Source organism: Vulpes lagopus, chromosome 1 (assembly GCF_018345385.1).
Source record: "Vulpes lagopus strain Blue_001 chromosome 1, ASM1834538v1, whole genome shotgun sequence".
NCBI classification, from domain to species: domain Eukaryota; kingdom Metazoa; phylum Chordata; class Mammalia; order Carnivora; family Canidae; genus Vulpes; species Vulpes lagopus.
Genome location: NC_054824.1, coordinates 143,484,690 through 143,606,585, shown reverse-complemented (window position 1 = coordinate 143,606,585; position 121,896 = coordinate 143,484,690). Strand labels below are relative to the sequence as shown.

General features: G+C 49.5%; 3 protein-coding genes and 1 long non-coding RNA gene across 13 annotated transcripts; 2 read left to right on the top strand and 2 right to left on the bottom strand.

Annotated features, from left to right (window-relative positions):
- Window positions 1-252: 252 nt before the first annotated feature.
- Window positions 253-19,820, bottom strand: LOC121485002. Its single transcript, XR_005986178.1, has 3 exons — window positions 19,580-19,820; window positions 5,553-5,708; window positions 253-441 (listed from the first exon to the last, which is right to left on the bottom strand). It is a non-coding gene; the product is annotated as an uncharacterized LOC121485002 (long non-coding RNA).
- Window positions 19,821-19,846: 26 nt separating this feature from the next.
- Window positions 19,847-58,444, top strand: ADAR (adenosine deaminase RNA specific). 7 transcript variants are annotated; one of them, XM_041744878.1, is made up of 16 exons: window positions 19,885-19,965; window positions 21,550-21,640; window positions 40,501-41,921; window positions 43,447-43,630; window positions 44,057-44,205; window positions 44,742-44,886; window positions 44,989-45,179; window positions 51,499-51,724; window positions 51,957-52,128; window positions 52,424-52,517; window positions 52,949-53,071; window positions 53,323-53,456; window positions 54,935-55,117; window positions 55,403-55,515; window positions 55,782-55,909; window positions 56,004-58,444. In XM_041744878.1, exons 2-16 carry the CDS (start codon window positions 21,608-21,610, stop codon window positions 56,239-56,241), a joined length of 3,534 nt encoding a protein of 1,177 aa, XP_041600812.1. In that variant the 5' UTR covers window positions 19,885-19,965; window positions 21,550-21,607; the 3' UTR covers window positions 56,242-58,444. The 7 variants fall into 7 exon arrangements, with proteins under 7 accessions (XP_041600851.1, XP_041600812.1, XP_041600856.1 ...); XM_041744917.1 differs by lacking the exon at window positions 21,550-21,640 and having other exon boundaries at window positions 19,847-19,965; XM_041744922.1 differs by lacking the exon at window positions 21,550-21,640 and having other exon boundaries at window positions 19,946-19,965; window positions 40,870-41,921.
- A 1,311-nt stretch (window positions 58,445-59,755) lies between these two features.
- CHRNB2 (cholinergic receptor nicotinic beta 2 subunit) lies at window positions 59,756-78,102 on the bottom strand. Of its 4 annotated transcripts, none has more exons than XM_041722371.1 (8): window positions 77,420-78,102; window positions 70,173-70,360; window positions 69,672-69,794; window positions 68,888-69,033; window positions 68,661-68,705; window positions 68,096-68,205; window positions 66,427-67,327; window positions 59,756-63,016 (listed from the first exon to the last, which is right to left on the bottom strand). In XM_041722371.1, exons 2-8 carry the CDS (start codon window positions 70,234-70,236, stop codon window positions 62,846-62,848), a joined length of 1,560 nt encoding a protein of 519 aa, XP_041578305.1. In that variant the 5' UTR covers window positions 70,237-70,360; window positions 77,420-78,102; the 3' UTR covers window positions 59,756-62,845. The 4 variants fall into 4 exon arrangements, with proteins under 4 accessions (XP_041578305.1, XP_041578312.1, XP_041578326.1 ...); XM_041722378.1 differs by having other exon boundaries at window positions 77,773-78,102; XM_041722392.1 differs by lacking the exon at window positions 69,672-69,794.
- Window positions 78,103-78,331: 229 nt separating this feature from the next.
- On the top strand, window positions 78,332-86,034 carry UBE2Q1 (ubiquitin conjugating enzyme E2 Q1). Its single transcript, XM_041773088.1, has 13 exons — window positions 78,332-78,849; window positions 80,939-81,043; window positions 81,344-81,448; window positions 82,078-82,128; window positions 83,332-83,472; window positions 83,625-83,709; window positions 83,938-83,998; window positions 84,140-84,230; window positions 84,348-84,406; window positions 84,492-84,540; window positions 84,696-84,791; window positions 85,008-85,074; window positions 85,547-86,034. The coding sequence occupies exons 1-13, from the start codon at window positions 78,523-78,525 to the stop codon at window positions 85,576-85,578; spliced, it is 1,269 nt and encodes a 422-aa protein (XP_041629022.1). The 5' UTR covers window positions 78,332-78,522; the 3' UTR covers window positions 85,579-86,034.
- Window positions 86,035-121,896: the final 35,862 nt, after the last annotated feature.

The following is a 121,896-nucleotide window of genomic DNA, read 5'->3' as shown; positions in this document are numbered from 1 at the left end:
CGGGTGACCGGGATGCCCACTCACTCACACACGACAGCCCCTGGTTCAAAGCACACAACATATAGCAAGTGCTCCATAGTTGGGATCTTCATTCCTCTTTAAATAACAATTCTTTGCACCTAATGACTTGTGCATGAAATGAGCTAGTGATTTCAGCCTGCTAGCTCAGTTTTAGCTACTACAAACTCTAGCCCCAGAGAGTCACTCCAGAATGGATGCCAAGCCCCAAACCACCACCTAACTCACCCGAAAGAGGTCATCCTCCTGGAAGCAGGTGGAAGAGAGTATGGACAGGTAACAATGTGTGTTATTTTATGGAGGGTTTCCTTACAGGAAAAGTACTTCAGTACTCTCTTCATTTCAGGGAGAAACCAGGTAATTTCAGATTCCCAAATAGCCAGGCCACTGATGGGGCTGAAGCCTTGACTAGATGCTGCCATCCTGTGGGCAGAAGCGAGACAGAGCCATGACCACCTGGCCACACAACCAGCACTGCTGGGCCAGGCCGCAGACTGGGTCCAGGCAGCTACAGGGGTGTGCACATCAGAGCCCCTGCCCTGGGAACTGGCCAAAGGCTCATGGATGAGACAAGCCTGCAAGCAAATCGCTTATGTACCGGGTGCAGGAGCCAAGCAGGGGAGATGCTCACCATCAAGAGCCTGGAGAAACTGCTCACTTATGCAATGTGTTCCCTTAGGGCAGCAGAGAATTTGCAGAACTATCAATAAAATTTCACAGAACAACAAATACACAGATTTTTTTTGAAATAAACTAAAAAATAAGAGTGACAAAAAATGCTATTCAAACCTTCAATTTTTAATTACAGTCTCCTGATGGAGAAAAGCATGGAACCAATTCATTTCTCCTGATGTAAGACACTTAGCAAGCACTCCATTGATAAATTGGTGCCCTCGTCTGTATCTGTTCAATTACTCTGTGGATACTTCATTTTAACACAAAATTCCACCCTTTGAGTGAATGCAGTTAACTTAAGTTGCACATGGGACACCTGGGTGGCTCAGCAGTTGAGCATCTGCCTTCAGCTCAGGTCGTGTTCTTGGAGTCCTGGGATTGAGTCCCACATCGGGCTCCCAGCATGGAGCCTGCTTCTCCCTCTGCCTATGTCTCTGCCTCTCTCTGTGTCTCTCATGAATAAATAAAATCTTAAAAAATAAATAAATAAACTTAAGTTGCACATATACCTAATTCAGTCTTTCAGATAAGTAAAAGATACTTCTCTCTCCACCAAAGCAACAAAATGTGTGCAAGAACAAGAGAGTGCCAGGAGAATTTGAAGGCATCTTGAATACGAGGCCAAAGCTAGAAAAATCAGTACATCAAAATAAATAATGAAGTAGCAAATTACAACCCATTGAATAAAATAGGAAACATGAATCTAAGCTATGTAAGTAAATAAATGAATGGAACGTTTGAGGAAGGAACGTTTGCATACTGCTCCACAGAATGCAAACTGGTGTAGTAAACAATATGGAAGTTCCTCAAAAAATGAAGATGAGACCCACCCCATGACCTTGCTCCCATTCCTGAGTACGTGTCCAATGGAAGCATCCATATCTTGATGACACGTGTGCCCTCCCATGTCCACCATACCCAAGATGTGCAAACAGGCTAAGGATTGGCCCGGTAAAGAGACATGGTGTGGACAGGCCCTGGGCCTTTCTCCAGCCGGGAGTCATTTGTGACCACTCAGGATGTGTGGAGGACGAGCAGCTGAGTGCAACAACCCTGAAAGGATGGGCCAGGTGCCACAAGGGCTCAGTTCCGTGGGACAAGTACATCCTGGAAGCTGATGTGGAGCACAGTGACCATACTTAGTAACCCCGTATTATGTACTCAAAATCTGAGAGTAGCTCAGGGTTTGTTTGTTTGTTTTTTTCTTTTTCTTGAATTCCAGGATAATTAAGGCAGTGTTATATGGCTTCTGTGTGTTGAGAGCAGCCCTGACCTGACTGTGCCCCACTCCTGGAGCAGTAACAGTGGGAGGTGATGAATCGTGGTGACCACCTCACACAGTGTTCCTGCATCAACATATATCCTGTACCAAATTACATCACACAAGCGGCTTAAATACACACACTTTCTTTTTGCCAATTATACTTAAGGAAAGCTGGGGGTGTGGTAGGAAGAAAGTCAAAACAACAATAATCCAAAATCAAATGAAACACTGCCCCATGAAATATTACAAACAGGAAAAGAATGGCTTTACAGGGAAATGGCCCGGCAGACACCACCTGAGTCAGGTGAGGGAAGGACCCATTATCATAAAGAATGAATCTGAAACTTGTCCCCTGAGACAGGGAGCCCTGGGGGTGCAGCACCACCTTGCCACCCCGCATCTACACAAATGGCAAACATGCCGGGAGGCTTGTTGTACAAAGTACCCAGGAATCTCCAAACAGGTCAAGGTCACCACAGGCAAGGGAAGCCTGAGGAAAGTCGTGAGATCTGATCTGACCTGGACTCCAGCTCTGCAGATCACGGTAGCAGTGACCAGGATAACCGGCAAAATGGGAAAGATCTGACGCTCAGACAGTGGGTCTTTGTCAGCGTCAACCTCCCAACCTGCACAGCCATGTAGCAGTTGTGCAGAACGTCCTGGCATCTATGGCAAATGCTGATGTTTTGGAGGGAATGGGGCATCAGAGTGACAACGTGCCCTGCAATGTTGGGGAGGAGGGCTTTGTACTTTTAACTTCTCTGTACATTTGTGATTTTAAAATAAAAAGGAAAACTACTTTTTTAAAAAAAGAACACCAGTTCTGGAGTCAGATTCCTTGGGTTGTAACCCAGTCTCTGACAGTACTTATGGGATCTTGGATTGGTTCCTGAACTTTGGTCTTCATGCTTGTATCTGTACAAGCACAGCATAGTAATATCTCCTCTGTGAGGTTATTATAAAGATTAAATGAGAACAATAAATATTATATATAATATAATAAACATTATATGTATTATAAATATAACAATATTTATAATGGGAATCATTTAATTTATCACCCAAACTGGGATTGTTTTCAGAGTGAAAGGGGGTGTCAACTACTGATTCTTCAAAGAGATCATCAAAATGATGTTGCCTGATGTGGGAAGGGTGACTCGTGTTCCAACAAACTGCTTCCCCAGTAGGGTCTTAGGAGGGCAGCCATGGGTGCTAGTCAAGGTTCGGAGGCTGGTTTCCAGAATGATCAGGATTGAACAGAATCGTGACCTCACAGTCAGGGTTGGTAAGCAGAGGAATGCTGGTGTTGGAAGGGAACCTCAAGATGTTAACAGGCCTCCAACAAGCTGTTGAGTAATCTGAGCTGTGAGAGGTGCCCTGACCCTAAGAGGACCTGCTGGGCAGTCCACATTCAGATGCATAGATTCTCTAAGTGCCTGAAACACGCAACGAAGTTATTTGCTACTTCATCTTCCTGGGCACGACTTCCTGGAGTTCAAGTCACATTAATGCAGTTTTGGTGGTTAATCCTAGCATTTTTTTAAAGATTATTTATTTATTCATGAGACAGAGAGAGAGAGAGACAGAGACAGAGACACAGGCAGAGGGAGAAGCAGGGTCCCTGAGGGGAACCCAATGCAGGACTCGATCCCAGGACCCCGGGGTCACGACCGACGTGGTTGAGCAGAAGGCAGATGCTCAACCATGGAGCCACCCAGGCATCCCTCTGGTTAATCCTATTAAACTACGCAGGGCTGCAACTGGTCTCCACATTTGTTGGCCACCAACCAGACATAGGCACAAACTAGGATATGTGATAACCCTACCTGCCTCCAGACAGATACCAAATCCATATACTAGAGGGAGAATCATCCCCATGTGGCAGACAGAGGAGAACTTCCTGGATGGATCAGAGTAGTTCAGTTGTGAATAGTCAACAGGAGCTCATGGGGTGATAGAGGGAAGGAGGAAGGAAGGGGTGAGGCGGGCAGGAAGAAGTGAACCTGGCATAAGGAGCTAGGGCCACAGAGCTGTCTGTGGGGGTAAGTGGAACAGGAGGGGGAGGCACCTGGGAGCCTCACTGTGCAGTCTGGGCTCCATCCTGAGGATGATGCTAGATCACTGGACAGTCACGAGCAGGGTGCGTGTCCACACAAGGGCTCGGGAAGTCATATGGCCACGCTGTGGGAAGATGGGCTGCAGAGATGCAACAGTAAAGAGGAGTTTTGGTAATTTGGGAGGGAAGTGGGAGCCTGAAACACGTTTAAATCAGTGAGAGTGGTGGATGAAAGAGAAGTTGGCAGAGCTGGGGGCTTGTGTTTGGAGTCACAGCAGGACCAGTGAGAGGAAGAAGGGGATTTTGTTGGAATTGCAACTGACGTGATGGGGTTGCCCTATCCATGAACACGTTTCATCTTTTTTTGAAAAATGATCGTTCGATCACATTGTTCAATTTTCTTCATAGAGAGCTTACATTTGTCTATTCCTGTATATGACATATTGCTTTGCCATTATTACATGGTATCTCAAAGCCTCAATCCCTATCCCAAGGGGATGGGTTAAAGGCAACTATGAGCAAAGTGGCCACATGCCCAGCCACTTTGGGAAGCCAGTGTTTAACCAGAAAACTGTACTCCCCGGGGTGGCAGGCCAGTGGCCAAATAGGAAACGGAGTGGTTCCCTGGCTTCTCCTCGAAGACAGCAAGATCACCTCTCACTGAAGCTGCAGTGTGGGCAGTAGGGGAGCCCTGACCAAACCTGCAGTGGGGAAAACTGCAGCACCACAAGGCAGCAGGACAACTACCCCTCTAGTACGCCACATGCTGCCTGTCGAAATGCAATGACCAGAAGCAGCAGGTGAGGAGGGAGGCCTGTGGCTCACCCCCACGTCCAAGTCCATAGGGAAACATCATCCCTAGATGTCTGACACTGCATATTTTCATGTCCCATGAACTGAATTTGTACGCTGGTGGCAGCAGTAGCAGTGGTGGTGTTCCCAGGGGCTGAGTAAGGAACTCACTATTGAACCCGCAGGAAGTGGTTAAGTCTTAGATTGGGGGATTTTGGTGATTAGGAGCAAAAGTTAGAATGAACGAAGGAACATTTCATAAACAGCTCAGATGCTCATGGGTGACAGGCAACAGTTCTGTCTGGCCCCCTTTCACTCCCAAAGGCCTTTCCTATTATTTCATGCACTCCTCCCAACAACTCTATGAGGTGAGCACAAAGGATATTATTATAGTAGTTATAGCGGTGTGGATACCGAGACCCTGGCAATTTAAGGACGTGGCCTTGGAGGGTCCCCAGGGGCACCCATCAGACCCTCGACACCAGCACACTGCCCTTCACCTTTGCCTGTCTACAGAAATCTCTTCTCAGTTATCCAAGGGGACTGGCCAGTTGGGAAACAGAACATGAAGATTTGCTGGGGTGGAGAACAAGAAATAAACAAGGACAGATATAACCACAATTTTTATACTCACCCAGTGACATGTTCTACTCCATTTATTATAGAGCCATAGGGAAGCTTATGGTGAAAAGGATGCTCAGCATAGCTGACCCGGCCCAAGGGACACAAGTGTGAATACTTCCTCACCTGGCATTGTGGGCTGATAACAACTGCTGAGCGCGGGCCTCCCTGAAGCCACACACGACTGCCCATTTGGGGACAATCCTTCAAAGCTGATGGAACCGTAAACAGGTCACACTTCCATTGGGAAGCATCCTGCATCCTTGGGCTGGGAGGACAGCTCTGTAAAACATGTTTTACTTGTATTAACTATGCTATTAGACTTAAGATGGGCTCTTCACTGTGATAACTACATGTCTTCCAACAGAGGATACACAAAATGGTTCTTCCTGGAAAGAAGTGCACTGGGGAATATTTTGGTGCCAGCAGCTAAATTCGCTTACATGTTCCTCCAAAAATTCTGAAGACTCTAAGAAGAATTGTGTTTCATAACCATTGGGGCACATTGAAAAAATTGGATACAAAGAACGTAATAAGAACTGGCTTTGGGCAGCCCCGGTGGCGCAGCGGTTTAGCGCCACCTGCAGCCCGGGGTGTGATCCTGGAGACCTGGGATTGAGTCCCACATCAGGCTCCCTGCATGGAGCCTGCTTCTCCCTCTGCCTCTCTGTCTCTGTCTCTGTCTCTCTCTCTCTATATATATATATAAATAAAATCTTTAAAAAAAAGAACTGGCTTTAGGGGAACACCTGGGTGGCTCAAAGGTTGAGTGTCTGTCTTTGGCTCAGGGCGTGGTCCTGAAGTTCCCGGATTGAGTCCCACATCCCTGCATGGAGCCTGCTTCTTCCTCTGCTTGTGTCTCTGCCTGTCTCTCATGAATAAATAAATACAATCTTAAAAAAAAAAAAAAAAAAAAAACTGGCTTTAATCTACAGTGGCTGAGGACAGGAGAGCCTCCTAACACCAAGAAGGTACTGTGTGCAGTGAGCAAGTCCAGTTTGAATCTTTCAGCCCAACGCTGCCATGACTTCTCCTGTTTGGGATTTCTTTTCTTTTACATAAAAGAATATTCTGCTTAGAGCTCCGTCTCCTCATGAATTTCTCCCCTAGTAACTTAGAGTGACCCTAAAGGCAGGCCTAGCGCTTACATTTTTACATTTCAAAAGATGTTTGTTCTGCTTTAAAACAAAAATGTGAAGGAATACGTTTGGTTGCTTGACTGCTTAGACCTCAGAGATGGCTTAGTTTTTGAGACAATTGGCTAAACTGTTCTAGAAACATGACCTTCTGTTCATTGACACACTTCACATTAAACCACAAAGCACACTTACCTCCACCTTGAAATGTTTTCATTCTATGTCTTCTTTAACTTTAAAGGATCTTTTAGAAATTATGTTTCAAAGAAGGCTTTATCTCAATCAAGGTCAGTATTTCTTCCACTTTCAATTTTGTTTTGTTTCTGTCAAATTCAAATGAAGGCCAATAGAATGCTGGTACAAGGTGAGGCTCGAGGACAGGTCAGGCTCACCTTCATCTCTTCCCCCTGGGCTCACTCGCCCCTCGCCTAGATAGTAGCCTGTGGAAGGCCTCTCCTCAGCCTCACACAACCCCCAGGATTGGGATCGGGATCGGGATGATAGCACTCAGGAGGAAGCACTTCCTCTCCCCTAACCCCTCTGCTCTGCTGCAGGCAGCAGCCCAGTCTCACCTCCTCAGACACATTCCTCCCAGAAAGGGGGGTCTGCTGTGAGAAGAGACCTCAGGGCACATGGGACACGCCAAAGCAGAAATTGGATTCCCTACTTCCAAAGCATCTCTCTGAGTGGTAGAAGTAGAAGTAAATTACGTTTCTGTTTTTCTGTATAGGATAAATTTTCAGGTAAGACCGTATGTTATTTTCACAAACAACAAAATGCAATGAATGTCCTTTATATTTCTAAAAGTGGTGTGTAGCTATAAGGAAACATGGGTTAAGTAAAGCAAAGGAACATGGTAGGACGACATGTGTAGTACCATTTGTGGTGAGCACTTTGAAAGGATGAAGGATTCAGGATGCGGGAAGGAATGGTGGGTCACATCTGCCCTGAAGGGTAGACAGAGCAGCAGTGAGAGAGGTGAGGTCTCAGCATCCCTGGAACCTCCCAGAGTCTGAAAAATGTAATCTGTGGAGACTTAGTTTGTGGTCGTCAACGACATGTGAGTGTGACCCTTGCAATGGGCGGGGGCAGGGAGGACAGACTGAGATGGACCAGCTAAACAGGAAACACCAGATTTGGACAGATGTGACCTCGTTGTAATTAAAAACGTCTAGGCAATGAATGACAGAATGGCAAAGTTGAAAGGTGAGACAGATGTGGAGAAAATACATGTGAGGAGGCAGATGTGCACCATCCCCCCAAACTCAGCAGCCAGGGCCCAGGGTGGGGGTGCCGCTGTGGGAGAGGGTAAGAGCGGGGCTAAATGAGATCCTGATGGAGCCGCAGTGTGCTCCCTTCCTACCGGGGCTTTGGTGTCTTGGGGTCACCAGGTCCACCAGAGGGTGAGCACTTCTGGTAGGAGGACAGAAGGACAAAGTGAGGGCTTCTTTTTTGAATAGTAAGATACCACCCCCTCCCCACCCCGCCCCCAGCCCTCTTCTGCTTAGTTTCCAGAAAGCTATGAACCAGGTTGACACCTCTGGGAAGGAAACTGGAAGATTCTTCGCCAACGGAATCTGGAGAGCTCAAGAGAGACAGGAATCCAAAGATGCCAACACAAGGGGTTCTGCAGATCACCCCATAACTGAGGTCCTTTGCCTTAGATGCACGTTAGATCTCTACGGACCTTTTGAAAACTCACAGCTCTGTTCCATTTTCTGCGCTGGCTATTTGTGCCTCTGCTCTTCCGTGCTTGATGTCTGACCAGGACTTTTTCTATTTTATCAGTTATTTCAAAGAACCAACTTGTACCTTTACTGAGTCTGTTGTGAACTTGTGTTCTGCTTCATCGTACTTTGTATTATCTCCTTCCTTCTACCTTCTGTGTTTAGTTTGTTGCTCTAACTCCCTAAGATGGATACTTATATCACTAATTTTCAGCTTTTTTCCCTTTTTTTAAAAAAGATTTTATTTATTTATTCATGAGAGAGAGAGAGAGGCAGAGACACAGGCAGAGGGAGAAGCAGGCTCCACGCAAGGAACCTAATGTGGGACTCGATCCCAGGACCTCAGGATCACACCCTGAAGGCAGATGCTCAACTGTTGAGCCTGCCACCCAGGCGTCCTGCCTTTTTTTCCTATTTTGTATATTGTGGTATATATCCAATATATGGTAAACAGTCTATATTTCATTGATAAATGATCGATTGTAAGGCTATAAATTTCCCTCTAAGCAAGCACAGCTTTTTCTGCATCATATAAGCTTAGGTATTTTCAATAGATTTCGTTCAAAATATGTGTTCAGGGATCCCTGGGTGGCGCAGCGGTTTGGTGCCTGCCTTTGGCCCAGGGCGGGATCCTGGAGACCCGGGATCCAATCCCACGTCGGGCTCCCGGTGCATGGAGCCTGCTTCTTCCTCTGCCTGTGTCTCTGCCTCTCTCTCTCTCTGTGTGGGACTATCATAAAAAAAAAAAAAAAAAAAAAATGTGTTCATCTCCATTGTGACTGGATCACTCCATCAGGTGTTCAGGTGTTGCTTGATTTCTAAACATTTGGGGTATTTCAGTTCTTGTGCATTACTCATTTCTAAACTAATCCCACTGCAGCCAGGGGATGTTCTCAGTTTGATTCCAGTCATTCAACAATTGCTGAATTGCTTTATGGTCGAACATGTAGCCAACTCTGGTGAATGTTTCAGCACTTGAAAGTACGTGTGTCCTGCAGCTGTTGCAGGACATCTACCTACTAGGCCTTGCCTTCTGGTGAATGGCAGAGCTATGTTGGAGCTTCCGACTATAATGGACAACTTCTCTCTCACTGTAGTCAGTCCACTGTTTTTGCTTTATATATTCTGACACTTTGTTCTTAGATACTTGCTAATTATATATTGTATCTTCTTAATGGACTGACCTCATTATCATTATGAAGTATCCTTTTTCATTCCTTTCTATTTTGCTCTTGACATTAAAATCTCCTTTATGGACTATTAATGTTACTACATTTGCATTCTTTTATTTTGTATATGCAGACCAATGATTAAACCCATCTGTTATTATTAGTGTCCATCATGATATTGTTCAGTTCTAGAGCTTCCATTTGGTTCTCATATTATAGTTTCTGGTTCTCCTGAAATTGTCCATCTTGTAATTTAATTTCTGAAACATATGAATTACAGTTAAAGTCTGGGCGTGATAACTCTATAATCTGCATCACCTGAAGGACTCCCTCCTTATGCAATTGGTCTCCAAAGTTTTGGTAAAAGTTCCTGTTTTATAGATCTATTTTTCATGAAGTGCTAGACCTCATGTACAAAAAAAAGTATAGAGATCATTTGAAGTACTAGACTGTCTTCACCTAGAGAGAATTTATTCTTGTTTATAGGAGAGATGAGGACAGTGGCAAACCACCTGAATAAACCTGAGATTGGGTTTGATTCCAGCTAGATTCCAGTCTTTGTGAAAGGAGGCTGTTTTGTTCATCATTACTTCTGGGTCCAACCTGGAGTGTTTCCTGGGACCCCTTCTCACTGATGAGCCCTGAGCTTCAGGTATCATTTCCCTTGTGAAACTTCCAGAAGCTCTTCTCATCCTCTCAGCTTCAACACTAGAATGGGCAGAGAGCTCAAACGAGACCGAGTGTAGGTCTGCTCCATGGGACCCCCTCTCCTGCAGCATCTTGGCCCACACGTGCTTTCCATGCTTTCAGACAGACATGCTAGAAATACTTCACCCAGCCTTTCTAACTGTGCTTGACCTGATACAACGTGGTTTGAGACATGTCTGCATGATTTTTAGAAATACTTCACCCAGCCTTTCTAACTGTGCTTGACCTGATACAACGTGGTTTGAGACATGTCTGCATGATTTTTATTTATTCTACCTACCTCAATGAGTCTGAAAAAGGAAGCCCTTAAGAGCACTCGGGTATTTCTCAAACTTCCTCTCAAATGAAAAATTCTTCTGCCAGTAATAACTTAAAGAACCCATCAGAAAATAAGAGAACACTCTGATCTGGCTCTCTTAGATGTCCTAACATATTTAGTAATGTTCCTGGAGGGCTGCTGAGACAGGCCACTTCAAAGACTTTGCTTTGCTTTCGTTTTGTCTCTCCCAAACCACCACAGCAGAAATATCCGTGCCCACACACACTCCCAGCAGCCTGCTTTCTCTACTTCTAGTTATTCCCAACACTAGGGGTTCAAACTCATGTATACCCAACCTCAGAATACAGAAAAGTCTCACAAAAGTTGGAGCACCTGGGTGGCTCAGTCAGTGAAGTGTCTGCCTTCAGCTCAAGTCATGACCCTGGGGTCCTGGGATCAAGCCCCCCATCAGGCTCCCCACTCAGTGGAGAGTCTGCTTCTCCCTTCCCCAGATTGTACTCTCTCTCAAATAAATAAAATCTTTTTAAAAACGCTCATAAAAGTAAAAACACATTTACAAAAGTTCACACAAAGAGAATCCTCATTTGGAGAAATTGCTATTCCAGCATCTCTTAAAGGACTAGTGCTTTTTCTCCCACATCTGTGCCTCTGAAATGCTGTTCTTTCCTTTGAGAACATTTTCCCTCTTTAGTTCTTCTCATGTGCTCTACTTCAGGGTCTCTTGACCTCACCTTTCACCAGAACCCTTAATTTTCAGCTCTAGCCACCACGCTGGGACCACTTGTGCAGGACTCCAAGGACTTTCATGCAGGTGCATACTGACGGGCCTCCATCCACACCAACACTATCGGACCTCTGCTTGTCCCAGGACTCCTTTGAGGTGGTGTGACACCTTCTTGTGAGACTCTGAGGAACCCCCAGTCCCCAGCCCCAGCAGTGAGTCTCTAACCTCTGCTCTGTGGTTACCCCTTGCTGCTGAATCATTAGATGCCAAAGGACACATGAACAAGCACAGAAGGGCAGGAGAATGAACCCTCACAACCGGAGTCTGTAGGAAAATCCCTCTTTTCTTTCCCCTAGAGAGTTTATTGAATGATTGAAGATATCTTTAAAATAATCCCCCAGGCAGACTTTCCTGAGACATTTTACCTGGCTTCTTGGAGGATGGCCCCATAAGACTGAGCTATCACCCTTGCACTAAAGTGGCAGCTAGTTTGTAAACACATCTGCATACTGGCTCTACTTCTTTCTCTGTGTATGAACCCAAACAAACATATGATAATGGCCAATTCGTGGAGTTAGAAAAGACAGAAACAAAAAATTAGATAACAGTCTGTATTAATCAGAAGGGATAAGCAAAGAGCTAAAGTATTATGGAGCTCATGTACTGTCCAGAAGAGTCAACTTTTTGCTTAAACTTTAGACCTTGTTAAATTAAAATACATGATAAATTTAAAGAATAGTCACTAAAAAAAGAAGCATCATTCCGAATCTTTAGAAAGAAAAACACAGAATAGGAAAAAAGTTTCAAAAAGAACTCAATTAGGTACACCTGGGTGGATCAGTCAGTTAAGCATCACTCTTGATTTCAGCTCAAGTCATGATTTCAGGGTCATGAGACAATCCCTGCACTCAGCACTCAGTGTGGAACCTGCTTGAGATTCTACTTCTCCCTCTGCCTCTGCTCTCCCCATTCCATGCTAGCTTGCTTGTTCTCTCCAAAATAAATAAATCTTAAAAAAAAAAAAAAGAATCCAAAAATAAGAATGCAAGAAAGAAAAAAAATCCAGAAACAAAATACATGGAACAAATAGAAATCAAAAAGTAAAATAGAATCAAAGACTAAATATATCAAGTGTCAGGGCAGCCTGGGTGGCTCAGCGGTTTAGCACCGCCTTCAGTCCAGGGTATGAAACTGGAAGCCCGGGATCGAATCCCACATCGGGCTCCCTGCACGCAGCCTGCTTCTCCCTCTGCCTGTCTCTGCCTCTCTCTCTGTGTCTCTCGTGAATTAAATAAAATCTTAAAAAAAAAATTACAGTACATTTATGTGAACCAAAAATTGACAGTTACAAAGCAGAGATTGTCAGAAAAATTTTTCAAAAATCTGGCTATAGGGGCAGCCTGGGTGGCTCAGCAGTTTGGCACCTCCTTCAGCCCAGGGCCTGATCCTGGAGGCCCAGGATTGAGTTCCACGTCAGGCTCCCTGCACAGAGCCTGCTTCTACCTCTGCCTGTGTCTCTGCCTCTCACTCTCTGTTTCTCATGAATAAATAAATAAAATCTTAAAAAAAAAAAAAAATCTGGCTATCTATGTGAGTGCATCTAAAGCAAAAGAATGTGATCAGCGGGAGCAGCCGGGTGGTGGGAAGGGCCGTTACAGGAGCCAGAGCTGCCCATTAAGCTCATCAAGATGACCATCTCCCAAAAGCATAGAGACTTCATAGCAGAGCCCGGGGTAGGGGCACCCCCCCCCCCCCGGGGAAGCCAGTGGGGAGCCTGGCCAGGACTGGTGAAGTGTTGGACAAGACCCTGGAGGAAGGGGCTTTGACAAGGCCTATGTGGTCCTGGGCCAGTTTCTGGTGCTAAAGAAAGATGAAGATCTCTTCCGGGAAAGGCTGACACATGTGGTGCCAACGCCAAGCAGTCCCGGGACTCCTTTGAGGTGGTGTGACACCTTCTTGTGAGACTCTGAGGAACCCCCAGTCCCCAGCCCCAGCAGTGAGTCTCCAGTTTGCAGCCACGTGGAGACTCCTCCCCTGTCCTCTACAAAGGAGGAGGCTGCTGCTGTTCTACTCACTTTTGACATACTTCAAGGTCTTTGGGGTATTCTCTTCCCTCACCATTTCAACTTTTTTGAAATTCATGCTCTTGCATGCATCTCCCATCTCCTTCCCCTGTCAATTTCATGTCAACAATTACTAGTTTTTCCAAGTCGATTCCTGGACCTTCCCTCACCCCACCCCCCACCCTCACTGGTCTGTTTTATGCTATTTGACTCCTTTTTTGGCAGAACAGTCACTGCCCTTGTAAGGTTTTTTAAGTCAATAAAGTCAGTGGCCTTCTAAATAAATAAATAAATAAATAAACAAACAAATAAAGCAAAACAACTTACGCTGAAAACAACAGGATCAAAAAGGTACTATAAGCAAATTTTCACTAAAAGAAAGTTGGTTTGGCCATGTTAAGATGAAACAATATAAGCCTTAAGATAAAGAGAATTAAAGGAACATTTGGGTGGCTCAGTGGTTGAGCATCTGCCTTCCCCTCAGGACATTATCTCAGGGTCCTGGGATGGAGTCCTACATCAGCCTCTCCGCAGGGAGCCTGCTTCTCCCTCTGCCTCAGTTTCTGCTTCTCTCTGTGTCTCTCACGAATAAATAAATAAAACCTTTAAAAAAAATAAAGAGCATTAAAGAAATAGAGATAACTGTATAATGACAAGATTTAATTAACCAAAAATCATAATAACACAATTCTAAACATATAAGCACCTAACAAAATATATTTAAAATATGCAAAGTATAAATTGATAAAAACTACAAGGAGAAATCAACAAATCTACCACTGTGGGAGATTTTGCAACATGCCTTTACCTATGACTGGTGATCCAAGCAGACAGAAACCCACAAATTTCAAAGAAGAGTATTACAGAAACTACATTCTGACCACAATGCGAAGATTTAGAATTTAAAATTTCCATAGATTTTGAAATTAAAGAACATGCTTTTTAAATAACTCATGAGTCAAAGAGGAAACCATAATAAAAACTTAAATACAGGGCAGCCCCGGTGGCACAGCGGTTTAGCACCGCCTGCAGCCCAGGGTGGTGATCCTGGAGGCCTGGGATCGAGTCCCACATCAGGCTCCTTGCATGGAGCCTGCTTCTCCCTCTCCCTCTGCCTGTGTCTCTGCCTCTCTGTGTGTGTGTGTTTGTGTGTGTCTCATGAATAAATACATAAAATCTTAAAAAAAAAAACTTAAATATATCTTGATAATGAAACAATGATAATGAAAACAGTATCTATCAAAACTTGTGGGAGGGGCACCTAGCTGGCTCAGGTAGTGGAGTACATGACTCTCTATCTCAAGGTCATGAATTCAAGCCCCATCCACACTGAACACAAAACCAAACCTGTGGGATATGAAAAGTAGTGCTTTGAAGGAAACTTATTTCCTTAAATGCTTTTTCTATAAGGAGGAAAGGCTAAAAATTAATGAACTAGAAACAAAACTTAAGCAGAAAATAAACAGAATAAACTCAAAGAAAGTGGAAGGAAAGAGATGATAATTGTAAGAGTAGAAACAGAAATAGAAAATGAAATAGAGGGACACCTGGGTGGCTCAGCAGTTGAGCGTCTGCCTTTGGCTTGGGGCGTGACGCTGGAGACCCAGGATCGAGTCCCACATCAGTCTCCCTATATGGAGAGACTCTCTGCCTATGTCTCTGCCTCTCTTTCTGTGTCTCTCATGAATAAATAAATAAAATCTTAAAAAAAAAAAAAAAGGAAATGAAATAGAAATAGAAAAATGAAATAGAGAAAAATCAAGAAAGTTGAAAGCTGGTTCTGTGAAAAGTCCAACAAAATAACATAAATCTGCAATGATTTATCTAAGAAAAGAAATAATAGAAGCTATAGATAAATAATTCATCAGTCAATTTTCACTATTAATATACTGTGGTAAATGACGAAATCCCAAATCTTGGGATGCCTGGGTGGCTCAGTGGTTGGGCATCTGACTTTGGCTCAGGTCATGATCCTGGGGTCCCAGGATTGAATCCCACATCGGGGTCGCTGCAGGGAGCCTGCTTCTTCCTCTGCCTCTCTCTGTGTCTCTCATGAATAAATAAATAAAATCTTTAAAAAAAATCCCATATCTCACTTGTTTTTTGCCTGCTGCATAAGTCAACTACAGATCCACCATCAGGTTTTCCTCCACATGTCCTCTCCCTTCTGAGACCCCAGGTACAGATGTGCTACTTTCATGGAAGAGGGAAAGATCAAGAGAGCTAGGGCAAACACACATGCTATCTTTTAAAGTTTCTGCTTGTGTATGATGACACTTTGACCAGAGTCATTGTCAGCTGAATGGGCATACACATCCCTCACACAAGAGGCACTTCAAATCACATGACAACAGGTGGGAATGTCTAGTCCTCTTACAAGAAGGGGAACAAATATTGAAGGAATAGTAACACAATCCACTACAAGCATATCATAAATGAAAAAGGAGAAATAACTGCAAACATAGCAGAGATTAAGAGAACACTACCAACAACTATATGTCAATAAATTTTAAATCTTAGATGAGATGGAAAATTTCATAGGAATCTATTACTTACTAAACCACTTCAAGGAGAAATAAGATATCTAAACAATCCCATAAGTATTGAAGAAATGAAAGCAGTATTTTAAAATCTTCCCACAGGGGCACTCAGCTGGCTCAGTCAGTAGACTGTGCAATTCTTGGTCTTGAGGTCATGAGTCTGAGCCCCACACTGGGCACAGTTTACTTAAAAAAATAAATTAAAAAAAAAATCTTCCCACACAGAAAATGCTCAGCCTAGACAGTTTGATAGGTAAATTCTACTGGAACTTGAAGGGAAAGAGCATTCCAATCTTATTCAAATTCTTCCAGAGGATATATACATAGAAGTAATACTCCTTGGGGAACCTGGGTGGTACAGTTAAGCATCTGCCTTCAGCTCAGGTCATGATCTCAGGGTCCTAGGATCAAGTCCTGTGTAAGGCTCCCTGCTCAGTGGGGAGTCTGTTTCTCCCTCTGCCCCTCCCCCTGCTTGTGCTCCTTCTCTCAAAAAAATAAATATTTCTTTAAAAAGTTATACTCCTTGTATTATTCCTTGAGCCTTATGACACAGATGAAGGCAGAATGAAAAAGGAAAATCACAAGCCCATGTTGTTCATTAACACAAATGCAAAAATCCTACACAGCATATAAGCTGAGTACAATAGCATACAAAATTGGTCATACTCTATGGTCATGTAGTTTAACCTAAAAATGCAAGGATAATTTAATATAAGAAAGTCTATAAACGTCATTTATCATATTAATACATTAAAACATGAGAAAAATATGATCATCTCAATAGACAAACTGATTAAATTCAATATCCATTCAAAATAAAAAAATTTCAGTAAACTAGGAGTAAAAGGACCCTTCTTTGACAAAGGGGATTTACAAAAAGCCTACCAAAATGTCATTCTAAATTTATTTACCAAAAAAGCCTGCAAAATAATTCTAAATTTCCTTTTGAAAAATCAGGATCAAGGAAAGAGTGCCCAAATCAAGAATGTGAAGAAGGCATCACCATTTCTATTGACATTATATGAGAGGTCCTAACCAGTGTTATACTTTAAGGAAAATAAAAAGCAAAATGACTGGAACTGACATTATTTTCATGATTATTTATATAGAAAACCCAAAAAGAATCAATAAACAAATGATTAGAAAGAATGGACAATTTATTAAAATCAATGACAAACTGTTGTATCCAACAAGGGGGCTAGATACAATATCAATTTACAAAACTCCTATTTATTTCTACCCTAGCAACAAACTATTACAAAGTATAAATTTAAAGGATATCACAACAGCAACAAAAGTTACAAGGTATCTAGGAATAAACCCAACAAAAACTGTGTAAAATGTGGACACAGAAAATAGTAAACCTTTACTGAAAAGACATTAATGAAGACCTAATAAAAAGATAGCTATGAATTAAGATTCAGAGTCATAAAGGTGCAAATTCTACCCAAACTGATCTGTATATTCAAAGCAATGCTAATTAAAATCCCAACAAGTTTTGTGTAGTGTCTGTGCAACCAGAGAAGCTTGTTCTAAAACATGTATGGAAAAATACAGGACCAAGAATAGCCCACGCAGAAGATGCAGAAGAAAAATAAGGAAGATTTTTCCTACTAAGTAATCAAGACTTTTTTCTATAGCTGTGGTAATTAAACAGTGTAGTGTAGACACTAATATCCACAAATCATACAGTAGAACAGACAGTTTAGAAGTACAGCCATGTTAATGTTAATACATTACCACGTTGGCACAACAGTTAGGAAAGGTGGGGCTAAGTCAAAAAACAAACCTGGGCGAGGGGAGTCATTTGTAAAAAGTAAAACCATAAACTAAATTCCAGAGAGCGTAAGAATTGAAGTGTCAAAAACAAAACTAAATATTTTTAGAAGAGTAAGTTAATATATATTAAGGTTGGAAAAAAGACAGTAAACATTTATAAACTGAAAGTTAAGAATGTGTATTTATCAAAACAGAAAGTGAAAAGACAAGCCATATATGAGATTAGAAACTTGCAACACACAGAAGTAACAAAGAAGTAGTGTTCGGTACAATTCACTAAAAAAAAAAAAAAAAAAAAAAAGCGCAAAAGACATGAACCGGCTATTATAAGTGAGCCAAAGATGGCCTCTGTATACAGCCCCACGGTTATTTCTATACCCGGAATGGGATCTCTAAGCTCAAAGTCTGCCAGTAAGTACCACACTTAGATGTTTACACAGGGATGCCTGGGTGGCTCAGTGGTTTAGCGCCACCTTCAGCCCAGGTCGTGATCCTGGAGTCCCGGGATCCAGTCCCACGTTGGGCTCCCAGCATGGAGCCTGCTTCTCCCTCTGCCTGTATTTCTGACTGTCTCTCATGAATAAATAAAAAAAAAAAAAAAATATTTAAACCCTGCAGAGCTTTCTGACCCAGAGACTTCCCGCTGGGCTGCAGGGCAAGGTCACCTAACAACCTGGGAATTTCCTTGCCCTCCGCTCCTTCTAGATGCCCCAGGGTCTCCGCAGGGTCTAGTTGTGAGGGACTTCAGCACACATACGTCAGAGCCGGCAAGAAGAAACGTGTGTGTGTGTGACTGCCACCTCGTGGTCATATCTTTTTGATCGTCTGCCTTGAAATCCCTCAAGTCTTGGCCAATAAATACACGAGACGCTTCACCTCAGGGATGTGCCAAGAAGGCTGGGATGAGACTATTTAACTCCCATTTCATTGCCCCAAATGCAGAAGTCTAAAGCATTAGGGAAGAAAATACGGATGCAGGTAGAAGTGTAAACTGCATAGCCACTTTGAATAAAGATGGCAGTATCATAAGAAGGTAAGCACTAACACCCCCAAGACCCATCAATTCTACTCCTAGGTAATTGGACCCAAGAAGTTTTTAGCACCAAAAGGCAATGCCTCATAACAGCACTGTTGGAAATAGAAAAAAAAAAAAAACAACAACAACAGAAACGGCAGAGCTGTTCAAGAGCTGGAGAATGAATAAATGACACGTTCACATAGTGGACCGCCACGTAGCCGTGACTCTGCGGGGGGGCCGCGAGGGTGAATCTCAGGTCTGACCGAGAACGCCCGCCCAGGGTCCCTCGGTGACACCCTAGCGCCCAAGCAGATAGTATGGGGCGCACTGGCGCTCAAGAGTGGGAGTGGGTGCCTAGGAGGGAGCCGGCTGGGAGGTGCCCAGGCCCCTGCCATCCCAGAAGCCTACCCAGGCCGGGATCTCGCTTCCGGCCTTCAGAGCGCCCAGAAGAGGGGCGCCTGGCGGCTCAGCCCCTGCAGCACCCGACGCTTGGTTGCAGCTCAGGTCGTGACCTCGGATCCCGGGAACAGCTTCACCCCCCCGCCCCCCGCCCCGGGACTCCAGGCTCAGGGCTCAGCTTGAAGAGTCTCCCCCGCCCCTCCCCCCCCTCCGCTCGGAAATAAATCGATCCAAAACAAAAGAACTGTGAGAAGTAAATTGCTGTTGTTTCTAAGCCTGCGGTAGTTTGTGGGGGCGGCCTGGATGAACTGGACATTTAGTAACGCGCTTGTGAACGTGCGTCCAGAACACCAGACGGTTCACCAACACAGAAACCACCATATTGCTTAATAGGGACTCTAGATTGAAAGTAAAGCGCTGGAAGAGCGATGCGGACAGTCAGGCAACAACGTGAGGGGCACCGACCCCACAGGAAAGTCACCGGGCGGCCCGGCGGCCGGTCACAGGGGGTCACCTCGCGGCCCGCGGTGCAGAGCCGGCAGAGACCAGCCCTCCTCCCTCCCCCCGCCCCCCGGCGGCCCTCACTACGGGGCTTTCTAGGTAAACTGACCGGCAGTCCTAGGACCACGTCTGAGCAAGGAATTCCGGGTCCCCGAGGCCGTCCGAACACCCCCGGAGCTACACACCGCGCCGGGCGTCGGCGAGCACCTCCCCCCACGTCGATCCCGCTGACCCGCACCCCCGCCCCCGCCCCCCAGCGAGCCCCCCACAACACCCACAGCAAAACCCCGGCGGCCACCTCGCAGACAAAAGAGGCGGTGGTCACGTGGTGCGGCCGCCCACGCCCGGCGCGCCGTGACATCAGCACTCGGCGACCCGGCCATTGATTCCCGGCGGCAGCGGCGGCGGCGGCTACGTGGTGGGGGCGGGCGGGGAGGGTCCGCGGCCGTGGCAGCCTCTGGGGTCGCGCCGCGGCCCGGAGGATCACTGCACCCGGTAAGGAGGCTGTTTCCTTCCCCGCACCACCTTCCCGACCCGAGCTGCGGCAGGAGGGTGTGTTGCGGCTGGGGGGCGGGAGGGCCGGGGACGCGCACCGGGGGTGTGCGTGCGCGTGCGTCCGGGCGCGTGCTCGTGCGCGCGCGCGCGCGTGTGTGTGCGGGGCGCGCGGATGCTCTGGCTCGCGTGCGGTCGCAGCCCAGCGGCTGGGTACCACCGGCGCTGCTGCCTTAGGCGCGGACCGCGGCTGGCGCGGGGCTCCTGGGGCTCGTCCGGGGCCGCGCCGTCCTGCGCCTCCCCGCCGGGACCGCTGGCGCCCGTACCGCAGCCCGGAGCGGCCTCCCGCGGGGCAGGCGTGGGCGTCCGCCGCCGACAGCCCGCAGCGGGTTGCGGCCAGCGCGGTGCCGGGTGCCTCGGCCTGGCGGTGCTGCAGGAGGCCTGGTTGCGTCACCGCCGGCCCTCCGCCGGCTCGGCGTGATTCTTGGGCCCGGCTAGAGGGTAAGCCTGCCGCAGGTGTGTGATATCAGAGTTTGGGAGACCTGCCTGTCCGGGGCAGGGCGGGGGGCCCCCACAAGCGCTCGGCCGGGGCGGCGGAGGCCGCGCTGCCGGAGTGGCGGACTTGGCACACAGGCCTGTGCGGTGGCTGCTGCCGGAGGGGGAGGCCGGGAGGTCACGGGCAGCGCAGCGCGCAGGAGCATCGGATGGCCGAGCTCCTCTCTTTACCTAAGGAGGCTCGTGCCCATCGTTTCAGAGCCCCGGAAAGGTCTTTTCCCTGACTTAATGAGCAGTGGCGTGCTTGCTATATGGGAAGCGGAGGACTAGGTGGAAATGGGCATGAAGGGTGCAGTCAGGTCTGCCGTTTGCCGTCTGTGTGACGTTCAGTGAGTTAACTTCTTCTCACCTGGGAAGCGAGGGTCATTATATCTACTTTGCAGGGCTATTGTCAGAATTTGAAGTGTCAAGCTATTATTAGGAAGGGCACAGCACCGAGGCACTTGAATTTGCTCCCTTGCTGAAGGCTTCCCATTGGCACAGCTGATGGAGAAGAGAGGGAACTTTTTGCTGTTTTGGGTATTTGCTATTCTGCCGGATGTGATGAAGCAGACGCGGGTGGGGGGGTCGAAGAAGGAGGAATCTCAAAACCCATAATCTCTCTACTAGAGATCTTGTAAAATTTTAGAACTGGAAAGAGGCTAAGGCCTCATGTTCTGAATTATAGCTTCTTTTTGTTGAGCACTTGTTATGTGCATGACACTGTATCAAACACTTTATATCCGCTAATGTAATACTTCCAGCAACACAGTACAATAACTAAGCATATCCCCATTTTCCAGATGCAGAAGATGAGTCTTGGTCCAAATCCTGACACTAGTTGATAGCAGAACTGGAACTTGAACCCAGGCTTCTCAGGCTGTGTGGAATTTGGGTCTTGTTATTTATCAGAGACTAGAATCCTAGCAGTGTGAATCTGCTGTAGTGGGGCAAGGGAAGCATAAGCAGAGTTTAGAGAGCCAATATTTGCTGCAAGAATAATATTTCAAATTGTTCAGTGATAAATTATCTTTTATTTTACATTTTACCCAGCATTGTCCAGATGTGAACCAAGATTTGGCCTTTTCACCCAGAGAAAAAGGAAAGGCTCATGGGCACACAGTGCTGGGATCGTGGGCACACAGTAGGTATTTGGCAAATACCTGTGGAAAGAAGAAAAAACTTGAGGTATTGTTATTTCTGCCAGAATGAGACCCATTGCTTCCTTAAGCTAGCCATTCTTATACCGTAACAGTATAATATTACCATCTTTCTTAAACGTGGGTTTAAAGATTTGAAGCTGTATTTCAGACCAAGATTGGTCTTATTATCTATGATCAACTGATTAGAGTTTTCAAAAATATGAACAAGAGGATCTGAGCTTTCGGCATCTGTAGTGATCTCTTGAGACACAGCAGTTTATTTTGCATTAACATCTGTTATAATTGGACCATAATGGGTCCAGCTGCCTGGTGAGTTTTCTGGAGAACACTGGATGATTTTTTGGTACAGGCTGAATAGTTCAAAATATTAAGGTGGTGGCAACATGGCAACATTAAATATTTAGGAGACACCTGTGACCAAGGTGCATTAATGTGGGGATAGTAAACTGGTGTTAAACAGATGATATTCTTGGTGTCTTTGATCAGCTGTTCTGTGTTAGTTCTCTGTTTGAAGATGACTTAAGGCTATAGAGTGGGTTATACAAACTCAGGTTTATGTTACTCATCCATATAGACTGACTTACACACACATATCCCAGGACCTGTTATTGCTGCTCTGTACCCTCCCAGATGCCTGAAAGCCCCCTATTTCACTGTCTTTATCAAACTTAGTGGGAAAAACTCTAACATAATCTAGGCTCCCATTCCCCTGTACACTATCACAACCACACGCACAGTGAATCTCTTTCCCCCCAAAAAAGGTATGTTAATCAAGTTGCAAATGGTAGAAACCCAACATAAACTAACTTAAGCAAAAAAAGAGTTCCCCTTCCCTCACTTTGATAATGTAACCAGGAAGTCCAAAGATGTGCTTCAGGCATGGCTGGATCATGAGGCTGAGATAATGTCATGAAGACTCTCCTGGTCCTGCCTTTCTCTGCTCCTTTTTGCTTATTATTATCATCCTCATTTTATCCTGCTGCTTTCTTTACACACACTAAAAAAAGCTGAGCACCGGCAGCCCCAAGCCAGTGACTTTACAGTTAGTTCTCTTCTGCCTTGTAACTAATCACAATGGCCAGGGCAACAGGAATGCCATGGTTGGAGAGATCTGTGTCACAGGTCCACTCCTGGGATGAAGCAGCAATCTGCTCCTCCATAACCACATGGGATGACTACTGTATGCATGCCTGTGCACAGCCACACTCATAGCCACTTGGAAGCCCTTCCAGAGCCCTCCGACTAGAACTAAACCCCCCTGGTTTTGTCCGTTGAGTTGTTGCTGTGTTGTGGAACTGATCCTGAGCCTTCTAGCCATCACACACTTATGCGGTGACTGCATCCGCCCTGCCCCACTGCTTCGTCCGATGACTGCCTTCTGAACTCAGGGCATGCTTCTCCCGGAAGCCTTGCTTGACCTCCATCAATGAGTTAGGCTTCTTCCCTGTTCATGGGTAAACACCTGAACACAGCCCTGTTGTCGATTTGATTACTCCCATCCTTAGTTGGCATCATTTCTCTTTTTAACAGTTGTAACCAATTGGTGTGTATTTATTTGTTTATTGCCTATCTCTCCTCATTAAAACATCAACTTATGAAAATAATGAGGATAAGAATTTTTGTTTCATTTACTGCTATATCTTTAGGACCTAGGACAGTGCCTGACACGTACTATGTGCTTAATAAATGTTTATTAAATGAACAAATGAAAATCTGCCCACAGGGAGAAAATGCTGACATCGTGTTGATGAGGACTCCAGTCTGCATGATAGATACAGTTCTCATATAAATGTCTGTAAACTCCAATCCTGCGGGTCCACCGTGGAAAGGCAGAACCTGTCCCCAAGTGCCTGCAGAGGCCAAGGGTCAGGCCCCAAGGAGAAGCCACCTTGAAGCTCAACCCCATGAAATGTTTCCCTCCCCACCCAAACCTCTTTAAGCTATGATGGGTTGTATACGGAGGATTTTCCCAATTTATTTTTAAAACATTAATTTGAGCACTTACAATGTGCCAGGCACTGTTCTAAGCCTTTTATAAATAACTCATTCTTCAACTGGAGTTTTGGGAACAAGGGTTGTGAACTTTAAAACTTTTTTAAAATACCAAAACACTCAAGAAAGGCTAAAAAATACCAATTAGAGGGATGCCTGGCTGGCTCAGTCGGAGGAGCAGGTGACTCCTGATCTTGAGGGTGAGTGCAAGTCCCAGGTTGGATGTAGAGTACTTAAAATCTTAAAAAAAAAAAAAAAAACCCAGTTAGGAAATTCTGAAAGCAGTGAGACCCCTCCATGCAGCCCATCTCACCCTCTAGAGGTAGAGCTACCACCTCTGCTGTGTGTCTCCTTCCTGACCTTACAGTTTTAATTGCAGCCATTAAAGAAATGAAATTATATGTACAAATCCATATGTGTATACGTGTATGGGTACAGAGACCTCCGTCTGTACTGTGTCTGGTGGGTTTGGTTGTCACCCAATGCAGCCAGGCTCTGTGTGCCCCTCCGCCTTTCCCCTTCTGCCACCTGCACCACTGCTCCCTAAGATGCAAAGCTGCCCTGCCATGGGGGCTGCAGCACAGTGGCTCAGGGGACCTTCAAGACAGGGGTTGTTCAGGGGTTGCCCCTCCGCCCACATCTGTACCCAGCGCCCCGCAGAGCACATCCGTTTTTCCTGGTTACTGCACCTTCCCTGGCAGAAACCCTACCCAAGCTATGCCCACTCCCTCGAGTTTCTTCTTGTAACACAAACAAGTAGTTCTGGTAGCAGGAGAGACTTGAGGGGGGAGGGCTCTTTTTTAAGCCCCCACTTAACCTCCACGTGCAGCACCCCACCCCTGCAGGTGTCATCCTGACGCCCTTCTAGAAAAGTGAGTGCAGGTGCCCCAGGCTGCCCACCCTCCAGGATTGGGTATTTTAACTAAAGAAGGAAAATCTTCACCACATTGAAAAATAGTGTCTAGCTTTAATTTGCATCTTTTGTTATGATGAGTTTGAATTCTTTTTGCATATGCTTACCATTTTTATTTCTATTTTTAAGTTCTCAGTTAATATTTGTCTATTAATTGCATTTTTTAAATAAATTATACAGATTCCCTAAAAAACCTGAGTATGTGCTCATGAGAAAAACAAACAAAAAACTTCATTTACTGTGAATATTTTTCTAATTTGTTTGCCATCTACTTTTGGCTTTTTCATTAAACATGCAAAACCTATTTTTCATTATTCTGTAGACAAACTTTGTACTTTTTTATTTCTTCTTTTGCTTGTAAGCTTTAAAATGTTTTTCTTCATTCTGTATTCTAGTATTTTATGTTTTGCTTTTTTTATTACCTTAAAAAGCTAATATTCAGTTTTATTTCCCATTTTAACGAAATATTTGATGCAAATATGTGTAATGTCTTAAATAAAATCAGTTTGAATTAGATGAAGGTCTATGTTTTATTTTACATTACATTAGTGTATATATCATTTTAAAATGATTTGTCAGAATATCAAAGCTTGTTTCTTGAAGCTGAGGTTGAAATGTATGTATGATTCTCATAATTGATGTTGTTAGCACACCCATGAACTGCCATGTGGGTGGTGTTTACCTGTGGCTGCTGCTCTAGTTCCACTGGCAGCTTTTCCCTGTGGAGCCGCAATAATGAGTTTACCCCCTTCCAGTTCCCTCATCCCACTATTTCCCTAAGACTCTTTTATTATGATATAATTCTATTCAATAGACAGATGTTTCAATGAATATTGACAAATACATCTAGCCATTTAATCACAATCCAGATCAGGAAAATAAAGCACTTCCATCACCCCCAGAAGGTTCCCTTATGCCCCTCTATAGTCATCAGTGTCCCCAAAGGTCTGTCATCAGCACAGATGAGTTGTGCTGCTCTGAAGCCTCTCGTGGTGGAATCCTGCAACACACTTCTGTGTGTGGCTTCCTTCAGCAGGGCTCAAACCTTGCCCTCTGTGTAAACATGCACCAGCGTGTGTGCTCATCACATGACGGACATTTGGTTTGTGTCCAGTTGAAGACTTTTAAGAATAAAGCTCTATGAATATTTTTCTTTCTTTCTTTCTTTCTTTCTTTCTTTCTTTCTTTCTTTCTTTCTTCCTTCCTTCCTTCCTTCCTTCCTTTCTTTCTTTCTTCCTTTCTTTCTTTCTTTTTTTCTTTCTTTCTTTCTTTCTTTCTTTCTTTCTTCCTTTCTTTCCTTTCTTTCCTTTCTTTTCTTTTTTTTCTTTCTTTCTCTTTCTTTCTTTCTTTCTTTCTTTCTTTCTTTCTTTCTTTCTTTCTTTCTTTCTTTCTTTCTTTAATTGAGGTACAGAACATGTAACCTGAAATTTATGTCTTACTGTTTCCAAGCTTACTGTTTGGAACTTTTCCATGGTGCAACAGTATATCTACATTTGCATCATGAAACATCGGGAACTTTTTCTCTTGCAAATTCGAAACTCTGTACCCATTAGACCACACAGCTCCCACTTTCCTCTTTTACCCCTGGCTCTGGGAACATTCTTACAGAAGCCTCTCTGTGGCTGTTTCTTTGTATTTTCCTTGCTAAGTATGCAGGAGTACAGTAGCTGAGTGTGAGGGCAGTTGCATGCCGTGCCTTAGGAGGAGCTGCCAAACCACTTCCAAAGTGGTGGCCATTCGTGTCACAACCAACAGTGTCCGAGAGCCTCGCTGCCCTGTGTCCTCACCCAATTTAGCTTTTGTGGGTTTTCTTATTTTAGCTCTACTGAGAACTATGAAGTGCTGCCTTACAGTGTTAGCACCAAGTATTTTAATCCTTTATTTACATGGCTGCTTCCATTACGAGACTGTGCTTCTTTTTAAGGGCAAGTTTCATGCCATTTGTATTTATCTCTTTATTCTTACTGATTCCCCACCCCCATTTTGGGGGTGATAGATGCTTTAGAACAAAAAACTTGAAAATTGTAGGAAACTATAAAATTGAGTAAGATCACTTGGTGATCTTCCCTCTCGACGTCCATACACATTGGTGTCTCTTGTACTGTGCTGTATTACTTGACCCACACATTTGTCGCATCCGGCGTGGGGCACCTCAGCCGCTCAGCTGTGTCCTGTGTCCTTGCGTCCGCTGTGCTCTCTCAGGGCACCACCTCTTCACGGCAAGGAATCCAGTCAGCTGGGTGTGTTTCATTAACCAGAACTGTCACATGCATTCTTGGCAAGAAAATGGAATCGCCAAGAGGAGATTATTAGACTAATTACAGTCCTCCCTCTGGGTCTGGGGAGGGACCCTGGCCTCAGAGAAAGGTGCACCGAGTCAGGGCTGTCTCGGAGGACAGGCGGTCAGCAGTACCTGCTGCTTAGGCCTGTTGTTTCCCAAAGCTAAAATTGTTCTCTAGTTACAAGTTTATGTTATGTTCCTTTACTATGATTTACACATTCTCCGTGGCATTAACTGTCTATACCACTTTTGTGTGTTGTGTAATTTATACTGTTCCAGCGTCTACACGATCATGTCTGCAGTTAGAGACATTAAAGCTGTTCTCAGTGGTTTCCTATTGTAAACAATGCTATAGCAAACTTAAGTCTTCATACTAGATTTCAAATTCTCTTTTCAAGGTAGATTTTTATGATTTTATTATTTTTACTAATAATAACTAGTAATAGGATTACTTTTTTTTAAAGTAGGCTCCACACCCAGCATGGAGCCCACTATGGGGCTTGAACTCATAACCCTGAGATCAAGACCTGAGCTGAGATCAAGAGTTGGACGTACAACTGACAGAGCCACCCAGGAGCCCCTATGATTACATTATTAATAATAATGGTTTAAAAAATATAATGGTTTTGACTATGAACTGAGGTTATGGACATTGAAGACATTGGACATACAGTGTCCAATTTCTTCATTAAACAGTGGAACCCATCATTGGTCTTACCGCCAGTATAGTCAAGTGTCTATTGCTCCTCCTCTCCTCACTGTTTCCTTTTCTCCCTCTATTCCACAAATATTTGTTGAGCACCATCTATTGCCAGAGGACTGAGCTGGGTCATGGAAGTATGAGACATTTGCTCAGGAGAGGCAGACATGATGAGTAATTAAGTGATCATGCAAATATGTGATTTGTGATAAAGACTGTGAAGAAAGCTTTCCTATGGTTATGGGTACTATAGATTTTATATGGCTTCTGCCCTCTGGCATAGGGACAGGACTAGAGGAGAAAACTGTGACTTGGCTTTTTCAAGGCTGCAAAAGTACTCTGTGGCTGTTGGACAAACAGAATGGAAGGTATCTTTTGTGAAGCCTGATTAGGGGAGGTTTGGCCAGGAAGTGGGGGCATTCTGCAGACCTGGTTATGACCTTGGGTCTTGATCCAAAAACCAGTGGGTAGCCATAAAAGGTTTAAAGAAGGGAGATGGCAATGACTCAATCATAGCTGAGAATATTTTAGATAGAGCCAGAGTAGATTCCTAGAGTCCAACATTAGATTGTGAAGGTAAGTAAGCGTGGAGTCCCCAACTAGCACTGAGTAATCTCATTTTTTTATTACCAATTTTATGAATGATGATGTAAGTAAATCATACTACATTTTCATGTTGTTAGTTATTAGTATAATTGAATATTTTCCCAGGTGTTTGATAGGCATTTGTACTTTGGTATATTTGTGTGATTACCTTTTTTATTGACTGTAGTTTTAGTGGGGACAGCTTAGTGTAGTGGCCAAGACCACCTGCTTTGGAGCCAAAATGCCTGACTCTGAGTCCTGGCTCTGCCAGCTGCTGGCTGTATTGCCTTGAACAACCTCTGTGGCCTTTGGTCTGTCTCTGTTTCCTCTTCTGTTACATGGGGTCAACAGTAGTGTACCTCTCTCATAGATGATTTTGGGGATTAAAGGATAAACTACAGTGTTGGACCCTCTAAGCACTGTGTCTGTATGTGCTATCTTGTTTCAGTACCGGACACACACACACACACACACAAGCTCTACCTTGCATGTGTATTGTAATAGTGGTTCCCTTTTCTCATTTTTAGTTAGTGTATATATAAATATATATATATGTATATAAAGATTTTATTAATTTATTCATGAGAGACACAGAGGGAGAGGCAGAGACATAGGCAGAGGGAGAAGTAGGCTCCCTGGGGGACCCCGATGAGGGACTCGATCCCAGGACCCCAGGATCACAACCTGAGCCAAAGGCAGACGCTCAACCACTGAGACACCAGGCACTCTTATTAATACATTTTTAAACTTATTTTCGAACAGTGTCATATCTTTTGAAGTACAAAACTTATCTGCAGTGAAGAGATGTCCTTCTCTTTTCTGATATCTTCCATTGCTATGAAATAAACCCTACATACTTTGTTTTTTAGTGTTTTTATTTAAAATACAGATAATCCTTTAATCCATTTGTAATTTATTCTGGCTGATTAATGTAAGGCAAGGCTCTAAATAGATTGTTTCCCCAAAAAAGCCTCTGAATTGGCTGAGCTCCATGTTTTGACATACCCTTCCTCCCCTGCAGTGCTTTTGGCATCCTGTCCTGCATTGGGCCCATACATACAATGAGGTCTATTTAGGGAATATGGTTCTGCTCTGTCAGTCTTTAGCTCCATTCTTATATGATACCGGTACTGCCATGAATTAATTAGTGTAACTGTCTTCATTTTGTCAAATAGTGACTCCTTACTGCTCCTTAGATTTTGCAGTAAACTGTTATTTAATTTGGCTCTACTTGGCATTCATAGGCTGTTCCACTGTCCTATTTGGGGTTGGCATATCCTACTTAAGATATATATTCTTCAGCAGAGTTTTATACCTTTCCACATGTAGATTGTTCACATTTCTTGAGAGTATTCCTAGATGTTTCTCTCTCCTTTTTTTTTTTGATGTTTTATTTGCTATTAAGAATATAGTATTTTTATCCTACATATAAGGAACAGGTTGTGTTTTGTGTATTTTTCTTATATCCAGCCATATTCCTTGACTGCTGTTGTTTCTAAGAGTTTTTCATTCTGCTGATCAGTTAGTTTTGATATTATCTGCACATAATCTGTTTTTTCTTTATATTTTAATTTACCTCATATTTCTGTTTTCCATTACAAAATACGCTAGAATCTCCAAAGTAATTTTAATAACATATTTTTTTCATTCTAAGACTGTTGAACATAGAACATACTACTGATTCAATAATAGCTTTTGGGGGCTACCATATGAAATGTACTGCACATTGTAATTCACATTACAATATCAGAAACGTTAGGAGTGCATCTCAGAATTGAAGAAATAAGATAATAGTAGTAATGGTGGCCCTCCTTATCTTATTTCTCATTTTAGCGGGAATGCTTAACCCATTTTATTTTTTCTTTAAGATTTTATTTATTTATTTGGCAGAGAGAGAACACAAGCGGGGGAACAGCAGAGAAACAGAGAGAAGCAGACTCTCCACTGAGCAGGGAGCCTGACATGGGCTCATAGGATCATAACCTGAGCTGAAGGCAGACACTTAACCAACTAAGCTACCCACTCAGCCCTTTACCAATTTTAAATATGATATTGGCTATTGGTTTATTGTATTTTTTCAAATGAAACAAAAGATGCTATTTGTGCTGCACAGTAATGAGAAAAGTAAACTGTTTGGTTGAACTACAAAGTGGAGATCATGGCTATGCACGTCGTCTCTGACAGCTGGTCTGTTTCAGTTTTTTCCTTTGACAGCCCCAGGCATACAAGTCCCTGGCTGCAGAGAGCGAGGTCTGTGCTCATTTTGCACTTGGAGCTCCCTGGCTTGCCTCAACCATCAAGGATGGTGTAGTAATTTCCTGGAGCTGTAGTACAAGTTACCACAAATTTGTGGCTCAAAACAACAGAAAACTGTTCTCACAGTTCTGGAGGCCAGAAATCAAATTAAATCACTGTGCTGAAATCACAGTGTCATAGGGCTGTGCCCCCTACAGAGGCTCTAGATGAGAATCCCCTTCCGGTGGCTGGTGGCTGCCTGCATTGCTTGCCTTGTGGGTGTAGCACTCCTGTCCTCAAGGTCAGCCTCTTCAAATCTCTCTCCACATCCCTTCTCTTGTGAGTTTGTCAATGCTGAAGGCCAGGCTGGCAAAGCCTTATTTATGTCTTCTGGGAATGACCCTGTAGACACCTGCAAAGGGCTCTAGTGCAGTGTCCAGAAAGTCAGTCCACTGAGCGTCTACAAGAACCTCTCAAGCTTGGCCCCTTTGGTTCCCAGTCTCCTCCTCAGTCTTCAGCTCTACAGCAACAGGAGGCGGGCAGAGTACATTTCTTCTAAGACTATTATGAAGATGGAATTAAAAACTGCTCAGCTAAGACTAGAGAGCTTAAAGAAAAAAGTGAAGTCAGCATATTGCTTATTTAGTAAATTGGTCATTCAGGGAATTGACCATTCGGCAAAGGACTGCTCAGCAATTGGCTGTTGGTAACTAGGCTTCTTCCCCACGAAACAATGCAGAACTGAGGGGCATCGTGGGTCTGCCTAAGCACAAGCCTGCACCTGTCTCCTCTGCCTCATACAGGCAGTGAGATGGGGATATAACCTTTGCTGGGAGCTGGGACTGAGTCCGTCCACTTATAGGCTGGCTGCTAGGGAAGAAGAGAAGTCAGAAGTGAATGGGAGCCCCCCCTTCTGCCATGGACCCTGACTTAGAAGAGCCCAGATGGGGGCCAGTAGCTGAAACTCTCTGTGTCAGCCAGAGCCAGACTGGAAGTCAGTCACATGGCATGTGCCAGGACAGTCTGGCATGGGAGAGACAGATTGAGAGTGTCAGGAACTGATGCATAAAGTCACAAGAAGGTTATCTTGTGGAGTTTTAGAAGACTAAATATACATGAATGGTTTAAACTTCCATGTGAAATATTTAGCACAGGCCTGGTAGCCTTTATTCTTATACGGTTTTGACATTATTACTAATGTTGTATCTTTCATGTATGAGAACACCTGCTATCACAATGCCTGGTGCCTGTAGATAGTTGATAAATACCACTTTTCTTTCATTTACCCAACTTTGATTTGGTACAGGCAGTTCCTGCTAGTGGAAGTGCTATTAGAGACGTCCGTGTCTTCTGGGGTACTTGAGACATCTCTTAACCTTATTGCAACTTCAAAAGCCAGTCTAGTCATTAACATCAGATGTCAGCATAAATACAGTTGCGGAGCACTGCTCAGCTGTTGGACAAGTCACCGATCTACAAGCAGAAAGTCTTACAGGTTATCAAAGCAAGTGGGTTATTTTGAATAAACACTAGCACATCCATGCATAAATGTGCATAAAGCCCAAATGTGTAACTCAATGAACTATGGGAAATCAGCTAGTATTCGTAGCTCTGTGAATTACTTACTATGGATTTCCTAGGACTTAAGAACAGGAGTTTATTTATGTGCATGTCCTGTTGGGAAATAAATGATGCGGTAGTAGTTAAAAGTAACTTAGTAATTTATTACTTTTTTAAAATAACATGTTTGTAAGCTAAGTAGCATACATTCACAGGCAGTACATTTGTGTGGCAGCATGGCTATATGAGCAAATATTGAAGGAGTTTGCAGATGTCTGCCATACAAAAGGGACATAGATGGTTCAGTTAGATGCTACATCTATGCACCTATATATGCATAAAGTCTAGCTATAGGAAATGACGGAGTAAAAGGACTGTTGGAAATATGCCTCCCTGCACACAGTCAGGTTATACATAATAAGCCAAATTAATCATTTCAAAGCCAGACTAACATTTATAGTTCAAAAACAAAGACAGCAGAGATTGGAGACTAAAGCCAGCCCAGCAGACCAACCAATAACACCTCCTTCCCCATCGCTGGGGAAGTACAACCCACAGAGGCACACAGGGAGCCAGCAGCCAGATGGGGAAGCCAGACTTTCAGATGCTGAGGGAGGGGCTTTTTTACGCATACCTTATTTTCTATGGTAACTCATTTAGGTGGTTGCTAGAAAATAGCCCTAGGTGGTATGTGCAGAGGAAGACTTGCATTTGGGGTACTTCCCAAGCAGACATTCATGGGCCCCAGAGGGAGCACCTGGGTGTTCATGGTGCTCTTTTCCCAGAGGAGGCATGGGAAAGGTAGGCGCCTATGAATTACCGTTACAGGATTGAGGGCAGGTTTTTGGCTTGTTTGTATTTTGGTTAATTTTTTAAAAGTGCTTCATCCAACTTGTCTAGTCCGTACAATAGGGTAGCACAAAGATTGACATCACCGCCTCACAACTGTGTGGGAGCCAAAGCAGTCACTGAGGGGTGATGGATACTCATGAGGTAAACTGTCTGCAGGTGCTGGAGCTGCTGGGGGTGAAGGACAGTGCATGCTCAGCCTCTCCGGGAGCGGGGAGCGGGGAGCACATCTTCCCTTCTGCACCGCAGCCTGTGGCAGGTAAAAGGGATGGAGATGGCAGTGGGGATTGCACAGTAGTTGCGATGGAGGCTTTTCTAGACCATTATTGTGGACGGATCAAAGGCTGTGGGATTGCTTAGCCCAAGGCAGGAAAACAGAGGTAAGACCTACCACATTTTACTTATGTGGAAAATAGAACATAGGGAGACAGGCTGGAAACACACTAGGGAGACTCTATTGTTGTTTTTAACCTTTTCCAGTTGTGAAATGTATCACATACATGCATAAATGTGCATAAAGCCCAAGTGTGTAACTCAATGAACTATGGGAAAGCAGCCAGTATTCGTAGCCACCACCCATGTCAAGAACTAGAGTATCACCAGCACCCAGGATATTCCTTCCTCCTTGGAGGTAATCCCATCCTGGCTTTTGTGCGGTGCCTACTATAGGTTTGCCCCATTTGGGACTTCATGTGGGTAGAACCAGTGTGTACATGATTTCTTTCGCTCACTGTCACGTTTTCATAATTACCCACTTTACTGCTTGGGGTTACAGTTCTTTCACATTTGCTGCTGTATAATACTCTGTCATCAGCATGTGCCACCATTCAGCCATTTAACTTTTCATGGACATTTGGGATGTTTCCAGGCTGGGAGCTGTTACAAGTAAGGTAACTCTGAACTCTGTGTACACGTATCCAGGTCTGGAAGTGGAACTGCTGAACTGTAGGGAGTGAATCTTCACACCTTCCTACATTGTGGGAAACTGGTTTCCCATAGTGATAAGGGGCTGCTCTGCACCCTGGCCCCTGCCTGGCCTGGTCCAATCCGACAGTGGAGGTGCCTCTCTAGGGGACAGGCAGTCACTCTCTGTGGCCTTTCTTGTATTTCCCCGACACAGTGAGATTGTACCGCTTTGTCGGTTTGCCCGTCTTTACAGTTTCTTCTTAGGAAATTCCTTTCTTTCTACCCAGTAGTCTGTTAGTCACCTAACCAGCCCTCTAAAGGTCACTGTGTGTGGGGGGGTGTGAGGATGTAGAACACCCATTCCCTGCTTGGAGAAGAAGTCGCTCAAGGCAGATACATAACCATAGCATTGTGATCCTTGCTGAGGGCCATTCTTCACCACCAGGCTGTTAGCAGAGAAGGCATATCCTCAGTGCCAAACGCTTCACATGGCACACACTAGGTGCTTTGGCAAGTTCTGTTAAATGAGGCATTTTCAGAGGATGGCAGAAGTGCTCTAGTAGGGTAAGTGCTGAGTCATGGGGAAGCACAAAACAAGGAACTACAGACTGCACCCACTCCTCAACCCAGAGTAGGTGAGGCTTTCCTAGGAGGTAATAGCTTCATCAAGCAGATCTTGAAAGACTGCTTCATCAGGAGTTTAAGACGTACATTCTAGGCCAAGGAATAAAGGTGCAAAGGCACAGAATGGAGAAAGCACAGCACACAGGAAATGTGAAATTGGGATGATGAATACTTGGAAGGTGGATGCTCAGAGTGGACCAGCTGGACCTGATGCTGGGAAGGGCTGCCTTGTGAATCTCACAGACAGTGGGGACGAAGTGGAAGTCAAACACAGAGAATCAGTTCCTCACTGGGGAGGGATGGGGACTATCTATCACCAGAATTGATGGCTTGGACAAAATAGAGCAAATATATAAGCCTATCATGAAATCACTTTGGGAAGTCATGGCCAGAGTGATGCAGAATAAGGCCTGGATTTATCAGCAGCACATCTTAAGCCTCAGTTTCTACATCTGTAATTTGGGAATCATGCCTCTCTGGCAGAGCTGTGACCAGGAAGGAGGTAGTGCCTGGAGAGTACTTAACCCTTGCCTGAGGAGAAAGGAACATGTGCTGGGCCTGTTTCATGATGTAGACCCTAAAATGTGCCCATGCTGTTGTTGGTTTAAGTTCGTTTATAACATGCTGGGAATGTGAACAAATGGTCCAGAGTGGGAACTAGTCATCTGAAGAGAGCTGCCCCCACCCCGTCATCACCACACTAGTGCTGGACTCACAGGCAGAGGCCAGAGCCTCAGGCTGTTTCTGCAGAGCCGAGGCACAGCAAGGCTTTGTTTCCTTCTGCTCTGTGCCTTGTACTCCTGCGTGGGGCAATGCATGCATTTAGCTGCTTTCCTATAGAAAGGCTATCTTGTCCCAATGTCCTGCAAGAAAAGGATTAGATTGGAATAGGTGTGAAAGCAGATGGCTCTGGCTGGCTCGGTTCAAGCCCCTCCTCCCTGCTAAACTTTCCAAAGGGGAAGTCCTTCAGAAGAAACGAAAGTGAAATTGAACCTGGGCCATTTCGCCTCCCCACCAGGCCGCCTGCCCAGGCTGTTTACTACGCTGCTGACCCCCAGTGGGGCACTTGGTGTCTGCTCAGCAGGCGGGTGGCCAGCCCACCTGGGGAGGGCCACCTGGGTGGGGTGGGGGGGAGGGAGGTCTCCAGCTCTGCCCCGGGACATGCATCCAGGAAGCCATGGACCCCAGACAGGTAAGCCAGCCAGGCCGCCTCAGTGCAGACCTTGCTGGCCTGCGCGTCTCGGACCTGAGTGTGCTGTGCCTGTGTGCGTGGGCTTGTGTGCGTATATGTTTGTGTGTGCGCGTGCTTGTGTGAGCATGCGCCATGTTCTAGGAATTTGCCTCCTGCCTGTTAATCCTTCGGAGCTGAGCAGTACGGGGAAGGACGCTTTAGGGGAGGTTGCGCAGGGGTCAGAGGAGCAGAGCCCCGGCCTAGGCAGCCCTCTCCCTTTCTGCAAGGGCCCAGTGTTAGCGCCTCTTGGGCAACACGCTTCATTCTTACCCACCCCCTCTCTGCACCCTTTCCACTTCCTTTAGGCTTCTGGGAAAGGAAAAATAGCCCTTCTTACCTATAGGAGAAGGTTTGTACAGAGCAGCTGTATTCATTATTCTAAAACCTGGAAAAGCCTACTTGCCCTTCACCAGATGATTGGATTAGCAGAGTGGGTAGTACAATGGTATACTGCTAGGCCAGAAAGGAGGAGGAAGCTGCTGGTCCCACGACTAGAACTTCACATTCACTCTGCGCTGCAGAAGAGGCCAGGCTCAAAGACAATAAGCTTACGGGTCCTTTTACACGACACTGTAGGAAGAACAAAGCTAGAGGCATAGAAACAGGAGGCAGCTGGGGGAAGGACTGATGGCATAGTGCATGAGAACCTTCTGGGGAGATGGAAACTGATGAAGTTTTGGAATATAGGCGAGGCTCAAAGCTGACGACCAGGAAAGAATTCTTGAGATGTCTTTGGTGCAAAATGGTGGTTTTATTAAAGCCCTGGGACGGGACCCGTGGGCAGGAAGAGCTGCTGCCCCAGGCTTATGAGGGGTGGCTGATTATATACCTGGGAGTTGGAGGGGTTTGGCGATAGCGTACTCTCTGAGGAATTTTGGAAGCAAGGTTTCCAGGACCTTGAGGGGCTAGCTGTTGTTGGGGAAAGGTTATTACCATCTAATAAACCCTGAGTCATGAGACCCTTCAGATGGATATCGGTGGGTCATGTGCTTGGGGGATGATTGCCAACATGTATCTTGGGGGGTAGAGATAAAGGAAATTTCTAAAGGAATTTTTATATGTTAAAGTAGACTTACAGGCTTCTGGGGGTCAGGCTAAGATTGCCTTTTGCCCTCAGCAAAGTATGAACATCGAGGCAGTGAAGTCCTCCATAGAGGAATGTCCCTTTGCCTGTTTCAAAGACTTGTCAATATGCTGTCTTAGGCTCATGCCTTGTCCTCAGCTAGCCCTATGTTCCCCATCAGAAACGTCCTGTACTTTGATGGTGGCGGTAGTTACAGGGCTGTATATGCTTGGACTCCATACAGTCAAAACTCAGAGTAATACATTAAAAAGGATAAACTTTATTATGTAAATTATACTTCCATTTTTAGATGCTATATCCCTTCCTTGAGAGGATTAGGGACACCTGACCGGAAGGAAAAGCATTTCTTCACACATACCCATATATGAGCCTGTGTGGTAAAAGTGGAGGCTCAGCTCTTGATCCTAAATGTGTGAGATTAGATAAAAGTGAAATGGGTAGGGCCATGAATGTGAAGTGACTGGGAGATGTTGAGGGATTTAGGAAGGATCCCCACGGGCTCACTCTTCCATTCAGTGGCTTTCCACGTGGCTGTTCTCAAGCCACGCTTTGGCTTGGCTTTCAGGAGACCTAAGGGGTAGAAAGACAGCATTCACCCTGTAAATTCCTTAAAATAACTGTTGTAAACAGTTTGTTGTAAACAAATACACATACACTCTTCTTCCTTCTGTCTCTGTGTTCACTGTGGTGTGCTCACACATGCACATAAGGTGGGGCTTTTCCTTTTGGTTCCAAAATGAGCTTATAGCCTATCTGTTCTTTTTCAACTTGCTTCTTTGTTGTTATTTAACATTGTATCATTCCTAAATTTTCTCCAGGTGAATATGAAACACATTGTTTAGAAAAAAAATACTGTTCCATAACATAAATGTGTCATAAGACGATTCGGCTCCTCTTCTATAGTTGGACATTCAAATATTTTGCAGGTTTTAGCCAAATAGCAGCAGTTTAAATTGACATTTAGCAAGAAGCTGACTTTAACCACTTTGCAAAACAATTGTTTTACCAGAGTTACTCCAACAGCTAGTGGGAAAATCCCAAAAGTCCCTGTGATGATGCTGTTAGATGGAAGAGTTGCACCTCTGGGGCATCTTGTTTCCCCAGATGTTGGGTCAAGATCATGCTAGAGGTGCAGAGATAACATAGACATGTCCTCACGCCCCTGGGAGCTCACTGTGAAGTAGACTGCCCCCACCCCCACCCCCATCCCCAACTCGATCCCTGATGGAGACTTTCGGGAGTGGAGGCTCGAGTATAATTTCTGCAGCACTTAATATTGGTAATCACCTTGCAGGTACACCACAATCTATATGTGCTGTTAAAAGAAAAAAGCAGGGATCCCTGGGTGGCGCAGCGGTTTGGCGCCTGCCTTTGGCCCAGGGCGCGATCCTGGAGACCCGGGATCGAATCCCACGTCGGGCTCCCGGTGCATGGAGCCTGCTTCTCCCTCCGTCTGTGTCTCTGCCTCTCTCTCTCTCTGTGTGACTATCATAAATAAATAGAAATTTTAAAAAAAAAATTATTTAAAAAAAAAAAAAGAAATTAAAGCTGAGAACTTTAAAAAAAAAAAAAAAAAAGAAAAAAGCAGTAGTAAAGTAAAGATAAAAGGTAAAGTAAGTGGTATAATAGGAATTGAGAGGGAGGGGTTCAAGGAGAGGAAACTCCCATGGGCTGCAAGTCAGAAAAGTCTCCAGAAGGAGTAGCAGTGAAGGAGATCTCTAAGGGAAGGGTCAGAGCTGCCCTGGGGCAGCAGAGACATGGTTGGGCACGCTGGGTTGGAGCAGAGGTGTGCAGAGATGAAGGCTTTGTGCAGCCTTATGAGAAGTAATTAGGGGCTGGCGCTGGAAAAAGACACATTTATGAGAAACTACGGGGTGGGGGCAAACAAGATCATGCTTAGCAACTACATAGTGGACGTGGGAGGCAAGGGAGGAAGGCCAGGGGCAGAGCTGGCTCCGGTTTCCACGTAACAACCACGAGGGGAATCCTGCCATCAGCAGTCGTAATAGAAGGGCTGGGTTGAGGGGAAAGGTTAGTTTGGTTCAGATTATGTGTGTTTGAGGTCATGAGGGGTATCTACGTGGACAGATTGGGCGTTTAGAAATTTGAGTTTTAGCTTTACAAGGTGGTGGCTGGAGGGAGGAGATTTGAACACTGGAAGGCTGATAACCCGGGGAAGGAGGAAGGAGCCTTAGACAAAATCTTGGGGACCAATGATACAGAAGGGAAGAAAGGAACTTGGACAGACAGATAAGGGATGGGAGACCTGGGGGCCATGTAGCCAGGCCATGGGAGAGGCGTCTGTAAACACACTGTTCATCCACTGTAAGCCCTTGTACGCTTGCCAAACTGAGCTGACCTCCGAGTGAGGACCAGAGCTTCCACACTGTCCGCATCCTCCCACAGTGTGTGGGGACCCCAGAGTAAGCAGAGGGGACAGGGCCTTAGGGTAGGAGGGAGCTGGCCATAAGGATATGGAAGCCTTGGGAACAGCTGAGCCCCAGTCACGGTAGCCACTGGCACAGCAGTCCCTCCAGAGCACAGATGGAAGCTGTAGAAACACAGGGAAGTCACTGTCAGAAAAGAGCAGGACTCCCCAGACTGCAGCCCCCACGCGGGGCTTTGTTTGACAAGTTGTGTGCCACGGCCTTGCCACTGCCCCTGGACATCTGTGTGGTCCTTTCCTGGAAAGAGCTCCAGGGTCTGAGGAGTGGGGGTGGCCCCAGCTAGAGGAGCAGGGAGATAGAATGAAGGGCCCAACCTAACTGAGAGCCTAATTGACGGGGTGGGGGTGGTGGCTGAAGTTCTAGTAGGCAGGGCACAGCTGCCTGCTGGTCCCTAGAGCCTTCAGAAATTCCAACAGGGGAGGGGACAAGCCTGAGGAAACACTGTTGCTCCCTGTCACCCCTGCCCCCTGGGTCCCTTAAATGCCTCCTGCCACTACCCCTCACACACACACACACACACAGCACCTGGGAAAGAGGACAAGAACTGGTCCATGTGGTAGCAGAAGAGGTCGCAGGTGCTCAGTGTCCTGGGGGAGCTGTGACAGTGCCACAGCCTGTGCTCCAGAGAATGGGAGGCTGGGCGACATGAGGTGAAAGCTGTCCTTGGAGGCGGTAAAGGGAGTGTGCGGGAGGGGACAGCCACAGTACACATCCCAGGGAGGCCAGGGTGGTTTGGGTGACAGTGGGTCTGCCCTTCTAAGCCTTCTAAGCCTGGGTGCTGCGCTGAAGCATGAGGACAGTGTGTGCTTTTTCCCTGAGGATACTGTAATCTGGGCCTCCTGGGGCCGGGGGGGTGACACGTGAAGCTGCGAGGTCTGGTTGTCCTTCCCCAGCTGGAAGGAGGCTCTGTGGTGGCCTCAGAGGACTGGGGATCCGGCCATCCCACCCATGTGCATCTTTCCATTGTCCCCGCCATCCAGATGCTGGATTCAGGAGACCTGGGGCCCCATGGAGACTGCTTCCTCATCCCTTGACTCCCTTGGCATTTTGAGGTGGTTGTTCTGCTTTGTGTTTAAAACAAAATGGTACTTATTTGTTTTTATCTTAAAAGGTTAATTACTTTGCAGAGTGGACAGCTTCATTCTCAACCCCCTAAAATCCTGGGAAGAGGGAGAGAATGCTTGAGGGTAGCTTGAGAGGCCCTGCAGCGGTGACAGCGCCCCGCGTGCTCCTGGCAGCTTTGCCTCCTGCCCCCCATTCTTCCCTGTGGTGGTCCCAGGCAATGCTGGGGGGGGGGCCCAGGCCCCCCGTTGCTGGTTCCCATGGCCACCTCTGCGCCCACCAGGAGTCCGATATGGTGCCCTTAGACTGAGAAGGGACAGGCACACTACTGTGGTCCAGATTCACTTTCTTTTCCATCTTCTCGTTCTGCAGGGGTGTCCCCTCAACAGATACCAACCCCATCCATTTCAAGGCTATGAGCACAGCAAGCCCAGACTCCAATGGCCAGGCCCGAGATCTTATCCAAATAGTTTCCAGGTCCAGCAAATAGAGTTTCTCAAGGGGCTGCTCCCTGCAGCACCCCTAACTGGAAGACAGGTGCCGTCACTGCCACCATTTGTCCCTGGACTTGGGCCCAGGTTTCCAGGACCACCTTCCAGAAGCAGGGAACTGGGGACCTCAGGTATCCCCAGGGGCGTGCCTCCCAGAAGTCAGGAGCTCCAGAGGGAGTCCCCGTGTCTTTCCCCACACAGCAGGACTGTACCGTGGAGAGGTGTCGACTGGCTCTCTTCACATTTCCAGGAACTAGGCATCAGCCAGGGCAAGGAGGAGAGAGTCTTAGAGCTCTTGCGGGGGCTCGGAGAAGGGAAGGCTGCCACAGCCCATGACCTGGCTGCAAAGTTCAGAGTCCCGAAGAGGGAAATCAATCGAGTTTTATATTCTCTGGCAAAGAAGGGTCAGCTGCATCGGGAGGCAGGAATACCCCCTCTGTGGAGAATCGCCACGCAGGCTGGGAACCGGCACAGCCAAGTAGCCAGTGTAGACGCTCGTCGACAGGAAGCTCCAGACTCAGAGCCCAGTTTGGAGACTGAAGACAGAAGCTTCAAGTCTGCCTCAGAAGCTCCTCCTGAGCCTTTTGACATGGCTGAGCTCAAGGAGAAAGTTTGCGACTACCTGTTTAACGTGTGCAGCTCCTCTGCCCTGAACTTGGCTAAAAATATTGGCCTCACCAGGGCCCGAGACGTAAATGCCGTGCTGATTGACCTGGAAAGGCAGGGCGATGTCTACAGGCAAGGGACAACGCCCCCCATATGGTATCTGACTGATAAGAAGCGAGAGCGGATACAAATGAAGAGAAATGCAGACCTCGGCCCCGAGACCATCCCAGCTGCTGTGCCTGAGACCAAAGGAGATGCTGTGGCCTCCCGTCACGTAGCCGCGCCAGCCACCTCGGACGGTGTGGCGGCCGTAGAAGTGCAGAATGGGCAGGAACCTGTCATAAAGCTGGAGGAGAACAGGCAGGAGGCTGTGCCAGAGCCAGTAAAACCGAAGCCGCCTGCCCATGACAATGGCCCCTCAAAAACAGGGTATGTTGACTTTGAAAATGGCCAGTGGGCCACAGACGACATCCCAGATGACTTGAATAGTATCCACGCGGCACCAGGTGAGTTTCGAGCCATCATGGAGATGCCCTCCTTCTACAGCCACGGCTGGCCACGGTGCTCACCCTACAAGAAACTGACAGAGTGCCAGCTGAAGAACCCCATCAGCGGGCTGCTAGAGTATGCTCAGTTCGCTAGTCAGACCTGTGAGTTCAACCTGCTAGAGCAGAGCGGACCGCCCCATGAGCCTCGGTAAGAGACCGCCCAGGAGCCGTCCGGGGTCGGGGTCAGGTGCTCCTGCCCCTGACGCCAGAGTAGCCTCTCGACTCGGGGTGGCCCCCACCTCTTCGCTTTGCCTCTCTGCCTTTTGGCTAAACTGCCCCCCTTGGCCCTCCCTCCAGATCTGGAGCAGGAAACGTAGGCCTTGCACCAGCTGGAATGCTGGCTGAGCAGTAAGGAGGCTGACCCTTGGGCTGGGAGGCAGTTTACTGGACTAGCTTCCGTACCTCCAGGTGTCAGCCTGGAGGGAATGAAGCCTGGACCCCCTCCCACCCTCTTCCATGGACCTTTCTCTAATTGGAGTTACCCAGAGGGCACAGGAGCTGGTGGGTCAGGGCAGGGCCCAGCCACCCACTGCTCAGCTCCTGCCAGGAAAGGGTAGCATCACAAGTTGACGGGCCTATTAAAGGTGGCAATTCGAGTGCACCATGCTTTTCTCCTTTGAACAGCCGGCTCATGCCTACACCCCTGCAGGCCTGCAAACAGATAGGGCTGCCAAAGGGCCTAGGGCAGGGCTGGCAGCATAGGATAGAGGCTGTACACCACTACCACCAGAGAGCAGGCCAGGGGGGTGGTGTGCAGTTCCATGAACCTTTACGTTAGCCACGGGCTGGTTTCCAAGGGCATGGCTTCCCGGCTGTGACCCCCGTTCCTTATGTCAACCGTCTTCATGACAGGGATGGCATTGCAGGAGACCTGTTCCAAGAAGGGTGTGTCTGTGTGGAGACCAGGCCAGGACTGACTCTTCTGGATAGAGGTTGGGTGGCACTTGTGCTGTTTTTTCCCTCCACACCTTCCCCACAACTGAGGGAGAGTAGTAGGTATTGTAGGTAACCTTTCTTTGGACTCCAGCTGTAAGAAACATTGGTGCCATATTCAGATATTTCAGAAGACCCAGGAAATGAGAAATGTGACCTACTTTTTAAATGAGATCCCAGATTGAACGGAGAGCCAAACAAATTTGAAACCTTGAGCACAGGAAGTCCAAGCTAAGTCCAGAGGCCTAAACCGGAGGCTTCTTGGTTTCCTACCTAACAAGGGGAGACGCCATTCAGCTCAGGCTGCAGACACGGAACTGTAGTGGGACTCAACTAGACAGTGAGAGTGCCGGGGCTGGGAGCAGGTGCCAAGGATGGGCAGGTGCCTGATGTCTGGGGCATCTGGGGCATGAGGCTCAGGAACCCTCACTCCCTCTAGGAGCTGCCCTAGAGGTGGCCAGTCGACCACAGCTGCTTTAGAACCAAGACCGTAGTGGTGATTTTAGCTCATCATCTTCTGTATGGTTTCTATCTTAACTCATTGCTAAGAGGTAGCAGGTCTCCCCTGCATTGTGTCTGCTCTCGAGAGCTCTGGGGAGAGAGTCCCTGGCTGCTTTGTTTCCGGAAGGCAGGGACTGAGCCCCTCTGTATCAGGGGAGGCTCCAGGGTGCAGGGCCCTGTGGAGAGGGCGGCAGGGATGGCTGGGCCTGTGCTCACACGTCTACTCACTTTCTGTCAAGATTTAAATTCCAAGTCATCATTGGTGGCCGAGAGTTCCCCCCAGCTGAAGCTGGCAGCAAGAAGGTAGCCAAGCAGGATGCAGCCCTCAAAGCCATGACAATCCTGCTTGAGGAAGCGAGAGCCAAGGACAGTGGAAGACCAGAAGAACCCTACGACTGCTCCACGGAGAAGGGATCTGAGAAGGTAGGCATCCTGCCCTCTGGGAGGCTGCTGTGTGCTGCCCACATCCCCAATGTAGTGGCATGTCAACTGACTGCCACAGGTGGTCTGAACGCAAGCAGCTGTTCCCCTCCAGCCTCGGCCCCATTTCAGCTGCACTCCCCCCTCACACCCAGCATTCCTGTTTGCCCACCTCCCAGCCCAACTGGAATTACAGGTTCCAGGCTTAGAAACAAACTTAACGATGACCCAATCCAAGTTCCATTGTTAGCAGATAAGACATGAGACCCAAAATGTTCCAGTAGCTCACCCTTTCCTGCCCAGAAACCCCCTCAACCCCCTTCCCTTGGAAAGCTAGCCCTTCCGGGTAGCTCAGCCCTCACCATTCTCTACCAGGATGGCCTGGCCTGTGGTTTCTCAGCTCTTTCTCCTGTGTCTCGTTCTCTCCAGACTGCAGAGGCCCAGCCCAGCACCCCTTCAGCGACATCCTTCTTTTCTGGGAAGAATCCCGTCACTACCTTGCTTGAGTGTGTGCACAAGCTGGGGAGTTCCTGTGAATTCCGCCTCCTGTCCAGAGAAGGCCCTGCCCATGACCCCAAGTACATCTCTTGTGTCATGTATCTCCACTGAGGTTTTCTCAGATGAGAGATACATTCTTCTGCTTGCCTCCTGAGAGATGGCAGATTAACCCACTGAGCAGCCACACCTGTTTGCAGTATGGAAAGTGGGGAGCCGCAAGGCATGCTTGCTGCTGTGGAGCAGACAGTCTGGGATTAGGAACTCAGAGGGCAAAGCAGGGACCAAGCACTAGGGAGACTCTCAGCTTGGCAGTTATGGTGGCGAGTCTGAAAGGCAGCCTCGGCTCCGCACACCAACGTGTTCACGAGGAGGGCTCCCCGGAGGAGGCACAGCCAGCTTGATGCTCACATGTTACATTGGGGTCAGCCAGGCTGAGAGGCCGGGGGCAGAAGAGGGTGGAGGGTGCTGACTCGTCAAGGCAGAGGGGCTGTGTGGCCAAGGCCCAGGGGCGATGGGTGTGAAGCCGTGCCAGGTGGTAGAGGATGGCCCAGCGGGGGTGAGGTGGGTCTTTCCTGTCAGCACCTCTTTAACCCTGGCCTTTCTGCTCTCTTGCCAGGTTCCAGTACTGTGTCGCCATGGGAGCCCATACTTTCCCCACCGTGAGTGCCCCCAGCAAGAAGGTGGCCAAGCAGATGGCCGCAGAGGAAGCCATGAAGGCTCTGCATGGAGAGGCAACCAGCTCGGCCACTTCTGAAACCCAGGTGGGCCGTTGGAGTGACCGCGCAGCTCAGGCCCGCCCGTGCGTCCCTCTTCATGTCCGAGAGTGCTCATGGCTCCTCTCTGTGTGACCAATTCTCCTTCAGCCCGGGGGCACGAACACAGAGTCGTTTGATAACCTGGAGTCCGGGATGCCCAACAAGGTCAGGAGGATTGGTGAGCTGGTCAGATACCTGAACACCAACCCCGTGGGTGGCCTGTTAGAGTACGCCCGCTCCCACGGCTTTGCAGCTGAGTTCAAGTTGGTCGACCAGTCCGGCCCTCCACATGAGCCCAAGTGAGTGTCCAGGCCCCAACACGGCCACATGCACCCCGGGGAGGGGGCGAGGAAGGGCAGTGGGACCACGGTGCCGGGAGGGTGGGCCCCAGAGGACCCGCAGTGGCCGTCCAGAGAGTAGTCACTCTTGCAGCAAGTATGCTCCTTTTTAATGTTTCTAGCTAATTTTAGTTTTTAAAGGAATATGTATATGCATAGAAAATCATTGAGGCTGGTTGAAATCGTCTGCAGAGAAAGTGCCCTTTCTATCTCAGTGCTGGTTCCTCCCTAGACTCATCCTGGTACCAGTTTCTTGAGTACTTCTAGAAGTTTCCATGCATATATTGGTACATTTTCTTTTCGTTTTGCTTTTGAAACAAAAATAAGCATCAGTCCATTCTCCATCCTATACCCCAAGTACACACCTGCCCCCTTACTTACCACTGAGACTTAAGGTCATCACGTATCTCAGATACACACACCTATCAGACTTCTTTTATAACTACATACTTCTGTATTTTTCCTGAATTTTTTTTTTAAACCTATACTCTACACCCATAGTGGGCTCATTGTGAGCCCAAGATCAAGAGTCACACGCCCCGTGGACTGATCTGGCCAAGCACCGCCTACAGCCACATGTTTTGTTGAATAGATACTTTTACAGCTTTTAAAGTTGTTTTATCAAACAAGAGGTCTTTCCTAAAACAGACGCCCATGTATCCACCACCTAGTTTAAGAAAGAGAACATTGCTATTTGGTGTCGAAGGCTTTTCATTACGGATTTAAGCAGCATCTAGCACCATGTGGGTTGGACAATGTCTTGCTCCTAGAAGCACTCTCCGTGCTGAGTCTGCTCGCATGTGCAGGCATGTCCAAGGCAGACATTTTCAGGAGAGGGATTTCTGGGCAATAGGGCACGTACAGTTTTTCTAAGGGTTTTGTTTGCTCTCCCCTCCTAGGTGTCCCAACACAACAAAATGTGATAACTTCACATGTCTGTGCATCCTTCCAGAGCATCTTCGTACAAACGCCAGCCAAGCTGGCACATTTCCCCTTTTGTTACAGGGAAGCACATATGTGCATTCATACCTGCCTTGCTTTTTTGTATCTAACAGAATAATCTCAGGATGTTTTCCATAGCACCTTCTGTTCCTTGTATGAAATTGCTCCTGTAGCGTCCCAGGGCACAGGCATATGCTGCCACTAGCCCCAGTGACCAATATGTGGATCCTTTCCACGCTTCGCTATTACAGACAGTGCTGCTGTGAATAACATCTTCAGATGCAGCTAAACTTTGGTAAACATTACCGAATTTTCCTCTAATGAGGTTATACCAGTTTATGCTTCCATCGGCAGTAAAGAATGGCCCGTCCCCTTGGCCATGATCACTATGGAACCACAGGTCTCCCCCGCAGTCAACAAAGAGAGCATTCCTTTGAAATTGCTGTCCAACCAGCACTGAATGCTATTTTCACTTCTTGCCTTTTTCCATAAAAGCAAAAACCGTCTTCAGATTTCTTTTGGTTGTGGTGGAAACAAGTACTTCTGTAGGTCTTTAGTAAAAGGGGAGTGGCGTAACACAGACTTTTGGAGACGGGATTTCTGAATCAAAATTTTTATTTTGCCATTGTAAAATGTGAGAGGTGGTGTCTCAGTGCCATGCAAAGATTAGTCTGTATGGGTTGGACAATGGTAAAAAAGTGCATCTGAAGTCAAAAGCCAGCAGCTTACTTCATGGTGAACCAGAGCTGTTCCCAGTAGCCAGGGGACACGTGGATACCCGTGTCCTTGTTACTTCTCAGTGCGCTGGCACCACCATCTGATGCCATCTGTTAAGACAGAGGACATGGGGATGGGAAGCTTCCGTCATTTGCAAATGCTGTGATCGAGTACCTGAACTGTATGTGAGAAGCGGGAAGAAATATCAGAGCCAGAGGGGAAGTCAGGAAAGCAGGGAATTGTGAAATAACTATAAACTTCGGAACTTCTCCACAGGCAGCAGTAGTCAGCAATTCGAAGATAAAGTAGAAGAAAGCCTATTTGCAATAGCAACTAAGCAGATATAAGACCTTGGCACATTCTGAGCAGGAAACATGCAGGCTCTGATGCTCTGTGATCAGATAGGAGAGCACAGCTGTCCCCAGGTTAGTCTTTGCCTTTCACATGATCCCAGTAAAGTCAGTGGCAGAATTAATTTCTTTATTTTAGACCTGGAAGACCTGATTCCCAGATTCATATGAAAAGTTCATGTGGGAGAGTAGCCAGAAAGTTCTGATGGAGGGATGAGCTGCACGGTCTGTGGCGCATTGGCCGGTGGGCGGAAGCAGGGAGAGCTCAGCCTCATGGAGCCCCTCACAGCAGACACAGATGCAGACAGGGCTGTGGGCGGGGGCTGGGGAAGCTGCCTGCCGCATCTCAACAAAAGATGTCGCATGGTGTGGTGTCTCCAGCTGCACGGGAGCGCCTGGCCAGCTCGGTTGGTGGAGCGCATTACTCTCGATCTTGGTGTTATGCGTTCGAGCCCTATGTTGGGTGTAGAAATTGCTTAATAATAAAATCTTAAAAATATATACATAGAATCATAAAGTCTCTAGGTAAAAGCAGGGCTTTTAGTTTTAGAGTTTTCGAGCAGCAAAGCCTTTCCACTCAAGATATAAAGTCAGAAGGAAAAATATGGAGGTGTGGCTGTCAGGAGACTTGGTGTGTCTACAAAGAACTGCTTGAGGATGAAACATTAGGGGCTCATTTCTTTCAGAAGGAGTTCTTTTCCAATTCAGTGGGAGAACCAAGTGTGCGAACTGTATGCTCCCAGGAAAGCTTGGAGATGTATTAACAGGGGAGGTGCTCAGCCTCACCCTGTAAGGGAGGCAACTGTCTGCAAGCTCACAGTGTCTATGATGTCTCTCGTCCTGGCGCTTCGGCCGAGGGTGGTGAGGGTGCTGTCTGTAAGGGCACCTCTGGCCTCTGCCATCTGCAGGCCTGCTGGACCGGGCACCCACCTGGCATGGAGCAGCACGTGGCACCGAGCCAGAGCCGTACGTGTGAGTGTACGCATGCGTGTGCCGCCGTCTGGGCCGCGGTGCTTAGAAGCAGCAGGCTGGGTGTGCACAGGGCGGTGACCAGAGTCCTCTCTGCAGGGGTGGAAAGCAGCCACAGCATTTGCTTCAGGAAATGAGGGACATTCTCCTGACATGTTCTTCACTGTTTGAATTTTTACCTGTGTGGTAACAAACTGCTTGATTTTGAAAGGTCGTTGAAGGAGAGAAGCTCACAAAGTGGTCTTATTTTAAATTTGTCTTCATAGTAAAGGGATGTTACTCATTTCTTCATGTGTGTACGTTATCTGTTTCTGTTGACATGAACTTCCATTCATGTCCTGTGGCTTTTACTAACCTTGCATGTAAGAGCATCACCATGATGAGAAGGGCATCTCGCACATGGACCCGAGGCACCAGGGAAGGCCCTTGTGCCCCTGTTGTGGGTGCGCAGGCTCCGCGAGGCCTGCCCCCCGCCTGCCCTTGGCACTCGGAGGCCCTCCCAGGTCATCATCCTCACTCTGCATGCATGCGTGCTGTTTATCTCCTCTTTGCCTTCCGTGAAACCCTGCCAAGGACTTCCTGTGAGCCAGGTGGAGGCATGGGGACTGCCCCTGAACATGGCAGATGTCCCCCGGCCCTGCACCCCGCACCCTGCAGCAGTGCCCAGGCTCCTCAGGGCAGGGGCCGGGCACTGCCCCTGTGGCCACCGTCACTGGCCCACTGGCAGAACACACACACTCACCCTCTGTCTTCCCTTCTCTGTATCCTTCTTGGCAACCTGGACATCAGGACTTTGGCACGTCCCTGCCAGAAAGCACGAGGTGTATAGTGTGGCCCCGGGCTCCCTTCCAGCTTCCTGGCGCTTCCCCTGGACCTGTCTGGTCTGACATGCCCCAAATAGAGCTCTTGGGCTCTTGGGTTTGTCCCTTTATCCTCTTTTCCCCTGGTCCTTCCCATCTCCATAGGTGACCTCACTATCCACCCAGTTGCTCAGGCCAAAAACCTAGGTGTGAATCATCATCTCTACCCCCTTCACATCCTGCAAGCAAACCAGCCTTGGGTTCTGTGTGTTGGATGCATGGTTCTCCAGACCCTCCCCTCCTCTGTTCACTCAGAGAATGTTTATGGACTATGTTCCCTTTGGACAGGAGCCAGATTTGAATCAGTAAGGTCTCCTATGTTGCATGTTGAAAAGACCTCAAGTCAAGAATCCGCTTGGTGTGGCCTGACCTAGGAAGGACCTGGGGATGGCGAAGAGAAAGCCAGAGGTCGTGGGAAGGGGCTGGTTAACCCCAAAGCCTGTGGCGGGAGGCTGGGTGTCTATACTGGCCGCAGAAAGCCTTCCTGGGAACTGTCTTTTTTTTTTTTTCTTTATGGGGACTGTCTCTTGCTCCCCATCCCCACTGGCCCCCTTCAGCGTTTTCGCTATTTTCATTACTAAATTCTCTTTCCCACTGTAAGAAAACCATTGTTGACCCTTTGCTCTCTTCGGATTCCCACCAAAACCCCCCTTCCTTACTCTAAACAATGACTCCCATCACACTTGAGAAATAGCAACGATGATATGACAGATACCTTATCTTTCCATGGTCAAACCCTCCTGCCTGCATCTGCACAGGTGTGAGGGACCCAGCCCCCTCCCCATGCCTTGTGCCCTCTTCCATGCACCACCTCCCTCCCTCACCCCTGCATGCCACAGCCATTCCCACAGCCATTCCCACTGCGCCCCTCACCACCACACCTCTCCTCGCCTTCTGTGTCTTTGCTTCTTGAGCTCACTGTCCCCCTCAGTCCAGGAAAAGGTTAACCTTGGGTTCCCTGCGGCTGCTGTAGAGCCCAGTGCAGTTTGAAGGGTTCCAGCTCCATGACCACAACCTGTACCGTGTATAGTTCGGTACACATACAGGCACACCTCATTTTACTGCACTTTGCTTATCACAGCTTCACAGGCGCTGGGATCTTTTATGGATGGAAGGTTTGTGGCAAGTCTGCATCGAGCAGTCCAACAGCATTTGCTCACTCTGTGTCTCTGTGTCACATTGTGGTGATTCTCCCAATAATTTCCATTATTACAGTGAGTAATCTGATCAGTGATTACAACGTGCTAAAAGTGCAATTGATGGTTAGCCTTTTTTTTTCTTAGCAATAAAGTTCTTTTGAATTAAGGAATATATATTGTTTTTTTAGAACTAAAGCTATTGCACACCTGAGAGACTCAGTGTAGTGTAAATATGACTTTTATGGGTACCCAGAAGCCAAAACATTTATTTGACTTGCTTTATTGTGATACTGGCTTTATTGCCATGGTCTGGAGCTGAGCCCACGAGGTCTCTGTGGGGAGCCTGCCTCTGTATATGTGTGTGTGTGTGTGTGTGTGTATCTTTGTGTGTAGAATTCATGTTCGTTTCAAACACGTGGAACAGGCATGAGGTTCCCTCGAGTCTCAGGCAAAGGTCCTGCCCAGTTTGGCCCCCACTGCTTTCTGGCCTTTCTCATGCCACGTCCCTCTCCTTCATGGAGCCTCCTGCAGCCACCAGCCCCCACACACCTGCTGGCAGAGGAAGGTGCACAGGCACGCAGCCACGTAGGATGAGCAGGGCATCGTGGGAAGCTTCGTGTGAACATGAAGGTTGATTCCTTTTACAGCCTGAGCCAGTGAATGTCGAAAATGAAGCCTCACATGCAGGTGGATTATCCAAAGTGGGCTTCCCCCCCAGCAGTTCAGGATGTGGTTGTACTCTAGGATTCTGAGACCTTGGGTGGTGGAAAGCTGAGGTCCTTCTGTATAGCAGATCATGACCTTTCGACCACTCCACGTTGCATCCTGTCGGGAAGTGAATAGGGAAAAGAATCTGGCACCTTCGGAGGTAGGGCAGTAGACAGCAGTGATTCGAGTGCGGAGAGAGCATCCCGTTCCTTTCTGCTTAGGGTACAAAGAAAAGTCTGCACTTGGCATTATCTCTAAACCCCTCCTGGTACTTGAGAACCTCCTTTACAGCGGAGGCTTAGAGCCTCTGCGGGCTGGCGCCTTGTCCACATTGAAGGGCACAATGATGTCACCCAGTTCTGGAGCCACCCTTGATTTGTTGCAGGTGACTTATTGGCGCTCAAAGTTTCCTTTTGAAATGTGTTGACGTTTGAGCAAAGTCATTTTAGAGATAAATACTCAGTAGATAAGAGAGCAGGTGGTATCTGATCTATCAGAAGTGTCAGGCACCGGTGCCCTGAGTCTGGGAAACGCTGCCTTAGAAACAGCTGTCGGGTCGGGTGCTTGTCTTTATCCCCTGCTTCTCATCCCAAAGGTTCGTTTACCAGGCAAAAGTTGGGGGTCGCTGGTTCCCAGCCGTCTGCGCACACAGCAAGAAGCAAGGCAAGCAGGAAGCAGCAGATGCGGCCCTCCGCGTCTTGATTGGGGAGAACGAGAAGGCAGAGCGCATGGGTTTCACAGAGGTAACCCCAGTGACAGGGGCCAGTCTCAGAAGAACTATGCTCCTCCTCTCCAGGTCCCCAGAAGCACAGCCAAAGACAGTTAAGACGTCTACTTTTGGTGCTATCTTTTTTTTGGGGGTCCTGCTAACTCCTCTCTGGGTAGAGTTGGCTCTTAACTTGCTGTCCTGTGACATAGTCCTGGGCTTTCATTTGTGCCTCGGTGGTACGCAGAGCTGGGACAAGCACAGCGAGAGGGAAAGGCGGCTCGGCTGAGAGCTCTCGGCCCGCCGGGCCCCAGCACAGCGGCCCTGACACAGCCTTGTGCCCACAGCTCCCCCTCACCGGCAGCACCTTCCACGACCAGATAGCCATGCTGAGCCACCGCTGCTTCAACGCCCTCACTAATAGCTTCCAGCCTTCCCTGCTGGGCCGCAAGATCCTGGCCGCCGTCATCATGAAGAAGGCCTCTGATGACCTGGGGGTGGTGGTCAGCCTGGGGACAGGTCAGTGAGGGCCTCCTGGAGGGCCATGAGGGTGCATCTGGGGTGCAGGAGGCCCACTCCGACTTCAGCCCCTAACCAATAGCCTCTGTCCCCAGGGCGCCTGGGCACAGGTCTGTGATCCCTGCAGGTGGGACAGAGCCCCTGGGATCCTGGGTGCTCTCTGTGCTCAGCAGGGCATCTGCTTCTCCCTCCCCCATGCACACTCCCGTTCTCTCCCAAAGAGAAAAACAAAGAGCCTGCCCTGTTCAGCCTCTCTTCCCTTGGAAATATGACATTTGCTTTGCACGCCTTCCAGGGAACCGCTGTGTGAAGGGGGACTCTCTCAGCCTGAAGGGGGAGACTGTCAACGACTGTCACGCAGAGATCATCTCCCGGAGGGGCTTCATCAGGTGGGCAAGTGGGGCCCCACCAGAGCCTTGGACTGCCCCTGCCGTGGAACCCGCCGTCTGCAGCCTCCCTCCTCCCTCCACCTCTGCTTCAGCCCCTTTCTCAAAAACCGCACAGTAACCTGGTCCTCAGGGCTGTAGGGGTAAAGAGGCCATGCACTGGCCCATCTGGCCCTGTAGGTTACCTTGGGAGGCATCAGCCCTGTGGGCCTGGAACCCCCTAGAGCCCCCAGGTTGGGCACTGGGATCCCTACGGCTGCCAGAGCGAGACACTCTTAGACATGAACTGGTTGAGAGGCTGGCTTCACTGGACAAGGGGTCCCCAACACCTATCCCCCGTGAGAACCCGCGGACGGCCAGCACCTCTCAGGCTTCCTTTTTGGGGCCACATCCCTGAACTGGGGCTGTTGTCCTAGCCAGAGCTCCCCTCGTAGGTTTCTCTACAGTGAGCTGATGAAGTACAACCCCCAGACCGCAAAGGAGAGCATCTTTGAGCCTGCCAAGGGAGGAGAAAAGCTCCAAATAAAAAAGAGCGTCTCGTTCCATCTGTACATCAGGTCTGTATAGTCTGTGGCTGCCATGTGGGCCCTGCCAGGCTCCAGGGTTGGGTCTCCAAACACGCTCCTGGCCCAGAGCCATTCACTGGGCCACTCTCAGCTCTGTGATCAAGGTAATATCACTGGGTACAGCCCGTGGGAGGTTTCTGGAAAGGCCCCTCGTGTCCACCACACCTGGCTGTTCTCAAGCCCCTGGGAACTGGAGGGACCCACTCCACAGGCGAACTTTGACGGATGCCCCTATTCTATAGCACGGCCCCATGCGGGGATGGCGCCCTCTTTGACAAGTCCTGCAGTGACCGAGCTGTGGAGAGCACAGATTCCCGCCATTACCCTGTCTTTGAGAACCCCAAACAAGGCAAGCTTCGTACCAAGGTGGAGAATGGTGAGTGACACTCGCCCGCCCTATTTCCCTCAGGAAGGCTCCACGGAGCCCCAGGCCCATCACAGGCATGTGGCATAGCTGCCAGGCTTTTGCTGTTGGTTGCTAGAGCTTGAGGATCTGTTTGCTGGGAGGGAGCTGACCCGGGGTCAGGGGTGGTGTGTAGGAGGGCCAGGATTCCACGCTGAATCTGCTAGTCAAGGAGATCTCCGAGTCAGGGCATGGAGACACCCCCCTGGCGCTCAGGGCAGGAACCTGGCTGGAGACAGGTCGCTTTCCTATAGTTGATCTTTGTGGCAGGGCGGGGGGGGGGAACCACTTGGGTGGGCAGCAGGGATACAGGACCAAGCTGCAAGGAGTCATGGAGGTGGGCACCAAATGTATTGTTCCCTCTGATGTACTGGCTCCTCCTCCCCCCGGGCCAGGGAAGGGGGCTCCTCATGCCTGCCCCCAGTCCTCAGCTTAGTTACCTCCTTGTCCAAAACCCACAGAGCTGCCCAGGACCCAGCAGCTTACTCTGGGGCGCATCCCCAGGACCATGGAGATTAGGTCATGCTTATTCATAACAGTGAGAGTGGGAACCATCCCATTGTCTATCCACGGGTGAGCAAACAAAACAGGGTTCATGCACACGGTGCAGCCCTGAGAAAGCAGCCAGTCACTGAAGGTCACACATTCTGTGGCTATGTTTATACGAAACATCTGGGACATAGAGACACTTTCTGCAGAGACAGAAAGTAGATTCGTGGTTGCCTGGGTCCTGGGCTGGAAGGGATTGGTGGAGACGAGGACGCTTCTTTAGAGGGTGGTGAACGGTTCTAAACTGGACCATGGGGAGGGCCACATGCCCCGTGAATATACTACACACCATTTAACTGTGCACTTTACATTGGTGAGTTGTATCTCAATAAAGCTATTTAAAATAAATCAGTGCCCTATAGCAGTTTCCCACCACACTTCACACACAAGCCACACCCACACACACAGGCACATGGCTCAGGCCCACTGGCTGTTTGCCAGCAGCCTGGACAACTGAACCTCTCGGTGCCTCAGGGCCTTGGCTTGTGCTGTTCTCTGTGTCTGAAACCCTCTTACTCAGCCATTGCTTCTCCTTTGTCTTTGCTACACTGGCAGTTCCACCCAGAAGCCCCCCGCCATCTGCACTATCACTCCTTCCCAGTCTTCTGGCACTGTTCAGAGTTCTCATATCTGTATGGCTTTGCTGGCTTACCATTTCTCTGCCCCTTTCTACTGCCTCGCCCCCACATACGTCCCAGAAGCATGGGGATCTTCCAGTTTTGCTAGCTGTGGGCCACAGCAGGGAGTCCAATGTCTGGTGCATAGTAGATGCTGAGGAATCTGTGAACAGTGGCTCAGTGAGCAGCCTTGGTCCCAGCATGAGGGCCATCAACCCCGCACTGGGGAGTGGTCTGGCCCCAGCACCCCAGCATCCCTGTGGCTCTGACCAAGTCCTTCCACAGGGGAAGGCACGATTCCCGTGGAGTCCAGTGACATTGTGCCCACATGGGACGGCATCCGGCTTGGGGAGAGGCTCCGCACCATGTCATGCAGCGACAAGATCCTTCGCTGGAACGTGCTGGGCCTTCAGGGGGCGCTGCTAACCCACTTCCTGCAGCCCGTGTATCTCAAGTCAGTCACTCTGGGTAAGGGCCCACCGCTGCCGGCCTGCCCAGTGACAGAGAGACTGCCGCAGGGTCTGGGCTTCCTTGCCACCGCCAACCCCCACCCCCTGCCCCCTGCCTGGAGCCTGATGTGTTGTGCCTGTGGCTTGAGTGGATACATGCCCTGTGCAGCCCCACCCACAAGGCCTGCCAATGAGGGTGCCACCTCTGTCTCAACAGCACTCCCCGGCCCCCTCTCTGCCCCCCATACACCTCTCAGCAACACCTGGCACAAACACAGGGGCACACACCTCCATTTCCTCACAGGCTACCTGTTCAGCCAAGGACATCTGACTCGTGCCATCTGCTGCCGTGTGACGAGGGACGGAAGTGCCTTTGAGGACGGATTGCGGCCCCCCTTCATTGTCAACCACCCCAAGGTGCTCCCTCCCTTTTCCCTTGACCTTCACTGTGGGCAGGGGGGGAATGTCGTGGGTTTCCCGGGAGCTGGTCCTCTGCACTCTCGGACACCAGGGGCTTGCTTCTTAGGTTGCAGCATATTTGCATACAGTTAGGGTTCACCAAACAGCATCCCAGACCAGGAGAAAGACCCCCAGCTGCCCCCTCTGCCCCAGGGGCCCTGAGTCCCTGCAGCAGGACTTCCCAGAAGGCCTCCATCTTCTCCCTCCCACCCCTGGACTCCTAGGTGGGCCGAGTCAGTGTGTACGACTCCAAGAGGCAGTCCGGGAAGACAAAGGAGACGAGTGTGAACTGGTGCCTGGCTGACGGCTACGACCTCGAGATCCTGGATGGGACCCGAGGCACCGTGGATGGGTGAGGCCCAATCCACCATGCCCCCCCCACATGCCTCCCACAAGCCCCCCCCTTCTCTGGACCCCGGGGACTCACCAGTGCCTCTGTCCCCCAGGCCACGGAACGAACTGTCACGTGTCTCCAAGAAGAACATTTTCCTCCTGTTCAAGAAGCTGTGCTCATTCCGGTACCGCAGGGATCTTCTCAGACTCTCGTATGGCGAGGCCAAGAAAGCTGCCCGAGACTATGAGCTCGCCAAGAACTACTTCAAGAAGAGCCTCAAGGACATGGGTTACGGGAACTGGATCAGCAAGCCCCAGGAGGAGAAGAACTTTTACCTCTGCCCTGTGTGAGGGGGGCCAGGGGCGGGGGGCCACACAGCTGGGCCGTAGCTTCCTCATCTCTTCAGTCTCGGGGAGGGGAGGAGATCCTTGTCTTTTCCTTTTTTCTTTCTTTCTTTTTTTTTTTTTTAATTTTTTGGTGGGAGCAGGTTGATGACCCTGAGAACCACCAGCCCCCTGCCCTTTCTGTGGCAAGGGAGGCCCGTCTTCTCCTCCTGCCACACAAGCACGAGGGTCTATGGCCCACCTCCCGCTCAGCCCCACTTCGGTGTCCACGTCCTCTGCCGTGTGTTTGCTGCACCAACTCTCACCCTCCAGGTCAGGCCCCTATCTGCCATCTGTGCTGAGTTCTGCAGGGCCAGAGGTTTCACTGGTGATTCTGCAGGCCCCTCCGTCTCCCCTCTGCCCTTTTGCAATTCCCTCATGATCACTAAGCTTCTCCTTTTCCTCCAAGATAAGAGGTGAACTTACAGAATTCGGTGAAATACACAAGGACAGGGTTGTAAAACTGCGGTTCATTAATTCCCAGGGCGGGCACGTCCCGAGTCTGCAGGTGATGTCCAGTGACCTTCGGGTCTTGCACTTTAGCCAGCGGGGAGGGCTGGGCTGCCGAGAGGGCCAGCAAGGCCTAGGGGTGGCCCCTGCCGTAGCAAACGCCCCATGGGGTGACACCGTCCGCCCCAGGGAGCACAGACATGCCTCATGACACCGCCAGCCCAGCTGTCCTCCAGAAGCATTCCTATGGATTTGTCAGGCCAGCAGGGCACAGATCCCAGTGCACAGCAAGGGTTCTTGCAGGGCAAGTCCTTGGCTCAGATAATCAGGACTTAGAATCAGGGCAGATCAATCATGTTGGGTCAGATCACTGTACCACCCAGTACCCTCATGACACTGCACCTGAGAAAGTTGACCAAGTCATGGGTAAATTAGGAGTTTTTTAAAATGTCATAAATGTTGATTCTTAACTGCTACAGATAATCTGTAATTGCACAGAATTTAAAGTCAGACCTAATTTTCCATTTATCAAGTGCTCCTGTTTGCCAGCTCGCTTCAGAAGGGCCAGCCATGGCCTGAGGTCTCCTGGCCTATCAGGGAATCTTTGTAGGATGGATGCTCAACAGCAGTTAAAACCCTGTGAGCTGGGACCCCCACCTCCCCCTCCCCGTCCATACCTCAGGCTTGTGGTGACTCCCAGGGTCAGATCCTACAGTGTCTCTGGAGGCTGGCTCGATCCTGCATCAGCCACACCCCACCTCCAGGGGTACCCCCCTCACTGCCTGACAGCGCCCGGGCCTGTGCCCTCACATGATTTTCCCTCCACCCCTACACCCCACAGACTACTGACAAGGCCACCCTGTCTGGCCCTCCTCTTCAGTGGTAGATACACCCACACTTTTGTTCTTGTGGCTACTATTTCCTCTGTGCTTTTGACCAAAAATTGACCAAAATTAAAAGAAAAAAAAAACATTCAAGTTTTTTTTTTTAAAGTATACTAAAGATGTCTGTGGAACAGCCAAGTGTCTCAAGGAACTGGTAGGGAAACAGTGCCTACTTATGGGGCGGACGGGCCTGGCCCCATCCTGCACACCTGCTGGGGGCACATGAGGCCTGTCTTGCCCAACGTGGCTCGTCCCCCAGGCTCTTCAGACTGGAGGGTCTGGCCTGCTGACCCTACAGAACGTCCAGACCCTCCGCTCCATCTTGGGTGTTAGAATCTCCAGCAGAGCCCCACTCAGCCCAAGGTCAGATGAGATGCATCTGGTTTCTGCCATAGGAAGGGGGCACAGCATCCTGTGCTCATGTGTGTGCTGGAGACAAGCCCGCGTGCGGCCTGTGTCCCTGCGCCCCTCGGGGCACAGCTCCTATCCACAGTGCTCACCTTTTTGTCAAATCTTTGTTTTTAGTAACCAGGACCCCCTCCTTCCTTTTTTAAAATGATCTTTGTAGTTGATTTGTCTGAACTGTGGCTATTGTGCATTCTCTGAATAATCACTTGTGAAAATTGTCGCTGCTCAAAGCTATTTCCTTTACTCTCGTTGAGCGACTGTTGGTTTGGGTCCTGGTGTGACTCCAAGAGCAGATTGGAAAGAGCCCAAGCACAGACTTGGTGCTACCAGGGCTGCAGTCAGGTTTACGATTCCGCTTTGATGTGTCCCCTGATAACCGTGACTAACAATATACATTCCTCATAAATAAAGAAAAATCTGAATTGTTAGAAAGTTTCCTGTCTTGGCTTCCCCGGGAAGGGAGAGTGGGGGCAAGGGGGCCATGGTCCTGGGGTTTCTGGGGCTGGGCGTCCTTTCCTGACTGTCCCGGCCCCACACCCAGCGCCCCCACAGAGCCTCCAGGTTAATTAACACCTTGTGCTTGGAGATGTGGGATGCAGGATTCCAGCCTGGGTGGGAAAACCACCTGTGACACAACATCTCAAGTCATGTGCATCACCCCTACTCTGTTGGGGTGTGTTTTTCTCCAGCCCAACCCCAAACAGTACTCCCGGCAGCAGCCGTCCCACCTGCATGTTTGGAACAAGTCTCTGGCCGGGCTGCCGTCTTAGGAGACCTGCCATGGCCTTCAGCTTGGGGAAGGCACCGGATCATATTCCCGCAGGGCATCAGAGGGAATGTGCCCCTTTCCACGCGGTGACAGCCCAGAGGCTAGCACACTCATCCCTGACTTTTTAACATGCTGTCCTCCTAGAGGACACAGAGTCCTGGTGAAGCCTCCTTCCCCATCCACTGCAGATGGGACAGTGGAGGCAGGAGGGCCGGTGATGTGTTTGGGGGCTTGTAAGGGGCCACAGCTGTGCATGGGTGTCATTCGTGATCTGCCGAGACCAGTGCTGAGTTGGCTGGATGGTTTCTGAGGACAGCAAAGGAGAATGCCTCCCGCGCCAGGATGTACCAGGGACCTCTTGGTGACTCCCGATCCCCTACCCTCCTACCCCCCTACCCCCCCAGGGGTTCGAAGACACAGATAATTTCCTTTCTTCACACCTAACTTGAGCACCAGACCTGTGTGTGTGGAGGGAAGGAGCCTATCCCCGCCACCAGCTCCGAGGGGCTGGGAGAGACAGGGCTGGGGCACAGGGCAGCCAGGGGTGGTCAGCTCACAGGTCTGCCCTCTGTTCCCATTGACCTGTGTTCCATCAGAGGCCACAGCTGAATGGTGCCTCCAGGTCGAGACCCAGGGCAGACCAGGGTCCTAGGGACCACGCAGCCTTCAACCTTGACCTCCCCGCACAGATGAGCTGCAAGGAGACCCCATGGATCCTGCCTCCAGGCCCTTCTACAGGAGCGTCCCCAGGAGCAGCCTCAGCTCTGCTGCCCCAGGTCCAGCCACATGGCCATTTCTTCCCCAGCGACTAGAGTCCTTGTAAAGCACAAATCCCAGAAATCAAAGTAACTGCTCACCTTCAGGTTCTCGTACTTTCATGCCTCACAAGTCCAATTTCTCCAGCTCCCCTCACCCCCCGCTTTCCCACATCTGCCAACCCTGCCCCCAGATACAACAGAGAGACAATACGTCTTTGGAAACAACTTTTCTTTGCAAGAATCTTGAGTTCCTAATGAATCTGGCCTGGCTAGACCAGTGCAAATATTCCAGAAGCACAGACAGGGGAGGCCAAGGCTGGGCAGGAAGCTCAGGGTCGGGGGGCACCTCAGCAACTCCTAGACCTGCAGTCCCTTAGGAGCCACAGGACATTCACCCTGGTCACTTGGGCCTGCTGGCCAAACACTGAAAGGTGCCACTGGCTCTCACTCCAGCCTGGGCACGTGATGGGCAACACCTGCTGGACCAAGGTACTGTGTGGCCATGCCTGAGAGCCGGAACCGAGTCCTACATGCCCCTGGCTCTCCATCAGCCTGCCGCGAGGCCCAGTGGTCCCTCCACCTCTGAGTGAGGCTTCCATCAACAGGGGCCCCTTCCCTGCAGGCAAAGGCCCGGGGCTGGGAGGAGACAGGAGTCGTGCCCCCCAATTCCACCCAGAGCCTTCCCTGCCTCAGCTTCCCTACACGGACAGGTCTCCTCCACACAGAAGGCCAGCTGTGAGGCTTCCATGCCTCGTTTGCTTTCAAGTCTTCAGTAACATAGTCTAGCTACTGCCATATGAGACACCTAGCCGCCAAGAAACCACTTTCCTGCAGCAGCACCAGCGACCCGAAGCAGAGTCTGCCCAGGCCCTCTCCTCGGACAAAGTGGTTTTCAGATGGCCTGTGACCCTGCTGTCCAGCCTGCTTCCCCAGCCCAGTGTCTGCAGTGCCCTCTCCACACTGAGGGCACCCAGCCCTGGGCAGGGGTGGGGAGCCCCAGACAGCACCAAGGGAGGGACAAGGGACCACCCTCAATGGACCTTCCGGTGCTCCCAAGGCTCCAACTCCCATCTGTGCCCTCCCCTCCCCACTGCTGGCATGTCCCCACAGAGAGCTGCACCCAGACATGGAGGGGATGGCACTGCCCCAAAGGCCCTGCCCACTCAGCCCCGTCACGGGCGGCCTTTCCTCAGCAGGCTTGGCCACCCTCACGTCACCACTGAGAACGAGCATGGTCGGAGCCTAGTGCTTGTGCAAAGTAAGGCAGCCATCTCCTGGCCTCAGTTTCCTTACATGTCAGATGCTTGTGGAGAGCTGGGTAAGCTGGGGCCTGAAGTCCCTCTAGCATTTCTGGTGACCTGCTTGGACCACAGCCATGCATGAGCAGTCCTAAAGCAGGGAGCTGGCAGAGTCGTCCATCAGGCCTCCGTGGCAGAGGCCTCCCCGTGTGGTCCAGGATGAGGCCAGGAGCCTAGGACAGGTAGATGGGAGGCCTCGGGCTGGCACCCCACCCCTGGGGGGAGGGTTCCTCTCCAGTTGCTCTCCCTAGGAATTTGCAGGTGGTACAGGCACAATACAGGCAACTCCCAATTTGCTGCTCTAGAAAAGCAGACAGAAAAGCACTGTCTGCACAGTCCCCAACACCCCTCAGAAGACACGGCATGAGCCCACCTGGGCAGCTGGGGAAAAGTGCTGAGGCACAGCATGCTCAGCTGCTGGCTTACCATCCATCCGGGGCAGGACTAGGTCAGCCCAGGGGCCCCGAGTTCACCCGGGTTAGGAGGAGCCCAGGGCCAAGCTCAGCCCAGGGCTGAAATGGCGCTTTGCCAAAGGCACACTCCGGAGTGGCACAGCCATCAGACCCACCAAGCCCCCCTGCGATGTTTCTCCCGTGCCCGGCCCCCCCAGGTCCCCACCCTGCTTCAGGGGATTCAGTTTGCACAAGGAAGAGAGAAACAGTTGGGTGAGCCCACTGCACACTTGTCACATCTCCGCCCTGTGCCAAGTACAGACAGCTTCTTCACGAACCTCCCTCCCTCTGTACAGCCAACTCACAAAGGGGGCGCTGCTGTGCCCATGTTAGAGATGAGGTCGCTGAGGCCAAGCAAGGCAGAGATGTGCTCCCAGCGGCTGAGAGAGCAGGTGTGAGCCAGGACTCAAATCCACACCGAGACTATCCTCCCTGTGGCCTATGCTGCTTGTCCCCCCAGCCCGTCAGTGCCGCCTGCACTGCTGCTGTGCCTACAGAACCTGTGTCCAGCCGGGATCCCGAAGAGAGCATGATCTGCATTGGCCAGCCCTTTGGCTGCACTGGGCACGCTGACCCCTCTGTGACTGGCCACCTGCTGGCCTGGCAATGAGGACCAGTGGGACCCCAAATCAGACCCAGTCACGGGTCAGGGGTGGGGGCAGAAGGCCCGTAGGAGGTCTGTTTCCTAGGCTAAGAAGCCAGGTGGTCCCCAGCTAGTCGCTGGAAGCAGGGTCAAGACACAGCCTCCTAAGCCCACAGGACAGAAGCAGAGGCCGTGCTTCCTGAGGAGCTAATGACAGCAAGGAGGTTCTGCTTCACCCCGGCTGGTGGGGAGGGTGGGCAGCACCGCAGGCAGAAAGGCTGGGGCTTCTTAGAGCTAACAGCATTACTTGACTGACCCCTGCTACCCGGGCAGTTCCTGCAGGGAGGGACAGCCGTGAGTTCGCATGTTGTGCAGAGTTGCAAGGACCTGGGTGGGCTCTGTGCAGGTCACCGGAAGGCATGGAACCAGGGGCTCCTTTGCTGCCCAGCCCAGTTTGAGCAAGAAAGGAAGTGGGGGGACATGCAGGGACAGGGTGCAGGACCTGGGGCTAGGCTCCAGAGCCCATGGAAGCAAGGGGCTGAGGGGCCTCGGAGGCCCCCTAGGGGTCTGACCACAGCCCAGAGGCCAAGTCCTTAGGAAGGGGCCGAATCCAGTCCCACAGGGCCCTCCTCCTGCTCGTCCCTCAGAGCTACTATGACATCAGCCCACCACATGCTGTCAGTTCGGCACCACGTCAGAGGCCTTGGGGCTGTGTCCCCTTCATGCTTTCCTGGGGTGGGACGCCCCACATCCACACCCTCAGCTTCCATGCCTGACCAGCAGCACTAGTGTGGGGCTGGGGCAGGGCAGCAGCCGGTTGGGCCTGGGGGTGTGCTGGGAGGGGCTCAGGTGGCGGGAAGGCTGGATTGGGGGCAGCACACCCCCCCACCTGTAGCCTCCCTGTCCCTCCTATCCCCAAACTACTGTCAACGGAGAGCGGGGTGGAGGAGCTGAGAGCTGGGGAGGGCCTCACTTGGCGCTGGGGGCCGAGTGGTCCGTGTGCAGGAAGGTGGCCGCAGAATAGTTCTGGAACAGAGGTTGCAGGAACATGCCGATAGTGCCAAACACACAGACGAAGACAAAGATCCAAAGGAACAGGCGGTCAATCACCATGGCGACATACTTCCAGTCCTCACTCACCTGCACAGATGAGACAAGGGAGGCCGGGTTATGAATCGCACAGTGCAGGACAGGAGTGGATGGGAAATCACAGGTCTCACCACACACACACCCTCCCTGCTCTGCGACCCTCCATGACCCCAGAGAGCAGCTCCAAACTTATCTGCTGAAAAGCCTCTAGCAGCCCCACCACCTCCCGGGGTCATCCAAACTCCCAAATTTGGGTTCAAGACCCACCCACGACAAATCTGAGCCTCCACATGTGCTGTCCTCTCCCGCCCGAGACCCCAGACTTACCACAGCTCGGTGCATGCTCTCACATTGCTGTGCCTTTCTGTCTACCATTCCAGCCTTCCCTTCCTCTGCCTGGTAAACTCCTACACATCCTCTACAGCCCAAACTAAATGTTACCTCTTCTATGAAGTGATCTTTGCTGACACTCTCTGCACTTTCTCAGCAGTGTGGACATGTCTTGATCACATTACGGCCTCCCCAGCCCACCCCAGCCAGTGTTGAGCTCCTAAATGACAGAGACCCTACCAGATGCATTCTGTAATCCCAGCACCTGCAACAGAGTGCCGGTACCTGGGTGTCCCTGCAGGCCTCCCTCCTTACATGACTACCTGGGAGCCCCGTCCAATGGTGCCACCTCCACACACAGGCAACCCCAGTGTGAGGACTGGTCCTTGGAAAGAGGACATCTAAGTCAGACAGCTATCACAGGGCCTGCTTCCAGGGCCGGCCTCCCCTCAGAGCTCCTTCACTCAGCCCGAGTCAGGGCCTTGGCACACATCCCCCTGGAGGTCTGAGAAGGAGGCCGTTGTGTCCGTTGACCTAGTCAACCACTGAGTAACGGGCTTGTCCATGCCATGCTGGTTACTGCTGTGGCTTACAGTCCACCAAGGGAAGGGGGCCCAAATAAAATAATCACATGCCAGTGGGTGCTTCTAAGGAAAGTCGGGACTGAGACACTTGGAGGGGTCTAGCCTGGGATGGCCTCTTTGAGGAAGTGACACCTGAGGTCACATCTGAAAAGCAAGAAGGAGCCAGCTGTGGCAGGAACAAAGTCAAGCAGGCAAACCCAAACTGAGGGCCCTTCTGCCAGCCTGCATCCCTTAAAATGTTGATGCCATGAAAACCAAAGCTGAGAAACTGTTGCAGATCAAAGGAAAAAAAAGACAGAACAGCTAAATGCAACTTGAGAACCTGATCAGGATGGGAGAGCGCTCCAAAGGACATTGCTGAGAAAGCTGGAAAACTTTTTTTTTTTTAAGATCTATTTATTTGTGGGGTTTTTTTTAAAGATTTTATTTATTTATTCATGAGAGACACAGAGAGAGAGGCAGAGACATAGGCAGAGGGAGAAACAGGCTCCTCACAGGGATCCTCAAACTGGGATCACTCACAGGGCCCCTCACCCGGTCCCCAAACCGTGATCACACTCTGACCCAAAGGCAGACGTTCAACCACTGAGCCACCCAGGCTTCTCTATTTATTTGTGAGAGAGAGAGAGAGAGAGAATGCACAGATGGGGGGTTGGGGAGGGGGCAGAGGAACAGAGAATCTCAAGTGGACGCCACACTGAGCACAGAGTCAGACACAGGACCCCATCACAACCCTTGAGTTTATGACCTGAGCTGAAACCAAAAGTTGGACACTTAACCAAGTGAGCCACCCAGGAACCCCAAGACCTGAAAATTTTTTTTTATGATGAAATAAATAAATAAATAAATAAATAAAATTAAAAATAAAAAGATTTTTTTATTTATTCATGAGAGACATAGAAAGAGAGGCAGAGACACAGGCAGAGGGAGAAGCAGGCTCCTCACAGGGAGCCCAATGTGGAACTGGATCCCGGGAATCCAGGATCATGCCTTGAATCAAAAGCAGACACCCAACCGCTGAGCCACCCAGGTATCCCCTGAAAACTTTTATTTTTTTTATTTTTTTAAAATTTATTTATTTATTTTTTATGATAGTCACAGAGAGAGAGGGGGGGTGGCAGAGACATAGGCAGAGGGAGAAGCAGGCTCCATGCACCGGGAGCCCAACATGGGATTCGATCCTGGATCTCCAGGATCGCGCCCTGGGCCAAAGGCAGGCACTAAACCGCTACGCCACCCAGGGATCCCCCCCTGAAAACTTTTAATATGGATTCTGTATCAGTTAAAGATATTATATGGATGTTGATTTTCCTGAATTTGATCATTGATCCTAGTTATGCAAGACAACATCCCTACTGTCAGGACAGTGAAGTATTCAGGATAAATGGTCACAATGTCTGCAACTTTCTCTCAAACAGGAGAGCAAATGTTAATAGCAATAATAATACTTTTCTTTCAAAAGATTTGGGAGGGGAGAGAAAGAGCATAGGGGGAGAGGCAAAGGGGGAGGGAAAGAATCTCAAGTAGACTCCTCACTGAGCACAGAGCCAGACGCGGGGCTCAATCCCAGGACTCTGAGATCATGACCTGAGCCAAAATCAAAAGTCGGATGCTTGCCTGACTGAGCCACCCAGGCGCCCCAGTAATAATATTTTTTAAAAGGAAAAGAAGGGCATTCCAGGCAGAAAATCCTGAGCCAGGGAGGAGAAGGCACAAGATTTGAGAAGGAGATATTGTCTATTTGGATGGAAGAGAATAAAGCTGATTCAGGAAGACCAGCAAGAGATTCTGCATGGTCCAGCAAGAGCTGGTGGAGGCTTAGGGCCAGGGGAGTACCCTGGAGATGGACGAGGAAGGAAACAGCTGAGAAGTATTGTGGACATTGTGCTCATAGGACAGGACTTCGGCTGATGTGCACGGAGGGGACAGTTAGAGAGAGGAGTCAAGAATCACTCCAGGCTTTCAGTCTGAACTGTTGGTTGGACCATGATGCCATTTACTAAAAGATAGGGAGACTGCAGGAGAAGCCGGACGGTGGCGGGATGTGGATGGAGCACCACACCCAGCTAAGTCTGAGAGGCCTTGCGCCCAGCTCCGTGCTCCTGTCTCCGGGGCCTGGCCTGCCCTCCGCCCATCAGGAAAGCTCCCCTCTTGGAAGAAAAGAGCCGGGTGTGCGCACAGCGGGGGATGCTCTGGGAAGCCCCAGCCTCCACCTACCCCTCCTCCAAACCAGGGCCCAAGACCAAGGAAAGATGTGTGGACTTGGGCCCCTGCCCCCCACCTCACGGAACCCCTTCACCTCCCACCTTTGACCTCCAATTCTGTCCGCCATGAGGCGCACGAGGGACTCCTCCGGGCACCAGCTCCAACTCGGGGGACCAGAGGGCCTCGGGTCTCTGGGGGGTCATGGCTTCCCCCGTGTCCCCCTACCCTAACCCCACCGGCACGTCCGCCCCGGCCTGTCAGACTCCTACTAACGCCACTCCCCGCGCCGCCGCCGCCTCCTGGAAGCCCACGCTGTTAGCCCCGCGCAGCAGCGCCACTCACGCTCTGGTCGTCGTCCTCATTGCGCACGTGGTCCGCGATGAAGCGCACGCCATCCACCGCCGAGCGGAGGCCACAGCCATCTGTCCCCACCCCGCCGCGCGCAGACCCGGAGTACGACTCCCCCGGGGCTTCTCGGAAGAGGAGGGCACCCGCCTCGCGCTCGCGCTGCCGCCGCCTTAGGCGCAAGCGCTGGCGGGCACAACGGTGGCGCGGCTGCTGCATGAAGAGCAGCGTGGGCAGCTTCTCCAGGAAGACCACCTTGACCCAGGGAGCCATGGTGTGCGTGGTGGGCGAGCGGTGGTGCACGTTGAGCACGCAGACGCTGGTGACGATGGAGAAGGTGACCAGCACCATGGTAAACATGAGGTACTTGCCAACGAGCGGCACGTCTAGGGATGTGGGCGGCACGATCTTGGAGATGAGCAGCAGGAAGACGGTGAGCGCCAGCAGCACAGAGATGCACAGTGTCATCTTCTCGCCGCAGTCAGATGGCAGGTAGAAGACCAGAATGGCCAGCGAGGTGATGAGCACACAGGGGATGATGAGATTGATGGTGTAGAAGAGTGGCTTGCGCCGGATGATGAAGTCGTACGTGATGTCCACATAGGTAGAGTCATCTGGGTTCTCGTTGCGCCTGCCGGGCAGCGCCACGATGTCCCACTCGCCACTGGGGGTGAAGTCGTCCAGGCTGGCCACGTCACTCTTGAGCACCAGGTCGATCTCTGTCCGATCATAGGTCCACGAGCGGAACTTCATGGTGCAGTTCTGTTGGTCAAAGGGGAAGTGCTTGACTTCGATCTTGCATGCGCTCTTGTAGATGGCTGGCGGCAGCCAAAAGATGCTGCCATCATAGGAGACCACGGCGTTGGAATAGAAGGACACCTCGTACATGCCGTCAGCACTGTCAAGAGATGAGCACGGTAAGCCGGGCTCAAGCACTCCTGCACCCCAGCCATCAACTCCGCCCTGAGCAGGAAGAGAAGAAAGCCAAGGGAGATAGAAGTGGGAAACCCTCTGGGCAGGAAACCCAGGTCTGAGGGTAACCATCTGGGGCATCCAGAGGTGGGGCAGGAGCTGAGCAAGAAGAGGATATGGATGAGTTGGTGGCCAGGAGGCCCCTGAGGCCTTTTGGAGGCAGAAGAGGGTGGATGAGGGGGGCTGTCTGCTACTTGTTGTGCATTGTGCCAGCTGGTTGCTCCACGCGAGTTTGGAGAAGCTGGGGGAGCCATGGGGGCCAAAGTAAGGAGCACCAAGCTATGAGGGGGACAGAGGTGAGTGGGAGAGGAGATGCACCTCACTAGTGATTTGGGATCTCAGAGGTAAGTGGGATTATTGCAGGAAAGAGAAACTGGTTCTTTGACCCTGGACAATCCTCTAGGAAAGCCTATTCTTGAGTCAGTATAGACACTGGGGCTGTCAATCTTTATTTATATCCCACTGCAGCTCCAAACCGTGGGACTCATGTTGGCTGGGAGGGACCTGGCTATGACCCAAATTACCTTGTAGTCATCCAAGTTCTCCACATTACACTTCACCAGTCTGGTTCTGTGCCAGTGACAAGTCCCTTCTGTCCTGCAGCATGAGCTAATTTACATTCCTTAAGACCCCTTCCCTCCCAGAGCATTCTTGTGGTGTCCTCCAGCCTTCTCATTGCTCTAAGGCCACCTACTTGTTGTATAGGACCACGTCTGGGAGCCAGATGTGTTTGGAAGGGAGCCGAACTTTCTTCATGTTGTCAAACTCCTCAGGCTTCCAGGTAAGGCGATAGTCCTCCCATTCCTGGGACAGGGAGAGAGGGAGCATTACCAGCCCATGCCCTTGGTGAGGCTCAAGGTCAAGGACAAGGGGGGGGCAGTCTGGCTTGAGGAGGTTTTCAAAATCCGTCCCCTCCCTACAGTGACTTCTCTGTTCAGCAGATGTGGCTCATAAGACACTTTCTCATTTAATTTGCACATCTAAGCCAAGATATTAGAATCTACATTTTACAAATAGGAAAATGAATCTTATAGAATTTAACATATTCAAAGTCAAAGAGCTGGTGAGTGGAAGAACCAAGTTTCAGATCCAGTTATTTAGCACTCCAACAAATCTGTATCTTTCTGTCTTTTTTGAGGAGATTAAAAGAAGGAAAAGCACATGCAAAAAAAAAAAAAAGAGAGAGAGAGAGAGAGAGAGAGAGAGAGAGAGAGGAAAGAGGAGACTAGGGATGTGGACTGGGCAGGAAAAGCACTAACCTGGGTCAACCATACATTGGTGGTCATGATCTGCTCCCGCTCATGCTGCAGGGAAGAAGAGAAGCTGCCAAGAAGGCCTCCCAGCCTGCAGGCTCACCACAACCACCCATGGCCCTTCCCATAGCTCCCCAAGCCTTGGGAACTCCAGAGGAATAAGCACACATGTGAATCCATTCTGGCTGTTCTGACTTCCATAGCTGGGCAGAGAGTTTGGGACCCCCACTCACCACACTAATGAGCTGGGCCAGGGACACCATGAGCTGTACCGTCACCAGCTCAGAGCCATTGGTGGCCGGGCGAATGAGCTTGTTGTACCGGGAAGGATCCAGGAGATGCTCCACTAGCCGCTCCTCTGTGTCAGTGCCCCAGACTCCTGGGCAGGGGGGTGGGGGGGGGGGTTGGCAGGAAGGAAGGAAGTAGGCAAGGAGGGCCCACCTAGCATCCCATTCTCTCTAGACCAGTGGGGCAACCAGGCCAAAACAGGAGCTTCCCACCACTCCATCCCTAAGGGTACAGCAAAATGCTTATGTTATCCCATGGGGTCCCTCATAGAGAAGCACTTCTCTGAGTTCACTGGCTGGGGACACCACACAGATGTTTCCAGACTAAAAACCCAGTCTTCTAGGTTAGTGGAAACCTGCTATTCCTGCAAGATCTCAAACCGTGGCTTCAAAAAACATGAGATTTCATGTTTTCATGGCTTCTCCTAAAAGATCTCTCCAATTCAAGGAGGGTTTTGGGTGGTGGTGAAAGGGAACAGCTCCTTATGTTCCACAACCTTTCTCCTCAGTCCAGGTCCATCTGTGTATACAAGGAACATGAGGTGCCTCCACACGTGACTTTCGGTTTTGACCCCATCCCATCCCCACCTTCAAAGACACTGGTTTGGGGTGGATGGCTGGGCTCCCTGTGCTGTGTGTCAGTCCCCAATTCCACACACACGGGAGCGCACCTCCCATGAGATGGCATGCAGGTGTGGGAAGCTTGTTTAGTTGTACAATCACTTTGTACCTGCCCCTGCATAGACTGTCCTGCAACTCTGCACAAATGTACCCCACTCCCTCAGAGCTCCAGCCTGGCCCTCAGAGCTCCAGCCTGGCAGAGCGTCTTCCCTTGGAAGTCTTGTATCCCACCCTACAAGAGAGTAGAGAAGTCACTCAGTCCCCTTCCTGTCTGGTCCCTGTGGAGTGGCCAGACTTAGGAACCCAATGTGGGGCACAGGAAATGATGGAGCGCTAAGGGAAGGTGCCCATCCAGGTAGAGTTCTGGAGATAATGTTTCACGAGAAGTCAAATGGCATCTCAACCGCAGAGTGTGCGCTCCTGCCACCCCAGAAAGCCTGGGGAGACCCCCCTCCTCCCTGCCGGTGCCCCTGCCATCCCCACCATTGCCCAGATCTCACTCGATTCCTTGCGTCGCCTACTCCTGCGAGAACGTCATCATTCCAGCTCGGTCTTCCTGGCGCCCCCCACCTCTGGGGATCCCCCTTCCAGCTAGAAGCGCGATCCTTACCTGCGTGCAGCCCGAGGAGGCCAAAGCCCAGCAGCAGCGCTGCGGGCCCGGAGCGCGTTGCCATGCCGGGGGCGGGGTGCTGTCCGCGGTGCTGAAGCCGCGCCCACGCCGCCAGAGGGGCCCTGCGCGGGGCCGCGGGGCGTCGGGGGTTCGGGGCTACGGGGCTGCGGTTGTCCGGGGCTATGGGGCTGCGGGAGAGACCAGGCTTCTTGCTAGCACCGGCCTGAGCAGACGGAGGCTTTTCCGGCTGCTCTTGCCGGGAACACAACTCGGACGGTGAGCGGGAGGAGTCTCCGCCCCGGAGGCGGAAGCACCAGAGCCCAGAAAAAAAGGGGCGTCCCTGGGTGGGACGTTCTGCTGCTCGGCCAGCTCACCGGATGGGGGAGTGCTGGAGCCTGCAGTGGGGGCAGGGACCGGGAGGACTCTGAGAAGGGCGGGAAGCAGCAGCTCGGGGAAGACCAATAGGTCAGGACCCGGCGGGGAGTCGGGAGGAGTTTCTGGGGCTCCCGTCTTCCTTCTTTGCTCTTACTAATCCAAATGATACTGATTCTCTGGGAGACTCAGGATGCAGATGGGAAAATGCATTGTAGGCCCTTCCAGAAAGAGACAGGGGCTGTGGGTTTGCTATTTTTAAAAAGCAAACAACTTCAGAGTCTGGAAACAGTCATCTGTCCCCTTCTCTGCGTCCGAAAACTCCCTCAAAGGCCAAGCTTCCTGCCCTCCCCCGGGGGCCTGAAAAGAAAGCAACTTTCACGATTGGAAGGGTAAGTGGCCCTTACTCCCTTTCACTGCAGGGTTTGGCTTCTGTGTTACAAAGGGGATCCAAGGACCATTTTCACAGAGGCCGACCTAAGAATGAAGCTAATGCAAAGAAGAGCAAACGTGAGACAGAGGATTCACAACCCAATGACATCTTTGACCAGGAAAGCCCTGTACTTTCAGCTTCTGAGTCAATCAAGTCTTCCCTTTTCTCTTTGGTGGATTTTTGTCACTTGCAACTAAAAGATTCCTGACGAAAGCAGCCTTATCATACGTCCAGGCTCTGTCTTTTTCCATCTCTGCCTCCTTCTTCAACCTGGTCTGGACCACTATACCCAGCTCCACATCCCACTGCTGGTGAGGTCTCTAAGACTCTGAACACTCTCTAAGACTATGAACGCTCTCCACCCCACATCTGTCCCATCCCCCACACTTCAGGGCCTTTTAAACATGTAGTTCCCAAAATAAATAAATAAATAAATAAATAAAAATAAACATGTAGTTCCCTTGGCTATTTTATCACATTTCCCCTCAGCCGCCTTTTTTTTTTTTTTTAAGATTTTATTTATTCATGAGAGACAGAGAGAGAGAGGTAGAGACACAGCCAGAGGGAGAAGCAGGCTCCATGCAGGAGCCCAATGTAGGGCTTGATCCCAGGACCCGGGATCATCCCCTGAGCTGAAGGCAGATGCTCAACTGCTGAGCCACCCAGGGGTCCCCCCTCAGCCACCTCCTTTGAGTGAAACTTTGATCACTTGACAGAAGTGTCACTTCTTCAAGGAAGCTGTGCCCTGCTGTACGTTTGCAAAGCTGCCCAGTGAAGAAAGGAGTCAACCAAAGGCAGTGGCTGCCTCTACTGCTAGACCACGAACCAGCACAGGGCCAGTCTGGTCACGACAGCTCAACAATAAGCAAAGGGGCTGGTATAGGACCAACATCTTCTAGTGTAAGGAAAATTCTTTATTTTTAAACAGTTTGAAGATTTTATTTATTTATTCATGAGAGACACAGAGAGAGGCAGAGACATAGACAAAGGGAGAAGCAGACTCCCTGTGGGGAGCTCGATGTGGGACTTGATCCCAGGGCCCTGGGACCACGACCTGAGCCTAAGGCAGATGCTCAACCACTGGGCTCAACCACCCAGGAAATTCCTTTTTAAAAGCTCAGCTAAAATCAACTTATTTAACATGCCCTGTTCCTCAAATTGAACAGCAAAAACAAGACAAGTACCAGAAAGGGAGAAGTGGGTGGCCACAGACCCCATAATGCACATGGCAGTGGGGGCTAAGACCTGCAGCACAAGCTCCAGGAAAAATGGATGCATGAACATGTAATGATCTCTTAAGAATCAAAGAGATCTTGGAAGCGTGGAAAGGAGTGGAGAAGAAAAGCCTTAAAGAAAAGAGAAGAAATGTGTGCCACTACTGTATTTGATGAAAGGGTCAAAGGTGGGGAAAAGACCCACCTTCAACAATTCAGATCAACATTTGTTGGGTATCTAGTGGTTTTCAAGGGTTGTATATGTGTTGATACAGTGACCAAAGGACCCAGCTATTAAGGAGATCAGTGTGGTGGCTATTCAGGCAGAGAAGTGAACAAGGTGCAAAGAGGAGGGGAAGGTAACAGTGCCTGAGCATCTGCAAGAAGTGGAGATGAAACAGATTTCAGAGGAGGAAGCTTGCAACACAGGTGCCTTAAAGGCATTTCAAAGTCCTTACCAAGAGGACCAGTGACTGCACACACAGATATACTTGGTACTTAGCACTTTTTTCTTTTGGTGGATGCACAGTGACTGAGGAAAGCTCCTATGAAAATCTCTCTCTGGAGTGGTTGCTGGTTTCTGGGATGATGGACCAGATGGTCATCTGCTTGCTTGCTTGCTTGAAGCTCTTGACAGCTCCTTGGCGCTCCTTTCAGGCCATCTATGTGGCCTGTTCACCGTGACCTCTATCTTTTCTTTTGAGATTCCCCAGCTTTTGCTTCACGTTTTTTTTTTTTTTAAGATTTTATTTATTTATTCATGAGAGATAGAGAGGCAGAGACACAGGAAGACGGAGAAGCAGGCTCCATGCAGGGAGCCCAATGTGGGACTCGATCCTGGGTCTCCAGGATCAGGCCCCAGTCCAAAGGCAAATGCTCAACCCCTGAGCCACCCAGGCATCCCCTCCCTTTTTTTTTTTTTTTTAAATAAAATACGGAACACTTCACGAATTTGCAAGTCAGCCTTGCCCAGGGGCCATGCTACTCTACTGTTTTAGTCTATGTGCTGAGAAGTGAGCTTTACTTCAAGTTTAATTCCAGCTCAGCAGGGAGTCCTGAGTACAACCACCCAGTGGCCAAGGAGAGCTGGACTGCCTTCCCTCATGTCTCACACACGCTCGCTCCTCGCACACCCACAATAAGAAAGGCAGTCAGGGAGAGAATCATGCAGGGATGCTCACATCTAGAAGGCTCAGCCCTGAAGCAAAACCGTGACCAGGAAAAGTTCTGGTGGGACACTCCATTGCCTCTGATGGTAAGGGACATTTTCTCTTGTGAAGCACTACAATTAATGCTACTTTCTTTTATTTAAGTTATTTTAAAATTAAAAACTATTTAATTGTTAAAAACTATCACCACAGTAATACATATTCATGAAGACCGATTGGAAAACACCAATTAGCTACACAAAGTCCAAAAAGTTCATAATACTACCTCTTAGGAAAAAATAACTGTTAGCACTTTACATACAAATATTTAAATATTTATACATTAATAAAATATATACAGTATACATATAATATCTATATGACAGGTATCTATACGAATATTATGTACCTCTAAATTTACCTATGTGTACTTAGATATTATATGCAAAACATATATAAATTACAAGTGCATAAATTTTCACACGAACACATCCATTAGTCCTACCCAGATTAAAAAAAAAAAATAGAACATTACCAAGATCCAGAATTTCCCATTATGTTCCCTCCCAGTCATTATTGCCTCCTTTTCAAAAGGAACATGATAGAGGGAGGGCAGAGTTGGGGGGAGGCTGCTTAAAGTTCTAGAACTAAAAGAGATCATGAGTATACAATACTGTTGATGTATGGAATGCCACTGGACTGTACACTTTAAAGTGGTTACAATGTGTAAATCCTATGTTACACGTGTTTTCCCACAATTAACAAAAAAACTGAAAAAAAAAAATAACCAGTATTCTAATAGAACACATTGGCTTTACCTGATAAATTTTATATAAATGGAGTCATAGGGGTACCTGGGGGGGCTAAGTCAGTCAAGAGTCTGCCTTCGGCTCAGGTCACGATCTCAGGGTCCTGGGATTGCGTTCTGTGTCCGGCTCCCTGCTCAGCAGGGAATCTGTCTCTCCCTCTCCCTCTGCCCTCTCCCCACTCCTGGTCTCTCTCACAAAAATAATCTTTTTAAAAAAAGTAAATGGAATCATAAACTTTGTGTGTGTGGCTTTTTTAGACATGACATTAGTGCAACTTGTGGGCCCTGCTGAACATGCTCCCATGTGAATATGCCCTTGTTCATCCACACCACTACTGTCAGATTTGTGTTGTTTCCTGTTTTGAATTATTAAAAATAATACTGCCATGAACGTACTTGTTCATGTTTTTGGTGTACAAAAATATGCATTTGTTGGGTTCATAACTAAGTCATGTACATTTTTACTCATTTTTTTTAAAAGGAACATCCCGTAAATCTAGACTCGTAACCTTTCTTTTCTACTTACTGTTCCTCCAACACCTGTCTATGCTGGTGAGTATTCTTTGGTAACTATTGTTAATAGCTGCACTGTGGGGATCCCTGGGTGGCGCAGCGGTTTAGCGCCTGCCTTTGGCCCAGGGCGCGATCCTAGAGACCCAGGATCGAATCCCACGTCGGGCTCCCGGTGCATGGAGCCTGCTTCTCCCTCTGCCTATGTCTCTGCCTCTCTCTCTCTGTGTGTGTGTGTGTGTGTGTGACTATCATAAATAAATAAAAATTAAAAAAAAAATAGCTGCACTGTGTTCTACTGCAGGTAAGCTTTTGCACATTTCTTTAATAATTTCCAAATGACATTGCTGGATCAAAGATTTTTACATTTAATTACTGATGTATTGGTAAACTGATAATATCTGGGTTGCCCTGGGGCCTCAGACTAAAATTCCAGGGTTGAACACCTCCACACTCTTAGGATCTTGTCTATGCTGAGCCTTCACCTATCCTCTCTTCTCCCTTACCTTTCCTCCTGATCTCCTTCTACTTTGGGACTCAGTTCTCTCAGACTGCCCCCCATTTCCACCTAAGTAAGTTCCTCACATTCCATCTTGGGAATTAACCCTGGTATCACCCTTTAAGGCTCCTGCTGTTCTTGATCCCTATTGTGTTCATCACATTGCCTTACAGTGATCCAATTTACCCATCACCATGTGCTTCTGAGGGCAGGAGTAAGAGACACAAGGAAAAACCATCCGTGAGCAGCAGCTGTCGTGGAAGGAGCCTCTGCTCTGTGCCAAGAGTCACTGCCTCCCAGTGTTCACGACAGTCCCTGGCAAAGAGCAAGAGCTCAGGATGTATTTGTTGAGTCTGAGACAGAATACTATGGTTCTGGGAGCAAAAGAGAAAACCACTCACTTTGTCCCTAACAGGCACATGTCCTCACTTCAATAACACATGGCCTTTTGGAGAAAAAAACAAAAATCTCTATACTTTACTTTTCTTAGAGCAGCCAAAATGACCTTTTAACATTTTCAATCAGATCATGCCATTCCAAGCTTAAAATCTTAAGTGGTTTCCCAACGTACTGTAAATAAAACCCAGACAACCTTTCACCACTGGCTTCCTTTCCTCCCCTCTCCTCTTAGGAGACGGTATGCGGATTCTCTACTTTCCAAACCTTAAAAATTCCTTATCATGTGCACCATTCTAAGCACTTTTCATGTCATCCCACCTGGTCTCCTCAGATGCCAGGACAATCTCCCCGTTCCAGGAACAGAAACCAAAGCAGACAGGCTGAGCAACTTGCCTGGTCAACATCTTCCTTGATCTTAAAGGAAAGCCCAAGCTCCTACACACAGTTTTGAACATCTGCCAGGATGTAACCTCTGCCTGCTGTATGTGCACCCATCAGCCTAGCTCTTCTTCTAACCTGCCACCGTCCTAACCTCTAAACCTCCCCACACACCATACCTTCAGCCTGGGACAGCACCCAGCCCTTTCCTCCCTACAGAAGGAAACTCATCGGTCAGAATGTTGCATGCTGCTTGTTCAGGGGAGCCTCCCACTGGACTAGATGCAGGGAAAGGGCAGGACGGGCCCCTCATGTCCAGCGCCTGCATCCCATGTATAGGTGCTCAGTAAGCATGATAAATCTAGTGAGTCAGTGGGTGTTAAAGAGGTCACCTTTGCTGTATCTATCTCCCCCAATGAAATGCAGGCCCCACTAGAGCAGGGAGCTTTTGTTTTATTCACTCCTGCTTCCCTAGCACCTAAGGGTTCATTAAATAATTGTAAGCACCAGTTGCTTTTATGCCTGATGCCCCTGCCCTGCATGTGTCAGCAGAACACTACATAGCACTCCCTACTAGGCTTCCTCCAGAGGGCTCTTCCTGCCAGAGCTGCACCAGCAGAGACTGGAAGTTACAGGTCTGCCCTCACTGCAGGACCTGTCTGCACAGCACTGTGGAAACATCTCCTCACCTTGTTTTCTTCTAAGTAAAACTCTTTATAAAATATGGAGTTCAGAGGCGCCTCAGTGGGTTAAGTGTGGGACTCGGTTTGGGTTCAGATCATGACCTCACCGTGATGAAAGTGAGCCCCGCCTCTGGCTCTGCCTGGAGCTGAGCTGGAGCTTAGGATTCTGTCTCCCCTCTACTTCGGCTTCTTCCTCCCTCCTGCTCACTTTGAATTACAAACAAGTAATTTAAAAAGAAAAAAAAAATAAATAAGGGCAGCCTGGGTAACTCAGAGGTTTAGCCCCGCCTTCAGCCCAGGGCCTGATCCTGGAGACTCGGGATGGAGTCCCGTGTCGGGCTCCCTGCATGGAGCCTGCTTCTCGCCTGTCTTTGCCTCTCTCTTTCCTGTGTCTCTCATGAATAAATAAAATCTTAAAAAAAATAAAAAATAAAAATATGGAATTCGAGATTTCCCTAATGGTTTCATTTGTGGGATTCTCTCGTTTGGACTGGAGTCAAGCCGTGTGAAACCTCTGGAGAAAGCACCAGGGGAGGCCGAGGGGCAGGCAAGGCCCACGGGCAGGGCCAGCAGCTGCTAGGAGCCTGTGTCCTTTCCCCTCTTGCAAACACGGATAAGACGCCGTCCTCACAGAGCTGGGAAGAAGGAGTGATAGAAACGCTTGCAGGATACCAAGACAGACAGGGCTAGGTCAGGAGTTGTTGAGGCTACAGGCTCGCATCCCCAGACACGAAAATGACGTGAAAAGGAGGCTCGGCCCCGAAAGACATAATTAGCCCCAAGAACAGAACACGGCATCCAACCTCGGCTCCTGACTCCCGGAGCTCCACAGCCAAGACGACCTTTATCACGGGAGCGAGAGCGCAGTCCACTCGCAACAAAGCTTGGTACTCCCTGCCGGCCCCGGGGGAAGGGGGGGCGGCAGGCCGCGAGGTCGGTGGGCAGAACTCTCCTGTCCCCGGCCCCCCCTACCCCCCTCGCACCCTCTGTGACCCCCACAGAGGCCAGGGCCACCGCCGGGGGAGAGGGATGGGGGGGGGGAGCCGGGGTCCCTGGGGATGGCGGACACCCTGGCTCGGCCCCGTACCCCCGCGACCAAAGCCCCCACGTCCCCAGCCTCGTCCTCTGCCACGGGAACCAAAACGGGCGACCGCACCTCGGTCGGGGGACCTGGGCACCGCGCGGTGACCTCTTGGTGTCCTGTGCACCGCCCGGCCCACGCCACGGCTCAAACGAGGAAACTGAGGCTCAGAAGAGCGGTGGTTACCCCAAGGTCACCGGGGAGGCCCGGCGGGCAGGAAGGGAGGAGACGAGCCCGCAAGCCACCTAGCCGCTCCCCAGGCTCTCGCCGCCCCCGGCCCCGCACGGGCGCCGGGGTTCGGGGCCTCCTGCCAGCATGCCACAGGCTCGCCGCCGCGTGGGCCGGGGAAGACGCGCCCGGGCAGGAAGCCGGTCCAGCACAGGAGGCCCCTAGGAGCACGCGGCGCGGGGGCACGTGACGGGGAAACGCCGGCGGGAGGGCGCACGCGCACGCTCACGCGCACGGCCTGCGTCAGCACGCGCCGAAGCGCGGAAAGCGCCGGGCCCAAAGCCCCCGGGTCACGTGTGGAGGGCGGCAGGCGAGCACCAGGGGGCGGGCGAGAGAGAGCGGTCACGTGAGGGAGGCCGGCGCCGCGCGGTCACGTGAGGGGCGGGGCGGGCCGCCGGAGCGGAGGGGGAGGGGCGCGCGGCTTCCGGCGGCTGGGGGCCGGCGAGCGGGGGGGCCCCGTCCCGGAGGCGGCGGCGGCGCCATCTTGGCGAAGGGGGGATCAGGAAGTGCGGACCGCGGCGGCGGCGGCGGCGGCGGAGCCCGAGCGGAGGCCGGAGGCTCCCGGCCCGCCGGCCCCGGAGCGGAGCGGAGCGGAGGATGCAGCAGCCGCAGCCGCAGGGGCAGCAGCAGCCGGGGCCGGGGCAGCAGCTGGGGGGCCAGGGGGCGGCGCCGGGGGCCGGGGGCGGCCCGGGGGGGGGCCCGGGGCCGGGGCCCTGTCTGAGGCGGGAGCTGAAGCTGCTCGAGTCCATCTTCCACCGCGGCCACGAGCGCTTCCGCATTGCCAGCGCCTGCCTGGACGAGCTGAGCTGCGAGTTCCTGCTGGCCGGGGCCGGAGGGGCCGGGGCGGGGGCCGCGCCCGGACCGCATCTGCCCCCGCGGGGGCCGGTGCCTGGGGATCCCGTCCGCATCCACTGCAACATCACGGTGAGGACCCCTGTCGGGGACCCGGGGCCACCCCGCACGACCCCGCGTCCCCCGGACCCGGAGGCCCGGTCTCCCTCCCGGGCTCGGCTCTATCCCCGCGGGGCCACTGGCTTCTGCGGCGGGAGCCTGAGCCGTGCGCCCGGAGTCTGCCAGGGACCCGGGGCGGCGAGGGGCGCCCCGACATATGGCGGCCGCACCGGTCCCTTTCGCTAACCCACATCCACACCCTGAAGGTCTTGAGCGGGCCCTGGCCACTTTACCTGCCGCCCGCGGAAGACCCTTTCTGCCCCTGCTGTCATCTCGGGGCTCGGGGCCTCTGCCCCGGCTCCGCTGCAGGGACCTCCGGGCCTGAACCCTGCACGATTCACTAATGCTCCCTGTTCTCTCGTACCTCTGAGGACGTTGCCACCTGTGGGATCCCTGCCCGGGCGCCTTTCCCGAAGCCCCCCTTTGCTCCCTGAATTTTACCAAGTGTTGGTTTCGCAGATCGTGGAGTTTTCTTTTTTTTTTTTTTCCCTCTTCTTTGCTTCCCTTTCCATTCCCGTGTAACCTCTAATTCTCCTCATTTTGCCCCAGCTGGTAGCAGATCTGCCACTCCCCTCCTGTGCCTTGGGTGGGTGCTTTTTTTGGCCACGATGGTGATGTGGGAGCACCATCTATTTGGTTCTGAGCAGTAACTGTCCCTTTTCTCCCTGGTGAACATCTCTTTATGCAAGAGCTTGCTGAACAAGGAGACACCCAGCGTGTCCCCTATCTATGTACTTTCTGACATCCTGGGGAGGGGGTCAGTGGCTGATAACTACCTGCTGTGATAGCATTCTCCCCTGCTAGGGGCATTAGCTGGGGAACCTGGGACAGCACCTGACCCAGGCGGGGGTCTGGGGAGAGACTGATGCTGGATGGTGTGGGACCCAGGGCCTGAGTGCAGTTTACACAGTTCTTGTGTTCTCTCCCTTTTTCTCCATCAAACCAGGTCAGGGTGTATGGCAAGCCTCAGTCTGGGTTGGATGGTGCCCCACCAAAACGCGTGTCCCATTTCTTTCTTCCTCCAGTTTTTTCCCACTAAAAAGTTGAGATTGGTGGACTGGGTGTGGTTAGCGAGGTGAAGATTTGAGTATCTTTTTTGTTAGGGTTTTCTAGCATTGAGGGTTAGCATCCTGAGAAAGTTAAGACCTTGGGTAGAAGTGGGTAGGTTTCCTTGACCTGGGTAGAACTCTCAGGAGCTGATTCTGTTTCTGTATTAAACTTCCAGCTCCTGGAGGGTATGTTTGTCCCCTTCTCGCTGCCCATCTCATGGCCAGAGTCTGTTTGTGGTCTTTGTGCCGGGAAAGAAGTCAGACTCTGTGGCCCCTGCAAAGGGGCCTGACTTGGGCCCCTGGGTTTGGGCAGAGGGGGAGTCTGGTCAGGCTGCATTTGGCACCGTGGCTCAGGAATGCTGGGAATGCTAGCAGCGTAGGCTTCTCCCAGCCTGCCATGTGGAGCCCTGCAGCCTACGCTGGGCGGAGAGGGTGGCAGGCTCCAAGGGAGCGGTATGGAAAACTGGTCTTCCAGGGCGTGTGCTGTGGGTAACCCACGTGGGAAGAGTCTTCCTGCTCCCCTCTTACATTGAGGTTCTGGGGACAAAATCCAGTTTGTGTCTGTTCTTCCACAGCTAATGTGGAAGTGATCTGCAATCTTTGCTTTTGTTCACTTCAGTGCGATTGTGGTGAGGGGATCCCTTCCTGAGCAGGAGTGGGATCTGAGGATCCGAAGGGCCAGGGGGCTGTGTGCTGGGAGTGGGCAAAGCTGCACTGGCCGCGGGCTGGAGGGGCGGCCTCCCTCACCATTGGTGGTCTGCCGCCACTGTCTCTGACGCTTCCTCTTGGGAAGAGAAAAAAATGTTCAGACTGTTTGGAAAGGGCCTTCTCAGGAATGAGTTCTCCTGGTGTGGGGTTCGTTGGGAAGCTGTTCGGTTAGATACTGACTTGCTGAGCTGGGCTTCTGTTGGGGAGAGGAGGGGCAAAGAAAATAGAAACATTGGGCAAGAGAAGGCAAAATGGAGCCTTTCCCAGGGTCGTGCGTTTTGACCCTTCTCCCACTTTTTTCTCAGGAGTCTTACCCTGCGGTGCCCCCAATCTGGTCAGTGGAGTCCGATGATCCAAACTTGGCTGCTGTCTTGGAGAGGCTGGTGGATATAAAGAAAGGGAATACTCTGGTGAGGGGCCAGGGTGTCGGGTGGGGGACACCCTTTCTTTCTAGGAGACCCATGTCACTGAGACTCCCTGGAAAGGGTACATTTGGGGGCAGACTGCTGGGCGGGGGGTTCTCTGAAGCCGGAGGGGGAGCCTAGCGCCAGAGCTCCAGACCGGGATGGTCCAGTAAATGCCCCCTGCAGCCACATGGCCTGTAAGGCTCAGAGAACTAGCCAGCACGTGTGGGTTCAGGGGCTCATCCGCACACCCATCCAGGTTGGGGGCACGGGGTGTTTGACATCACTGTGATCCTCTACCCCCAGCTATTGCAGCATCTGAAGAGGATCATCTCCGACCTGTGTAAACTCTACAATCTGCCGCAGCACCCAGATGTGGAGATGCTAGACCAGCCCCTGCCGGCGGAGCAGGTAAGCAGCAGAGGGGCCTGGGCACCATGGTGTGGGGCTGCCCCAGGACAGTACTCAGCGAATACCTGTTCGTCCTGATACACCTGTAGTCATTTCTCTCCACTTCTGGCCACTGCAAATATGTACCCATGTTGTGGTGCTCTTTGTCTCCAGATGGGCGTGTAGCCAAATAGAGTACCTTCTATTAAGATGCGCGAGTGGGCAGGGTTTCCCCTTTTGGCAGGATGGGGAACATTTTATCATTAACAGTAGCAGTGGGTGGCCATTGGGGACCTAGGCTCCTTGTTGAGAACTGACAACGTGGCGTCAGTCTAGAGGCACCTGTGTAGAAGAGGGGTTCTTGGGAGAATCAGCCCAGGTGGTAGGAGGTAGGTAACACAGCCACTGTGCATCTCTTAATCTTTAGCTCGTGGTGGGAAGAGAAGGATGGGCTGGGCTGCCCGTGGAGTCACTTCCTGGGCAGTGGCTTCCACTCCCACCTAGCCTGGGAGAGGCTGGGCACTTGAGGGCAGTCACACCACCCCCAGACCCAGGGCTCCGGGGCAGAGGTTGGAAGCTGCCTGCTGAGAAGCCACTGGGGCTCTGATCTCTGCCTTCCCCCTCCCCCCCCCCCCCCCACCCTGTCACAGTGCACACAGGAGGATGTGTCGTCAGAAGATGAAGACGAGGAGATGCCCGAGGTAGGGTGGACCCCCTGGGCAGCATTGGCGGGTGACTTTTTCTGTCAGCACCACTGAGTGCTCCCTGTATGTAGCCCTGCGGTCTAGACCGGGCAGAGAAAGGATTAAGGCCAGATTTATTGACTTGGAAGAGCAGCCAGGGCGTAGGAGACAGACACCCCTACCTGTGTCTTTATGGCTCCAGGAGTCTTGGAGTCCTGCATCCCGAGTTTAATGGGGGGCTTTACCCGATCTCCCTAAGCTGTGCTTTTCCTGTAGGATAGGATTTGTGACGACCACAAATGTGGTGGGTTGTCGGGAAGGCAAAGATAGGTGTTAAGCGCAGAATGCGCCGCACAGTGGGTGATAAGTGCTGAATCTTCATGATCTGGTCTCTGGAAACAGATGCTTTCGCAGAATGTCACATAACGGTCAAGAACTTGGGCCATGTGGAATGGGATTCACCTTGTAGTTCTGTTGAGGGTGGTGTCACTGTGGGCGTGGTGGTAACGCTCACTGACCTTAGCCGCGTGGTCAGGGCGGTGGGACGAACAGCCAGATAGTGGCATGGTGATTGTAAGAAGTGGATGAGCCAGAGTGCAGCACCTAGTACAGCACCTGGCACGTGACGGGTATCCCGAGGATGTCATGAGCTGGGGTGACAGCCAGGGCATTAGTATTAACCGCATGCTGCTATGGCCTTGGGTTCGCTGCTTTTGTGAGGCAGGCGGCCTGTGCACCACCCCACATGGAGTGAACCAACTGCTGACCCACCTGCAGCAGGGTGAACAAGGGGCTCATTCCTTCCTGACTTCTGCCACCTCCCTTGTTCCACTGTCTGCAGCAGGGGCCTCCGTGCGCTTGATCCAAGCCCTATGCTGACGGGGCGGGCAGGACACTTCCGACCCCGAGTCTTCAGAACTCGGGCACTGTAGTGACCTGGTGAGACGTGAGCTTTGAGTCACAGTGTCAGCCACAGTTACTCGAGGAACCATCCCTGCCAGGGGAGAGTTTCAGGGGTGGCTGGAGTGGAGTTCTAGGGAACAAGATGGCTGAGTCCTGTTTGCCTTCCCTGGGTCCGTGGGTAGTTCTGCTGCCTGAGACTGATGGGGAGGAGATTGGCCTCGTCCTTAGATCACGGACAGAACGGGGACGGCCTGTGGCTCCCTGCACAACCTCTGCTGGTTCTCTCCTCTCCTGTCCTGCCCCGTGCCCTTGCCCCAGGACACGGAAGACCTAGATCACTATGAAATGAAAGAGGAGGAGCCAGCTGAGGGCAAGAAATCTGAAGATGACGGCATTGGAAAGGAAAATTTGGCTATACTAGAGAAGATTAAGAAGAATCAGAGGCAAGATTACTTAAACGTAGGTGCCTTCCCAGGAAAACTGGGCCCAGGGGCTGGTGGGTGCGGCTGCAGGTGGGGGGTCCTGGGACATCCAACTGGGAAACAGAGGCCTCCCTGGGGGCAGGGAGGCTGTGGTGTGTCTGAGCCTAGCCTGGTATCTCTCCCATGCAGGGTGCGGTGTCTGGCTCGGTGCAGGCCACTGACCGGCTGATGAAGGAGCTCAGGGATATATACCGGTCACAGAGTTTCAAAGGCGGTGAGTGTGGGTTGCACTGGGGCCTCGAGAAGTCCTGGGACACGTGAATGTGCGTGCACCCTTCAGGCCAGGAATGCAGTGCCCCAGCAGTGGTTTAGGTTGGGTTTGTGTGTCCATGTGGCCTGGACTTGGAGTCTTTGTCTCTGTTCTGTCAGCCTGGGGGGTGGGCTCATAGGCCGCTTGTACCCTGGACCTTCCCGACGGCCCATGTTGTCTTCCTTTCTCCAGGAAACTATGCAGTCGAACTTGTGAATGACAGCCTGTATGATTGGAACGTCAAACTCCTCAAGTGAGTGTTGACTGGGTAGTAAGTGGGGAGCAGCGTGTGTGGACGGGCTTGTGCCCCTGTGGCCAGCCTGGGGGAGCTGGAGCTGTCTCTGGGCTCCTGGGCTGGGACCTGGGCTCTGAGCTCACCCTTCTGGCTTCACAGAGTCGACCAAGACAGCGCTTTGCACAACGATCTCCAGATCCTTAAAGAGAAGGAAGGAGCTGACTTCATCCTACTTAATTTTTCTTTCAAAGTAAGATTTCTCTTTGTGGCTGCTCCCTGGTCAGCCAGGTGACTTCCTTGCCTGGTGGAGGGCCGTCCTGGGGGTGGACTCGGGCCCCTCTGACATCACCTTTGTCTTCCTTCACAGGATAACTTCCCCTTTGACCCGCCGTTTGTCAGGGTTGTGTCTCCAGTCCTTTCCGGAGGGTGAGTGGCTCAGCAGGGGCGGAAGGTAAGGAAGGCGTGGAATATGGCCACATATGTAGCTGCCTCACTGACCTTTCTTCTGCAGGTATGTTCTGGGCGGAGGTGCCATCTGCATGGAACTTCTCACCAAGCAGGTGAGCCTGTCGGTCCCTCCTGGCTGGCCTGGGCAGGGCAGGGCTGACATCAGCATACGTATACACCCCTGTAGCCTGGGTGGTAGGCATAACTCTGGGCAGGAACATGCACAAGAAAAGCTAACCCTTCTTTGCTCCATCCCTCCTTGTTCCAGGGCTGGAGCAGCGCCTACTCCATAGAGTCTGTGATCATGCAGATCAGCGCCACGCTGGTGAAGGGGAAGGCACGAGTGCAGTTTGGAGCCAACAAAGTAAGGAGCCAGGCCCTGAGGCTGCTCGCGTCAAAGCCCAAGAGGGTGAGGCCTCTGGCGCCTCTGCCGAGCGGGCCTGGGGGGCAGGGCTGTGGGCAGAAGGTACCACAGGTCAGCAGGGCACTGTGCCGGGGCACCAGGTCTCTGGCTGGCAGCTATGGAGGGTGGGGTAGGAGGGCCGCAGCCCGCCGTGTTCACGGTCGCCTCCTGCTGCAGTCCCAGTACAGCCTGACGAGAGCACAGCAGTCCTACAAGTCCCTGGTGCAGATCCACGAGAAGAACGGTGAGCTGCAACCAGGCCCCGAGGACGGCACTTCCCACCACAGAGCAAGAATCCCTTCTCTTGGTTTCTGAGCCATTACTACCCCCCTGTCTCTGTCCCCCAGAGAAGGGCTGGAGGTGGTGGCTCCCTTCCCAGAAAAGCACTGCCTGCCTGTTGTATTGGGTTGGGGGGTGGGAGGTGGCATCCTCAGTGCTGCCCTGTTCCCGACTACCCTTTGAGACAAAAGCTCACATCACTATATCCTTTCATGTCAGGCAGCTCATGTGTGTCCCCCCCACCCCCATAGTCCTAGCCTCCATTGGGCGGCTTCCCAGCCCCCATACAGCTGCTCTGCCCCCCCCAACCCCCACTGGGAAGCCCTTGCCATTGCTAGGATCTTTTCACCCCTGACCTTGGAGGTACCCTCCATGACTGGGCTGAGAGGGTGGGCATGGGCCTGCACCCCGTGACGGTCTCTTGGCTTTCTGTGCAGGCTGGTACACACCTCCCAAGGAAGATGGCTAACCCTGGAGAGCTGTCCCTCCCTCTTCCCCAGGCGCCACTGGACCAATTACCTTTGAATGCTGTATTCGGATCTCACGCTGCCTCTGTGGTTCCCTCCCTCATTTTTCCTGGACGTGATAGCTCTGCCTATTGCAGGACAATGATGGCTATTTTAAACGCTAAGGAAAAACAAAAACACAGACCTGTTTCAAGTACTTCAAGACTGACTTACAGACCAACCAACCACCTGGCTGGAACCCCTGCTAGCAGGCATTCTTATAAAAAGAAACTTTCGAGCCTCCTTATATTGCTGGAAACTCAGCTGTGCTCCAGACTAGAGCCTCCTTACCTATGCTATGGATTTTTAATTTATTTTCTCTTATTTCATGTACACTGCTTTTTTTGGTTACAGTGTATGATGGATGTGTATGAAAAAAATGTATCTTTGGGAAAACAATTACAGTTTGTTAATTTGAAGATGCTGGTCTTGACTCATCTTTCTTTTTCTTCCCACCTCCTGCCCCCCCATCCCCACCCCCACCCCCACACTGCCTGGGCGGTGGGGGAGGGGCAGGGTCTCGAGGCTGGGACTTCGCAGTGAAGCTCACCTGGCTGGCCCCCAGGTTTCTCACGAAGGCCCCCCGGAGCAACCTGCACCTGTCCCCTTGGGATGCAGAGCCTGGCCCACTAAACCACAACAGAGCAGGCTGGAATGATGCCCTTGATTCTTAGGATGACTTTTCTTAGTCACAGATGTTTTCAAATTTCTAAGAAAGTGAGGATGAAGGTTTGAGAGCCGCTTCAGAGAATTGCTTCTGAATGAATGGAGGGGGTGGGGGATGTGGTGCCGCCTGCTCCCCTCCCTCAGAAGGCTGGCTTCCAGCTGGCCCCAAGCACTTGGGCCTCTTCATTGGGCTTGTGCAGGAAGCTGGGCAGAGCTCTGAAGCAAGTTGGTGGCTTAGAGAAATGGGCTCTCTGAAGCTGCTCCCCTGAGGTGGGTCCCGCTGGAGTGGTCAGCCTCCAGGGGCTTGTTCTGTGCACCTGGGTCCTCACCCCGGCTCTGGGAACTGCTGGTCAGGGGAGAGTGGGGTGAGGAGGCTGTGCGGTGTTGCACGGACCTGCCTCCTGGCCAGCAAGCTTGCCCTGGGGCTGAGGTGGCCCCTTGGGACCCATCTGCCTGCACACTGGGTGGTGGGCAAGGCTGGTGAAGGCTAGTGTAGGGGAACTCAGACTCAGGACTGCTGGCTGCGCACCTGTAGGGCACCAGCACTCTGTCCTGCTGTATTGAAGACCCTGGCCATTTGGCCCCTTTTCTGTTAGGGATGCTGAGTCTCCAGCTCAGCCCTGTGCTGCTCTGGCTCTGCCCACACCCACCTGATGCAGGTGCTAATCCATGAAGAGGTTGAGATAAAGAGGGGCCCCGAGGGGAAACACTCCGTAGAGCTGAAATCTGGGTCTCCAGGCCTCTGTGGCTTTCCTCTGAACTTACCACCAGCCCTGGCTGGAATGTAGACTGTGTTTTTAGTAATGTGTACTGTGAGCTGTCCTCTGTATAATGTATTTTGTAATGTATTTTTCTCATCTACCAAAGGATGAAACAAATAAAATTATTTAAATAGTTTGGCTCTAATAAAATTATTTTTTCAAGATATATTTAAGTAATCACACCCAACATGGGGCTCGAACTCATGGCCTCGATATCAAGAGTCACAGGCTCCTTCAAACTGAAGGGACAGTGGGGCCCATGCCCACGGGCACGAAAGGAAGCGCCAGCCCCTGTGAGTTGACCACACCTGAAGAGAAGCCTCCACTTGTCCCGTCAAATTTGACCCTAATGATGGAAGGCTGCTGTGAGCAGAGTGAGCCAAGGCTGTAACAACAAATCAATGCTCTCCCTGCACTCGGAGGCAGAGGAAAGAGGAAACCAGCTCCTCTGGTCACCCCCCTACTCCTCAAAGTGGGGCTCGCAGGGGCCACATGAACGCGCGCGGGTACGAGCACAGTGGGTGCAGAAGCTGGGCTGGGGGCGGGGGGTGGCAGGCAGGGATGGATAAGTGAGCTCTGGAGGCATGCCATGCTTTGTGCACCAAGGTGATGGGTGTTGTTTCAATGCTTGCTGATTCTGGTCTGGAATGCCAGAAAAACACATTTTTCTGGTCTGAAAAACGCCAGGAAGGTCCCCCCCGCTTCTCCAGAGTCCCTTAGGGCAGCATCTGTCATGTTCTTGGGGCACATAGGAGGATCCCCTCCCTGCCACAGGCCTCAACCTCGCGGAGGTGTCTGCACGGTAGACAAGCTCAGGCAGCTCTCTCCTGAGTGGTGAGCTGGGGGCCAGGCCAAACGGGGGTTGCAGCACTCGGGGGCACCAATGGCCTCTTCACTCCCAAGGCCTCTTCACTATCCTTGCAATGGGCCAGAGAGGGGGCAGGCTGACGGGTCATGTGACTGGGAGTCTGGGAGGGGGGGAAGACCGCCCCCATCATTCCTCTATAACCTCAGCTTGCTTCCCTAGGGGATGCCAGGTCAGGGTGCAGCCTCCAGGCCCCAACAGGGGACAGGCGGGCAGGGAGCTGGGTATTCAAAGCACGGGGGATTCTCCATTTGAGGATGTGCTGGACATGCCAGTATGGACTTGGCATGTCCGCACAGCACCGTGGAGGGCTGAATGGCAGGAAGAGGGTCGGGTGACATGAGATCAGGCCCCAGGCCGGGGAGGGGAAAGCAGGTGCGCAGCCGAGGCAGGAGGGAGGGTGAAGGGAGACTGTGCCCGGCAGCCTTAACCCTGCGGCTGAAGCTCCTCGGGGATCTGGGTTCACTGCGTCTTGCGGGGAAGTTCCGGGGACACAAAGCTGTCTTTCCTCAGCTGCACACGCAGAGCATTGGCTGGAGGGGTGGAGCAGAGCAGCCTTTGCCTAACCCAGGCTCCTCCACTGGGGGGGGGCACAAGCCCCCTTCCCCAAGGTCTTCCCTGTGTGGGACCAGGGCTGCTCGAATGCACAGAACTGGCCATAGAGTGGACCGCAGGTTTGGCCCATTCCCAGCTGTGCAGTTTTGTTTATACAAAATGCGAGGAAGTCCCTGTCACTTTTCTGAGCCTTTTCTCCTCCATGAAGGGGGAAGCCATCGGCCTGACCTCTCAGGGGCACCCCAGTGTCCACACAAGATCTGAGCACCCTGGATCTAGGGGAGTGCTCTGTCCCCTCTGCCCTGCTGGGAGCTGCTGTTGGGCACGGAGCACCTCTACACCCACCGCCTCCGACACCTCAGCCACGAGCGCCTGCCTGGAGCTCCTGTGCCCTGGCCGGGAGCTGGCTACTACCCAGGCCAGGCAGCAGGAGCCCCCCTCTGCTGTCATGACCCAGGATAACCTCCAGGGTGCCCCTCCCCAATGGGCCCCAGCCCTTGTCGCTGCACTTCGGGCTGTGCCTTTCCTTGTGACTTCCTGTGCTTGTGCCCCCGGTGTCCCCGATGCCCATGAGCACTGTCCCCTGCATGGTTACCTGAGCCCAACTTGACAAAAGGCTAGGAGCAGGCCTCTCCCTCTCAAAGATGTGCAAACAGGGCCCACAGGTGTCAGGATCTAACAAACAGCAGGTCAGGAGACCCCATGCCCGGTGCTAACCCCAATCACTGCATCTCAAATCACAGTTTTCTTCCACTCCAGAATCCTTTCCCAGTGAAATCAAGCCAAATTCAGTGGATGTAAGAAGAGAGCAAAGCAGCTCTGGCAGGAGTGGGGGGACGCCTGCCCTCCCCCTCCACACCCCAGAACCCCAGCCTTGGGCAGTCCCAGAGGCCCTCCCTAGCGAGAGGGGGAAGCTGCTATGCGAGGGGCAGCTCCAAAATCGGGGGTCAGAGGTGGGGAGGACCTAAGAAGACAGTAAGAGGCACCCAGAGGCCTGGGCTGCCCTCTGCTGCCCCCTGCTGCCCCCTTCTGCCCTCGGCTGTCCTCTGTTGCCCCCTGCTGCCCCCTGCTGCCACACTACTGTCCTCCTGCCGGCCCTAGGCTGTCCTGCTGAAGCCTGTCCAGTCTCAGAAGGGTGGAGAACAGCTCACTTCTCCAGCATGAACGGATAGCTGAGTCACAGGGGATTTGTCACTGCCCATGCTGGGCAAAGACTGAACTGGGAGGGGGCCCACCAGCCAAAACCGATGACCATGATCTCAGCCCAGGCATCCACCCTGCCCAGCGCCCAGCACCTGGCCAAGGAAGGGAGGTGGGAAAGGACAGTGTCCTACAAGAGGTAGGTCACAGCAGTCCTCAATAAGAGGGTGGAAACCATGTGAGCAGCAGGATCTTGAGAGGGATGCAGCGACAGAGAATCCAGGTTCGGAAGGAGGGAGAAAGAAGGAGCGGCTCCATCCAAGGGCCGCAAACCCCACCCCCATCCCACCCTAGCCCTGCCTGCAGGCACCTGCTACGGCAGCCTGTAACCCCCAGGTGGCACTCTGCTGGCCCCAGACGGTGGCAGGCAGGCAGGTACGGCCGTGGCTCCACCCGGACCGGTGAGGGGCGGCACCTGCACGTCCTGCGCAGCATCTGCAGGCTGCACAGAGGTAATGCGCCCCACGTCTGTCCCTGAAGATGCCTGTGAGTTTGCACTGTGGGTCCGCTCCCCGGGACTGAAGCTGAGGCAGGAGGATGGGCCTGAAACCATGCTTGCCCCAGAAAGGCTGTGCCTGAGAAGAAGAGGGTCTGAGGGACCATACTGGTCACCAGAGGCCCCTCCTCGCCATCGGCGGGGCTGAGGGTGGCCAGCCAGCTGGGGTCTCAAAAGCATTCCCTCAGGAGCAGCACTAGGAAGGGGCCTCTGGGGGAGGAGCAGGGGAGGCAGACGAATGTGGGGTGGGCAGGAGGGCCAGACCCCACTACTGCACAGACAGAGCCTACAGCAAGAAAGTGCTGGAGGCACAGGGCCAGGAGGGTGGGCAGGGCCACAGAGTGCGGGTTGCTGGGGGACTGTGAGCTGTGAGCTGGTGTGCACTCTCCGGGCCGGACACATTTCCCACCGCTCATCACTGCCCCTGGGTTTAAGCACACGCTCCAAACCACGCAAAAAGGGAAACAGACTGTATAAGTCGCCGTGGGCCACAGTGGCGCAGCGGAGGGCGGATGGGACCATTCTTGATACACCTCATCCCAGCCCAGCACATCCTGGCCCCACCCGCCAGGGACAGAAGGATGTCCTCAATGGCCTTCGCCTTGGTGATCTCACTGCACCTCTGCATTCCTCATTTCCGTGGGAACCACACAGAAGGCTGTCCTCCACAGGTCAGTCTCAAGGGGTCACCAGGAGCTATAGGGGTGATGTATATACATGCTGGAGACAGATGCCCGAGCCCTGGGGGTGCCCAGGCCATCACTGCAGTACCACAGCCTGCACATGCACACCTCCCCCAGCCCTGCCCTTGGAGAAAGTGGTGATTCTCAGCCTGCAGGCCCACATCTGGGTGCACAGGCGGTGCTGGGTGGGTTTTCTGTGATGGAGAAAGCATCCCAGAGGAACAGACTCCTCCAACACTGAGGGCACCAACCAGGAGTGTGCTCAGGGAGGGGCAGCAGGAGTTGCAAAGACAGGTCCTGGGAACAGAGGGAGGAGCACCTCAGGATCTCCCAGTGGCTTGCCAAGTCCTCGAGCAGAAGCCTTCTCCAAAACCTAAAAAAAGAAAAGGTATCACTCAGGAACGGCAGTATTTATTTCATTGATTTCTACGTGGAATTGCTCCAAGTAGGTTTGGAGTCAAAGAGCACCGACAGCCCCTGTGCTGACCCAGGATTTAGGAGACAATAGGGGCTCCCAGCCACTTCCCCTTTTCCTGTGAGGATCCTGAGCCTACCCAAGAAAGGGCACCCAGTAACAGGGAGGTGCGAGGGCAGCTCTGGGGGGCTCCACCAGCCCTCCTCAGAGGGAGGAAGGGGGAGCTGTTTATGCTGGAAGCCGGCCTGGTGGAGAGAGAGACCTGGTGCCCTCAGCAGCCCCCGCGCCCTGCCCGCTTCTCCGCTGCTCTGGATGGAAAACCCCAGCCCTGGTTAACCCACGTACCTGCCCACCAACCGCTGCCAACACGACCACCCCACCATAAACCCCTAGATACTTTCCTTCTCTCCAAACGGACACCACACCCCTGCTCCTGCCCGCTGGAACCCACCCCCGGCCTCAGCCCCCACGTACAGGTGTCTCTCTGGGACCGCACTCGCAGGTGGACGTGCCACACCGCCCAGGCCGCTCTGGGAGACACATACACTCAGCGCATCTGCCCCGGAGCAGCTTCCTCCATCTGAGTTAACAGCATCACAACCTACCTCCTGGCTTGGGCCACAGTCATCTGTCTCCCTGGATCTCTACACCAAAGTCCCCGGCGAGTCAAGTCAGCAATTCCTCGAAAACACACGGAGCTCATAAACTTCCCTCTGCCCACACCCACCAGCCCAATACCAGCCAGCGCCGTCCCCCAGCAGGCCACAGCAACAGCATCCGGAGACTTCCCTGCTGCCACAGCAGACCCCCACAGTGCCACCCCCGCACACAACACCATCTCTTATGAACAAAGCTCAGATCCCGTCATTTCTCTGATTAAAACCTTCCAACAACTTTCATTGTACTTACAAAACCCAACCTCTCCACTTGGACTCACCAAGCCCACCATGATCTAATCTTCCTTCCCAGAGACCCCTCTGCGCCCACCCTCCCCTGCACCTGCCGTGTCACACACTGGGGCTCTCTTTGTCTGGAATGTGCTAGAATTTTTGGAATGTTTTCCCCTGGTCTTCACAGGGCTGGCTCTGACCTATCATCCAGACCTCAGCAGAGATGCCATTTCTTACAAAGATCCCGCCCTAAAAGTCATCTGAAGAAGTGACTGCCCCCCCTCCATTACACCGCCTTATCTTAAGTCTGTCTGGTACTTACTATCTGGCATTTTATTTATTTATTGGTTTACTGTATGTCGCTTCCCATGGGAATAAAAGCACCTTGAAAATCCAAGTCCTATTTGTCTTCTGACAACTACCTTGATCACACAGGCAGCCCCACGGCCTTGCACGCTGTCTGGTGTTAGACTCTCCATTGGCATAGAAAAAGGAGGGGTGAGAAATGACCTGGGGCAAATTCTTCATTCTCTGAGCCGGGTTTCTTCTTCTACCGCACAAATCACACCTGAGCGGATGTGCAGATTGAGTGGGCTGGCGTCTGCTCAGGACAGGGCGTGATATAGGCCCCCAATAACTGCAGGCCGGGTCCTGGAGTCAATCTCAGTCCCAGGGCTGATGGGCTCCTTAGCGTCGTCATAGTCACCTGTGCCAGCGGGAGACTCAGCCACTACCCCCGCTGCTATCATGACTTGGGTTCTCCCAGCAAAGCAGCCGGAATGCGGTTTGCAGAGCAAGCCCTCCACGCACAGTGAGCACTGCTGCCGACCAGCAAGACCCACAGCAAACCTCTGTGCTGACCCACGCTGCCCTCCAGCCAGGCAGGTGAGGTGCCCCTTTACTCGGAATCTCCAAATACCTACCCAAGAACCAATTAGCAGCAGTGATTTCAGGCTAAAAATTATCAATACAGAAACATTTAACCATTTTTGGTCTAATTATTATTCCCTAATGACTTAAGAGATAAATATAATAATCCCACTTTGGCAGTTTGTGAAATGAAGTTTCAGAAGAAAATCTGCATAATTATCCAGCCAGCACAGCAGGTGCATCGCCCCAAACGAGCCTCAAAGCTCAGGATGTTATTATTAAAAATATATATATATATATAATTTAAAATATATATATATTATTATTATTTTTAATTTTTTTTATTTATCTATGATAGTCATACAGAGAGAGAGAGAGAGAGAGAGAGAGAGGCAGAGACACAGGCAGAGGGAGAAGCAGGCTCCATGCACCGGGAGCCTGACGTGGGATTCGATCCTGGGTCTCCAGGATCGTGCCCTGGGCCAAAGGCAGGCGCCAAACCGCTGCGCCACCCAGGGATCCCAAATATATATATTATTAAAAAAAAAAAGCTCAGGGTGTATTCCTTACATGAAGCGGCCACCTGGAAGCTTCCAAGACCAGGACACCACCTCACCAGCTGCCATACAGGCCAATTTCAATTCAGTTCTACTGTTGCTACAAGCACAGCAACCCACCGACAGCCAGGTCAGTCCCATTACTTTGGGCATTTCCACCAGCTGGTCAAGCGTTCTGGAAGCAGCCTGCTGCTGAGTCTGAGCTGTGGGAAAGAAGACATAGGACACAAAGGTCAGTGGCCAGAAGGCCCTGGGGTGGAGGGGAGTCCATCGGGTTCCAGCATGCCCCAGGGAGAAATTGTCCCGCCAGCCGGTGCAGGAGTGCAGCTTCCTGGGACACTCAGAAAGGTGCTAGCAGCCTCCAAGTCCCTACACTTCCACGCACTGGGCCACTGCTGGCCACTCCAGACAGTCACCTCTTGAGACCCCTCTTTGTATTTGGGGAACTGTCCCAAGGCCACCTGAAGGGCACGTCCTAGTGGAAATGTGATATTTATAGCAGTGACCTTCAGCCTCTCTCCCTATCACCCAGCAATGCACCTGGCACATCTGCTGTGTGCAGACGCGGTGACAGATGCACCACACAGGCCCTGCTGGTCTTCAGGGGACCCATATTGAATCCCTCCACAAATTTTGTCAAACATGTGTGCTCCAGACACTGGGGCCACAAGTCGCACGTTTTAGCAAGTGCAGCAGACATTTTGTGTACGAAGAGGTATGACGTCGGTGACCACAGTACAATGAGGAAACACGGGCAATGAGAGAGGGCTAAGGGTACCCTGAGGGCAAGGGGTAACCACTGAACACAGGCCTCAAGAGGGGCAAGAGCCTCAGGGCCAGGGCAGCAGGTGCAGGGGCCTTCGGACGCGCACCAGTGCTGGACCACCTGACATGGGCCTTCCTGCTTCTGCTCAGCCCTGACTCCGTTCCTTAGGGTCACCTTGAGTCCGGGTGAATGGGTGGGGGATCCACAGTGGCACATCCACAAAGCAGAATGCTGCCAGAATTGCCCATGTGGAACTATGCGGATGGACCTCAGGAACATTCCACAGAGTGGGAGAAGCCAGACGTGCCGATCCCAGTGCACGAGACCTCAGAAGAGATGGACCTCACCTAGAGGGACAGGGAGCATCAGGGCGGGGGGCAGCTGACCGGCTGTGGACAGGAGAGCCTTCTGCACAGCTGACACGGTCCGCACAGGGTGTGGCAGTGCTGCGTCCCTCCGTCACAATACACCGAACTCTACACCTAAAACGGGTTCATTATATTCCATGAAAACAATACTTCAGTTAATTTATTTATGTATTTTATGTATTTACTGCTTCAATTGGGTTGATTTTTCACATGTATTTGTCAGACCTGCCAAACCTTTCAGTGTTCCCATTTCCATGTAACTACAAAAAAGTCAATTGTTGCTGAATCATTATATGTTATGAAAATAAAAGCTTTAGGGCAGCCCCAGTGGCTGAGCGGTTTAGCACTGCCGTCAGCCCCGGGTGTGATCCTGGAGACCTGGGATCGAGTCCCACGTCGGGCTCCCTGCATGGAGCCTGCTTCTCCCTCTGCCTGTGTCTCTGCCTCTCTCACTCTCTCTGTGTGTCTCTCATGAATAAATAAATAAATTTTTAAAATCCTTAAAAAAAAGTTTTAATATTTATAAGGTTGTGTTTATGATTATTTGTATTCTTATACAACCTTCTCCGGAATTGACTGCTACTTTTTTCTTCCTCCATTCACTTGGGTTTCCTTAAATCACTAGCTAAGGTTTGCCACCCCCAATGACTCACAGCACCTCCTCATTCCGTTCACCTTTCTTCATGCAGACATCACCTGGCATCTCACACAGCCCTGCTCCAGCCAGGACTGGCTGCTGCATGAGCGCCCTGCCCCTTCCCCAGTAGCAGGGAGGTCACTGGTCTCTCTCCTGTTCCCAGATCCTCTCGCTTTTTGGCTTATGGGTTCATTTTATTGGAACACATTCCTCCATAGCTTTTTGAGAACAAGTACGTGGGTCATACATTTTTTGAAACCCAACTTTTCTGAACAAGTCCTAATTTTACCTTTATTTTAATTTAAAAATAGATTTGGATTTGGACATTATGTTGTGCAAAAATCAATGATGTTCCCCATATCCATTAATGTAGATTCTCTCTCTGAAGCTGAAGTCAATATCTAAAACAATTGCATACTTGTCTCAGTGTAGGTTTTAATTTTCCCATTTACTATCTTGGGTACTTGCCAGTTACTTTCAATCCGAAAACTCATATCCTTCCCTTCTAGGAGATTTTGTTCTATGACACTTGGCACTTCCTCCCCTGTGTTGACCTGCACTCTTGCTGAATGCATGTTGTACCACCGAAGCTGATTCTTTGATTTTACCTTTTCTCCTCTCTGCAGCAATTCTACTACAAAATATTTCAATTGATACATCCTCTCTCCAAAAAGCAATAATAAAACTTGACAAAATTGTCAAAAACAACCATCTCAGGATTCTGGGGGTTGACCAGAAGCATACAGCAAATTGAGAGCCTTTGGTGGGACAAGTGTTAGGTCTGTGTTTCAGCTGGGAGCTTCTCCCACGCTCACTCCTGGCCCCTTCGGGCAGACGGCTCCACCAGGGAGGCAAAGCCCTGAAAACCAGCAGCATTGGAAGTGGCTGCCTGCTGGAGCAGATAGCAGAGAAGCCCCGATGTGGTCGGAACTAGTCTGTCCCTCAGAGGCGTGCAGATGGGAGGATGAGCACTGCATCTCTCATGCCTCCGGGTTTACAAAATGCCTATTCCCAGCTCTTACCCAACTTCTTATTGGGTTGTTTCCTTTTCTCATCGATTTTCAGTTTGGGTTTTTTTTTTTTTTTTTTTAAGACTTTACTTCTTTTTTTTTTTTAAGATTTTATTTATTTATTCATGAGAGACAGAGAGAGAGAGAGAGAGGCAGAGACACAGGCAGAAGGAGAAGCAGGCTCCCTTGTAGTGAGCCTGATGCGGAACTCGATCCCAGGACCCCGGGATCATGACCTGAGCCAAAGGTAGACACTCAACCACTGAGCTACCCATGCAGCCCGATTTTCAGGAGTTTTTATTTTGCTTTTCTTTTTGCTTCTTATTTTTTTGTTTTAAAGACTTTATGTATTTATTCATGAGAGACACAGAAAGAGAAAGGCAGAGACACAGGCAGAGGGAGAAGCAGGCCCCATGCAGGGAGCCTGATGTGGGACTCGACCTTGGGACCCCAAGATCACGCCCTGGGCCAAAGGCAGGTGCTAAACCGCTGAACCACCTAGGGATCTCCTCTTTTTGCTTCTTTTTAAAAAGCATTCTGGATATTAATCCAGGGACCAAAAAATGTTTTGGTAAAGGGTGAGAGAATGAATACTTGAGGTTTTGTAAGCATATAGTGTCTGCTGCAGTGACTCAACTCTGCTACCGTGCAGTACTGGAGACAGTGTCTAAATGGGTGAGGCTGTTTTCCAATAAAACTTTATTTGTAGACATTGAAATTGGAATTTCATATAATTTTCATGTGTCATAAAAATATTCTTTTAAAAATTTTCCCCAACCATTAAAAAACAATCTTAGAACTTCTACTCTGGGAAGATGGTGTAAATGGATCTTTTCCTATTCCTTCTGCTAAAAACCTAGGTATTAAATATAAAACAAACATAAGACAACCATGACCTTAGAACCAAGGGACAACATGGTAATGAATTCCCTGGGTTTTCTTCTTGCCTCCCATATCTAGACTTAGAATCAAAGAACCCACAAGTACCAACAGGCACAGATGAAAAAAGCCCCAACAAAAGCCTGCTCTTTCCAGCCAAAGGACTAGAAATGGGGCAGCTACACATGGTAGAAAACTTCTTTATTTTATTAAAATATTTATTTATTTATTTGGTGAGGGTAGAGAGACAGGGAGAGAGTCCAGCTACACTCTGCACTGAGGGTGGAGCCCAACATGGGGCTCAATCCCATGACCCTGAGATCATAACCTGAGCCAAAACCAAGAGTCAGATATTCAACCAACTGCACCACCCAGGCACCTCCAGAAAACTTCTAATCAATAACTATTCTACCCTAGCTAAACACACACACAATAGCCCCTGGTCTATGCACCCCAGCAAAGATGAGCAGGGAGCCTAGACTTCCACTCTCAGGAAGCTGTGATGAGTCACTCCAAAACTCCCACCCCAGTTATGTTGCAGAAGGCCAATCGGCAGCCAAGAATTTTATCCTGGTAGCCAGCAATGAAACCAGTCCCCACCACTGCTGCTGCCTGTGGACTCAGTGAAGGGCACCTGGGAAGCTTAGATTTCCACACCCACCCAGCAGCAATAAGCGCCTATACAGTTGGTGCCAAAGAAGCACTGTTGGAGAGTCAGGACTTGCCCGAGTGGTGACAAAACCACCTACACCCGGGTATCAATGAAGACCACGTGGAGAACCAGAACTCCCACTCTCCAACAGCAACAAGGGGCCCTCACAAGGATAGCCTGCACCTCTACCTTTATCTGGCAATATCAAGGTGGCACCCTGCTTCCCCTGCTGGAGCAGTGCCAGAGAAAGCCACATAAAATAGAATATTTGCATAAAAGCTAGAGTCTCATAACAAAATAAGAAAATGTCCAGGTTTCAATCAAAATTCACCTGTTATACCAAGAACCAGGGAAGTCTCAAACTGAATAAGAAAAGACAATTAATATCTGCCAACGCCAAGATGACACAGTTGTTAGAATTACCTGACATTCTATTATTTTATTTTATTTTATTTTATTTTATTTTATTTTATTTTATTTTAGAGAGGGAGATGGGGGGGATGAGAGGCAGAAAGAGAGAGGGAGGGAAGGAATCTTAAGCAGGTTCCATGCCCAGCACAGAGCCCAACACAGGGCTTGATCTCACCACTCTGAGATCATGACCTGAGCTGAAATCAAGTCAGACACTTAACCAGCTTGAGCCACCCATGCACCCTCTTAAAAATATTTTAAAGCAGCCATGATTAAATATTCAACAATTACAAGTACTCTTAAAACAAATGAAAAAAAAAAAAACCCTCAGGAAAGAAAAATAAAGTGTCGGGGGGAGGGGATGTATTAAAAATGGGGAAATTAGAATGAAAAATAGAATAATTGAAATTTCCAAAAAATAAATAAATAAAAAATAAAAAATAAAAAATAAAAAAAAGGAAATTTCTAAAAAGTAGATAAACCCAACAACAGAATGAGGGACAGGAAACAGCCAGTGACTAGAAGAGAGAACACCAGAAATTATATAATCTGAACAGAAGATTTTAAAAACCTATGCATTCAGAAAGCTGTGTGAACCCAGAGTAGCATAAATTCAAAGAAATCCATGCCAAGACACATCACCATTAAACTTCTGAAAACCAAAGACCAAGAAAAAACCTTCAAAGTGCACAGAGAAAAATGACACTGTATATAAGAAAAACAATTTGAATGACAGTGGATTTCTCATCAGAAACCATGGTGGTCAGAAGAAAATGGTACACTATTTCTTAAGTTCTAAAAGAAAAGATCCATAAATGTAGTGAAAATATCTTTCAGGAATGAAGGGGAAATTAAGACATTCTCAAATGAAGGAAAACTAAGGATTTGTCACCAGCAGACCCACCCTAAAGAAAAAGGCCAAAGGAAGTTCTCTAAACAAAGAGGAAATGATAAAAGAAGGAACCTTGAAACATCAGGAAATAAGAAAGAACATGGTAAGAAAAAATATGAGTAAATACAATAGGCCTTCCTTCCCTTGAGTTTTCTGAATTACATTCGACAGTTGAACCAAAAATTGTAACACTGTCTGATATCGTTCTAAATGGACACAGAGGAAAATTTTAAGACAATTATATTATAATCAGGAAGAGTAAAGGAAAGTAAGGTTTCTGTACTTCACTCAAATAAAGTCAATAGGCATGGACTATGATGAGTTGAGTATAAATAATATAACATCTTCAGTTTTAAGATACACTTAAAAAAACTACAGATAAGTCAAAATTGAATTATAAAAAAATGTCCAAGTAAACTATAGGAAAACAGAAGCAAAAAATAGGAAACAAAAAATAAAATGGCAGACTTGAACCCTAACATATCAATAATTACATCAGGCATAAATGGTCTAAAAAATATACCAATTTAAAGACATAGAATGCCACTGTGGACTAAAAAACATGACCAACTATATGATGTCTACAAAAAGCTCATTTCAAATATAGTGATATATTTTGAAGTAAAAAGTAAAAAGATAGGAAAATAAAATAAGTAAAATGATAGGAAAATATATGTCACGCAAACATTAATCAAAGGAAAGAAAACATAGCTATATTAATATCAGATAAAACAGACCTTAAAGTAAAATCACTAAGAAAAACAGAGAGGGATACTATATAATTACAGAAGATCATTCCACCAAGAACACACAGCTATCCTAAATGTGTTGGCACCAAACAAGAGAGCTGCAAAATATATGATGCACAAATTAATAGAACTGAAAGAAGAAATACACAAATCCACAATTATAATTGTAGCTTTCAATCTTTCAATGCCCCTCTCTCAACCAACAGAACAACTCAACAAAACATCAGCAAGGATACGGGAGAACTCAACAATATTATTAACCATCAGGATTCATTCCACATGTATTGAACACTCTGCCCAAGAGCAGAATAGATATCTTTTTAAGTGCCCACAGAACATATACCAAGAAGGTTATATCCTGGGCCATGAAATAAGTCTCAATAAATGTAAAATAATTCAAGTCACATGCAGTGTGCTATCTAGCCACAGTTAGAATTAAATCAGAAATCAATAGTAGAAAATATGTGGAAATCTCCAAATATTTGGAAACTAAGTAACATACTTCAAAATAACCCACAGCATGAAGAAATCAAAAGGAAAACTAGAAAATATTTTGAACTGAATGAAATTGAAAACACAACACAAATTAAAATGCAGATAAAGTATCACCTAAAGAGAAATATGTACCATAAAGAGCCTATATCAGGAAATAAGGAAGCTTAGAAATTAATGACCTCAGCTTTGACTCTAAAGGAGAAACAAAAGAAGAAAAGCAAATGAAACCCCAAGAGAACAGAACAAAAGAAATAAGTAATTAAGAAAAACCAAAAATAGGGCAGCTCAGGTGGCTCAGCGGTTTAGCACCGCCTTCAGCCCAGGGCCTGATCCTGGAGACCCGGGATAGAGTCCCACGTCAGGCTCCCTGCATGGAGCCTGCTTCTCCCTATGCCTGTGTCTCTGCCTCTCTCTCTCTCTCTCTCATAAATAAATAAATAAAATCTTTAAAAAAAAAAAAAAAGAAAAAGAAAATAATGAAATTGAAAACAGAAAAACAATAGAAAAATCAATGAAACAATGATCCTCTTTGTAAGGATCAACAAAATCAATAAACATCCAGCAAGACTAGATGAAAAGAAAAAGAGAAGACACATATTACCAATATCAGGAACAAAACAGGATAGACGTCACTGCAGACCCACAGACACTAAGGTAATAAGGGAATACTAAGAGAAACTCTTCACATGTAACCACAAGCACAAACGTCAAACACAAAGTTCGACAACATAGACAAGACATACTCCTTCCTCAAGGACTTATAATTGTCAAAAATCAATCTGAAATCAATCACTGGAGTAGCCCCTTAACTGTTAAAGAAATTGAACTCATAATTGAAAGCCTCCCAAAAAAGAAATATCTAAGCCCAGATGGTTTCACTAGAGAATTCTACCAAACAAAGAAAAATTAACATCAGTTTTACAGTCTAGTCCCAGTAGCAGAAACATTTCCTACTTCATTTCATTTTATTATTTTTAAAAAGATTTTATTTATTTATTTGACAAAGAGAGAGAGAGCACAAGAGAGGGGAGCAGGAGAAGGAGAGGGAGAAGGAGTTTCCCCCCTGAGCAGGGAACCTGACACAGGGCTCCATCCCTGGACCCCAGGATCATGACCTGAGCTGAAGGCAGATGTTTAACTAACTGAGCCACCCAGGTGCCCCTTCCCAATTCATCTTAGATAGCTAGTACCACAGAAATACTAAAACCAAAGATGGTGCAAAACAAACAAAACCAAAAAACTACAGACCAATATCCTTCTTTAAAAAAATGCAAAAATACTTAAAGTATAAGAAATTTAAAATCCTTAAATTAGAAAATCATGTAATAGTAGTACTAAAAGTATTAGAAATTAGAAATCCTCAGCCAATAGAACTTAGCAATATATACAAAAAAAATTATACACCACAGCCAAGTGGGGTTTATTTCAGGAATACAAAGCAGGTTCGATGTTTGACAAAGCAATCACTATAATCCATCATGGAAAAGGTACTTGACAAAATTCAACATTTGTTATAGATTGAATTATGTCCCCCCCAAAAGGATACATTGCAGTCCTAACCCTCAGCACATCAGAATGTGACCTGACTTGGAAAAAGGGTCTTGACAGAGGTAATCAAGTTAAAATGAGGTCACTAAGGTGGGTCCTAATCCAATAGGACTACGTCCTTATGAAAAGAGGACAGAGAGACAGGGAACACAACATGAAGACACACACAGAGGATTCCACATGGAGATACAAGACTGGAATGATGCACCTGAACATGGCTAACAGGTGGCTGGAAGCTAGGGAGAAGAGAGGAATGGTTAAGAGGGAACCTGGACTTGCTGACACCTTCAGTTTGGACATACAGCCTCCAGAAACATGAGAACAAATTTCCATTGTTCTAAGTCACCCAGTCTGTGGTATTTTTTTAAAAAGATTTATTTGTTTATTTGAGTGAGGGAGAGAGAATGCTGGAAAGTGAGCACAAGAGAGAGTACAAGCAGGGGAGAGGGGCAGAGGGAGAGTGAGAAGCAGGTTCCCCACTGAGCAGGGAGCCAGAGGTGGAGCTCCACCCCAGGACCTTGAGATCATGACCTGAGCCCAAGGCAGATGCTTCACTGACTGAGCCACTCAGATGCCCCTTGTGGTATTCTTTTATCTTTTTTTTTTTTTTTTTTAATTTTTTTTTTAATTTTCATTCACCTATGATAGTCACACAGAGAGAGAGAGAGAGGCAGAGACACAGGCAGAGGGAGAAGCAGGCTCCACGCACCGGGAGCCCGACGTGGGATTCGATCCCGGGTCTCCAGGATCGCGCCCTGGGCCAAAGGCAGGCGCCAAACCGCTGCGCCACCCAGGGATCCCCGTGGTATTCTTTTAATAGCAGTCCTAGGAAACTAATATAACATCCATTCGTAATTTAAAAACAAAACAAAACAAAAAACTCAAAAAACAAAAACCTCTGAAAAACAAGAACAGAGATGTCCTGCAACTTGATAAAGGATATCCGCAAAATCTACAGACACCGCTACATTTCATCGTGAGAAACTGTGAGAGAATAAAGCAAGGAAACCCACACTCACTGCTCTAACTCAATGTAGAGCTGCACACATTAGCCAGTGCTAAGGCAAGAAAAATATCAGAAGGCAGATAGATCAGAAGGGAAAACATAAAACTGGCCCTATTTACAAATGATATGATTTTCAACATAAAAAAAACTGACACACAGGGGTTCCCACAGGGTACAGTCACTTAAGCATCTAACTCTTGACTTCAGCTCAGGTCATGATCTCAGGGTCTTGGGATTAAGCCCTGGTGTTGGGCTCTGCACTCATGGGGGAGTCTGCTTCTCCCTCCTCCCCTCCCCCCCAAATAAATAAATCAAAAGAAGAAAGAAAGAAAGAAAGAAAGAAAGAAAGAAAGAAAGAAAGAAAGAAAGAAAGAAAGAAAGAAAGAAAGAAAGAGAGGGATGCCTGGGTGGCTCAGCGGTTAAGCGCCTGCCTTTAGTTCAGGGGGTGATCCTGGAGTCCCGGAATTGAGTCCCACATCAGGCTCCCTGCATGGAACCTGCTTCTCCCTCTGCCTATGTCTCTGCCTCTCTCTCTCTCTCTCTCTCTCTCTCTGTCTGTCTCATGAATAAATAAGTAAAATCTTTAAAAAGAAAAACTGACTTATAGGTTTAACACAATTCCTATCAAAATCCCAGCCACAGTTTTTTAGACAAAGGACAAAGTTATTCTAAAGTTTATAGGATTAGGAATTAGAATAGCTAAAACAATTTTGAAAAAGAAGAATAAAATAAGGAATTAGGCTTCCCAATTTCAATACATCTCAGATAACCACAGCAACCAAGACTGTGTGGTTTTGCTGAAGGCGCAGATCCATGTATCAGTGCAATGAACTGAGAATCCAGAGACAAATCCATACAAATATGCCCAACAAATTCTTGATAAAGCTGTAAAAGCAATTTAATGGAGGAAATACAATCTTTTCAACAAATGGTACCAGAGCAATTGGACATCTACAGGCCAAAGAAAGAAAGAGAGGAAGAGAGGAAGGAAGGGGGGGAAGGGAGACAGGGAGGGACTCACCCTAAGTCTCTCAGCTTATACAAAAATTAACTTAAAATGGATTGTGGGCTTAAAAAATATAGAACATTATATCTTTTAGAAAAAAAAATAACAGACAATCTTTGGGATCTAGGGCTGGCCAAAATATTCTTAGTCTTGACAATGAAAGCACCATTCATATTAGGAAAAACTGATCGATTGGACTTTACTAAAATTAAAAACTTTTGTCTGGGGGAAAAAAAGACCCTGTTAAAAGGATGAAAAACAAGCTACAAAAAAAAAAAAAAAAAAAAAAAAAAAAACAAAAAAAAAAACCAAGCTACAAAGTGGGAGAAAAATATTTGCAAACCACATATCCTGCAATGAACTAGTATCCAGAATATATAAAGAGCTCTCAAAACTCAATAACAAAAGAAAACAAGCAATCCAATTAGAGAGTGGGGAAAAGAAACAAAGCAATACTTTGTGGAGTGGAAACACAGTACAGATGGCAAATAAGCACATGAAAAGATGTTCAACACCATTAGCATCAGGGAAACACAGATAAAAACCACAGTAAGATATCATTATACACCATCAGAATGGCTAAAATAAAGCATGGTGACAACATCAGTGCTGGAGGGATACAGGGAACCCTCCTAGGTTCCTAGCAGGAATGAAAAATGCTACAGCTGCTTGAAAACAGTTTGGCTGTTTCATAAAAAAGTAAACACGCAATGACCATACCGCTCAGCATTATAGTTCCAGGCATTTATACCAGAGAAACACACAGACTCTACATGTTTACAGCAACTCTATTTGTAAGAGCCAAAAACTGGAAACAATTTGGACATGCTTCAGCAGGGGAATGGCAGTAAACTGTGGTCTGCTCCTACCTCGGACTGCTCCTCAGGCAGGAATAATTGTTGGCTGTGCAACAATGCTGAGCGAAAAAGCCAATCCCGAAAGGTTACACACCGTATCATGTCCTTTATGTGACATTCTTGAAGTCACGCTATGATACAAATGGAGAACAGACCGGTTGTTGCCCTGGGGTCAGGTGGGAAGAGGGTGAGTCTACGAAAGGCTTCAAAGGCTTGATCTTCACTGTATCACCATTAATGTCCTGGTCATGATATCGTTTTGCAAAATGTTACCACTGGAAGAAGCCGGGTAAAGAGTACACTGGATCTCTCTGTACTGCTTCTTACAACTGTAGATGAATCTACAATTATCTCAAAAAAAAAAAAAAAAAAAAAAGCATCCTTAGCTTGCCAGCAGTACAGAAACAGGCAATGGGCCAGGTGTGAACTGGCGGCCCAAGTTTGCAGACCTCTTTCCAGACCTCTTTTCCCTCCATTGGTTATATGATTGTGAATACATTCTCCCAGTTTTATGCTTGAATTCATCTTCCTTTATGTTATTTTTCAAAAGAAAATCTCTTAATTTGAACTCCTGCATCTTTTCTTTTTCAGTGAACTTTTTATGCCTTAGCACATCTTATCCTACTCTGGGGCCATAGATATTCTTCTACATTATTTTCTAAAAGTTTTAAGGTTTTGCCTCTCATATTAAGTCTGTAGTCAATCTAGCTTATTTTTGTGCCAGAGGTAAAATAGAATATAAGTTCTTATTTTTCTGCTTGAATATGCGATTGTCCCAATTCAACAAGTGTCGTGTCTGCCCATTCACCAGAGACCTATGACTCTTCAAGAGGAAGAAGTCATCTCTGCATTTGCATGAGCCTCTCTTAGCCTCTCCATTGTATTTTATTGGTCTAACCGTCTATTCCAGGCTAACACCACATCTTCTTAGAGGGCAAGGCCTCCCATCTTCCTTCTCAGGAAGAAGTGTCTTAAATACTCATAGGCTTTTACTCTGCCATATACATTTTAGAACCAGCCTGTCCCATCCCTGAGAAAACCCTGTGGGAATTTTTGTTGGAATTATACAGAAGCAACAGATCAATTTGGGGAGAAAGACTCTTACAAAAACTCTTACTACAGGGATGCTTAGGTGGCTCAGTTGGGTGCCTGCCTTCAGCCCAGGGCATGATCCTGAAGTCTTAGGATCGAGTCCCATGTCGGGCTCTCTGCATGGAGCCTGCTTCTCTCTCTGCCTGTGTCTCTGCCTCTCTCTCCGCCCCCCTCTCTCTGTCTCTCATGAATGGATAAATAAAATCTTAAAAAAACAAAAACAAAAACAAAACCTCTTCCTGCATCTTCCTCTCCATGCACATGACAATTGCTTATTTGAGTCGTCCTTAAAGACTTTCAATAATGTTCAATTACTTCCTCCAAACAGTCCAAGCTCACCTTTCATTGGATTTATTCCTAGGTAACTTAATTTCTTAGATTTTATTTATTTACTCATGAAAGACACACAGAGAGAGGCAGAGACACAGGCAGAGGGAGAAGCAGGCTCTTCACAGTGACCCCGATGTGGGACTCGATCCCCAGATCCTAGGATCACAACCTGAGCTGAAGGTAGACGCTCAACCACTGAGCCACCCAGGCATCCCTAGGTAATTTAATTTATTAATTGCTCTTAAAAATGGTTAATTTTTCAAATTATTTTTATTGTCTCTTCATGAAAAAATATAAATGCAATTAACGGGTACACCTGTCTTATGTATCCAGCTGCCTTGTTAAACTGTTATTGCTAATAATGTATGTATTATTTAAGTTTTCCTAGGTAAAGAAACATCATCTACAAATAATGACAGTTTTGTTTCTCCTGTTCCAAATGTATGCCCTTAGTTATTTTTCTTGTCTTAGTATACAAAACTAGAGCGTCCAGTATATGCTGGACAGGTGTGGTGAGGCTTGGCATCCTTGTCCCTGATTTTAAAGAAAATGCTTATAATGTTTCTCCATTAAATTACTATTTTCTCTAGTTTTAGTAGGTAATTTTTATGAGGGTAACAGTAATCTATTTCTAGCTGTTAAGAATCTGTATTTTGTAAACCATAAATTCATGCTGAATTTTATCAAATATTTTGCTGTGTCTGTTTAAGATGATGCTATGATTTTCTTTTCTTTTCTTTTCTTTTTTTTTTAGTCATGAGGGAGAAGAGAGAGAGGCAGAGACACAGGCAGAGAGAGAAACAGGCTCCATGCAGTGAGCCTGACATGGGACTCGATCCTGGGTCTCCAGGATCAGGCCCTGGGCTGAAGGCAGCGATAAACCGCTGAGCCACCCGGGCTGCCCGATACTATGATTTTCATTCTTTAATCTGTTGGTGCAATTTCCTTCATATTAAACTACTTCTGTATCTGGGGGGAGAAAACCACTTGTCATGAAATGTTACCTTCACTAGCCAATTTTGCCCATGATCATCGTGCCAGCATTGTGTTTGCATGCAGCAGGTGTAGTCATAGGCGAAACCTGCCTATAATTTTTCTTTCTTATGTTATTCTGTCTGGTTTGATACCCAGGTTGTCATTTTGGCCTCACAGAATGAATAAAGTATCTCCCTTCGTTTATTCTCTGGAAGAATTTATATTATGTTGAAATTTCCTGTTCCTTGAAAATTTGGTAAAATTTGCCTTTAAAACAACCAATTTTCGGGATCCCTGGGTGGCGCAGCAGTTTGGCGCCTGCCTTTGACCCAGGGCGCGATCCTGGAGACCCGGAATCGAATCCCACGTCGGGCTCCCGGTGCATGGAGCCTGCTTCTCCCTCTGCCTGTGTCTCTGCCTCTCTCTCTCACTCTGTGTGACTATCATAAATAAATAAAAAAAAAATTATAAAAAATAAAACAACCAATTTTCTTTGTGAGAAGATTATAAAGTATGATTCAATGACTTTACAGTTAGAGGACCAGCAGGATCCTCCTATTGGTTTTAATTTATTTTATTTTGTTTAAGATTCATTTATTTGCAAGAGAGAGAGAGAAGGACAAAGAGACAGAGCACACAAGCAGAGGGAGAAACAGATTCAGGCTGAGCAGAGAGCCCATCGTGGGACTCGATCCCCAGATCCCGGGATCACGACCTGAGGCAGACACTCAATCACTGAGCCACCAGGTGCCCCCTCATATTGGTTTTTAAAATAATACACTTTAAGAAATATGTGTATTTCTTCTGAGTTTTCAAACTCATTATATTATCTTACATTGTAGTCCCTGCTGGATCTACGGTTAGGATCTCTTTCCAATTGAATATTGACTTAGTACTTTTTTTTTCTTGATTAGTTGTGGAAAAGTTTCTTCTATTTCTTTTTTTTTTTTTTAATTTTTTTTTTTTATTTATTTATGATAGTCACAGAGAGAGAGAGAGAGGCGCAGAGACACAGGCAGAGGGAGAAGCAGGCTCCATGCACCGGGAGCCCGACGTGGAATTCGATCCCGGGTCTCCAGGATCGCGCCCTGGGCCAAAGGCAGGCGCCAAACCGCTGCGCCACCCAGGGATCCCAAGTTTCTTCTATTTCATTCATCTTTTTAAAGATGACTTTATGGCTTTATCGACCTCTTCTACTGTAGCTCTGTTTCTTTTTTTTTTTTTTTTTTTTAAGTTTTTTTTTTTTAAATTTTTTATTTATTTATGATAGTCACAGAGAGAGAGAGAGAGAGAGGCAGAGACACAGGTGGAGGGAGAAGCAGGCTCCATGCACCGGGAGCCTGATGTGGGATTCGATCCCGGGTCTCCAGGATCGCGCCCTGGGCCAAAGGCAGGCGCCAACCCGCTGCGCCACTCAGGGATCCCTGTAGCTCTGTTTCTTGTGCTTCCCCCCAGCCCAGGGGTATGGGAAGGGATGGGGAGGCATAACTGACATGTAACTACAATTTTATTTAGGAAATTTGAATTTTTTTTAAAAAAACTTTGTTTTTAAAATTTGTGTCTGCTCTTTATTTGGATTTATCTTTATCTACTTCTTTAATCAACTCTTAGCTTCTGAACTTCCATCCGGTCTTTCGGGGCACCAAGGCATTCCATGCTGGGTTTGTCCCTGGAAGTGTGCTCTGACCCTGACCCACAACCCAGATGGCAAGTATTCTCCTTGTTACTCTGTTCTGAGCATTTTCAAATTCTTGTTGTCATTTCTTATTTCACCCACGTGTTGTTGACTTAGGGATGTGTTTTCTAAATTTCCAAATGCATGGCCCTTGGATTTCATCTTGTGATTACTTCTTACATCAAGGTATGTGCAGCGGTCCCAGGAAACCATATCCGTCCACTGGCCAGGCCAGCCCAAGGCCCTCATGCCTCGTCCCCAACTCCAGAAAGACAGAACCTGCTCTCCCACCCCACACAACTCCACACTTGGACAGTGTGGGAGCTAAGCAGCTCTGGCACAGGCTGGCCATGGTGGGCAGAGAGGGTCACTTGAGGAAAGGAGGGTGAGCTGGGTGAACACCACATCAAGCCGGCCTGGTGCCTGGGGGTACTTTTCCAAACCACAGGAAAGGGAACAGAGTGAACAGGTAGTGGCCCCATCGCTGGGCAGAAGAGACACAGGTCAGTTTGGGTGCCAGGAATCTATGGGACGGCTACCAGGCAGGAAGGAGCCCCAGAAGTCCCAGAAGTCCAGGGGTTCACTTCACGTCCAGGCCGATCCCCGAGCTGGGCCTGCCCAGAGTGCATGTTAGAGGCCCTGTAGGGAAGGGCTGCTGGGACACAACACTGTTCCAACCCAGCCGGGGTGGGGAGACCTTGGAAAGCACCCTGAGATCCTCCCCTGAGGCTCACGAAGCCCAAGCCAGGTCAGTTGGGAAGAGTGGGAAGCTGTGGCCATGCACAGGCCCAGACCACTTGGCAAGGCTGTGTGGGTCTTTGGCGGCTCAGGGGCACTTCAGACCAGGAGGAGGGCCAGGTTTTGCAAGACAGGCCCCAAGCAGGTGAAGAAGTTCAGGGTGTTTGAACTAAGGCAGTTACAAGAAGGGCCTCTGAACTGACAAGGAAGTGAGCTCGGACAAGTGAGTCCAGTGGGGACAAAAGGCCGGGGGCAGCAGATCTAGGGTCCCGTGCATCTCTGCTTCCCTAAGTGTGGCCCCACCTGGTGCTGGTGCAAGGTCTCAGGCAGTGCCCTGGACATGGCCACTCTCTGTGGGCAGCGCTCAGAAGCTGCTCTTCTGAGCAGTGACCTTCCAGAGGGAGAGAGGTGCAGAGGGCAGAGCGCCTCACCCTCAATGGGCATCTCGTGGATGGTCCACGGTGCCAGCAGTGGGGGGCCAAGACTCAGCGAGGGGAATGGGACGCTGGCCCAGCAGAAGGCAAGATCCCCAAAGGGACAGTGGCTGACAAAACGGGCAGGTCACCCATGCAGACACTGAATCTAGTGGCCACGGGCAAGAGCAACAGTGAGACCGAAGCCAAGGCTGTTGGGGACAGAGGTGAGACACAGGGCACACAGGCCAGGGAGGATGACCCGACAGCCACCCTTCGAGGGCTGGAGTATAAAGAGAAAGGGAGAAGAGCAGTTTGGAGTCAGCCAGGGGCCATGGCTGACAGCTGTTCTGTGGGGCCTGCAGGCAGCCCCTAGGTACCCAGCTGAGTCCCGCAGACTGCCTGCTGGCACACCTTCTCCTGCCCCCCAACAGGCCCCTGGACCTGCACCCTGGGCCTATTTGTCAGGCTCCTCGAATCTAACAACGCAGAAGCACAACCGTGGTCCAGGCTTCCATGAGGACTTTCATGAGGACCCAGGAGACCCTGAGACCACCCTGCACTGCCCACACCAGCCGCGGACTCCCTACTCCCCGAATTCCTTTGCCAACACGGACCACTAACAGTTTGAAGTCCCCCTGCAATACAGCCCAGCCAGCCCCTGCCGATCTGGCTCTCAGGTGAGGTCCTCCACTGCCCGCTCACCTGTACCCACTGCCAACAGGCCCGGCTCACCTGAGGGGAGCTGCTGGGGCTCCACAGTGGCTCTGCGTCTCTGCCCACCAAGGTAGCCCCCATGCACACCCCGTTTCCCATGCCTCCTGCTCTGGCACCATTTGTCTTCCAGGCAGGAAAGACCAGATTTCATTCATTCTGTCTTACTCTCACACCAGCAGCCAGAATGAGGCCACACAAACAGTAGGTACTCAGTAGGCACTTGCTACATTAAACAAGTAAAAATTTTGATTTCAGTAGCCCACCACCAAACTGCCTGATGACACCTGTGGTCCGGCCGAGAAGACAGACTTCCCTTCATGTAAAAATCCCACATTTTCTGCACCTGGCCTGGCTCCTGACTGTTGAAGGTCATAAAATTCCCTCATGAGCCCGGAGCCCCAGAAGGATGTAGAGGAATGCAGGGTGGAAGACCATGCACTACGCCCTGGGGCCAAGAGACCGACAGCAGCTCCTGCGGCCTCTGGGCCACAGCAGGGGCGCCCCTGGGAGGCCTGTTAGGGGGATTCACACCAGTTCCCATCTGTGGAAGAGCCTCCCAGAGGGCTCCCAGAGGGCAAGTGCCCCTCCTGCGTGAAGCCCAGGTCTGTGACACAAGGCTGCAAAGTGGGGAGAGGCCACCCCAACCACATCTCTGAAGCACAGAGCCATAGGGGGTCATCTGCCCGAGCTAAGGGCACGGCTCTCCTGTCGGCAGCAGCAGGAGGAACAGGTTCCAGGGACGCAACCCAGATGTGCTGACATCAGCCTTGGCCACCCCAGCCATCAGGGGACCAGGAGACAGGCCCTGACCCGCCTCCCCCGGTGCTCCAGCTCTGGGCTGCTTCAGAGTGCTCCCCACCAGAGGCTCAAAGCCCTTTACTGCCCTGAGAACAAGAAAGGGAAAATGTGAGTGGGCACGGTTTTCTGCGGAAACCGAGGCAGAGGGAGGCAGAGGCAGAAACAAAGGGAGGCCAGGCCTCCAGACTTCAGAGGCGAGGTGTGCAGCCAACGTAGCACCAGTGGCCCAGTCAAGGCACTAGGTACAGAGGGGCTCCCACGGGTCCTGGCCAAGCTAGAAGGAGGTGCTTCCCAGGGGAGGAACAGAGGAGCGGCCGCCAGCACCCGCAGCGCCTCCAGGCTGTGCGGCCGTGGCCGGGCTGAAACCCGGAAGGCCTGAGCCGCCTCCCAACACTGAGGGTGTTAGAGAGAAAGCTATAAAACCAGTCTTCAAGGTTCCAGACCCTGAGTTAATCCGTCATCCACTGAACGTGTGCAGATGCAGGAGTCTACGCGTGCAAGGTGTGCAAACACAGACCCAAGAGAGACCCAGGCCCAGATCAGGACCCAGATCTGCAGAGACAGGAGCTAGTCAGGGCAGGCTCCCAGGAGGAAGCGGCTTTTAACATAGGAGGAGTGCAGGCTGCGTCCCTTTCATGGGTTCCCCAGCGGGAGGCTGGCTCTCACCCCACCATGGGGCATGTTCCTTGCAACCTGCTCTCGGCCGCCTCCCCATGCACACGCAGGCCTCCTGTGGCCTGTCCACCCTGGCCTGGCACCCAGAGCTCACGGCCTGAGCCGTCTCCTGTCCTCTGGTGGGAAGGGGTAAGAGGGGGTAAGGAAGGAAGCAGGATGCCATCCCTGGCCCCCATGGCACTCTGCACACCTCTGGGGGGGCCTAGCCCCCACTGCCCTGGGCCCCAGCCCCACTGCATCCCACTCCACACACACTGCCCTCCCCACTTTGACATGTCTACACCGCCCTCATGCCCTTTGAGGCTACACCCTATTTTTCCTCTTTTGTGCCAAACTGGCAGAAAGGGTTGTCTCCGCCTAGTGGCCCTTTTCTTTCTGAGCCAGTTTCTGTTCTGCCTCCTGGAAAGGCTTTCCTGAGGTTGAAGGTTGAGTGTGCTCACCAACCGCACCCGCCCCCCCACCCTTACCCTTGGGGAGGCTTTTCCTGGACCCCCGTCACCTCCCCTGCCACCTCCCCTAGCTCCCAGCCAGGGCATGACAGTGCTGCATTTCCCAACCATGATGAAAACCAATTTTAACTAGAAATTTTCATTTTGGAAAAATGTATTTTTACACCATCGTCTTTTTTTTTTAAATTTTTTTAAAGATTTATTTATTTATTCATTCAGAGAGAGAGAGAGAGGCAGAGACACAGGCAGAGGGAGAAGCAGGCTCCATGCAGGAAGCCCGATGCGGGACTTGATCCGGGGTCTCCAGGATCACACCCCGGGCTACAGGCGGCGCTAAACTGCTGTGGGACTGGGGCTGCCCCATCGTCTTTATTTCTTAAAAAAATATCTATTTATTTATTCATGAAAGATACACAGAGAAGCAGAGACATAGGCAGATGGAGAAGCAGGCTCTCCACAGGGAGCCCCATGCAGGACTTGATCCCAGAACCCCAAGATCACACCCTGAGCCAAAGACAGACGCTCAACTGCTGAGCCACCAAGGTGTCCCACACACCATCGTCCTTTAAAAGCAGCTTTTACTGATCCAAAATCACTTTGCTGGCTTAAGAAAATAGAAATGCATGATGTAGAACTGACTTTTCTCAGTCTTCATGTTTATATGACATTTAAATTCACATTTTCTAATTTGCTTTACTTCTAAATATTTAATGTTTATTACACACGAATTTACAAGATGCCGAGCAACAAGCAATTTGTGAAAACATGCAATATGTTCCTAGCACTTATAATTTATAAAACATGTTCACATGCCTTATCCCATTTGATCTTTAAAACCACCCTGTGTGGCCCACATTATCATTGTCTTTTCTCTGAAGCATAAGGATCAGAGAGGTTAAGTGACTTCCCTCAGATCCCATGGCAAATTTAGAGCAGGGTTTGAACGCAGAGCTGCTAACTTCAAATCCTACATTCTTTTCCTTGTATCATGAAAAACCACAGTTTTCCTCTCTTTGGGTTTCACCATTATTAAATAAAATAGGAAACTAATATTTTTGTTTCTTCTACAGCAAGTGTCTGGAAACCACAGCCTTGGGCCAAATCCAACCCACCACATCTTCATAACTAAAGTTTTTTTTTTTTCATAACTAAAGTTTTATTGAAACAGAGCCACATGCATTCGCTTACTTACTGTCTATGGCTGCCTTTGTGCTACAGTGTCAGATGTGAGTATTTGCAAGAGGCCTGTGGCCTGCAAAGCATAAAATATTCACTCTTGGCCCTCGTTCTACAGCCATGGTTCTCACTTCTGACTGCAAATGAGATTCTGCTAAAAAGTTACTTTTTCTTTCCTTTTTAAACTCCCAGTGCATTGCCTGGCCCATCCCAGATGGACACAGTCAGAATCTCTGGGGCTAGTCTTAAAGCTTCAATATTTTTTAAAAGCCCTCCCAGGTGATTTTAATATGCAGCCAAGGTCAAACACTGCTGTTCCATGGTGTCATGCAGATTCAGGAAACACTGGTTTCCAGGAAATGTGCTTGAGGTGGGGAGTAGAGAAGAACCACCAGCAGCACCATACCCCCCGGAAAAGAAACCCCGTCAACATCTTTCCATCTGTGGGGCTCCAACCAATGTCATCAGTGAGGGCAGCCTGTCAGCAGGTGCCATTAATGTTGACAGTTGTCATTAGGAACTCTTAAAATGGGAATGCAGACCCTAACAGCAATGTTTTCTCTGCCCCCTGCTTTATGTACATTTTGGGGGGGCCCTGGTTGTCTCAGTCGGTGAAACTCTCTCTTGGTTTCAGCTCAAGCAATGATCTCAGGGTCGTGAGATGGAGCCCCGCATTAGGCTTTGCGCTCAGCGTGCAACCTGCCTGAGATTCTCTCCCTCTCCCTGTCCCTCCCCATGCACTGTCTTTCTGTCAAATAAATATAAATAAATACAATATTTTTTAAAACTCTTATTTATTTATTCATGAGAGACACAGAGAGAAAGGCAGAGACAGGCATTGGGGGAAGCAGGCTCCTGTGGGGAGCCTGATGCAGGACTCAATCCCAGGACCCCAGGATCACACCCTGAGCCGAAGGCAGACCTCAACTATTGAGCCACCAGGAGTCCCAAGGTCTTTAAAAACATTTTTGATTGATTATAGATTTGACAGGAGGCTTGGTACATTAAGGTAGAGTCACCTCGGGGCAGCCTGGGTGGCTCAGCAGTTTAGTGCTGCTTTCAGCCCAGGGCATGATCCTAGAGACCCAGGATCGAGCCCCATGTCAGACTCCCTGCAAGGAGCCTGCTTCTCCCTCTGCCTGTGTCTGTGCCTCTCTCTCTCTCTCTCTGTGTGTCTCTCATGAATAAATAAATAAAATCTTTAATAAAAAAAAGGTAGTCACCTCATGTCCCACAGGAAATCTTTTACATCTCATTTTAAATAATGAAAACACCTTATTAGAATTTTTTAGTTACAAAAGCACAAAAAGTTATCATAGAAATACAGAAAATATGGGGGCACAGGAGGCCCAGTTAAGCATCTGACTCCTGATTTTGGCTGGGGTCTTGATCTCAGGGTTGTGGGATGGAGCCCTGGGTCAGGCTCCATGATCAGTGGAAAGTTCTCTCATCTGCCTCTCACTCTGCCCCTCCCCTTCCCACTCAAATGCTCTCTCCTCGTCTCTAAAAAAAAAGAAAAATATCTTTTCCTGGTTTTGTCCAAATGTCTAATCATTATATTTGGCTGTCATTTCTCTTAGACTCTCAATCTGCATCAGATCCTCTGCTTTAATTTTTCCATGACCATGACTTTGCTCAGAGACCAGGAGGCTGTCCTGTAGACAAGAGTGCCATGACCTACTGTACCCCTCTTTCCTTTAGACTGTACATGAGCCACAGAGCTTTGGATACTTTTGGTTATTTTTTGGCTAGAATACTTTATAGATGCTGTGCTCTCCTTCACGAACATTGCACCACTTCAGGGTGCTTACATCTGGAGTCACTTCTGGTGACGCTAAATTCATCAGCACGTACAGATGCAGACAGCCTGGTCCCTCTGCTCTAAGACTGCCATCAGTATTGTACCCGAGTTTACCATGTTCTGATAACCACTGTCTGAAACAGCATCTTATTGTGGTTTACAACGTGATGATATTTTAATCCAATGGTTCCTTCTGCATTTATAAGCTGGAGTTTGGCTTAAAATAGCATTTGTGTTCGAAAAGCAGGATACTTATTCATCCCCTTTAATCACTGAGTTTTATATTAACACATTCTTGTCTTCCCACCTTCAATTGTGTCCAGGGAATTTTATTTCCTTCTCCTTTCTCTACAGATATCATTACAAATCACTGCTTTGTCACCAGAGGCAAGTTTTAACCAGTCACTTGTATTTCTGGTACTCAATGTGCCTGGTCTTTATTTGGCCTGTGGGGCCTTCTCTGTGCTAGTTGTCTCTTCATTTTATTTGGAAACTTTCAAACATACACAGGAAATAGTATGACAAACCCTACATACCCATCCTCAATGTCAGCAATTCTCACAGACATCCCGCTTTCATCTGGGCCATCCTGAAACAAGCCTCCAACACCATACCACATCATGTGCAAATGCTTCAGTACAAACCTCAGCTGCTAATACAACCTCCCGTCCTTTCCAGTGAAGCCCACAGCTTTTTAGAAGTCTGGCATAACAGCTCCAGGCCCAGGATCAGCCATTTGTTACAAGGCCTGGCTCCTCTTGAGGGGAAATGGTATTTCAGAGGGCACCAGTTGGGAAGCAGAGATACTGGAGGGTTTTTATTTTTTATTTTTATTTTTTTTTTACTGGAGGGTTTTTAATCACATTATGGAGGTTACCCATCTTCTCAGTGAGAAGAAACTCAGAAAACCAGGGAGGGTAGGAAGCACACTCACTGGCTCACACTAGAGAGTGGGTGGACCATTCCAAAGCTCACTATGAAGCCACAGTTAGTGGATGCAATGCTGGCACAAGGACAGACGTTTAGATCAATGGAACAGAATGATGGCCCAGAAATAACTTACTACAATGATAGCCACTGACAAAGGTGCCAAGGTAATTCAGTGGAGAAAGATGGGGACAGCTAGATGTCCACATGCAAAAGAAAGAGGTTGGCCCTTACACCATACACAAGAACAAATTCAGAAAGAATCACTGACCTAAATATAAGTGCTAAAACTATAAAAACTTGGAGCACCTGCGTGGCTCAGTTGGTTGAGGTCTGACTCTTGGTTTCAGCTCGGGTTGTGATCTCAGGGTTGTGAGATTGAGTCCTGAGTTGGGCTCGATGCTCAGTCGGAGGTCAGTGAGTGAGAGTGAGAGTGAGATTCTCTCTCTCTCCTTCTCCCTGCTTGTGCACTATCTCTCTCTAGAATAAATATGGAAAATCTTTAAAAAGGGGGGGGGGGCAGCCTGGGTGGCTTAGTGGTTTAGCGCTGCCGTCAGCCCAGGGTGTGATCCTAGAGACCGGGGATCGAGTCCCACGTCAGGCTCCCTGCATGGAACCTGCTTCTCCCTCTGCCTGTGTCTCTGCTTCTCTCTCTGTGTGTGTCTCTCATGAATAAGTAAATAAAATCTTTAAAAAAATCAATATTAAAAAAAAACTCTTAGAAGAAAGTATGAGTATAAATCTTTGTGATCTTGGGTTAGGCAATGGATTCTTGGATAGGACACCCAAAGCTTTTGCAAATGAGCAAGAAATAGAAACATTGGAATTCATCAAAATTAAACACCATCGTGTATCAAAGAGCACTATAAAGACTGTGAACATAAGACCAACGGGAAGAATATCTGCAATTATGTGTCAGATAAGAAACCTGCATCCAAAATGTACAAAGAATTCTCAAAAGTCAGTGATGAAAAGACAAATAAACCAGTTTAACACAGACAAAAGATTATGGAGACATTTCTCTGAAGAAGATACACAAACAGTCAACAAGCACATGAAAAGATGCTTGGTTATTAAGAAAATGCATATCAAAACCATGAGATGCCACTTCATATTCACTAGATGCTAAAATTAAAAGACAGACAACAGCAGGTTTTGGTGAGGAAACCTGGTGTTTTGGTGTAGAACCTGGAACCTTCTGTGCTGCTGGTGGAAATGCAACTGAGTGCACCTGCTGTGGGAACTGGTGTGGAGGAGAGTCATCACATGACCACAGGGCCACTCCTGAGTGTCTGCCCAGGACACACACTCACACGAACATTCCTACACCATGTTTTATTCACAAAAGCCAGGAAAATGGAAGCAACACAAATGTCCGTGAAATGCTGAATGGATAACAAACTATGGGCAGCCCGGGTGGCTCAGCGGTTTAGCACTGCCTTCAGCCCAGGGGGTGATCCTGGGGACCTGGTCAAGCTTCCTGCATGGGGCCTGCTTCTCCCTCTGCCTGTGTCTCTGGCTCTCTCTCTCTCTCTGTCTCATGAATAAATAAATAAAATCTTTTTTTTTTAAAGGATAAACTGTGGTACATCCTCATCCTATCATTCATCGATGGAACAATGGACAGGGACATCCTGACACGGATGAACCCTGAGAACGTTATACTAAGTGAAGGAAAACAGAAAATGCCACCTGTCATATGATTTCATTTGTAGGAAATTCAGAAATAGGCAAACCCAGAGACAGAAAGTAGATGAGTAGTTGCCAGAGGCTGGGAAGGACGGGAAGAGAGGCAGCTAGTGTGCACAGGGTTGATCTTGGAGGTGACGAACATGCTCTGGAATTAGTGGTCATGGATGCATGTCCTCGTGAATACACTTAAAACCACTGAATTGTATATCTTAGGATACTAACTTTTATGGTACGTGACGATCTCAATATTAAAAAGAAATGTTAATACAATGAAAAACAGAAAGAAATAAAGGCCCACTGTTGTCACTGCTGTGAGCCCCAATCATCCCTCACCTCTGTTCACAGATGTCCACCTTCTACCAGCGGCTGTGAAACTGCCATGGCCAATCTGTCTGTCTGAAAAAGTCTCACCCACTTCACAGTTCTTGACAGGGCAGTAAAATTATAATCAGAAATTTCTCTTTAAAATCTTACTTCTTTGGGGGCGCCTGGCTGGCTCAGTCATGGAGCGTGTGGCCCTTGATCTCAGGGTTGTGAGTCTGAGCCCACTTTGGATGTAGAGATTACTTATGTAAATAAAAATAAAATAAAATACTGCAGTTGCTCTGCGTTGGTAAGTTGACACCATGCACAGTGGGGAAAACTACTGCCTCCCTGTAAGGGGTGAAGACCACGGGTCCCTGATGCCCCCATGTGAGACAGCGAGGCCAAGCCAGCCCCAGGTACTGGGTGACACAGGATCTACAGGAGAGTCAGCAGAGCCCCCACCCAAACACCACAAGAGCTGCCACAGGGACTCCTGTGCCATTTCACTGTCCTGGAACAGGTGGAACCAGCCTGCCAAGAAAGCAAGGGGACTCAGCCCCAGAGCCTGATCACATGCCAAGAATCCCCCAAAACCACCCCTTTGACTCTCTTTCTTGACCAGGTCACAATGGGTTACTTCACACTCTGTGCCCCATTCCTGTTTTCTTCTCCTTTGTCAGATAAAAACACAATAGGTCCATCTTCTATTATGGAAAGTTATTTACACATCTTATCAGTTACATGGTTTGGGGCAATGGGGACATGCATTCAGCTCTTGGCTAACCACTCACAAGGGCCATGTGCTTGGCTGAGGATTCAACCTGCAGCCTCACTCCCAAGATGAGACACCACCCACCCCATGGCTGTTATAGGAATTTAATAAAACCGCACTACAGCAGCATGTGGCCTCACTCCTGGAGAGTGCCCAATAACGAAACTGTGTAAGTGGCACAGAAGGAATACAGTACAAGTGGGCAAAGTTGAGTTTAACTGCCTGGCAATGGAGTGCTGAGACCAGCAAATTCTTGACAAAGGTTTGGCCTGCAGCAGGGGCCCCACAAAGGTGATCCCCTCATCCAACACCCAGACTGAGCTTGGGCACAAGAACTAGGTTGTTTGTCTGAAGCATGCTGAGCCTCAAGCACATTATTTGGCATAATGTACAAAAAAAAAAAAAAAAAAAGCCAGGGGCAGATTACCTGAGTAGATCCCACTTCCATTTTCCATTCTTCTTCAGATGTACTTACTACAAACTTCAAGCACTCGTGTTGCTACGTAATTATTTCAGGTTTGTTGGTCTGCCTCCTCATACAGTAAGATTCCTGGGGTCAAATACTATACTGTTCATATTCTACTCTCTAGGTACACAGCCAACTGATTGAACTGGTTCATTTCAGAATGAAATGGGTGCAGTTTTTTGGCTGAAATGCACCTCTCCCTATGATGTGAGGCCTGAAGGCTGCACCTAACAAGTCCCCTCCTTCCAAAGTAACGGGTCGGGCGACCCCCCACCACCACCCAGGTTTACAGGGGACGGGGAGGGGTGATGAAGTGGGCAGGACACTGCGCCACTGGCAGGGACTTCCTGCGCCAAAACTGGCCAAGTCCAAGGCAGAGTGTGAGGGATTTGTCAGCCTCCTTGCATAGTCATTGTTCTAAAATACCTTCTAAAACTGGTGAAATTGGGACACCTGGGTGGCTCAGCGGTTGAGTGTCTGCCTTTGGCTCAGGGTGTGATCCTGGGGTCCAGGATTGAGTCCCACGTCAGGGTCCCTGCATGGAGCCTGCTTCTCCCTCTGCCTGTGTCTCTGCCTCTCTGTCTCTCTCATGAAAAAATAAATGAAATCTTTTTTTTTTAAATAATAAATAAATAAAATAAAAGTCACTGGCAAGTTAATAAATTATATGGGGGGACAACCAAAGATAAGCAGCTGTTCAGAGTGAAGAATACCTTCCAGCACTGTGGAAAATTGCCAACATATACTTCTGTCTCACTTTTCTTCAATCCTAAAAAGAGAAATAGTATACGAGGGCCTAAGTGTAGGGGACTTGGAGGGGTCAGAGCACATGATAGGTGACACATTTTCTTCAGTGGTAACCCCCCCCCAACACCCCTCCCCTTGTTAAGAGTAAATGTCTATGCCGCACTCAACAATTTGGCAAATGCCTGGTGACTGACATCCCGGGAGCAGCCAGAGCCAAGTGGCAGAGCCGACATCACTGCCTTCCCAGTGGAAGCAGCGCTTCCACCCAGGAATGCAGCGCTTTCAATGAGGTCTTAGGAAGGGTTTCAGGACCAGAGGGCGTTTGGGGGCTCAGGTTGGGCTGAGGAGGGAAGGGAAGCTGTCCTACAGCCCTCAGTGTACCTGCCTGAGCTGAAGAGTTTGAACCAGGGAGGGGGTCTCAGCACCACTGGGTTTGAGGCAGTGGGGGTGACAGGGAGGGGAGGAGGGAAGAATAAAGGGGAAACCTGGAGTAGGGAGCAGCAGGTGCACAGTGTGGTGGCGGCAGGGGATGCATCCCATGTGAAGGCAGCACACTGTTAGTGTAGCTGGACAGACCCCACGTTTCAGGCCCGAACAGACACTGAGTAGGTTACTGGGATGCAGGTTACACAGACTGTGTCGGTCCCGCACCGACTGCCCCCAGGCTGACTTACCTGCTCCTCTGGCACTTGCTTTCTTCCCTTTCTCTCCAAGCGGCTCAGCAGAGGGTGCAAAGCCACTGCTGTCAGGGACCTACCTGACCTGCCCCACTTCCCAGGCCCCGAGCCCAGACTCTGGCAAAAGCAGCAGAGCCCTGCCTCTATGCCCCTTCCTCCTGCCAGGCCCATGTTCCACAAGGGAAGTCCTCCACTGCATATTCTTATATACCTTAATGCTCACAGCACATTTAGGGAAATGCTGGGGGTGACTCCTGAGCTACAGTACTGGGGGGGGGGGTGCAGAGAAGGGAAGGCTGTGAGGTGGAAGGATTGTTAATCAACAAAAGGAAGCAACTTTCAGCAGGTTCTCCTGCAAAGCTGACTAGCCACAGTGACAGGATGCCAGGACAATTCACCACCATGGAACTGCTGAACAGGTCCTGTGGCAGGCAGAATAATGGCCCCCCAAAGTGGCCAACTTCCTAATCCCTGGAATGTATTTAAGGTTTCTGGTTAACAATCCCAATGTGGGGAGAATGGGGTTCACGCCACCATGCAATTCTCCAGACACCCAGCTTGGTGTCCTACTATTCAATTCAATCCTGGCCCTACCTCCCCGGAGACAGCACCAGATCCCCC

Coding starts and splice junctions, on each gene's coding strand:
- ADAR (XM_041744878.1), top strand. CDS start 21,608: ATGGGCACACAGTGCTGGGATCGTGGGCACACA. Junction 44,887..44,988: donor CGGCCACTTCTGAAACCCAG/GTGGGCCGTTGG, acceptor ATTCTCCTTCAG/CCCGGGGGCACGAACACAGA. Junction 55,910..56,003: donor ACCCGAGGCACCGTGGATGG/GTGAGGCCCAAT, acceptor TCTGTCCCCCAG/GCCACGGAACGAACTGTCAC.
- CHRNB2 (XM_041722371.1), bottom strand. CDS start 70,236: ATGGCAACGCGCTCCGGGCCCGCAGCGCTGCTGCTGGGCTTTGGCCTC. Junction 69,795..70,172: donor CCTCCTCGGGCTGCACGCAG/GTAAGGATCGCG, acceptor ACTCTCTTGTAG/GGTGGGATACAAGACTTCCA. Junction 69,034..69,671: donor GACAGTCTATGCAGGGGCAG/GTACAAAGTGAT, acceptor CCCCCTGCCCAG/GAGTCTGGGGCACTGACACA.
- UBE2Q1 (XM_041773088.1), top strand. CDS start 78,523: ATGCAGCAGCCGCAGCCGCAGGGGCAGCAGCAGCCGGGGCCGGGGCAG. Junction 83,473..83,624: donor AGAGGCAAGATTACTTAAAC/GTAGGTGCCTTC, acceptor TCTCCCATGCAG/GGTGCGGTGTCTGGCTCGGT. Junction 84,541..84,695: donor TGGAACTTCTCACCAAGCAG/GTGAGCCTGTCG, acceptor TCCTTGTTCCAG/GGCTGGAGCAGCGCCTACTC.